The 121,896-nt window shown below is 40.2% G+C and overlaps 1 protein-coding gene across 1 annotated transcript; it reads left to right on the top strand.

Moving 5' to 3' along the window:
- The first annotated feature begins 18,039 nt into the window (after positions 1 to 18,039).
- On the top strand, positions 18,040 to 87,566 carry CEP120 (centrosomal protein 120). The gene is made up of 21 exons (XM_065406477.1): positions 18,040 to 18,103; positions 22,105 to 22,261; positions 26,911 to 27,025; positions 29,620 to 29,761; positions 33,600 to 33,748; positions 38,460 to 38,657; positions 40,455 to 40,682; positions 40,946 to 41,162; positions 43,348 to 43,461; positions 44,979 to 45,156; positions 46,661 to 46,810; positions 48,003 to 48,185; positions 51,689 to 51,785; positions 51,879 to 52,028; positions 54,144 to 54,233; positions 54,679 to 54,771; positions 60,644 to 60,805; positions 66,963 to 67,085; positions 73,719 to 73,817; positions 86,526 to 86,671; positions 87,329 to 87,566. Exons 1-21 carry the CDS (start codon positions 18,055 to 18,057, stop codon positions 87,564 to 87,566), a joined length of 3,078 nt encoding a protein of 1,025 aa, XP_065262549.1. The 5' UTR covers positions 18,040 to 18,054.
- The last annotated feature ends 34,330 nt before the right edge of the window (positions 87,567 to 121,896 follow it).

Raw genomic sequence — 121,896 nt, 5'->3', positions numbered from 1 at the left:
TAAAAACACTTTTTTATATATTTAACACCATTATAAATGCTGGGGGCAAAGCGGGGTTTAGGGTGGAGGCTGACAGCTCGTGACCCCCCATGTAATAACCTCACAACCCCCTGAGGGGTCTCGACCCCCAGTTTGAGAACCCCTGGGTTAAGGACTATTTAGAAAAGCTGGACATGCACAAGTCCATGGGTCCAGATCTAATGCATCCAAGGGTGCTGAGGGAGATGGCTGATGTGATTGCAGAGCCATTGGCCATTATCTTTGAAAATTCGTGGCGATCGGGGGAGGTCCCGGACGATTGTAAAAAGGCAAATATAGTGCCCATATTTTAAAAAGGGAAAAAAGAGAACCCGGGGAATACAGACCAGTCAGCCTCACTTCAGTCCCCAGCAAAATCATGGAGCAGGTCCTCAAGGAATCCATTTTGAAGCACTTGGAGGAGAGGAAGGTGATCAGGAACAGTCAACATGGATTCACCAAGGGCAAGTCATGCCTGACCAACCTGATTGCCATCTATGATGAGATATGATGGCTCTGTGGATTTGGGGAAAGCAGTGGATGTGATATATCTTGACTTCAGCAAAGCTTTTGATACGGTCTCCCACAGTATTCTTGCCAGCAAGTTAAAGAAGAATGTATTGGATGAATGGACTATAAGGTGGATAGAAAGCTGGCTAGATTGTCGGGCTCAACGGGTAGTGATCAATGGCTCGATGTCTAGTTGGCAGCCGGTATTAAGCGGAGTGCCCCAGGGATCAGTCCTGGGGCCGGTTTTGTTCAACATCTTTATTAATGATCGGGATGATGGGATTAATTTCACCCTCAGCAAGTTCGTGGATGACACTAATCTGGGGGGAGAGGTAGATAAGCTGGAGGATAGGGATAGGGTCCAGAGTGGCCTAGACAAATTGGAGGATTGGGCCAAAAGAAATCTGATGAGGTTGAACAAGAACAAGTGCAGAGTCCTGCACTTAGGATGGAAGAACCCCATGCACCGCTACAGGCTGGGGACCGACTGGCTAAGCAGCAGTTCTGCAGAAATGGACCTGGGGATTACAGTGGATGACAGAACAAGAAGCAATGGTCCCAAGTTGCAGTGGGGGAGGTCTAGGTTGGATATTAGGAAAAACATTTTCACTAGGAGGGTTGTGAAGCACTGGAATGGGTTACCTAGAGAGGTGGTGGAATCTCCATCCTTAGAAGTTTTTAAGGCCTGGCTTGACAAAACCTTGGCTGGGATGATTTAGTTGGTGTTGGTCCTGCTTTCAGCAGGGGATTGGACTAGATGACAGGTCTCTTCCAACCCTAATATTCTATGATTCTATGAATACAAGGGAAAGACTCCTATTGATTTCAGTGGGAGCTGGATTCAGGTTCTTAGTCCTTTGTCCTTGCTATAGGGCCAATTCTACAGGATGCTGAGAACCCATTGGGAGGTGCTGGGTGACTTCAACTCCCAATTCCAGCCCAAGCTTGATGACCAATCTCTTTCACCTGGGAAGAGATCCATCCAGTAAGATGGTGGTCACAGCATGACGGAGGATGGCATAAGATATGTAAATCATCATGAGAGCTCCAAAAGGGGCATGGGGACTATCCCATGAGGCAAAAAAGTACAATTCCAAACCGATACAATAAAAATAATACTCATAACATCTTCAAATTGCTTTATAAACACTAACATCCCCAGGTGGCAGGTAAATAAATATTTTTATTATATCAATTTTAAAGCTGGTCGGAGGCAGACAGGTTAAAGCACACATTTTCACAAGCAGGATCTAATTTTTGGGTGCCTCTATTTTTGGGTGCCAAACTTGAGATGCCTTGGCCTTATAGGCTGAGCACCTACAACTCCCGATGAACTCAGTGAGAGCTGTGGGTGCACAACACCTCTGAAAAATGAAAGACAAAGTGTCTGAAATTGGGGGCCCCAAAAATGAGGCCCCCAAAATAAGAAGCCAATTTTGAAAATGTGTTGGTATGTGATGCAACCCATGACTACAGAAGGAATCTGCATCAAAGAGGAGAATAGAGTGCAGACACTTCTGTTTCAGACCACTTGACTATACCACTCATTTTCATATTAATGATACATTCCTGTGGTTTATTGTACAGATTATGAATTACTGAGAGGCACCTATGGCATAGTATATTTATACACTGATTTCCTAGGGTTTTTCTTATGATAAATTATTGTAAAAAGCAACTGAGTGGAAAATTCAGCTGAAAATTTCCAGCTGATTTTTCTTACTTCCAGCTGGCAACTGGTGTTTAGAACAGAGCAACAGGTCTATTGGGTTGCCTGGTCCTCCTCCTGAATCCCAGAGAGATCACACGAAGGATTCTAACAGTCTTTTTGAATATACTACTAGGGAAGTTAAAAATTGCTTGACATTTAAAAAGATTTAAAAATCTGAATAGCCACCTGAGATTCTGTATATACAAGAGAAATAGATGCAAGAGTGCTCCACCTTTACATTTACTGTAATTATTATTGTTGTGCCCTATTATGAATGCAGAAATCCTTCTTGCATGACTTATTTTTACCTCCCACGTGATAAAAATATCTTTATTCTTCTGGAACAAGAGTCCTATTGCTTTCTAACATAAACTATGCAGAGAACTAAATGTATTTGATATGTTTCAATTTTGAAGAGATAAAATCTACCAATGCCATTTTCACTGGATGTAAGACAAAGCTGGCACAGAGCCAGGATGTGCCCAGTTACCACAACTATCCTACCCCTGTGAATAATGATTTTTGAAGAGGCTGCATCCAGCTTTTATTCCTACAGCTAACAGACTAGTTATCATAAATAAGAGATGACAGCAATGGAGTTAAGAGTGTTCTATTCCCTCCAAATCTAATATCCATGTCAAATGTGTCTGGAGTACAGAGCTACAATAAAATCAGCTTGGAGTCATCATAATTTTTCCTTATAGTTTAACTGCATATGACAGGTGATTTCTACAAGTATTTAAAAAATACTTCATCTGCCTCTCTGTTCATTTAAGGGTGCTAAAAATAAACTTTTTAAAATTCCTAGACCAGATTAAGATATTGTTTATAATTTATTAATAAAAAAGCCATGAAGACAGTCTTATCACACACACAAAATTATAAATCTCTAATTAAAGGAGATAATGCACCTGCAGTGATGCTTTTTTTTAATATTTACATTTATTGCTGCTACAGCTCTGTCATGCAGGTCTGTGCATCCTAGTAGATTCAAAATGGTTCCCTATTATTATATAAGCAAGAAATCAGTGAAGAGGGAAGGTACAACATTAAAGGTTGCAAAGGGGAATGTAATAAAAAATGACAAATATCAGTGTACTAGTGATGAAGGCATGCTCTTTGCTTCCTGGACCAGGGAGCAACTATGAAAATGTAATATGTAAATAAGTATATACTCATTGGAATTCTACCACCAATTTCAAAGATGAGTAGGACAGACATTTTTCAGAATCAGATCAATAACTACCAAACTGTTAGATGGAAAACTTGTTAGGATGCCGGTTACTGGAATCTTCATGTAAACACAACATTACTATTCAAGTAGGTGATTAGTCCAAGCCAGTATATACAATTCCTATCAACTTTAATTCTTAGATAGCAAGAATTGAAATTGCTGAAGCTTGGATATTGAGCATTAAAGAGCAACACATTAGATATCATGGGCAGCCAGTTCCATTTAAACAAAGGGAGGAGGGGCTTTAGCCCAAAATAAGTAGCAGCGCTGCATGAACCAGAGCTCCCCTTTTGTGAAAATTGTATGAAGTGAAAAATTGACATACTGGCTGGGGTGTCATGGGGAAGCATGTTGATGGGGGATAAAGGAGGTTAGTGGTGAAGTGGGAAGAAAAAGGTCTGCTTCTTTTTTTCTCCTCAGAATGAAAAAAAAAAACTGGGACACGTCTCACTAAAGGGCAGTGTGGGAGGAAACAGTATTTATTGCTCTGTGACCCCTTTACTGTTCTCTTCTAGTCTCTGCCTTGTCAATCTAGCTTTCACCCTATCATCTCTCTATCTCCCTACCATGTATGCTACCAGTTCACCAATACATCAGTCACCAACTGACTCAGTTTCCCCCTTTATTCAATCCTGCCAGTCCAACCCTTTCTTAGCTCAGAACCTTTTCAAGTCCCCTCAGTTCCTGATTCAACCCAATCTTCCCTCTCCAGAAATACCCTTCCATCTAAACCTTTTGCTGAAGTAACAGTATTTATATCCCTGACAAAATGTCTTAAACGTGTGTTGTGTTGATAATTGGGCCTAAAAATGTATTCTAATTGTGAGCTCAAATGTAAAAAGTATGTGAAAGTCATAAGATGTTTGTAAGCAGGTTCCCCCTTCAGCCCTGGGAGGTAAGCCATCATGGTGATTTAACAGCACCCACTAGGGTGACCAGATGTCCCGATTTTATCGGCAGTCCCGATATTGGGGCTTTGTCTTAGGTAAGTGCCTATTCTCCCCCCCCCCCCCCAATTTTTCAAACTTGCTGTCTGGTCACCCTAGCACACACTCTAGCAGGGTACATTAACCAAGAATCTTTATTATTATTTCTTGCCTTATGCTCCTGGTACAACAGAAGGGAGCAGCAGATAGAGGGGACCTCCTTCCTGCTCCTTGGACCAGCCTTTTACACAGCTTGCTTTTTCCTCTGAGCTATCCAGCTAGTGAGCTAATTAGCTCATTGGACTCCCTACAAATGCAAGCAGTTCCCACTCAGCTTCTTAACCCAATGAGACTACCACATTCCCTCCTATTCTAACTATGCCCAGTACTCTTTGTGGTCTCAGCAACCAGGGAACTGGGTCCCAAAACTGTGTCCCTGTAAACAGCACTCTGTCACAATGTTGCAATAACCTATAATAACCAATGTTGGTGAAAAATAAGCCAAGTTATTCTCAATAATTAAAAAGGTGCAAGAAAATGAGCAAAGAGACTGAATTAATTTAAACAAAAAAGGATCTACTGATATAATTCCAGGACTATGCTTGGTAACAACAGAAAATGTGAAACCAGAAATTAATGAACCTAAATTGGTGTGTCAGCTATTAGGCCTAATTGGTGGACAACATAATGAGGGGATGGGTGATTCCACCCATCATTTCCATTTTCCTTAAAGAAAGAGACGCAGAGGCAGAGGAGACAGAAGAACAGATGTAGGCTACTGAAGCAAGCTGCACCATCCTGGATACCACCCTCACCATCTCTTGGGACCCTAGGCCTTTGTCAGCCTAATGCTGAAGGATGTCCTGACCAAATTGGGCCAGAGAGAGGGTGAGGAACCCCAGTGGGCCAGTCTGTATTCCACCCTGGTCCCACCAATCACAGAATCCATTTAGTTGCTATCAATGTGTCTGTAAATTTCTTTTCTAAATTCTGATCTAATTTTTGAGGTTGCAAAGCCAGCTAATTAACTAGACTAGTAGGGACTAATTCATTAGATAATAGATTAGATGATAAATTATATATGACCTGTTTCACAGCAATTTGTACATGGGTCTCAGGCTATATATACAGCACTTAGTTTCAGAGGAAAACATTATGTGCAGTCCAGGTATGTAGCAAAATTGGTAAAAATATGAAATCAATAACAGTATTGCTTTAGTTAAATATCTAAGAATGCTATATTTGATAAGCTGCACTTTGCTTACATCTTACAATATCCCTGTTTATCAAGGGATCATCTGGTAAATAAATTAGGTTAGGAATACAGCATCTCACGTTTGTCATCTCATTTCTTTTCCAATGAGGATATAACCCACTTTTGGAGTCCAATTTTTTTTCCAGACAGCTGTGAAGTCAGGAGATGTAAATATACAGATGTGCACAAAATTCAAATTAAGTCATAAATAAATGCTTTTGTTCATTGGAAGTGTTATAATATGTTTATAATCACAGGGCATTAAGAAACCCCCTTATTGATTTATGGTTAGGGATTTTGGAATGGAAAGTCATTTTAAAGATAAACCTCATTCTAAGGGAGAGCTTTGGGTTTTTCTCAACCAGCTAGGTGTTAAAATATAACTTGACCTTTCTGTACTAAAATGTCTTTGTTAAAACATTTTAAATATCCACCTTATATCCTAGCCTAAGCAAGCCCTGCACATGGTATCCTAAGCCATTTTGCTACCTACCTTAGGTGGATTTAATCCTCTGACAGACAGGTATTGACACAAAGAAAATTCTTCAATATTTTAGAATATACTGTCTATATAATTTATGATAATTAATTCATATTTGATAAGCACAGCACTTTAGACATTCCAACTGCTATAAGAAGGGTATTTGTTACTGTCTTCGCAGGAATCAGTTGTTATGAGGACTTCATGTTTCAAGTGGCTGTTTATACAAACTAGTAATTAGATCTGATTAAATCTAGGATTACATTAATTTTTCAGTGCCTGCATTGACCTGCCATTAAATTTACAGTATAGAGATTATGGACTGACTCCAAATATTCCCCTGGTGCAAACTGCACACAGCTATCAAAATAACCCATTTTGTATGGATAACAAATCCATGTGTGTGTTAGCTAAAACAAAGAAAGGCACACATTTAACCCATGTAACCCTGCTGAAATTTGACTTTGAGTTCTTGCTAAATAAATTGACAGAAAACCTTTCATGAGAAAACGGAAGAAAGGAAATATGTTTGTGAACTGTTGGTAGCAGTGCCAAATACCTAGATGGACTTTGGATAGTTTAATAATCATCTGCACGAAATCATGACATGAAAGAAAACTGTACAGTGTGCAAATCAGTGCTACTAAACTAGTTGAGCTACTTGGCTGCCTAACATACCTTTTATAATTTCATGTGAATAGGAGTAAGAATTTCAACTTTTGTCCATGTTAAGCAAAGAATTTAACAACTGTATGATTATTTTGAAGTCTCCTTTAAAATAATCCAGGTTTAATATCTTATTGCTCAACCATTTCTCATGAACTCATATGGAACTCATGACCCCAAATTCACCTCAACTATGAAGGAATCAATAGGGCTGTAGTACTGATTTACAGTTTGCTCAATCACTTGCAGCATAACATTAATTATCTTGATCCCACTCTTACATACTTTAGTCTGAAAACCCCTGTCATATAAAGTAGACTAATCTGGTTTGTTTAAAATAAAGAAGATTCTGAGCCAGATTCTCAACTGGTGTAAATCAACATAGCTCAGTTGAAGTCAATGGAGCCACATGGATTTATATCAGCTAAGGATTTGACCAATGATCTACAGTGTTGTTTCTTGGCTCAAGAAACCAAACCAGACTCAAAATTTCATTGACGTCATTGTAAATCTCTTTAATGACCAAAGAAGTCAATTAAAACATTTGTATTGACAGCTTTCTTTTGGAAAGGTCATATACTTTTACTAATGTAACCTTGATACCTCATCTTAAGCTATCAATGCTGAAACATTTCTAAAACATATCACCTTCTGAATGATTCATAGACCAGAACTGAAAATCTAGACAACACAATGACAGAGTTCTTCCTTTTCAGATAATAATGTTCAGAAAAAAGGAGAGTGTTGCATTATGAACCTGATCTAATGACCATTCCAGTCAATAGAAAGAAACCCATTAACTTCAGTGAGCATCAAGTTGGGTCCTAAATGGGTAGACAAAAATAGCATTACACTAGTAATACAATAGGAGTGACCGTTTGCAATTCTATACACAAATATCTTGTGAACACCCTTAGATGTTAACTACATAACTTTTTTTAAATTTTTTTTTTAGAAAAGACCATTGTAATTGTCAGGAGTGAGCTCTTTCGCCTGAGCCTGAGGACTAGGGCAGCCTAGCCTCCAGGCACATTAATGAGCTCAGCTGGGCTGTGGTAGGACCATCTGATTGACTGGCCTTCCTGACTGGCTGAAGGGAGACAGCAGGCCTGCTTTTAAGCTCAGCAGCAGCTCACTAGTTACTCCCTGTTTGTGGTGATAGTATCTGCCTTGTTCCTCATCTGTGCTAACTCTTCTTGCACTTGAGTACTGTCATTGACCCTTGACTCTGGTTCTTGGCTCCTGTTCCAACCACTAGGAACACACCTCAGTTGTGACAGTAATTACAAGTTTGTGCCTTTTTTTGGCAACTTTACATAGAAGGTCAAAAAGTAGTTACCATGTACTTTACACTGTGATATAGAAGATGGGGAAACCTTTTGGACCTTGCAAGTAATATATATCTTGTAATTTAAAAACTTTTAAATAATCCACCTCCTGTTGAGGATTCTTTTATTAAAGCATGACAACTGTTAACCCCTTATACCTAGAATTGTGTAGCCTAGTAGATAGAGCACTGTGCTGGGACTCAGAACACCAATATTCCTGGCTCTGTCATTGGCCTGCTGGGTGATCTTGGGAAAGTCATTTTATGTCTGTTTCTTTATCTGTAACAGGGAGATGATGACTATGTAACAGGGGGGCTTGCCCCTAGGCTGGAATGCCTGGACTTAAGTCAGCCCTGATTACAAGAGGAGCCCCACCTGACAGGAATCAAGTGATTCCAATATAAAAGGCAGCAAGGCCAGGGGGCAGGCTGGGCAAGTTTGAGAGACTGTGGAGCTGGGATTGATGGGGGGAAGCAGATACAAGGAGCAAGTGAGTGAAAATAAAGAGCAGCTAAAGGAAGCAGAGCTAGAAGGGAATTGCAGATAAAGCTGTAGCAAGAGAAAGTCTCCTGCAGGGTCCCTGTGGAAGGGACAGTACCTCAGGGAGGAGGGGCTGTGTCCAGTTTAAGGCTGTATGGAAGATGCATTTTGTGGGTGTCTTTTGGGAACTGTATTAATCTAATAAAATACCCAGACCCTGAGAAGGGCTGCAATTGAGCAAAGCTGTGGAGTTTTATTTAAGGAAGAGGAGGAAAAACAGGAGCAGGGCACTGTTGAGGCACCCTTGGCCACAAAGGGGTGGTTTAGGTGGCTGCAACTGTATTATAGATACTGCCCTTCTTTGTAATGTGCTCTGAGATCTGCTAATAAAAAGCACTGTATAAAAGTATATTAATTTATACCCTTTCTGCTTCCTCCCCCCCCATATTCTATATCTGTAGTTATAGAAGGGTATGTTGTAATAATCGGGCCTACAAATGTACCCTAATTGTGAGCTCAGCTGTAAAAAGCGAGTGTATAAGTTCAAAAGATGTCATAGTAAACTGTAACAACAAATGTTGATTGGGAAAAGGTGCAAAAGGAAGACAAACTAAATTAGTCCAAGCAAAAAGGTCTACTTGTATATTGATTTTCACTTCTCATTTCCTGAGAAAAGTGGAAATCAATAAATCAAAATTGGTATCAGGAATTAGGTCTAATCAGTGGACAAAATAATAAGGGGATGGGCTGGGCTAAACTAACCATTTCCTTTTGCGGTCCTTAAAAATAGATTTTGGGAGACAAATTGGCTCTTGAAATGAACTTCACCTTCGTGGCTGCCACCCTTGCTGTTTCCTGGGACACCAGACCTCCTTCATCTCCATCCTGACCAGACTGGGCCAGAGAGGGAGCCAGATGAAATTGCCACCTCCAACAGCTCTAGCTGAATCCCAAACACCACCTGGGATGTGAGACTTCATCTCCCCGCAATCCTTCTGTTCCTTCCCTACCTTACTACTGCTTTCTTACTTTTTCTGTCTATTAAAACTCTGGCTTAGCCAGTCAATAGTGCATATTTTGTAATGCTGCTGGGAGCTTGTGACTAGAGAGGTAAGTAAAAGCAATGTCATAAAGAGCCCAGTGCTAGTACAAGTTTGCCAGGCTTGGAGTGGCTGATAAGACCATGTGCTAGACCTGTGTTTTTCCTGCAGTGAGGTTGCACTAGAGACAGAAGTTGCACTTTTTTTTTATTGCTGCTATTCTTTTCTCTCCCCTTTTGTGTTAACTGGGCACTTTATAGATATTTTAAAAAATTTAATAGTATGGTTATAAGGAATTGGGGCCGGGGCAGAAAGGAGGTGAACTCAGGCCCAAGTTTCTCTTTACCAATGAGGTGGATATCCCTACCACAATTTTTAGGACATCTAAAAGTGAGGGCCCAATTCTCCTTTTCCTGAAAAGGTCTTAAAGCAGACAGAAACAGCCTCTGAGGAAGAGCCCCAGCACAAGGGGATTTATGAGCCGTCCAAGAGTATATTACAAGTCCCCAGGCTACTTTAATTTACATTGTGGGGTGAACAGACCCCTAGAAAGGCTCAGAAAAATGGAAGCACAAAGACACCATTCTTGCACTCAATGCAAGAACACAGTAAATGAAAATTGGGACTTGAATCTCCAGTATATTGGAGAACTATACATGAAAAGCAACTGCATTTTATTCTCTTTCCACTTTTTCTAACAAGTTTCTTAAAGATCACTGACAGTTCAGTTCACTAATAAAACTCTTGTAAATTATGTATTAACACAGAGATTCTAGTGTCACAGCTAGGGCCCTATGAAATTCACGACCATGAAAAATGTGTCACGGATCATGAAATCTGGTCTTTTGTGTGCTTTTACCCTATACTATACAGATTTCATGGGGGAGACCAGCGTTTCTCAAATTGGGGGTCCTGACCCAAAAGGAAGTTGTAGGGGGGTCACAAGGTTATTTTAGGGGGTAGCAGTATTGCCACCCTTACTTCTGCACAGACTTCAGAGCTCAGCAGCCAGAGAGTGGCGGCTGTTGACTGGGCACCCAGCTCTGAAGGCAGCACCCCGCCAGCAGCAGCACAGAAGTAAGGGTGGCAATACCATACCATGCCATCCTTACGTCTGCGCTGCTCTTGGCCAGCAGCTGCCACTCTCCAGCTGCTCAGCTCTGAAGGCAGCGTTGCCACCAGCAGCAGTGCAGAAGTAAGGGTAGCAGTACTGCAACCCTCTCTACAATAACCTTGTGACCACCCCACAACTCCTTTTTGGGTCAGGACCCCTACAATTATGACAGTTCAGATTTAAATTGCTGAAATCATGAAATTTATTATTTTTAAAATCCTATGACCATGAAATTGACCAAAATGGACAGTGAATTGGTAGGGCCCTAGTCATAGAGTAAGGAGACATCTGCATACCATGGAGATAGCTTCTGTCTCAGGCACAACCCTGATTAAATACAACCAGGATAGTGAGAAAGGAATCTTATCCTTAGGTATTTTGAATTTATTCAAATACTATATTCATATAAAAATAAACAACCAATTTTCAACTGGTCCCCCGTCCCCTCCCAGCCTTGTTCATGCTGTGAAATTTGCCATAAGTGACCTACAGTGTCTTAGTAGCAAGTCAAAGGGGTGGAATCCTACCAGGTATCACTGTCTAGTTTAGTAAACTTCCCTTGTTGCTGCTTCCAACCTGAATACCAGCTCCCTTAAGTATAAACTTTTCAACAGGCCCATTGCTCAGTACAGCTGGAGCATTTGAAGGAGCGTATCCTACAGCTCGGGTCTCTTTTTTTGAGGAAAATGTTTATTTCTCTGCTGGTCCGAACTCTGCAAAAAAATATTCTCAACCATCTTTCTCCTGTTTCAGTTTTTCCCTTCCCTAAATGATCAGTTTGCTCTTCCTGAGCATTAGCAGGTCATGCAGTGAGGACAGACCCTTATTTTTAGTTCTTTGTTTCAAGTAACAGTGCAGATTTTACAGCACTTTGAAGAGTCAAGCTACAAACAGAAAGGGCTCCTCAACCTTAACTATAGCAGAGATGAATGAACTTGGGGATGATATAAGGACCATTGCCTCTATTATTAAAATAAAATAAAATCCCAAACTCCCCACTCCACTGAACACACTTCTCTTCCTGAGGAGAGAATGAGAGAACAAATATGTGTCATATGTTAGTCACATTGCTTAATGCACTACGGGAAGGTGCTTAGATACTACGGTGATAGGCATGGTACAAGAACCTAGGTAGAAAAGAACAGAGGAATAGAATAAACTAAAATGTAATTATAGAAGGAACTGCAGTGTTCCTTTAGGGATTGAGTTAGGTTACAGGAGTGCATAAGGTAAAAACATGATGCAACAACACCTCCAATGGAGAAGCAATTGAAAATGTTTATTGAAGTGAAGGAAGAAGAGATTGTGAATTAAGTAATGAACCTTGTAAAATGAGGGATAAAGTAGGGCACATGTGCAAAATTAGAATGTGAGAGATCAGTGAAAACTGAAATTGCAGGGGAATGTTAATGATTAGAGAGAGCTACTGAGCTGAACAGTTTCTGGGACTGGAAGGAAAAACGAGTGAATTTAGACTATGGTCTTTAACAATACCAGTCAGCCATAATTTACATATTTATGCCATAATTAGTCTAGCAATAGAATGTATGAAGTACATTAAGTAGTTGAAAATTAAATAGAATTAATGCTTACTATTTATAATATATATTTTTTCCCCTTAGACTCCTTGATGAGTTAAGGTAGAAGTGAGACATGGGGTAGTGGATGGGCTATTTACTACATGCAAATTTCATTTTAAAATGATAGATGGATATTAAAACTCGTGTAATTCTAATCCCATTACTAAATGGGGGATTTTGTGTTTAATTTGTAGAGCATGTGCATTAACAAGAATTAAATCAATGAAGTGGAAAGGTTTCAATGCCTAGGTTATGTGGTGACTTCAGTAGACACACACAGAAACCAATAATTGTAATGGGGCAGAGGTTGACTACTTATTGAAGAAAACATTGTGGCTGTTCTTAGTGATTGTAATAACATACATTTGGTTCAGTCTGAATTATATCTCAGTTTATTTAGAATTTGAAGTTTTGTTTTCATTTTCAGACACCTTTATTTATTTCACTTAGTCAACTAAAACAAATATGCTGCACTGAAACATTTAAAATATTACTCATGCTGTCATTTGCTTTACATTGTGTTAATTTAGGTCCCCTTCCTGCTCCTGTGTTCCTGTTAAAGTCTTAAGGCCATTAGATTGTTCCATCCTGGTAACCTTTCAGCCACAAAGATGAAAAATGTGCAGAAATTTAGCCATATGAATTTTCATTCCTAGAGTAAATGATTTTTATTACCAAAACACTTGCTTGGTATCTTGTTGTCTGGCCTCTGGTTTAAACCCATAAGGGGGCACTGCAATCCACAAAAACAGGACTCCCCTATACTAAATTAAGCTAAACAATCTGTCTTCATTTAAAGGGGGAGGAGGGCCCTGGCTCCCACTTCCCAAGTCCTTCTTAGCATAGTCTCAGATTCACCACCATGAGGCCAGCCAAGACTATTCCACTGTCGGTAAATCAGTAGGCATGGGAATCAGTGAGTGGCCTTGTGGAGGGCAGCTTCCCTGAAGCTTTCTCTGGGAGCTGTAGAGCTACAGTCTGTCTCCACCCCCCCACCCCCCCCCCCGAGCTGTCCAGCTGTCTGGAACTTCCTACTTTTAAACCCTTACTCCATCCTTGACGTGATGGGGGGGGGGGGGGGAGAAGGTGGGAGGGAATCAGCCTTGTCCACAGTAGCTCTTTAACCCCTTCGTCACAGGTGGGGGTTTATACACTCTGTCACGATGGAAGAAAGTAAAAAGGGGTCAATGTAAGAATGAGAGAAAGCGAGAGGTAGCAAAGTTGTGAATATTAGAGAAGACAATGGAAGAATATGAGTGGAGGGAACAAGGTTAGAAGTTGAGGGGGAAAACATGATGAAATACAGAAGTTGAACAGTGTTGAGGAAGAGGGAAACCTAAATGTGTGTAAAAACAATGAGGAGTCCTTGTGGTACCTTAGAGACTAACAAATTTAGTGTTAGTCTCTAAGGTGCCACAAGGACGACTTGTTGTTTTTGATGATACAGACTAAGATGGCTACCCTTATGAAACCTAAATGTGTGTGATGCTTCCCAGGGTTGTGAAGCATCTTCCTACCACCTCCCCGATTTGTCTGCATATGTCAGAGATCAGATTCCTAACTCCACCAACCACAGGCAACACAAGTATTCTCCTCTCCGCATATGAAGGCTCTGCCATCCCTTTGCAGGTTAGCAATAGATACAGTCCACCCCTGAGTGCTCCAGGCCTCCCCCTGGAGTGCCCAGCCACTGATCCACTGGACATTCACAGAATTCCCATACCTTATGCTCCCAAAAGAACAGTACACCCCAGCTTTTACTGTTACACCCTCGATCACTGCTCCACTTAAAGCAGAGCACTTAGATTTGTTTATAGCAAAAACAAGAATACGTTTATTGAACAAAGCTTAGACATTCTAGTGATAGCAAGTAGAAATATTGGAAACCAACAGAAATACTGAAAACCAAAATAGAAATATTTGCTTACCCAAAGTCCTTCTTACAGCATTTTCCCACCAACATTGCTGAGACCCTCCTTTCATGTGCCCAAGCCCACTGGCTGCTTGTCTCCCCAGATGAAAGAAGCCAGGGTGTGTCTCTGCACCCATACATGTATTACACCAGTCCTTTATTCTTCACTTTCCTCTCCCCCATTGTTCATCCCTTCCTGTTAATTTCTTCTCCTGAAATCTCGGCAATATGTTAATTAGCAATTGACTAAGTATGCAAATAGACTTCCATTGTAAGAGACACAATACACAGTGGCCAGCCAGTGCCTCCTGTCTGGTGGAACCTGCATGTAAATATCAGATACAGGGAGTCCCTGTGTCCTCTGCCAGTTGACACGAGAAGTCTTTGAGTCACAATGGGACTAAATCTAATTACATTTTTGGGCCAAACAACCTACTCACTTTGATTTCTAGAATAAATGCTATTGCAATCCTTATTTTTGATTCTGTATAGCCTCACAGATGGCTGGACCCAACTGATTTGGGGTAATTGCCCTTGAGATGGCATTCTTCCCCAGCAATTGCTCTAAGGGGATCAATTTTTAACTATAGCTAAGGTCCAGAGGAGGATGCTGTGGAGATGTGCTTATTCAGCATATCTCCACCTCTCCTAGGCACTGTGGCCATGTTCCCTCTGTAGCCATCAACTTTTCAGTTGGCTGCCTCCAGGCTCTATCGAAGACTGGGGCAAAGCAAGTGCCCATAGCCTGGTTTCTAGTGGCTTCCAATGACAGAAAACTGAGAATGACTAAAGTGCTGGATGTGAAGGTGACTTAGTGTGATGGAATGTGGCTTATTCAGGGGAGAAAGGCATAACAAGAAGCAATGGCTGGAAGATAAAGCCAGACAAATTGAAATTAGAAATATGGCACCATTTTTTTAACAGTGAGGGTGATTGGAACAAGCTACCAAGGGAAATAGTGTGTTCTCCATGTTTTGATTTCTTCAGATTAAGACTGGATGTCTTTCTGAAAGAGACGCTTTAGTCAAACACAAGTTATTAGGTTCAGTGCTATAATGAAGGTCAGACTAGATGATCTAAGGGTCCATAACTGGTCTTAAGTATCAGGGGGTTAGTCTGTATCCACAAAAACAAGGAGTCCAGTGGCACTTTAAAGACTAACAGATTTATTTGGGCATAAACTTTTGTGGTTTTTTTTTTTTTTTTTAAACTGACTCCTCGTTGTTCTTCTGGTCTTAAAATCTATTAAATCTAGCATACTATGGATGCTGTAAAAATAATCATTCTTTAGGATTATCACTTAAGTCTTGCTCTCCGTTATTTATTCTACATTTATGTTAGAGGTCCGTCATGCTTTTTTTCCCCCTTATCAACCAGAGCCATGCTGCATGCATGATACAACTATATATGTATGCAGTGTTTGTTGTAGCCTTGTTGGTCCCAGAATATTAGAGAGACAAGGTGGGTGAGGTAAAGTATTTTATTGGACCAACTATATGTGTGCAGATAGCTGCTCCTCATTATCATAGTGAAAAAATTCACTGAACCCACAACAACTTTGTTTGAGCTCTGACTTCAGTGGGGCACAATATAATACGTACTGCAGTTGCTTTTACATAGTCAATGTTTGTCAGCTGTTACCACAGATATCTTCTATTCTACGTTTAAAGGGAAAACTCTGATATTTCAGATACCACTGTGTGGCAACTGTTGCCTGGACAACACTGTTTTTTAATGGTGACTTGTCTACATGTACACTTTTAAAAAAAGCTTTTGGCTATTTTTTCTTGACCTTACGTGTTCAGATGGTATGGAGTGTATGTCAGAGATCTGCATGCACAACTATTTTACAGTCAATTTTAATTTTTGAGATGATTCTGCATTTTTGATCCAACTGTATAGTTACTTAAAATCAGCATTAAAAATGAACAAATTAACAAAAATTTCAAGCACATAAAACTTGCAGCAAATTAAAGGCTGGATCCAATAACTTAAATAGGAAGTGGAAGAACTTCTATGGTCTTTGGACTTATTTCTGCATTTTGGTATACAGATTGGGTCCCAGGAGTATCATCTATGCTATATGGAGCAAAAGGGTGAAAAATATTGAAAAATAGTGAACTGAGGCTATTTAATTTTGAGACTCAAGATATTTCAGTTTTGTTCCTGGCAAAAACAATTTTACACTATATCGTGTCTCTCAGCTTCTGTAGCACTGGCATTATTTGCATGTTTTTAAAATAGTTCCTCATAGCACTTCAGTGCCAAGTTAGTAAATACTAGGAATAAGTTAGTAGATATAAGATAAAACAAATAAATTGTTTTTCACCTCTTCTGTTTATATTTTGCACAGTTATTACATCCATATTTTATTAACAAATATAAATAAAGAAAAGGATATACATGGAATTTTACATATAGAAATTTAATTACTTTGAAATTTAAGTTACTTTTCTTAAGGAAGTCTTCAACAGTCTGGAGACTCTAAAACCACGTTTTGTTCCTTTACAGTAAGAGCTTGTCTACATGTGGACATTTACCAGCATAACTATATACGGGTATAAAGGTACTGCTCTCGTTATACTGGTATAGCACCCTACATGGACACTCTGAAGTTATGTCTACACTACTGGGATTATACCTATGTTGCCATAACTATGCCAGCATAAGCCAGAAACAGACTTCAAAGAGAAACAGCAGAACTAAAATTCATTTGCAAATTTAACACCATTAATTTGGGCTTGAATAGGGACTGGGAGTGACTGGCTCATTACAAAAGCAGCTTTGCCTCTCCTGGACTCCTTGTTATTTTTTTAGCATAAGCCAAGTGTACCCTGTAGAGATGGAAGGGTTTTTTCCATTGCTATAGGAACTCCTCCTCCCTAAGCAGCAGCGGCTAGGCGGCTTGAAGCATTTTTCTGTTGACCTTCCTGCTACAGTGGGAGTTAGGTCAATTTAGCTATAGTACTCAGCACTCCTGAGTGCTGTAGTTATGTCAACTTTAATTGTAGATCGGGCCTTCTAACGTAGCAATCCTTTTTCCTGCTTCAGCTTACACCACTTTCAGTGCAACGTAACAGTCCCAGGCTTGTGGTAGCCGGGTTAGATTTGTATGCAAATAAGGCTGCCGCGAACACTCCTGCACTCCCCCCCCCGGACGTTTTCCTCGCACACCAGCCCTGTGGCACAGCTAGGAGGACGGATAACATAATTGCACGAGCCCTTTTTTCTGCTGCTTTTGCACGCCCCCAGCTAGAGCGCTGGGGGTGTCGTTCTCCCGCCTCAGCCACAGGTGGCGCTGCTCCACACACGCAGCTTCCTCCCACCCTAAACGACGCTGTGAACGCTGGGCCGTAGGTTGGCCGAGAGTGATCCCAGACCGGAAGCGGCGCTCTCTCCTCTTCCACTCTAGTCTCTGTGTTTCTTTGTCCGCCAGGCTGCCCGGTGCCGTTTGGTTGCTAGGCGGAAGTAGAGTGGCGGAGGCAGCGGTTTGGTTTAAAGAGCGTCCGAGGCGGCAAAGGGCTGCGGGTGGCGGCACCGCGAGCGGAGCTGGGCGCGGCGGCTCCCGCTCTCCGGCGGCGGCTTTCTGCTCTGTTCCCGTAGAGGTTGAGACGCTGCATGTGGGGACCCCCCGCCAGGGCCCGAGACTCCCCTCCCCGTAACCCCGGGCTCAGCCCGGACTGAAACACCGCTCGCCCCGCCTCAGAGTCCGCCCCCCCCCCCCCGCAGGGCCAGGGACCCCCCCAGGTTGCCAGCCTTAGCCCGCATTCCCGATTTCGCATACAGCCCCAAAGCAGAAATGGTCTCCAAATCCGACCAGCTTCTGATCGTTGTCTCCATCCTGGAAGGTAAAGTATTGAGTCCGACGCTGTCCTCTGAGCCCAGAGCTGGCTCTTGCTCCGTGCACGTTTGTCTCCTGGCATTAGCATCTTTGCACTCTTTCATTTCCCCTTTCTGTTTGTTTTTGGACTGTGTAAATTTTGCTAAAATACCACGATGATGGATTTAGTAATCCTTGTAATAACATGCCAGGATGTGGGACTGAATTACCGTTAAGTAACATATATGGTCTTGCCTTACAACGGATGTATTTTTTTTGTCTGATTTTTCTCTTTATTGCCAACAGCAGAGTACTTCATAAAGAATATACAAGAATAGTTTGAGAACTGAAGTTACATTACTCCTTAAAGGCACAGTCTCCATCTAAGGCCTGGTCTACACTAGGAGGGGATAGATCTAAGTTACGCAACTTCAGCTATGTGAATAACGTAGCTGAAGTTGACGTACTTAGACCTACTCACCGCGGTGTCTTCACTGTGGTGAATCGACTGCTGCCGCTCCCCCATTGACTCCACCTGCGCCTCTCGTGGCGGTGGAGTACAGAAGTTGACGGGAGAGCGCTTTGGGATCGATTTATTGTGTCTAGACTAGATGCGATAAATCGACTCCCACTGGATCGATCGCTGCCCGCCGATCCGGCGGGTAGTGTAGACATACCGTTAATAAAATCAGAATTACTTAAAATCTAAATGAATGAGCAAACTTTAATTAGTTTTGTTGAAAGCTCTGTGGACCAAATTCAGCTCTGATTTAAATGGGCATGTTTCTCAGTGCAACTGACTAACATTAATGGCAAAGGTGAAGTAGGGCCTATATATCTTAAGGGTCTCCTAGCCGCTACCTTCCACTGGGAAGGTGAAGCAGGTGTTGGGGTAACAACTGTGCAGTCTTTAAGAACTTCCCCCCTTTTTCTGCTTGCTTGTCCTGGATGTTGTATCTAATTCAGGGTACATGCAAATAACAGGGTACTCCTTCTAAGGTATCGGAGAGTAGAAATATTAAACTTTTGCTTGTCTCATTTGTTTTATGGTGGTGCTTTCTTTTTCTCCAATTTTAAATGGCAGAAAATATTGAAAGAAAACATTCATTCATGTAACACCATGAAATTAGATGGTGTAAAAATCAATTCCAGGGTGTTAGATTAATCCCTGATTCTGGTTTACTTGAGGGAAAGTGAGTTTTCGGCTATGTATAAGTTAGAATTGAAACAATAAAAGGGAAACAACATTTTCACTGTTGTAGCTGCTGTTTGTATGATTACTTTAACAGAAATTGGGTGAGGAGGAATTAATTTTCAGTGTTGTTAAACTGATCATACACAAACTGCCATCAAATGTTCTAACGGTTTTGTTTGCACAGTGCTTTCACATATAAATAAACAGGGAACGGAGAAGGGGACTTTAAAAAAAAAAAAAAAAAAAAGAAGGGGTGGGGGAAGAGAAAGTTTTGTGTATTTTACAGATGTAACTCAAAGACAGGTATAATTCCTGAAACTCTTGATATACTCATGGCACTCAACTCTACTCAGCTTTTTTTAAACTTTGTATGTCCCTTTATTTGCCATATCCTAATGATCTGTATCTTAATTTTTTTAACAAAATCATAATCAAATAAGGTTTGATACCTGGACTGACCAAATCCTATAGAAATACAATTTATTTAAAATATAAAGACAAAAGCTAAAATATAAACGAACAAACGGAGCTGCCAGGTTTAGGTGTTGTAATAAATTCCGTGCAGGCCCCATTACAGGTTTGGTCTCGTGTTCCTTGCAGGTGTATCCATTCCTCATTTCTCTACACAAAATGTCTTTACTCAGGAGAGAGCTTTCTTCTGAAAATCGTGTCAGTTTGGACATACACTTTGTAAATGTAATTTATAGCCTTCTGTTAACTTTCAGAAACTTTGGTAGGTGGGGAAACGATGGTTAAATAAATATCTTGGGCCTTTTTTATGCTTCAGTTGCAGATTGTCCTAAATTAATGTTACTCTGCTATATCTGAAAATATCTGATTATTTCTGTATTATCAGGCACTTCAGTGTGTCTTTCTGTGTTTTCAGCATTAGATTCTCAGTGAGTGACTTTGGGAAGATCTTTTTCCAGGAATTGTTCTAAATGTTATTTGTAAAGTGCCCAGCACTACAGTATATAATTTAAAAGAACTTTTCCCATAGTCTAACACATTTTTGAGACATAACTATAGTAAAATCAAAATACATGTTGATTTATATTCACAGTCATAAGGAGAAAAATTCTGTCTTGTTTCTTTAAAATGAGAAATCCATTAGGCCAGAAGAGTAGTGATTCAGACTGCTTTCTTATCTCTCTTGTCTCAGGAGTCACGCTATGTAGTAACTAACTAAGAGAGGCATGCTGGTTTAAATTTTCAAAAAAAGATGATTGGTGGTACCCAATTTAGTTTACCTTAAGGAAGCGTACTTTTCATAAAGTACTGAGCACCCACCTCTTTAAAAGTCCCAAGTAATACTTTCAAAATAACTTGTCACATTTGAACATGTAGGCTACTTTTTATGAAGTGTTGAGAATTTTAGGATGTATATAAATATTTGCGGTCTTAATAATGTTCCTTCTCCAGGTATATATTAAAATTTGGTAAGACTGATTACTCTTTATGGACCAGTAGCTTTCAAAATTCAGCTTATACTTACTTTAGGAGGTGGTTCTACATTTTTACATTCCAATAATACAACTCAAACATTTTTAGAGGTAATGCTCCTGGGCTGAAAACTTGTATACTAAATTCAGATAGATGCTAGTCAAATCCCTAAATGAAGTATTGTGAAAATTTTGGGGGGCAAATTGCACAATGCTTATCTGGCTGAGTGTTTTTAATACCCTGCTGTTATGAGCACCCAAGTCACAAAATTAACAAACTAACACAAGAGGTATGACTCCATCTTCATTTCCTCTACCCCTTATTGTTTTAAAAAAATAACAACCTCATATCAGGTTAGTGTAAAGCAGGGGTCGGCAACGTTCGGCACGCGGCTCGCCAGGGTAAGCACCCTAGCGGGCTGGGCCAGTTTATTTACCTGCTGACGTGGCAGGTTCGGCCGATCGCGGCCCCCACTCGCCGCCGTTCGCCGTCCCGGGCCAATGGGGGCGGCGGGAAGCGGCGCGGGCGAGGGATGTGCTGGCCGCGGCTTCCCGCGGCCCCCATTGGCCCCGGACGGCGAACCGCGGCGAGTGGGGGCCGCGATCGGCCGAACCTGCCGCGTCAGCAGGTAAATAAACTGGCCCGGCTCGCTAGGGTGCTTACCCTGGCGAGCCGCGTGCCGAACGTTGCCGACCCCTGGTGTAAAGCTTAATGGCAGCTTGTAATGAACCACTTACAAATAAATTAAAATCTGCACCAGCAATATTCCTACTATGTATCTGACTGTATTGTCTGTCCAACTTTGATTGCAAGCTCTTTATAGCAGGCAGTGAATTATTCTTGCTTATGACAGTACTAGGACACTGTTAGTGTACAACAAATAATATAAAAATTCAGCCCTGGCTCTTGATATAAAGTTAGAAAACATTGCACATTATACCCATTTAAACAACCCAATGAACTTTCAGAACGAAAGGAAAAAAATCAAAATATCATAGTAAGTGCCTGATCCCATACACATGGGAGAGTAAAATTACTCATGTGAGTAGTTCCATTATATTCAATAAAAATACTCCCTAGTAAAGTTACTGACATACATGTTTGCAAGATTGGGACCAAATGCATTAAAAGCCAGTTTCTTAATAGAAAATTATTTATCACGTATATCTACTCAGGACACTTTTTTCTAGCTTTTATGTGTTGAAGTCCACCTTCCACTTCTTTTTAAAATTAAGACGTGGAAAGTATATTAATACATATTAAAACTTCTTCAAGAAGAATGATACAGGAAACCAATTTGTACAGTTTGTGTTTTTGTCAAAAAACAGAAACAAGTTCTTCTGTGTTTTTAGCAGAGATGACTGAAAGTTGTGCCTTTGTATTTTTTCCAGGACGCCATTTTCCCAGACGTGCAAAGCATATGCTTGTGGTAGAAGCAAAGTTTGATGGTGAACAGCTAGCTACGGATCCTGTGGATCATGCAGACCAGCCAGAGTTTGCCACCGAATTGGCTTGGGAGCTTGATAGGAAAGCACTTCACCAGCACAGGTTACATTATAAAATTGTCAATTTTGTCATTATTTTTATCTTTACAGCCAATGAAAGCTTTGTGTTTGGCTTCTAAAAATTTTAATGACAGTAGTACCAGGGTGGATTTGATTTAAATCATGATTTAAATCACTAGTCAGGAAGACTCGATTTAATCATGGATTTCTACATTAAAGTGCATTCTCCTTGGTTGTTATAACCTTAATGCATATTCTTCAGAACTCAGAGATAGATGTAGGTTTCATTTTTAGAAGGTACACACTACACATTTTTAAAGTGATTTATTTTGAAAACTTTTAGGATTAGTTTTACAGCTATATCAGAAAATGAATGATTGTTTGGTTATTTCATTTAAATGAAGCAGATATTTATGAAGTCATTGGGAGGTGAACTATCTCCAATTCAACAGGTTAATCATTAATATTTGGAGGATTTTCTTGCCACGCTGTATTAGGAGGAGAACATCACCAGACAGACATTTAAATAGATTTATTTAATTAAAACAACAACGTTATGTGTTCTGGATTTTTTTTTCTTCAACAGCAAACATATATTTTAACAAAACAAGCATATGAATTTTTGATTTTAGTTAAACATTCAAGTTTTTTAAAATCAGGTTTGTTTTTGTTAAAATTATTTTAAACTAAAATAGTTAAATGAAATATTAAAACCCCCCCACAAATTAATGACTGTCAGTCAGGTCAACATGAGAAACTTAAAATATTGGCTTCTGCAGCTAACTCAGTCGTCTTCACCTTCATTTTCCTGTTTGTTCGTAATCTGGAAAAGAAAAACAAGCTTTCCTGCTTTTTCAGGTCCCAAACGATTTCTCAATTTGGAATGAACTAGTCCAAAGGAAGAAAATATTCTTTCTACACTGGCAGCAGAAGCTACTGCTGTTAAAGTGAGATTATCACTTCAACAGTCTTTGAATCCAAGTGCTTAAGTGATTTCCACCAGTTCACTGCTGTGACTTTCTTTAAAACATCATCAGCAAACATATATTTCTTGAATGGTTCACCCTTAGCTCTGAAGTTGGCATTATGGAGGGATGATTGCTGGATGTCCATGTCTTAGCCAACTTCTCTTCTTCAGCAGTTAAGAATATTTGCAAGAAAATGAGCTGGAGATAGTGCTTGTTCCATTTGTTTTTTTTAATGCTTGTAATTTAACACTGTCATTGCATATTTCTCTTTTTAAGATCTCTCTCAGTTCCTTCCAAATTTCAACATTGTCAGCAATAAAACAGTTATTTCCCTGCATTTTGTTGAAGGCTACAGAAATAGGCTTCAGGGTACTCAGCATGTGGTCAACATTTCTCTTAAGCCAGGGGTTCTCAGACTTTTGTACTGGTGACCCCTTTCACACAGCAAGTCTCTGAGTGCGACCCCCCACTTTTTTCAGAGCAGCTGTTGCAAAGTGGTTGTTACGGAAGTATTTTTCAATTTTAACGCATTAGCCTTTATTTCCAGAACACTGAAGTCTTTGGCTAGGAGGTGCATCAAATGAGCACTGCAACCGTATGTTATTAGCTTGGAACTCTCTTCTAAATAATTTCTTCTCATCTTGGATACGTTTGCAGCATTGTCTGTGACCAAGCTGCGTACTAGACATTTGAATTTTTTTTCACAGTTTGTTAAAGCTTTTACTGCTGCTACTTGTAAGTATTCTGCTGTGTGTGCATTTCCTGATGTATCAATTGTTTCTGTAAGGAAGACATTCCCTTCTTCTGTTGTCACACAAATACATACAACAGGATCATTGTGGACATTGCTTCACCCATCAAGACTCAGGTTAACAATTTCACCCTCTAGACCTTTTGCACACTGCTCAATTTCTCTTTCATACACTTTATCCAGCAATTTGCCTGCGACATCTGCTCTGTTGGTGGACTGTATTCTGGTCTTAATGACTGAACCATGTTAATGAAGTGTGGGTTCTCAATCATGCGGAAAGGATAGTTCGTTGCATAAACAAACCGGGCAATTTTTTCATAAATTACCTTTTTTTGTAATATGCTGGTTCTTATCACAAACTTATCTATAGTTGTTTCTGGATGATGGAGATTTTTTTTTTTCTTTTTGCTACAGGTGATATACTGTGGCTATGTGACATACGTGATGTGACTGAAACACTATCATTGGCAGCTAATTCTGAAACTATAGAAAATGATAGTGATCTTGAAAGTGGATAGTCTTCAGAATCCTGTATGTTGAGGATGGAGTCTCCTAAACAAAATAAGTCAATGCAGTTATTTAATTATTGTTGCCATACTGCTCATTTAGTATTACTCATTGCATTAACTGACACTCAGTACTAATTTAAAGGTGAAATTGTAAAAGGAAGATCTGCCTATTTCAGCTATTTAATTTTTTTATCACAAATGCATCTAAAATGATAGTACCATAGAGTAACAACTATATTTTTTGCTCAAACATGAGAATTCAAGAATAGTCCAGATGGAAGACGGGCAGTCCTTAAGAAAGAACTATGAAATAAAAAAGTTTACCAACCTGAAGATCCTGCATGTTCCTTTCATCATCTTCAATGCAGCTTCCTCCTGAGAAGGAAGACTTATGATGTTGTTTCATTCGGGCAACCAGGTCTTGCATTTCTTTGTTGCACTGTTTGCATTTTGCATGCATGCCCATCTTACCCACAGGTAGAGGAACTTCATTAAAATATCCCCAAACTGGGTCTCTTTTACAGCCTGCTGCCATTATAGGTTTTCCCTTCTAGTGAGAGAAAGGTATGGTAGATCTCAAATCAATGAAGGCTACACTCAGAAAGATCTCAAGACTTCTGGAATATGCTGCTCAAACAGTTTCACTTTTGTTTCTATTGCCTGTCCCTCCCTTCTCACATTTATCTCCAGACTTCTTCTCCTTGTCCAGACCTATTCCGCCCCCAACAATCTTCTATTCATTGAATTTTTTGAAACGTTGCACTTTTAGAGAGAGATAAGGGATTGACTCTGTGTACACAAATTTGCAGAGGGACAATAGGGTTGAGGTCTGTTATTTCTCACCTCTATATATTATTTATTTATTTAAAAATATTTTTGCTATCTCTGGAGACACAAATCCAGTTTGAGAACTGTAAAACTAAGCATCTTTGATAGTGCTCAGTCTAGAAGATAATGAGTCCCATGGGGTAAATAGAAAGATCAGCTTAAATAATCTTTACAGAAGCCCCTGGAACCCCGTAAGATTGGGTCCCTAATCCATGAACTATTGGAACTCATTTACAAAACTTTTCTTAAACATTAATTACATTACATATTGTCTCATACTATAAAATTAGAATTTGTAATCCCTGTTCCATGCTGAGATACATTGTAGCTCAAAGATAGTTTTAATTAAGATAGGTTTTTTTCCTCAAAAAGCATTTTATATATAAAAAAAAACAATTTAAATAAAATCCTAGTTTTTATTTTTAAAAAATCAATGATTTTTATCCACCCTGAGTAGTACAATCTGCTATGTATAATTACAGTATATATTGAAAGTTTTCCACCATGGCATTGCTGCTACAGCACAAATGATAAATGATAGTATGAGTGACATTGAAGGAGTCTAAAACTCATACATAAGATTTTTTTAAAAATTAAAACTCATAGCAGAAGAGCATTAAGCTACAATACATACAGTGGACTCAAATTATCCTGAATACACTTGAATATATTACTAGAAAAGGTAATCCTATACCATATTAAATGCAAAAAAACCCTATTACAGTTCTGAGTTATGGTTTCTGCAGCGATGTCACTTAGCCTACTTGAGCATATATAATATTGTATGTGGCGTCAATTTTATGCCTTAATATTAATGCTCAATGTAACAGACTCACCACACTTAACTACTTTGCATTTTCAGAAGTGGTACCACCAGCATCAGAGAAATTTTTTCACACTTGCCACTGACAAGTGCATGAGCATCTCTGCCCAAATATATTGATAATGCACAAACCACTAGGGGGCATTATCTGTGCAGCCGTAGCCATCTTTATTTTGATGGTTGTATGTGGGGGGAATAATTTCAAATGTTTTGAGGCCACTGTTTTTAATGGTGTAGTTAAACTTGCATTCTGAAGACACACAGTACTTGACAATAACCAAAGGATGTAATCAAGTATTTAACTCAACAGTCTGTTTTACGTATTTATACCTTTTTAACCACTGAATTAACACTGAGGTGAAATTCCAATTGTAATGAGTGGTGCTGCTTATTTTGTGTGTCCGTTTAATACTATACGTCCAACTGTTAGCATAAGATTTAAAAATAAGTGGTGATGAATGTTACATGTCTGAGAGTAGAATCTGAACCTGCCTCTCTTTCTGGTGAGGAACAGGTTCATATAATACCACTATATCTTTTCCATGATTGCTTGGGCTTTAGGAGGGTCTAGTGAACTAATTTTTTTAAAGTGGGTTTATCTACCTCGTTATCATTTATAACCGTGTTAGATTGTAGAAGTTTAACAGTACATTCAGTTTGTACCGTAATTCGATGTTAAACCAGTTAAAAAATTGCTATATTTTGACATTTATTTTATACTGTCATCTTTCCGTGCTGTGACATTTTTCATCAGTTAAGTCTGATTACAGGGATTGTTGGCACAAATTGGATTTCATTGTGGTATTCTTCCAGGCTACAGCGTACACCTATCAAACTCCAGTGTTTTGCTTTGGATCCTATATCTTCAACTAAGGAGACTATAGGCTATATTGTACTCGATTTAAGAGCTGCTCAAGAAAAGAAACAGGTATGTTATTTGTTATGAAGAGATGTTAATAACTGACAGTTTGACAGTACTTATTACATTTTCCATTTTTGTAGGTACTGAAGTAGTTCTTGAAAGGAATTTGCAGAGCTCTCAAATCCTATTTGAAGGAATGTTGGCTCATCAGAGCATGTAGTTCAAAACCTTTTCAAAAGAGATTTTAATAGCATGTGTGAAGAACAAATACAAATATTTTGTATACATTTTATTAACATGATGAAATGTAAAATGCATCTGACTCTTAAATTGGTCATTGGAGATTACTGTGATATGGCCAAGTTAAACATGTGTGAAGGTTCTTTTGCCTTCCCAAATTTTAAAGATTTTGAGAATTGCAATATTAACATTGATGTATTTGTATTTCATATGAAATAATTCTCTGTAAACTGTGTCTAATAATCAGACTAGTATTGGATTTTTATTTTTTGTCTGTGATTGAGTAGTTGGTTCTTATTTGCTGAAACAACCATTTCCATTCTTATTCTGAAGGCTTTTTTTTTTTTTTTTATGACAATGAAATAATAATATACAGAAAAACACTCAAAGAATGATAAAAATGAGTGAGAGACTGAGAGCTGAATCTGTTTAGTTTATCAGAATCATGATTGAGAGGTGACTTGATTACGTTTAAGTACCTTCTCAGGGAGAAAATAGTGGGTACTAAAGGACAAATGTGCAACAAGAACCAATGGCTGGAAGCTGAAGCCAGTAAGTTTTAACTAGAAATAAGGTAGACAAGGTGGGTAATATCTTTTATTGGCCCAACTTCTGTTGCTGAGAGAGACAGCTTCAGGGTTGCCTTGAAGAGCTCTGTAGAAGCATGTCTCTCTCAGCAACAGAAGTTGATCCAACAAAAGATATTACGTCACTCACCTGGTCTCTACTATCCTGGGACCAATACAATAACACTGACAGAAATAAGTACATTTTTAACAGTGTGGAACTGGTACAAACTACCAAGGGAAGTAGCTGATTCTCCATCTCTTGATATCTTCAAATCAGTCCTGGATGTATTTTTGGAAACTATGCTTTAGCCAAATGTAAAATATAGTGCTCAATACAATGAAATTTTAATGCGATATACAGGAGGTCAGGCTAGATGATCTAATGGTCCTTACTGGTCTTAAACTCTGTGTATAAACTACACCATGGCTGGTCATATGATAGGTTGGATTCCCTAGAGCCATAGGTTCCCATTTTTAGCGAGGTTGAGAAAGCTTGTGTTTCATACAATTTTACCATGTGAGGGTCTGTCAGATGAGATCTTAGAAAAACAAGATTTTTCTCTATTCTGATTAAAGATTCTATGGTGGTTTTAGCCTGTTATCTTGTTGAATATGCCCAGGCCTTGGAAGGAATATATGCAGTTTTTCCCTCTAGGAGTCTAGCCTAAAATATGGACAGCTAATATGGCTTCAAATATGTCAGTCTGTGTCTTGATTCAGTTTTTCAGTTATGTTAAGCTAATTGGATTGAAAAAACACACCCTCTTTGTGTATCAAGACAGGGCTTATGAGTCTCACAAAACACCTGTGAGTTAGGGTGCAATCTATTATACAGATAGGTAAACTGTTCTACAAAGAGAGGTAATGATTTGCACAAGGTTCTGCAGGGAACTAGGGCAAAACTGGGAATAGACTTCAGATACCTTGACTTCTGCTCCCTCTGCTGCAGTCATTAAGCCACAGTTGCCTACCTCAGAGGAGAAAAAGAGGGACAGAGATAGAAAAATGTTAAAAAGGAAAAAATAAAGCAAAAGGCTGGTGTATGGCAGTTTTTAAAGAGCTATTTTTTTAGGTGAATGGCAGGCACTTTTGAGTAAACCTTGCTCAGGGATGCCTGGGATGGGGCATGTGCAAAAGGGGCAGTTTACCCCCGGCCCCCGCTTGAGAGGGTTCCCAAACCAGTGGAATTTGATCACATAGCATTGTGACCTGGCCCACTGGGTCACAAAGTGCCACTTTGATTTGGCCCGGCCACTCCTCTGTCATGATGGAAAGGTCGTTGGGCCAAATTTGAGTGAGCAGTGATCCCATGTGCCAGGTCACAATGCCTGGAGCAGAGAACCATGCCCAGCCTTGTGGGATAGGAGGCGCCTCTGCAGCGTGAGTGTGCGGCAAGCTCACTCTCTGCCTCCTCTTCTCCCTGCCACCCTCCCCCAGGTCTCAGGTGGGGAGGGAGGGGTTCAGTTTCAGATTTTGCCATGGGGTCCCGTAAACCTCTGTGATCTTGCTTTAATTTGTTTTTTGCTCCATCTTAGGCTGCTTCCCATGCACTTCCAAAGGCTATCAAGGCATTGTTGTTAGACGTCTTCACTGTTAGGCAGAAAGGTTTGGTCCACATCAATCTACCTAAGAAATTTGGTATAACAAAACCAAAGCTATTACGGTAGAATGTGACAGAGAATCAGTCTGATAATTTGAAAATAAACACTGAAGCACATCTTAACTCTGCTACAGCCTAACTGCCAAAAGATGTATTTCATCCTGTAGCCACATTATATGCCTTTGCCATTCTCTTCTTTCTTATTTTTGGAACATACTTTATCCACTTTTTTTTTTTTTTTAATTCTGCAGGCACCAAAATGGTATCCTTTGCTCAGCAACAAATATACTAAATTTAAATCTGAGATACAGATAAGTATAGTGTTGGAAACTGATACAAAAGCACCAGTGGATGGCTTTAAAGCAAAAGAAGCACCTCCGAGAGAAGGAAAAGGTTAGTAGCATAATCCAAATTTAATTACATTTTATTCAGAAAAGTTTTGTTTCGTGTGCCTGAAGAACATATAGTTTATTGCAAATGCTTATTTTGGGACACAAGTGCATTTTACTTTAATAGCATTTTTATATAAAATATTTACAACCTATTACAGTGTATATAGTACATATAAATGTAAGCACTGAGTGCAATGGTTATTTTATAATGGCTCTCCAATCATATCAGGCTCCAATAAAGTGTGTGTGCTTGTTTGCTTATTTTAATAGGATGGGTGTGAGGTTTGTGTCATTTAAAAACAAACAAGCTGCTTATTTCCTCGACAGAATGTAGTTTTGATAGTTTGTACTTAAGATCATAAAGTATTGAAATCAAGTAGTCCCAGAAAAGAGGCAGTAGAAAACATGGGTAAGAGTTGATCAGGGCACGCAGGAAAATAAAATACAGATACAGGGATGGATTTTAAAGTAGAAGGTGCAAACTTTATTAATGTTTAGTTTAAGATGGGAGAGAGCTGGTGCTCTCCTGCTCCCAAACCAGCGTGACACACAGACCCCTTGGCAAAGGATCCTCTTTCTTTGTAAATATTTCTTGCACCAGATCTGACAAACTCACTATTTATCTATAGAGAGTAACATGTAAAGAGTCATAACCATTGTGAAATATATTTATGGGTAATGTTTAAGGAATAATATACTGAAAGTATGCTTGATGGATTTGGAGTAGAAATTTGTCACAAGGAAACAGTGTCTTGGTGATGGCCCATATGGGCAAGGGGGAGTTGTCACTCTGCCTTGATTGGCCAGTGATGCAATAGAAGGGCTAGGTTGTTTAGCCCTGCATAATACGAAGGCTATATCTACAATACACCGCTTTTAGTGATATGGCTGTGTCACCACAGCCGTGCCACTAAAAGTAGCGCAGCGTAGCCCCGTTTGTCGGCTCTCCTGCTGACAAAAAACTTCTGCCCCCTCTTCTGACAGGAGAACACTCCTGTCGACAACACGCTGTTCACACTGGCACTTGTTGCGGCAAAATGTTTGCCTTTCAGGATTTTTTTGTTCTTTTTAACACCTCTAAAAGACAAAAGTTTGGTCTTTCAATTGCCAGTGTAGACATAGCCTAAGACTTTTGAATGGGAAACCAGCAGAGGCAACAAGAAACCATCAAAACCACTTAGAGGTTAAAAAAAGAAACTTTACAGCTAAGCAGAGTTTCGCCCTATCTGTGAATAGAAACCAAAAACTCTTTTCAGTATAATATAGTATGGGGAAGGACACTCTGCATCCATTCACTGAGGAAACCCCTTATGAATGTTTGGATCCTGGTTCTAGAGAAACCAGCCAGTTCTGCAACAGACTGAATTTTGGCAGGGCGCAGGAAAATCGACTTTCTTAGATAAGAAAGGTAACTGTTGATAAGTGTAGACCCAGGTTCATGCTTTCTTTTTTTTTAATTGTAACAGTTTGTTTTCACCACTTTTTTTTTTTTTTATTTCTAGTTCAATCTTTATTGTTTTTTGAAAACTACTCTTGTTTTATTATGTGGGAGAAAAACGAGTCCTCACTCTGAGTTTGAAGCAACAAGCCAGAGGCAGCTTTATTTTCGAGCAATTGCAAATGCATGGGAGAGTACTCACAGGCAGGGGTTCCCCTCCCGAGGCAGGTCTCCGTTAGGTAAACAGTTAGGCAAGCTTTTATACCTTTCATTACATACAATAATGAGCAACAAATGTATTTTGTTATACATTTTCTTCCTGATATCTCACTTTTCTCATTAATTTCTGCCAGAGTCTACATTCCATTCTTATCTAACACAAGGTCAAAACAGTATCTCTTACAGTCTGTTCTCATTCGCTTTCTACTCACCTAGGCCTTCAAGTCTCGCGTTATTAGAGTCAGTGTTAGCCTGACTTTGTTAGCTTGACTCTTGCTCTATTCCTAGAGACTAAGATCTCTATGTTCAAATTCCCTTTATCCCTTTCTCCACTTCCACAATTTAAGTGCTCACAAGCTCCTTGTGATTTACAGGAGCAGTGATTTAAGATAAAACTGGGGTGCATCTTTGGGTGCAGAGGATCTGGGATTTCTGTAAGTACCCAGGGGCTGGATATCACAAGGGAATGATTCAGAGGGACTCAGGAATTCGGGTACACCTATTGTTAAACCTGCCAGGTGAAGCTAGGGCTGGCATAGTCCAGACCAGAGTGCTTGAGTGGCTGAAAGGATGGTGGTGTTAGGGAGCTGACCCCCAGCTACCACATGAAAGTCTCCCTCTTCTGGAGGCAGGGGTAACAAGGTGACTGTCAATCCTGGGTGCCCTGAGAACTGTCACAACAAGACCGTTCAATGCCGTGTTAAATGGCATCATGTTAAATAACCTATATTCAGGGTTGGCTCCATTCAGCCTAACTCACTCCTTTAAATTTTCACCCTTCCCTGGAAGGAGGAATGAGGGCAAATGTGAAAGGTTTCCGAAGTTTGTGAAGACTCAAGGTCTTCCCTGTTTCCCGCAGGCTAATAGGCACCACCAGGTATCTCCTACGTCTCGAGTCTACTCAAGTTTGTCTCTGGGATATTGAGCTCTCACCCACAAATTGTGACAAATTATGGGCTTTACTTAAGATGAAAACTTCATCTTTTAATTCTTCACTCCTTAGTAACTTAAAATCAGGCCTCTATGATGATGTGAGGAAGATGGAAAAACTATTGGACATCCTGCTCTTATTGCCCCAAAGGAAAATTTTCTTCCTGACCCCAAAAACCAGTGATCTGATCAGATTCCAAATCTGAGAAACACCAGACAAACTGGGAGGGTGGGGTAGTAACCTCAGCAGAATGGCTGCTGCTTGTCCTTGAGATCTTCAAATATAGCAATGCACAATGAAAGAATCATTTCTCTTTTCCCTCAAAGCCAGCTGGGCAGCAAGGAGAGATGGAGAAACCCATTTTATTCCTCTTCCCCACACCTCCTTGTCCAGGCATGACCTCCACTTGTGTTCTGGGTGGAGGCACTGGGAAAGATTGTGTAATAGAAGGGCCCTGTCCTTCTCTCTCCTCTCAAGACTACAGTGGGATGAAAGGCTACAGATCTAAAGAGGAACTGTGGTGCAGAAGGAGAACCTGGAGTGGCTGGGCAAAGAGACTCCGACAAAGAGGAAGGAGGGAAGTGGGCAATGGATGTCAATTAAGATGGCGAATATAGTGGGGGGAGGGGGAGGGACAACTGGAGGCTGTGTATGTAGGGGTGTGAGACTAAGGTTTGCTTGGAGAAGAAGACTAGAATTCCAATGAGGAACCTGGAGTGGAGACAGACTAACTAGGTGAGGGAATGGGAGTGGTCAGGAGGAGCCAGGAACAGGGAGGAGATGGGGCAGAGACCGGGATAATTTGGAGGAGACAGGGCAGAAGGAGTCGTGCTTAGGGTGGGAATGGGCATGTGAGTCGGTGTCTGCTAAAGCACACTTCCCTCCAGAGCCTGGGATTCCCAAGTCACCCGAGTCTCTCAATTCCTCTGCTGTCAGCAGATGCCTGTGAAACCCACTGGTAAAATGTTCTGGTCCACATAGAAGATGCCAGTCTGATACTGCTATTAGTTATGTTGTTAGCTCAAGCAATCATTGTCTGTGTGATGGATCTAAAGGTTCCAACTCTGCTGGTGGCCCAGGTGGATATTGGTCTGATGCTCCATGATGTAATTTTGGGGCGGGAGGGTTTCAATTGTGTGTTTTTTTGTTTCTTTTGATTATTATTTTTTTTTATTTAAGAACAGATAAAATACACAAATCTGGAGATCTAGAAGGACATAACCATATAAATTCAATTCTCTTCTTTTAAAGTGCCTGCTCTGCTTTCTGGGCTAGATCCTAAAAATATTGTAGCAGTCCTGAATGAGGAAGAAGGCTATCATCAAATTGGACCAGCAGAATATTGCAGAGAATACTTTGTTTTGTCTGTGACTATAGCATTTGCCACACAGTTGGAACAGGTAATGATGATTATTCACCTTTAAGCCCATTATGCCAATAAAATGTTTATAGCAGGGTTCGGCAACCTTTCAGAAGTGGTGTGCTGAGTCTTCATTTATTCACTCTAATTTAAGGTTTCGCGTGCCGGTAATACATTTTAATGTTTTTAGAAGGTCTCTTTCTATAAGTCTATAATATATAACTAAACTATTGTTGTATGTAAAGTAAATAAGGTTTTTAGAATGTTTAAGAAGCTTCATTTAAAATTAAATTAAAATGCAGATCCCCCCCCTCCCCCCGACCAGTGGCCAGGACCCGGGCAGTGTGAGTGCCACTGAAAATCAGCTCGCGTGCTTTCTTCGGCACGCATGCCATAGGTTGCCTACCCCTGGTTTATAGTATGTGAAAAAGTAATGGTTTGGCTATTGTTTTCCCATTTCCTGTATTCCAATGCAAGACTTATCTTTTAAATCTTTATCATCTTCTGGTGAAAGAATAGTATTCATTTTGGGCTAGATTTAAAGTTGTATTTTGAAAAATTATACATTACTTTATACTTGGTAAGAATAATTTTATTATGTGGACAGTGTAAGATTTATGATGTCAAACCATTCATTTATTGTCTTCAGCATTTGGGTTTGTTATTGGTGAGATAGGTACATTAAAAGTACATTGGCATCACTCAGCAACCATAACTGATTTCTAAAATAGTGGTGTTTGTTTTTGTTTTTTTATTTGGAACTTGCCAAGTTGTTGGGGTTTTTTAAAAAAAAATTTCTTCGTGTAATTAAATTTAGAATTACAATCAATCAAATCAACCTAATCATGGAAATGTAGTTGCAAGTTTAAATATGGAGAACTTCTTCTCACTAATACAATGTTACACATTTACTTAGCTGAAGCTTGAAAACTTTTGATCCTCCATCTTCAAAAATACAGATCTCTGCCACTTGAGGTTAAGGAAGCTCTGTTTCCTATAGAAATACCCTAAGTCATCCTAAGTTCTTTCTAAGATGCAACCAGCCCAGAAAAGACAACATGCTCTCTCTCACACAGTAATTGGGCTCAAAACTATCCAAACAATAACTTTAATTAAATATAACCTATTTCTTCAAATATAGACATAAATAAATTTAGAGAGATTTAACAAATGGAAAATGTGGAGCGTTCACAACAAGCTGCTTTTTGAATTACAAGGACACAAATAATTGTTAAAGATAAGTAATACTTTCAAGTCAGTGTAGTTTTTAAATGATCTGTAACTCAAGTTATTTGAACTTTCTTCAAACCTTACAGAAATATTTTTCTTTTCCTTGAGTAAATTTGGGAATTTTCCATGCCAAAATCATAGGGAAACAAAATTAGAGCTTTATAATGAAACTGGTTGGAATCATAGGACCAGATTTTGCTACTTTTACATTGAGTACCTTATTTGAAAGTGGTATTGTTATGCTTATAAGAAGCACATGGGATCTTTTTCAGGGGAAAAGGCAACACGCCACATTTATTGAAGATACAACATTTAGCATATGCATTCAGTCTCACCGCCAGTCGATGTTATAGTTACCAGTCCAGAGCAACCTAGTGGCCAGCTAGGTTGAGCGCGGGCAGGGAGGAGCCGGGTTCTGTCAGTCGCGACATGATGCTCCAGGGAACTCTTGGCAGGACGAACCCAAAATTTAATGGCAAAGCATCCTGTTTTATATAGTGATCTTCCTTCATTGGGACCAATGAGTTTTGCACCGTCATGCTGTAATCAATTGCCGTTTGATAAGTGCTTGTTTTCTTAAATTGTTCTTCTTTATTTTATTTCTTCATTAGTCTCTTGGGGAATTTCCCCAAGCTGGTTTTGATCACACCTGTCTTGTCCCGGTAGATAGGTGCTTGCCTCATCTTTAAAGTTGTCAATCTGCCCTCCTTTGACATATCAATAAGGGCATGTTGCAATCTTCTGGCGCCTTTGTCTGTCCTCCTTAGAACATCGGTCCAGTGATGGCCTTCACACTTATCTTCTAACACACACGTTCCTCATTCACACACCAAACAGGATTGATTTACAGAGAACATTTGAACAGGAACATCAAATTGCAATGCAGGAGAAAACAATCATTGCATGCTTTTTACTTATTTCAAAATACTAATTTTAAACCTACAACAAAGCGGTGACACTAAAGGTCTATTACTGCCTTGAAATCCGCTTCAGACTCAAGATTCTGGTAGATGCATCTTTACCAATGGCACACGAGGCCATTTCTTTCTGCTTTCAGGAAGGGTGGCTGGCAGAATATGGTCAAATCATATCACACATCAATACATTTTAATACATGCTACATTATTATTCTTTATCCTTCATTCTAAATTATACAAAATACAACTATAAAATCCTAGTACTACAGTATGATCTAGTTGCTGGGGCACTGAAATGGGAATCAGGAAACCTGGGTTCTATTTCCATCTCGCCCAAAGTCACCGAAGTCAATGGTAAAGTCATTACACATCTGTCTCTCTGACCTCCCTTGTTTGTTTGATTGTTTCCAAAGTGCTGAGAATCTAGACACTCTTACTAGGTGTTTGTACAGTTCCTATTTTGTTGGGGCCTTGATTTCAGTTGGATCCTCTAGGCACTAATGTGTAATACAAATTAGGGCTGTCAAGCAATTAATTGTTCTGTTAAACAATAATAGAATGCCATTTATTTAAATATTTTTGGATGTTTTCTACATTTTCAAATATAATTGAAATCAGTATAACACAGAATACAAAGTGTACAGTGTTCACTTTATATTTAATTTTGATTACAAATAGTTGCACTGTAAAAAAAAAAAATTGCATTTTTCAATTCACCTAATACAAGTACTGTAGTGCAATCTCTTTATCATAAAAGTTGAACTTACAAATGTAGAATTATGTAAAAAAAACAACAACAAAAACCTGCATTCAAAACTAAAACAATGTAGAACTTTAGAGCCTACAAATCCACTCAGTCCAAGTTTGTTTACATTTACAGGAGATAATGCTGCCGCTTTATTATTTACAATGTCACCAGACAGTGAGAACAGGTGTTCGCACGGCACTATTGTAGCCAGCATTGCAAGATATTTACGTGTCATATGTGCTAAAGATTCATATGTCCCTTCACGCTTCAACTACCATTACAGAAGACACACATCCATACTCATGACCGGTTCTTCTCGATAACAATCCAAAGCAGTGCAGACCAACGCATTTTCATTTTCATCATCTGAGTCAGATGCCACCAGCAGAAGGCTGATTTTTCTTTTTTTGGTGGTTTGGGTTCTGTAGTTTCCGCATCAGAGTGTTGCTCTTTTAAGACTTCTGAAAGCATGCTGCACACCTCATCCCTCTCAAATATTGGAAGGCACTTCAGATTCTTAAACCTTGTGTCGAGTGCTGTAGTTATCTTTCACATTAGTACTATCTTTACATTTTGTCAAATCTGCTGTGAAAGTGTTCTTAAAATGAACGTGTGCTGAATCATCATCCAAGACTACTACAGGTCTGTCGCATCTTACGCGCATTTAACATGCGCAAATTCAGCTTTACGCGGTCGGCAAAAACAAAAAGAAGAGAAAAATAATAATTTAAATACTGTACCTGTAGTACGGGCGATTCCACCTGCCATTACACTCAATGTAATTTTGACTATACGCGGTTTTCACTTTACGCACTGACTGCGGAACGTAACCCCAGCATAAGATGAGACAGACCTGTATAACATGAAATATATGGCAGAATGTGGGTAAAATAGAGCTGGAGATACACAGTTCAGTCACAAATTAAATTAAGGCATTTTTTTTAACGAGCGTCATCAGCATGGAAACATGACCTCTGGAATGCTGGCCGAAGCATGAAGGAGCATATGAATCTTTAGCGCATCTGGCACGTAAATGCCTTGCAATGTCGGCTACAAAAGTCCCATGCGAACTCCTGTTCTCACTTTCTGGTGACACTGTAAATAAGAAGAAGGCAGCATTATCTCCTGTAAATGTAAACAAACTTGTTTGTCTTAGTGATTGGCTGAACGAGAAGTAGGATTGAGTGTACTTGTAGTTTTGCATTGTTTTATTTTTGAGTGCAGTTATGTAACACAAAAAATTTACATTTGTAAGTTACACTTTCACGATAAAGAGACTGCATTACAGTACTTGTATGAGGTGAATTGAAAAATACTGTTTCTTTTGTTAATTGTCTTTACAATGCAAATATTTGTAATAATAATATAAAGTGAGCACTGTACACTTTGTATTCTGTATTGAAATCAATGTATTTGAAAATGTAGAAAAATATCCAAAAATATTTAATAAATTTCAATTGGTATTCTATTGTTTAACAGTGGGATTACAAATATGTTTAATCATGATTAATTTTTTTGAGCTAATCGCGTGAGTTAACTGTGATTAATCAACAGCCCTAATACAAATTAAAGCTACCCCACAAGTAGTCCCATTGAAATCTTTTGGATTGCATCTGAAGTAAAGTATCACTCAGCATGAGGAAAAGTGGCAGAGTCTGGCCATTAATATGGAAAGACTGACTCTCCATGTATACAGATATTTTAAAACATTCTTGCAATCTGGGATTTAGGTTACTCTGGACTTCTGGAGTTTGAGACAGTTTTTGCTACAGTATTTATAACTCTAAGCAGATGCTCAAAGGCAGCTGTAATTATTGGTTTGTAAAAATAAATTGATTTTTCTTCCCCACACTTAGTTAATTCCTAGTACAATGAAACTTCCAGAACGACAGCCTGAGTTTTTCTTTTACTATTCGTTACTGGGAAATGATGTAACAAATGAACCCTTCACTGATCTAATCAATCCAAACTTTGAGCCAGAGAGAGCATCAGTTCGAATACGCAGTACCGTTGAAGTCCTTCAAGTTTATTTTTCTGCACAGCCAAAAATACAGGTAAATAGTTTCTTCTCACCTATGGTAACCTACATTAAGTAAAATTCTATTTGGATCTAAACTTGCCAGTCTAGAACTTTAATGAAGTAGACTTCAAAATCAATAATATTATATAGATGGCTAATCTTTTGTCTTGTCATCTTTGAGCTTATTGTGTAATATTTATAAAGCCCTCTTAGAGCTTGATTCTGCTCCCGTTAAAGTCAATAGAAAAATTCCCAAATGGGAGTAGGAGTGGGCCCTAAGTGAGACAGTTGATGAGCAAGTCATATGGCAAACATAACACATTTTGTCCTTTTTTATTAGTCTGTTCTTTAAATGTGAAGCGTAGAGCTGATTTTATAGGGTTTTTTTTCCTGTTGTACCTTTTCTCTACTGAACTATACAGTTTTGTTTTAAAAATTTATATTTTAAACCATTGTAATTGATTTAAATAATATTACTATGTACCTAAAATTATTTTTTTGGATTGTTGCATTTCACAATTGAATAGCATTTGTTTACAAAGATTCTTTAAATTTTTATTTCTGTAGATAGGACTGTGCTGAGCTGGCATATTAGAATTTAACCCTGATGACGTCCTGCCTTGATACAAAATACTTGTATGTCTGGCATTTTTTTTTTTTTTTTGCTTTATCACTATAAAAGAACTAATTCTTATTGTAACAAACTTTTTTGAAATAAGCATCGTGGGCTGGATCCTCATCTGGTCTATATTGGTGTCACTCCATTGATATGAATGGAACTATTCATCTACTTAAAGTTAAGCACATACTTACATGCTTTGCTGAATTGATGTCAAAGTGCTTTACACCATTCAAAGCCTTCATCATTTGCTACAAAGGCATATTTATTGTTAAGGAGGATCAGATTTATTGATAGGGTTTAACAAAGACAAGAAAGAATAGCTGTTCTTTTCTCCAGATAAACTTTTTTTGGGGGGGCGGGGGGGTATATACATTAAAAAGGAACCCATGTTGCGAGAATAGATATGCTTATATGCACTCCTTAGGACCAAACTTTACTCCAGGTGTGCAAAGCAGCAAATTCTTCTTGAAATCAACAAGAGTTGGGTGCATGTATTTGAGCACAGAATAATAACCCTAAGCCAGGAATTAAAGCGCTCTAGACTTCCCCTAGTAGTTCATAAAGTCTTTATTGTTAGGATGATACTTGAAGTATGTGGATGCATACAGATACATAACTTACCTTTTTCCCTTCGCATATGTCTATGTCTACACTACGCAGCTTTTAGCGACACAGCTGTGCTGCTACAGCCGTACCTCTAAAAGGCGCGCACTGTAGCCGCTGTTTGTTTGGCTCTCCTGCCGACAAAAAACTTCCACCTTCAACGAGCACTGTTAGTGTTGTCAGCAGGAGCACACTCCTGCTGACAAAGCGCTGTTCACACTGGCACTTGTCATGGGCAAACCTTTTGTCTTTCGGGGGGGGGAGAGGTGGTGTTTGTTTTTTAACACCTCTGAATGACAAAAGTTTTCTTTCACTTGCTAGTGTAGACATAGCCTACCTCACTGTGGTGTAGATAATTGTGTATCTTGGCTATCTACTACAGTGCCTGCTCTGAGAGAATCCTTACCCAGATTGATAGAGATTTTAGGGTCTATTTACACCACTCCAGCCCCTTTATTCAGTGTAAAGAGACTGGAGAGGGGCTGGATCTCACTCTTAATCTTGCTTTCATTTCTTTTTAGAAAGAGGTTCAGTTTCAGACATTGACAGTGGGAGATGTAAATACATATCTCAAAGTTATTTTCTGAGCACTTCTTTTTACAATAGATCCATCTTTGCTGTGGGGACCAGTCTCTTGGAAGCACTGAAATACCACTAACTGGATTGCTGAAGAAAGGAAATGTGGAGATTTATCAGCACCCTGTGGCAGTTGAAGGGGCATTCAACCTTGTTCCACCAAATAGAGCCAAGCAAAAATTGCCACCATTGGCCTTAGATATGGGTCCTACTGTTGGGGTATCAGTAACCCTACAAAAGGAAGGCATAAATACCCAGGTACAATCCACTCATTTAGATTGTGGTTCAGCTGCTGTTCTAAAAGATAAAAAATAAGTTTGATTTTGTTGAATCAGATTTTACACTTTAAATCATGAAAAGAAAAGCCTGAAAGAACAAGCTACAGTATATTTGTTACTCTATTTTTACAGCTCCATCTCTGTTTATCCATGCCATAAGAGTAATCTCAAATTCTGTAAATATAGTAAAGAGTTTTTCAGTGCAAACTATGATTAATAAGAAAATTGTATTATTTTGTTCAGTCATTGATCCACTTAGACCTTCAGACTGAGCCAGAACACTCGCAGAAAAGAGTTTTGTCTCCCACACGGGATAAAACAAAGAGCCCACAGCAAAGATCTCAGAGTGCTCCTTCTGCCCCACTTCAGAATGGCCATTCTCCTCCCACAAAAGATGAAGCAACAGAGAGCGAAGTAGAAAGTCTTCAATATGACAAGGGCACAAAACTAAACAAAAAAGGTTGGTGATTTATGCCTATCAACATCCATAATTATAAACCAACTATTCTTAAATGTTTTCATAGCACAACCCACAGATTACCTCCTGGACTCATCCTCTCCCATTTGTGATCATATCCTTGTGGCAAATAAGAATCGCTTATGTGGAAAAAATATTAGAGTAATTAATGTATTCTAGCTGCCTTTTTAATGTGTGTTGGCAGCTGAAAATAAGTAGAAGAGCCAGCCCCATGTAACCATTGCACTGTAGACCACCACTGAGCTATGGACAGCAGTTTGACCAGCAGTGCCACAAATATCTAAAGACCTCTCTCTGAATTTGGGAATTGGTGGGTTAGAGATTTTTGATAAAAATCTTTACCTACTTTCTTTAATTTGTAGGTGAAAATGTCTGACGTGAAAAAATACATTAAATGGGGAAGGAGAGGAAGAGCATAGGATATTTAACCCTGAAGTTAAACTTCTTTAAGGAACTGGGAAACAGCTCCTCAACAATGGTCTATGCGAATCTATTTTTTGTAAGAATAGCTGCCAATTTTAATGATTGTAGGGCATCAACTTCATGAAACCTAGGATTGATTCATTCTTAAGAGAAATGGAAAACTATTTACAGATTAACATTAAATATTTAAATGTACAATAGAACTTCACTAATTTTCTATTTGCTAATCCATAAATATGTTTTTCTCAAAACCCAAATCTTTCCCATTTCTCATCAGAGATTTAATAGAAGAGGGATTAGATTTAATTAATTTTGCTAAATATTGACCATTATGGAAGCCCCAGTCTTGGTTCCTTGGCTAAGGTTGAGTTGAATTTTCCCATTTTCTACTCTGTGTGGAAGGAGTGGGAAGAAGGAAAAAAACTATTGTATTTTAAAAATCAGTTTTCTTGTAATCAGTAACTACAATCAGTATTGTACACTAATCATAACTGTGGTTCTTGCATCCAGTCACTGCAGGGTTGAGTGAAGGTGGATTGGGTGCTTTAATTATGCATTTATATACTTGAATATGTCTAGATTTCTTTTCAGTTAATCTTAACTCTGAATTACCTGGGTTTGCAATGCTTGTTTTTGAGGTAATTCAACATCTCTGCAATTTGTTTTACTCTTAAGTTACTGATGTGTAATCATCCTTAACTCCTGGTTTTACATAGTTTTTATCAGGGAATCAACCAGAATGCAATGAGTTATTTTACTAAATAAAATAACCTAAACTACTTCTGACAAAATAAATGAAAAAAAAAGTACATTTTTAATAGGTACTGTTCTTGATTTTTGTTTTCTCACTCATTAACTCACGTCACTTTCCCCCAGTGCCTGGTGCAAAATAATAAGACCTTATTGTAAAAAACAATATGAACAGTTTGCTTTTATACATATACTAAAGCTGGCTGGAATTTTTTGGAATTTGAAACTTGGACAAAAATGGAAACAAAATGTTCATGACCTTTTTTTGACCAGCTCAGTGAGTAAATACTTTCCAAATTGTAAGCCACTCGGTGTCTGAGAACACATCTATGACTATATAAATGCACATTAATTTATCTGTAGATTACCTGGACAATACCAAGTACCACAACCATAAAGCATTTTTGATATTGCCCAAACATTCAGTGATAGCATAAAAACATAGACAAAGGAGACCCAACAAAGGTGTGGGTGGGTTTTTTGGGTGAGGTGGTCGAAGGGGGATATTTGTATTTAATAAAATAAAAATCAAAGAACAAGGCCCAGAAGAAACAGTGACACTGTCTGTTGAACATTATTCAAGAGTTCTCAAAGAGGCATATTAGTCAAGCAATATGATTGGCTAAACATCCCAAAACAGTGGAATCAACAAGAACTCAGTTTATTTGCTAAATGGACTTCTTGTTACTCGGCTTTCTGGGAATGGTCCTATACCATACTACACGGGGTAAACTCTGGGTCTCAGTCCTGCTTCCTTTATTCAGGCAATAGCCCTTTAATCATTAATAGAGTTTCTCTAAGAAAAGTCAGCTAGATTGGGCCCTTAATCTGAAACATGACAGGGATAAAAATCACGAGCACAGGAGTTAATCTATAGATTATGAGGGAAATGCAGAGTTGTATTTGCTGTTGGTGTTTATTATTTAAAAAAAAAAAGAATTTTTTGCAAGTGTGGAAGTAGTTATTCCTAAGTCATTTCACAATTATCTTTCAGAGCTGGTGGTTGAATCTTGCAAAGAAGTTAACAACCAAGAGTCTGAAGAGCTAGCAGTTTTCAAATCTCAGAGCAGAGCAAAGTCGCCTTTACAGTCAGAGCTGCAAAATTCATGTAATGCTCACTAATGTTCAGTCATAGAAAACTCTAATCAATGCAACTCTGTTTAAAAACAGAAAATAGAAGTATTTGTTTCCATATACCCCTGAAAATTTGTCAACCGTATTGCTTAGATTCATTTTTTAAAATTGTAAGTTGCTACAGATTTGTAATGCTTGTGATGAAATCTGATTCCTGTCCAGTCATTTTGGCTACATAATGCAATTAATGAAACTTTTCAATGAAGGGTAAAATACTACATTTTTAACTGCCCTCAAACAGTTTTCCGTGGATCCCTCTATATATTGAATAGCATACTTTGAAAGCCATCATATTTAGCTTTCTCCTGTACCTTTCTTATATTGCTACTGTTAATGCTACAAAACACCAGCCAGCAGAAGATAGATGAGTTTTTATTTATTTTACCTCTTTTTATTAGTATGAGACCATCTTCAAAAATATGACAGAAAATTGCACCAGGTTTGAAAGACCAAAAGCAGAAGAACCAGTGTTTAAGGATATGCTATAGTAACTAATTAAAATTAGTTTCAATTATAAAAAATAATCCTGTCCCTATCTTAGATCATAAAATAGGTTTATTCACTCCTCAACCTATCTTTTGAGATTTGAAGAAGCTACGCCTTGGTAGCCTCATTCATCAAACCCACAACTTGACCTGCTGTCAGCTCCCTGGAGGAGCATTTGGGAAGGTAGGGTGTAGATGGTAGGGCACTGGACTGGAACTTAGGAGGCCTAGCTGGCCAGCTGATTCATCTTGGGCAAGACACACAGTCTTTCTGTGCCTCAATATCCCCACCTGTAAAATGGAGATAAAACTTCTTTGAAGTGCTTTGAGATCTGAGGATGAAAAGTTCTAAATAAGAGAGAGGCATTATTACTTAATCTAAGCACTTTCATTCCACACTCCCAAGCCTGGGAGTTTGCTTCTTTCCAAGCAAAGGATCTATCCAGACTATTTATCTGATATTTCATCCCTTCAAGGAAAGCTTTTAGAATCTGTGTCCAACCATTTTCCTTGGTAATTTGCATGTGACTAACGTGTTATTTTATTGCACATACTAACTAAACTCTTAATGGATGTTTTTTACAAGTTTTGATGCTCCCTAAAATCTCAGCGTCAGGTTCTAAAATTAGTGCCGAAAGACCCTCTGTTTACCTATTTTGTCAAATTGAATATACTTACCAGTGCTATGTAAGTAATGAGTGCCCATTTTAAAGTGGATGGTAAAGTAGCCTCCCCTTCGATATTCCTTCTCATACATACTGTAAAGCTATGATCATATGGGATTTTATCTTTCCAAATGGTTTCCTCTACTTGAAAAGTGGTAACTTAAAAATTGAAATGCCATTTCTCACGTCTAATGTAACACAGATTGTACTGTGTTTCAGAGTGGCAACCTGTCTATTTCCATTTAAAGTGCCAGGCATGTCGTGTCATATATAAATAATATTATTTTGGACAAAATGGAGGATAAAACTATATGCAAAACACCTTGTATTTATATTTTCAGCCTTGAATGCTCTAGCACCTGTTTCCCAGTCCCACCCTGGAGCTGCGTCCAGTACTTCTGAGTCTACTTCGGGGCAAAAAATTGCAGTTCCAGCAGCATCACATCATTTTTGCTTTTCAATAGATTTACGGAGTATTCACAATCTCGAGGTTGGGTTTCCAGTCAATTGCATTTTAAGGTATGATATATTTCAGCTGATGACCTTACTGTAAAAAAGGGTATTGGGTTTTGTTTTGGTTTTTTGTCCCCCTCCCGCCCCCATTTAATAAAAAAAAAAAGAAAGAAAGGAAAACTACACACGGTTGGGAATATTGGTAGCGCAGGCAACCTGATGCCTTCTCAAGTAGCTGCCTTTCAGTGGTGGGCAAAACACTTTGAAATGTTAGGTTTGCTCATCACAAATGAAAGTTGAGAGTTCTAGTAGTGTATAAAACATAGTACAGACGCCCCCCAGGTTATGCAAATCCGCACTTACGGAAAAAGTTCCGTAAGCTAGAAATAGGAGTGTGTGGGTTTTTTGTTTTTGGTTTTTTGTTTTTTTTTTTTTTTTTTTTTTTTTGGCTTAATGGTCGGGTATACGTTTCCGATTTACGCAAAATTCGAGTTACACAAGGTGTTCCGGAACGGAACGCTTGCGTAAGTTGGGGAGCATCTGTACTTATTTATATTGGATTTTCCTATTGTGCCTATCACTTGAAAATTTCAGACCGTGTGATACAGACTGTCATTCAGCCCTAAGAGAAGACAGGAAGATTGTTTGTTTGTTAGGCACAATTCATTTTTAAGCTTGAGTGGGATCTTCTGGATTGTAAAGGAACACACCTTCCCACCTCGTTGCTAAATGGAAGAAGAAGTAGAGAAAATGCACTCCAGTACAACAGAGCTCAGAGTCAAATTGTCGTCATGCATCACGTGTGAGCATTTTGTTTTAGTACACAGAATATTTTTTTTCCTATTTAGTATATTCCAAAATAATTGTGCTGATGCCAGAGATGATTTTTCTTCAAAGACCTAAAAAGCAGACAAATATTCTAACTAACAAGTTGATATGCATCTTCTGTTACGTTTTCAGTGAAGGTCTAAACTAACTTTTTAAACAGCAATATTTACATACACAACCAGAGAAAGTTGGACTTTTAGCAGCAGCAGGCGCTTAAGCAGCTTTTTCAAATACAGATCTGGAATGGAGAAGAAATCTAAATTTCTTGTTGGTTTGTGGGGTTTTTTGTTTAAGTGCTTATTGTTTTCAGGATTTAAATGTAATTGTTTGTAGGTAATATCCAATTTAAATACTTGTTGATCTCTGCAATCTAAATCTGATATGAAGATTCCTTTCCCCCACACCCTTACAGAAACTAGATGTGTGCTATAGAAGGCTAAAATGTTAAATATAACTTGCATAGTCCTAAAGATTAGCAATAGCTATCAAGGGCGTTTGTGTTCAGATGATAATGAACTTTGGCTCTGATTCTGCACTGTTAACGTAAATGGGAGCTGTTGAACATCAAGGGCCAAATTCTGATGTTGGATATGCTTGTACAACTGACATTGCACATGCATATTCCAAAAGTAGAATTTGGTCCTAAGCTACTAGTGTCATCAACTGATGATGATTTTCCTTGACTTTCTTGCCTACAAGAATATGACTTGAGTTAAATTTGCATTTTCTTTTTTCTCATTAGGTACTCATATCCATTTTTTGGTAGTGCGGCACCTATTATGACAAACCCTCCTGTAGAAGTGAGAAAAAACATGGAAGTTTTTCTACCCCAGTCCTATTGTGCATTTGATTTTGCAACTATGCCTCATCAGCTTCAAGACACCTTCTTCAGGTAGCACTTGTATTTTTATCTTATTACATGAAGCATTATTTAACTGTTTTTAATATAGAAAATATTTGTAAATCCCAAGCTTTGTAATTTAGTGTCTTAGAATAATTTAAGTTGTGTAAAAGAGAAATCCAGCAGTTAGTAACCAAGAATACTTAAGATATTTTTCCTGCCCTTTGAGACTGTATAGTTTAGCATGTTAAAGGTCAGATTGTTCAAACCTTACTCATATTTGTGACCGTTTACTTAAACAGGAAATGTGGTGATAAAAATTGGAGGATCTGTTTGGGTAAATTCTTATCAAAGTAAGGGCTAGTTGATGTAGCTTGAAAAAAACAGTTCTGCTTACGCAGAATCATAGTCAGTTTTCTAGGGGTATGTCTACGGCGGGCAGCGATCGATCCAGCAGGGGTCAGTTTATTGCGCCTAGTCTAGACGCGATAAATCAACTCCCCGAGTGCTCTCCCGTTGATTCCTGTACTCCTCCACCGCGAGAGTCATAGGCGGAGTCGACTCAACGTGGTGAAGACACCACGGTAAGTCGATCGAAGTACGTCGACTTCAGCTACGTTATTCACGTAGCTGAAGTTGCGTAACTTAGATCGATTCCCCCCGCCCAGTGTAGACCAGGCCTAGGTGTGTAACCTACTCTAGCTGACTTGGAGTCTGGCAATCAAACCAGCCATAACCTGTGAAACATAGTTGCTGTAAGGATTAGAAAAATGAAATTGTAGTGGAATGTTTCCCCACTACATTGCTCCCTTTTTGTAGGCATGTGAGTAGGGTGGAGAATATCTTTCACACGTACTCCCACCCGAAAGCCTAAACCAAAGTGGTATTTTGGAAAGAAGGGTAGAGGAGAGAGGTTTTGTAGATTGGTATTTTCAGAAATGGAAAAGGCCTATAAGATCATCCAGCCCATCACTATGTCAGTGCAGGATTATTCTCTGTATACAGACTGGAACAGGGTAGTGATCTAGCCAAAGTGACGGAATGAAGGAGAAGATGCAAAGTTGTGAGTCAGTCTTTTTCCTGTGGGAATGAAAGGTATCAAGGGTATGTTTATGCTGTGATAAGAATGAGCTAGATTGGTTTGGGAAGTTATTTCTGTAAGTTAATTCTTGCTTTTCCATGTAGGTGAATATGTCGTCTTTTGTCTGGCCTACTGATACTAAAATACTCTTCTGTATTTCAGGTTACCACTGCTGGCTGAATTGTGGCACAAAGATAAAATGACTAAAGACATACTTCTGGGAGTTGCCAGGCTGCAGCTTTCAAATGTTTTGGGCTTGGAAAAAACCCGATTCTTGGGTACTAATGGTGAACAGTGTTGGCGTCAGACCTGTAGTGAAACAGTTGGTGTTATGGCAGCACAAGGGTAAAACCTCTTTATTTTTTTTTTATTTTTTTTTTTTATTTTTTTTTTTAAATATAGTTTGCATGATAGCATGTCTTACCTTTTCAATTTTATTTGTTTAATGTTTTCTCCTGATAAAAGAATCCCTTCCTCCCTCTATTTACCCCTTATCCTATTTTGAAAACCGTTTACTCTTAACTTTCATTTGAAGCATTAGGTCAGATGCTTGAAAGGGACAGAACTTTACATTCATAGAATTTTATGAATAGCTGTAATACATACTGTCGTGGTATTTGGGGGTGATTTTTTTTTTTCATGTTTTAACAACTTTACAGAATTTCTATATAGAAAAATGTACCTATCATAACTTGATATTTATGTTCAAAGTGCTGTAGAAACTTAAATTATTGCTGAAATTTCTGGTAAAATTTGAAAATAGGTAAGAAATGTTATTTGACAGTCCAACGAAATATTCAGTTTAGCCGCTCTTTGAAGGGATGCTATCATACTTGTAGGTCAGATTTGGCCCCAAACGTATATTTTTGTAAAAGCAAGATTTCACAAAACTGATTGAAAAGCCAATATAAATATTTCTTGTAATTTGTATGTAAATAAACATTCCCTTCTGGAGCTGTACAAATGATTAGTACTGGAGTATGAGAAACTGAAACTTATATTGACTGACTTTCATTTTCCAAGTTTAAGAAATGCAAAGGTAATCAGAACAAATAGTGAAAAGTAAATTTAGATTTTTAAAAAAATCTTATTTTAATAATCTGAAATATTTTAGGACAGTGTCCCTATTAATATCTGTAGACTATAAATATATTGAGACTGACGGACAATTTCTCAGTATTGCATTAAGTCAAATTTTTCTCTTGTCTGGGAAGTAGGCAGTTGGACAACAGTAACTTCAGGAACCATTAAGAGAGTGACAGAGCTGAAAATTCCCACTAATTATTTGTTTAGACAAGTTATGTTGTTGTGGCTTTTACCTCCTGGAAATAACGTAGCCTAGTTTTTTCAGATCCAGCTGTAAACACAGCTGCACCCTCATTCCTCCTTCCATGCAAGTTATTAGGTCTGGGTCTGTTCTTAGCTGACACAACATACGCTGTAATTGTTGGCTTTTTTCTCCTTCCATACTTTTTGTTTGTTTGTTTTTTTAAATTAGGATAAATACATCTTGGATCTTCATTTTGGAACATATTATTCTTTTAAAACTTTCCAGCTTGAGGCTGCCCAAAATGAATATCACTTCCTCAGTATGAAACTTCAGAGTTAGTATTATCAAAGCTTACAAACCTTTATATGTTTGGGTGACTACAGAGAAGGAGTAGTAAAGTAAAACCCATTCATTAAGGCCTTCATTCAGGAAAGCACTTAAGCCTATGCTTAAATTTAAACATGTGCACTGAAGTCAATGGGATTTAAACAAGTTAGCTATATGCTTGAGTGCTTTCCTGAATCAGAGTCCAAGAGGTTTCATTTAGGTGTCCTGAATCAGTATTGTGATCTATAAGAAACTCAGCAGGAGTTTGTTGGACAATGTCCTTCAGAGGACTTTCTAATAGTACAATAACTTGTTAATAGATTTAGGGGCCTCAACCTTTACACATTATGAAAAGTCCCAGTGAAATCAATGGGACTACACATGAAATTAAATCCTGCCCCATTGAAACCAGTGGGAGTTTTGCCATTAACTTCAGTAAGGCAAGGATTTCACCCCTAGTTTGTAAATGTAACCATATGTGTAGCTCTTTTCAGCATCATGGTCTAAATTATGATTTCCTTTATAGAATCAAATGGACTTTTCCCCAAGAGTGAAAATCTCTGTTCAAAATGAAACACATGGCAGTATTGCACAAAACTTAATTACCAATAGATGTCACTTTCAAAAATGTAATTAGCATGTGTTTTTACTGTGGCAGTGAATTTTAGTTTCATTCTCGTTTGACATAAAGTATTCACTATAGTACAAATGTCTCTTTGAACATGATCAAATTAACAATTTACCTTAACATCTCATCTCTTTATGTAAACTACATACATTTAATATAACATAGAAAAATATAAATATTTTGGGTTTTGTTTTTAGAAAATCAGAAGTTTAGAGTTCTGAGAAATTAATATAATATGCTTGCATACTCCACTCTCAAATTTAGTTAACTTCTTCCCTTGGAAAATAGAATATAACATAGGCGTAGTTTGACTTTTATATTTGGGGGGGGGGGGAGCTCCAGTCAGGTCAATGGGGCCACGCGTGGGGGATGAGGGGGAATGCTGCGCCTGCCCAAGGCTTGCAGTTTGCAGGGGGGAGGGAAGGGGAAGGGGCAACATGCCCCCTGCCCTCCCCAAACTATGCCTATGGAATATAGCTTTTTAAAACCTTTTAAAAATACTTCAGTAGATCTTTTTAAACAATGCTGAATAAAGAAGTACTTGGACCAGAACTCTCTGTACCAAAACAGACCTCGATGTTGGAATGATTGTTGCCTTCATCTCTATGGTGTTTATATGCATACTTTTCTTATTTAAACATCCTCTTCTCATGCAATATAAACACACTGGTTCCACTGCCTTCCACACCCAGAGAGATGGGGCAGGCAAAATTTTCTCTTGGCTAGTGGGCATCATTTACTCTCTGTGTACTCACAAGTTGTAAAAGATATCTTTCTTTTTTATATCTAGAATAGTAAATCTCTTATTGAAGACACTTTGCATATCCGTTTCAGTACAATAACATTGTCATGAAACTCCCTAGGTGGGGTTCAGATTTTCTTTAAGGATGTGGGGAGAAATAATTCCCCATTCTAAAGTGAGCATTAGGAAGCCACAGACTTTTCACTTGTGAACACATTTTGAATCAAACGTATTTGAGACTGGGGCTTTGGAAGGAATAGTTCAGACTATCTCTGGGGCGGTAGCTGCTCTGTGATGAAACGAGGAGAGTTAGTGAGAAAATGGTTAAGTTAAGATGTCAAGAGTTTAAAGTGGAAAAGGTTAACAAATTCAGTGGGCAGGTGTATTGATTAAAAGAATAGTATTCAGGCATGTTGCTAAGTAGTACATCAGTTATGTTAATTTTTTATAATTTTTAAAAAGTTAAGCATACAATTGAATATAGGGTTCATGGAGTAAATTCAGTTGCAAAATACTTTGATCAAGTATATTTTTCAGATTGGAGATTTAAGATTGTAGCCCCAACTGAAGCATTGATTCGTTTTGTAGTGTTATGTGTAATAAAAGGGTTTTATTTTTTTTCTTAAGGAGCAAGTCTTAGCTGTTCTTGAAATAGGAATAGATTGTGTACTTATTACTGTAAGTTCTGTAAATTAATAGTGTTTTAGAACTCTCACATGCAGCATGCTATCCTCTGGAAGAGATTCGAACAGACTACACTGTAAACTCGTTCAACCTTTTAGCTTTGCTGTTCTACACTACCTTGCTGTAAATGAACTACAGTCAGTTTTATGGCAACTTCCAACAAAAATAAAGAATAATCATTCTTATGTAATTTTTAGGGCAAACAATAGGATAGCAGAACTTTCTTACACTGTGACTCTGGAAGATTATGGGCTTGTGAAAATGCATGAAGTTCTGGTATCAGATTCTTCTCAGGTAAATTATACAGTCCATTAACCTAATCCTTTTTCTTTAAAGTTTCAATTAAAGTTGATGAAAAAAATAAAATTGCATTGTTTTCATAATCAGTGTTTAGGTGCTGGGCAGCAGCAGGTCCCTCCACCTCAGCCTCCTCATGTCCCAGAAACTGAGCCAGAGCCACGAGAAACTCTTGAATACAAAGCAGCACTTGAGTTAGAAATGTGGAAGGAAATGCAAGAGGACATCTTTGAGAACCAGGTTCCTTTATCTATATTTTTATAACAAAATTCAGACTGCATCTCTGCTTGAGTGACATTTAACAAATGGGGAAAAATCATTCAATTCAGTTGGCTGATACAGGATCATATGACAGAGCTTTTCTTACTGGTCAGTAGGAGGTTACTTCTTGATCACCTAGCAATAGACTGAATCAGGTTTATATGACCTTATGAGCTAAAGCAGCATTTCACAAACTATGGGTCACGACCCCCCAAAGAGTACCAGGAGATTTGTGGGATGTTGGGGGAGGGAGAAGGAAGGTATTGGGGAGAGGGGACTGATGTATGTTTCCACCCTCCAATGTTTTCTTCTGCTACAATATCTATGAAGGCGAGAGTGGGCCCTGGCTATGTTTCCTCCCCCATGCACATTTGCATAGGACTGGAAGGGACCTCAAGAGGTCATCTAGTCCAGTCCCCTGCATTCATGGCAGACTAAGTATTGTCTAACCTGCTCTTAAAAATCTCCAATGATGGAGATTCCACAACCTCCCTAGGCAATTTATTCCAGTTTGCTTTTTTTGTTTTGCCACAATGTTACACTTTTGACCCATTTTAGTTTGTGGTCCACTATGACCCCCAGATCCCTTTCCGCAGTATTTCTTCCTAGGCAGTCATTCCCCATTTTGCATGTGTGCAACTGATTATTCGTTCCTAAGTGGAGTACTTTGCATTTGTCCCTACTGAATTTCATCATATTTACTTCAGACCATTTCTCGACATGGGTGGGAGGAGTGGCTGATATGGTGCATAAGATTGGGCTGTCCACCTGGGTTGGGTAGGTAGCACCTGGTGGAGACACCTAGCCCAGGGAAGGGCAGGATTCAGAGCATGTGGCCAGCCACTGGGGGCAGGAAGGACAGGGCACAGGCAGCTGGGCAGGGGGCACAGGTGCCAGCCATTGAGGAAGTAGGTGCACTGGGTGCTAGCTGCGGAGGGGGGAAGGATAAGGGCACCCGTCTCCCACTGCTGAGTTTCAGTAGCTCCACTTGCTCCCCTTCCTATCACTTTGGTGGTCTAAACATGATTTTTTGTGCTTCTAATTTTCAAACTGCCTACCTCGTAGATTCTTGGGGGCCATGTTAATGGAGGTGATCCCAAAGGAGGTCGTGGGAGGAAAAAGTTTGGGAACCACTGGGCTCAAATATATCCCTGAGAATATTTTTAAAGGATATAATAAAATGTATAGATTCTTGAGTTTTTAAACTTTATGAAACTCAAGTTGAAAAGATGACCACTGTTAGGTATTATCTTCTTTCTCCCGCTATTCAACCTGCATATTTTTTATTCTCTATTAAAATCTACTGCTTAGGATTTTTTGTCCATTGCTGTCCTTCAGTTCATGAAGTCATTCATTTATATCCTAGGCATTGTTTCAAAAATAGTGGTAAACGTTCTTATAAAAAAAAAAAAAAAAAAAAATTCAAGGGATCCTGGGTTTAAGTAGGAAATTTTTTGATCATAGTAAATATAAACAAAGATTATTGCATGTCATACTGTGTGTTTGCTGTACTGCTAAATGCTATTAAAGTACAAAGATGTTTCAATATCACTGTATGTGTTACACTATTAAATCAGATGCAGAGTGGCTCAATGTATTTAAATAGTTTTAACAAGTATTGTTCATGGCATCCTTCTACTAAAAGCCATGGATGTTCAGTATCCTGCTCCTCTACAGGTCAGATCTCCCTAGGAGTTCTACTTGTGTAAAGCCAGAATATTTTAACTAAAATCTGCTATGTGGATCTGAGAACAGAATTTTGTTCTCATTCTTCAGGAAGACTCTCCTAAATACACCTCTACCTCGATATAACATGACCCGATATAACATGAATTCGGATATAACGCGGTAAAGCAGCGCTCCGGGGGGGGAAGGGCTGCGCACTCCAGCGGATCAAAGCAAGTTTGATATAACGCGGTTTCACCTATAACGCAGTAAGATTTTTATTTTTTTTTTGGCTCCCGAGGACAGCGTTATATCGGGATAGAGGTGTAATTACTTTACAGTTGGCTAGCTGTGCATTTTAATTTTTTCTGTAGCTTTTATTTTATTGATTTCCAAAGATGAAGTGTGTTTTTGTTTTGTTTTTGTTAGCTAAAAAAGAAGGAGTTGGCTCACATGCAGGCACTTGCAGAGGAGTGGAAAAAAAGGGATAAAGAAAGAGAAGCATTAGTAAAGAAAAAGGTAAGGAGAGTGACCCATACAAATTCTTTTGCAATATGATAACTTCAAACAAGAGCATAGTTGGGGATGTGCGGCTGTTAGTGGGGACCCACACTTCACATCATTAAAAGGGCAGACAAAATCCTTCTTTCAAACTAAATCTAGAACAAAGGTCACTTGTGCTACCAATCATGGTACTGAGGTAGTGTATTAGAAAGAGAAAAAGGATCTCTGCCATGCCATGTAATTTCTATATTAGCTAGCCTTAATATTTGGAGATTTGACTTGCCTTGTATAGTATAGAAGTTCATCTCTAATTTCTGATCCTAATACATGCTTGTTTTAAGTTTCATTTCTGTTTATATAAATATTGGAGTGTATATATATATCTGGAGCTCTGGGCTTATCTAAAATTGGGATTTTATTACAAGAAAAAAAAAATCAAGAAATCGGTGCTTGTTTTTAGGTAGCGGAATATACAAATTTGGAAGAACAACTTCAGAAAACCTTGACAGATTTAGAGAAGCGTGAACGACAGCTTGTCAGTGCAGAATCAGAGGTAAAAAATACTTATCAATATGTCAAAGGGAATGTATGTTTAAATCCTGCATGCATATATACATGTTCTTGAGCTTTCCTATTTCCCCCTTTCTGGACATTCTCTTAGCAGTTGGGTGGATATCGGGATTTATCACCTCCAATATGAATATCATTCTATTTCATCAGCTTCTTTTGAAGTTTGTGGACAGAGATAAGAGTGCAATTTTATTTCTGGTATCTGTGTGGCAATACTCTACTTTCACCTAATTCACCTGTTGGTTTGCGGTAATGGGAAAATCTGAATTGTGCAACAGTAGTATGTGTGCAGCGAAGACATCTGCCCAGGTTGTAGGTGACATTGGAAATGTTTTTGGGGAAAGATTGATGTCATAGTTCAGGCCTGCACAACACGCGGCCCGCGGGCAAGCGGTGGGGGGCGGTTTCCGGGTTCACCCCCTGCCCGGGGGGCCCGACCTCACAGCCCCGCGCGCCGCGCTCTGACTGCCCTGACGGTCAGAAGCGCGGCTGCCGGGTTCGCCCCCTGCCAGGGGGGGGGGGGGGGGGGCGACCTCAGCCCCGCGCGCCGCGCTCTGACTGCCCTGACAGTCAGAAGCGCGGGGCAGGGGGCGAACCCGGCAGCCGCGCTTCTGACTGTCAGGGCAGTCAGAGCGCGGCGCGCGGGGCTGAGGTCGCCCCCCCCCCCCGCCGGCAGGGGGCGAACCCGGCAGCCGCGCTTCTGACTGTCAGGGCAGTCAGAGCGCGGCGCGCCGGGGGGGGGGGGGCGACCTCAGCCCCGCGCGCCGCGCTCTGACTGCCCTGACAGTCAGAAGCGCGGCTGCCGGGTTCGCCCCCTGCCCCGCGCTTCTGACTGTCACGGCAGTCAGAGCGCGGCGCGCGGGGCTGAGGTCGCCCCCCCCCCCCCGCCGGCAGGCGGGGTTCGCCCCCTGCCCCGCGCTTCTGACTGTCAGGGCAGTCAGAGCGCGGCGTGCGGGGCTGAGGTCGCCCCCCCCCCCCTTCTCCCCCCCCCCCCCCGCCAGCAGGGGGCGAACCCGGCAGCCGCGCTTCTGACTGTCAGGGCAGTCAGAGCGCGGCGCGCCGGGGGGGGGGGCGACCTCAGCCCCGCGCGGCGCGCTCTGACTGCCGTGACAGTCAGAAGCGCGGCTGCCGGGTTCGCCCCCTGCCCCGCGCTTCTGACTGTCAGGGCAGTCAGAGCGCGGCACGCGGGGCTGTGAGCTCGGGCCCCCTGGGCAGGGGGTGAACTCGGAAACTGCCCCCCACCGCGGGCTGTGAGGTCGGCCCCCCCCCGCACACGCGTCGCCATCTCCCGCGCCTCCTGCCTGGCGTCCAGCGTCACTACCAGGGCTGCTGAGGCGGGAAGCGCTGGCTGGGGACGAGGCAGACCTGGTAAGTCCGAGCGAGGGGGGAGGCATCCGGCCTGGGCTCTAGCCGCAGCTCACGGGGGCTGGGGTCAGGGGGATGTCCGGGTCAGGGGGATGTCCAGCTCAGAGGGGCTGGGCTCAGAGCTAGGGGTCAGGGCTGCGGGGGGATGGGGTCGGGGGGGGGTGTCTGGCTCAGAGGGGCTGTGCTCGGAGCTGGGGGTCAGGGCTGCTGGGGGATGGGGTCGGGGGGTGCTTAGCTCAGAGGGGCTGGGCTCGGAGCTAGGGGTCAGGGCTGGGGGGGGGCTGGGGTCAGGGGGTGTCCGGCTCAGAGGGGCTGTGCTCGGAGCTGGGGGTCAGGGCTGCTGGGGGATGGGGTCGGGGGCTGCTCAGCTCACAGGGGCTGTGCTCGGAGCTGGGGGTCAGGGCTGGGGGGGGATGCCCAGCTCAGAGAGCCTTACCATGCTGCTAACCCCCGCCTCCCCCGTCTCCCAGAGCCTCAGCGCGCCGCGTCCAGGAGCGGCCCTGGACAGCGCTGCAGCGGCCTGGCTCCAGCGGGACGTGAGCTCCCGCTGCTCGGCTGCAGCTTGCAGCCCCGCCCTCTTACCACACGGCTCTGAGCGGGAGGAGCTCAGGCCTCTCTGGAGCAGCGCTGCTGCAGCTCTGTCCAGGGCTGCTCCTGGACGCGGCGCTAGGATGACCAGATGTCCCGATTTTATCGGGACTGTCCTGATATTTGCTTGTTTGTCCCGCGTCCTGAACAATGTTCGGTCGGGACACTGGACAAACAAACAATTTTGCCCTCTGCTCCGGCGCACAGGCGGAGCCCGGAGGGGCTCTCACCCCCCCCGCCCCACTCCGCCTCCTCCTTCCCCCATTGGATCTCTCCCCAAATCCCTGCCCCCCGCCCCGCCCCGCCCCCTCACTGCCCCATTGGATCCCGAGCCGGGCCTGGGAAGGAGATGCCCCTGTGCAGCAGCCTGGGCACACGGGCCATGGCCGGCCGGGGCCGGGAGCGCTGCAGTGCAGCGCGGCGGCTGCTCCAGCCCTGCAGCCCACGGGGCAGCACGGTGCGTCCGGGGGCAGCGCGGAGCGGGCAGGGCCCGGGTGGGCGGCGCGGCCCGGGGGTGTGGGCCACCCATCAGAGACACGCGGCGGAGAGGGGCTGCCGGGGCGAGACTTGTCCCAGGCGGGGCGGCCGGCGTACAGGGGCGAGGAGCCGGTCAGGGTCCCCCAAACCGATAAACTTCCCCGCCGCTGCCGGGGAGCCCCGCACCTCTCCCGCTCGGCTGCGCTCCAGCGGGCCAGGGGGCCAGAGGCTCCGCGGGGAAGGCAGCTAATGCCCCCGGACCCTCCAACGGCTGGATGAGCTAATTCCCGAGAAGACCAGCAGGAGGCGCCGCCGTGGTGAGTCCTGCTTGCTTACACGGGGGCTGGGCGGCGCTGGGGGGGGGAGATGGGGTTCGGCGGGGCTGGGGGGGGGGGGGGGGTTTCAGTACGGCCGGGGGGTTTCGGCCCTCGGCTATTTTCTTTGGAGTAATATGGCCCTCGCCGCTTTACGAGTTGTGCAGGCCTGTCATAGTTAATGTTTTTTGCATTACATTGCAAGTCAGATGAATTTGGTGAGTGTATTATATACCTGTATCTGTTAGAAATGATCATCACTTTTCTGTGGGGGCCACATTGTCTCATAGACAGTGTGTAATTTGATACATGGGTGAAAAGGTACAGGGAAAAATTTCTCTATTAATTTGCAATTTTCTCAATTTCCCCCCCCCCCCCCCCTTCGGTTTTGTGAGTGGGTGGGTTATGCCCTGATGTGCCTAAACTGACTTTAACAAAGTGTCAAGGCCGCTTCCCCACTTTGAACTTTAGGGTACAAATGTGGGGGCCTGCATGAAGACTTCTAAGTTTAACTATCAGCTTAGATCTGGTCCGCTGCCACCATCCCAAAGCTGATTCCCTTCCCTGGGTAGCCTTGAGAGACATTCACCAATTCCCTGGTGAATACAGTTCCAACCCCCCTGGGATCTTAAAACAAGGAGAAATTAACCATCCCCCCTCCTTCCTTTCACCAACTCCTGGTGAATACAGATCCAACCCCCTTGGATCTAAAAACAAGGAAAAATCAATCAGGTTCTTAAAAAGAAGGCTTTTAATTAAAGAAAAAGGTAAAAATCATCTCTGTAAAATCAGTATGGAAAATAACTTTACAGGGTAATCAAACTTAAAGAGCTCAGAGGACCCCCCTCTAGTCTTAGGTTCAAAGTACAGCAAACAAAGATAAACACTCTAGTAAAAGGTACATTTACAAGTTGAGAAAACAAAGGAAAACTAACACGCCTTGTCTGGCTGTTGACTTACAAGTTTGAAATAGGAGAGACTTGTTTAGAAAGATGTGGAGAACCTGGATTGATGTCTGGTCCCTCTCAGTCCCAAGAGCGAACAACACCCAAAACAAAGAGCACAAACAAAAGCCTTCTCCCCCCCCCCTCCCCCCAAGATTTGAAAGTATCTTGTCCCCTTATTGGTACTTTGGGTCAGGTGTCAGCCAGGTTACCCGAGCTTCTTAACCCTTTACAGGTAAAAGGATTTTGGAGTCTCTGGCCAGAAGGGATTTTATAGTACTGTACACAGGAGAGCTGTTACCCTTCCCTTTATAGTTATGACACAGTCTCTGTTTGCTGTTTTCCTGGGTGGCCTTTTTTTGTTTGTTTGTGAAGGACCCACCAGTTGGGAAGGAGGGGGTGTGTGTGGAATATGGAGGTGGGGTAGACTTGACAAAAGGCAGAAGCAGGCAGGTATTAAGTGCCTATTGTGCGGTAGCTGTAGTAGTGGTCTAAAGTGGGGAGGAGTTCTCCAAGACCTCACATCCACAAATAGCTCCCCTTGTCAGCCTCCCCTTTTAAGGAATGCGTTTTTGGATGCATCAGCATCACCCTGTAGTGGCACCACCCCAAAGTGTCACCATCCCATCCTAGTATAAGTGGTTCTGAGTTGGGGATGAGAGCATCAGTCTGCCTGCAAGGGCATTCTGCCTTCCCCCAGCACTAATTCTGCCCCTTTTACAGAGACTCCTGCTTCCACCTCAGAGCTCCTTTGTTGTCTGAGCAGCCTCATCAGGGCCACCAGATGCGTTTGTCTGCTGGCCAGTGAGCAGAAGATTGGTGGGTGGAGAAGTTGCTTAGAGAGGAACCCTACTCTCCTATTCTAATAGCTTCAGAAAGAGATTCCCCCACCTCCTCCCTGTTCCCATTTTAACATACAAGAGTGCTAAGCAGGGGCTGGATGGGCTGAATTGTTCAAATTCTGGCAACCAGATAAAATGTGTGTGCTATATATCTCCTAGCGTGACAGCCCCAAGAACAAGGAAGAAAGAGGAGCAGCAGCATCTAACAATGCTGCTGGGTCCCAGTGGATCTTCCACATCAGGGGAGGAGAAAGCTAATTGTGGATATGGGGTGGGGAGGGCTTCCCTATTGCCCCCTTTCTGGACATTTTCTTAGCAGTGTGGGTGGATATGGGGATTTATCACCCCCAATATGAATATCATTCCATTTCATCAACTTCTTTTGAGGTTTGTGGACAGAGATAAGAGTGCTCCCAGAATGAGCTGTCCTGGTTCTGTCCACGCCTTGCCCTACATTTAGATTCCCTGCATACCCGAGATGTAACTTGCTGTGTAAATAGTCATATATCTGACAAATTTCCTTTTTAGCTTTCATTCAAATACCCAGTGGCTAGAGTTTGGCCATTGTCATTTCAGTCTTGAGGGAAGGTATTTTTATTAATTTTGAATTACAAATATTTTTAGCTCAAAATTTGCTTTGGATTTAATGGGACACTGACCTGAAGATTTAGAGATACTATGAAGCTGTTGTGTTCAACAGTATCTATGCAACATGGTTTTTAAAAAAAAGTCTTTAGCATGTACATAATTTCAGAAGGAGGTTTTTTGAGAGGGTTTTATTCAGCCTGTAGCAACCCTACTGTTCTTCATACCTTTTTGGAAAATTCAAGCATCCAAGAAAGATCATATTCCATGTTCAGTTCTGGATGTGAAGGTTGAGACCTGTTGAACTGAACATCTTGATTCAACCTTAAATCTGATCTCACTGTTATTGCTCCACTATAATAGGCTAGATGGGATAAACTCAGTTCTTCAGCTTATGATGGATTGAGGAAGTGCAATGTCTGTGGACTATGCATGGACAGTAAGATGTTGGTATCTCTGGCCCATAAGAGGCAGGTGAATTAGAGGAGAGTTAGATCTGTGGCCAGTATGTAGTAATGTGAAGGTCACTATTTCGAGTCTGGGAGGGAATAGCGGATGACTATAGTCCATATTGGAAATATAGGAATCAAGGAAGTGAAAGTAATACTTATGAGCCATAAAAAGTGGATCCAAGTGTAATGAGAATTTATTAAAACGAGTACTAACGGTTGTAATGAAGACTTCCAACTAAAGATCATAAACCTGTCTATTACTGCATTCAAAAATCTTTTAATTTTAAGCTCCAAAGAGTAAAGAGAGAGTTGCAAGCACAGCATGAACGAAACTTTCAAGAACTGCAGGATTCTGTGCGGCGAGTCAAAGAAGAATGTGCACATCAAGTTGAACTGGAGAGGTCAAAGATCAAACAGCTGGAAGAGGACAAGGTCCGCCTGCAACAGCAAGTAAGTAAAGAAATTAAATTACCTTCCTTCCCGCTGGGTTGAGTGGAAATAAATATACAAATAACATTAAAAAGTTGTATATTTAGACACAAGCATAGTCTGGCAACTTGGAAATCAACACTTTGGTCCCAATCATTCAATGAGCTTGACGCAAGCATAGAGGTCCACCTATAAGAAGCTTATTGCAGGAGCAGGGCCTTTATTTTACCATTTAGGTATTATATCATTATTTGCTTTTTGAGGCTGAAAACCAAATTGAAATTACAAAGGTGTATTGTATCTGGGACAAAGAGTCCTGTGGCACCTTATAGACAGACAGACGCATTGGAGCATAAGCATATTCACCCACAAAAGCTTATGCTCCAATACATCTGTTAGTCTATAAGGTGCCACAGGACTCTTAGGGTACGTCTTCACTACCCGCCGGATCGGCAGGTAGTAATCAATTTATCGGGGATCGATATATCGCGTCTCGTTAAGACGCGATATATCGATCCCCGAACGCACTCCCCGTCGACTCCGGAACTCCACCGGAGCGAGCAACGGTAGCGCAATCGACAGGGGAGCCACGGCCGTCGATCCCGCACCGTGTGGACCCCCAGGTAATTCGATCTTAGATACTTTGACTTCAGCTACGCTATTTGCGTAGCTGAAGTTGCGTATCTTAGATCGATTTTCCCCCTCCCCCCCCCTCCCCCCCCCGCCGCCCCCCAGTGTAGACCAGCCCAGAGTCTGGATCTGTAAAAAGCAACAAACATGGCTACCCCTCTGATACTTGTATCTGGGAGTGATGCTACTGAAGTGTAGTGTATATTTCCAAAACTTTGCTGAAGCAATTAGAATTTATTAATGACATTTCTAACTATCTTGACTGTTCACTTCATTTTACAGCCCAATCGTAAAGCAATGCTAGTATAGTAAAATATTTGAAAATGGAAAAAATAATTTTGAGAATACATTTATTCTTTTCACTTGGCATAATTATCTTTCTATCATGTGAATAGGGTAGCAAACCTTTTTGTTGAATGTTACAAAGGATGTTGGTAACAGAAAAATAAAGCATGTTTTCTTTTTAATTCTAATAGCATTATTTCTAACCGTTCATGTTGAGCCATTTTACAGCTGTCTCTCTTAATTATTGTTACTGGAAATACACTATGGAATATTGCTTAAATATTTTTCAGTGTGTTTAGCTCATTTGAATGGTATTTTTTTTCTTTAGTGTTTTTCATGTGTCTTTCATTTCTTACCAATCCATAAACTCTAATGTTAATCCCACAGTAGCACTGACTAATGAAGAGATCCATCTGTATTGTGCTAGAGGAATCCTTTGTATTAGAAACAGCTGGGGTTTTTTTCAATTTTGTCCTTTTCAGTATGTCTTTTAATTTTCATTTAGCATTATCTTGGTTTTAAGATTTTTTTCATGTGAAAAGTAGTATCCAGTGTATCAAGATTTAATGTAAATTTTCCATTGTGGTGTTGAAGAGATGTTGACAACCTAGAAATAGCCCAGCTGTTGAGTCAAAAATCATTGACTTTTGATTACAAGCATATCATCTGTTGTATTTATATTTGATCATTTAAAAATTGAGTCCACCTTCCAAACTCATTCTGCTGCGTTCAGCCAGCATTTTAAATTGTGGATATATCACACAAGCGTACATTTCAATTTTCACATAAATCATATTAACTATTTTTATTTAGACTATTTAAACTATTTTGCAATATTCAGAGCATGAAATACTTTATACAGTTGTGACCTGGTCATGCCACACCTCTGTTCATATCCTAAGTCAGAGGTGGGCAAACTACAGCCCGCGGGCCACATCCGGCCCGCGGGACCCTCCTGCCCAGCTCCTGGCCCAGGAGGCTAGCCCCCGGCCCCTCCCCTCAGCACAACTGCAGAGCTGGGGCCTGACCCAGTGCTCTGTGCTGCACAGTGGCGTGGCTGGCTCCAGCCGGGCAGCGCAGCTGCCTGTCCTGGCGCTCTGGGTGGCGTGGCTATAGCGCCGCCAGGCAGCACAGTAAGGGGGCAGGGAGCGGGAGGGGGGTTGGATAGCGGGCAGTGGAGTTCGGAGTGGTGGTCAGGGGGCGCGGGTGTGGATAGGGGTCGGGGCAGTCAGAGGGCAAGGAACAGGGGGGTTGAATGGGGGCAGGGGTTCCCAGGGGGCAGTCAGGAATGAGAGAGGGGTTGGATAGGGTGGTGGGGGGGCAGTCAGGGGTAGAGGTTCCCGGGGGCAGTCAGGGGACAGGGAGAAGGGGTGGTTGGACGGGGCAGGGGGACTGTCAGGAGGCAAGAAGCAGGAGGGGTCGGATAGGTGGCAGGGCAGGGCCATGCCTGGCTGTTTGGGGAGGCACAGCTGCCGCTAACCAGCCCTCCATACAATTTTGGAAACCCGATGTGGCCCTCAGGCCAAAAAGTTTGCCCACCCCTGTCCTAAGTTAATATATTAGTTCATTACCAGAGGCCCAATCAAACCAGAGATTGGGACACTGAAGGCCATATTCAGACATGATATGAGCAGGTTCAACTCCCCTGATACCACATCTGAATCTGGCCTTTAGTGTACAAAGCTAAGCTCTGATGATCATTAAATATAGCCTTAAAATTCATTAATATTAGTAAATGTGATGAACCAGAAGACACACTAATTAATTAGTAAAATATTAGTTGCCACTGAATGGCCCATATACAGTAACTCCTCACTTGAAGTCGTCCCGGTTAACGTTGTTTAGTTGCTAATCAATTAGGGAGCATACTCATTTAAAGTTGTGCAATGCTCCACTCTTACCTTGTTTGGCTGCCTGCTTTCTCCACAGCTGGCAGCCTCCCTACGGCCCCTTCCCCCCCCCCCCCCTCCAGCGCCTCCTGCCCGCCGGCAGACTCTGTGGATCAGCGCTTTTCCCCCTCCTCCCCCCCCCCCGTGGCAATCAGCTGGCTTGCGGCGTTTTGGAGGGAGGGGGAAGGAGCAAGCACTCGGCGTGCAGGCTCCCCCTCCCTCCCCTGCCTCCCGAATGCGGCAAGCCAGCTGATTGCCGCTGGCAGGAGGGAGTGGGAGCCTGCGTGCTGAGTCCTCGCTCCTCCCCCCTCCCTCCTGCTTCCAAAACGCCACAAGCCAGCTGATTGCCCCGGCAGAAGGGAGGGGGGAGGAGCGAGGACTTGACGCGCAGGCTCCCCCTCCCTCCCCTGCCTCCCGAACGCGGCAAGCCAGCTGATTGCCCTGGGCAGAAGGGAGAGGGGAGGAGTGAGGAATCGGCGTGCCTCCCCCCTCCCTCCCCTATGCAGCAATCAGCTGGCTTGCGGCGTTTAGAAGGGAGAGGAGGGAGGAGCCAGGATGGAGAGAGCGAAGTAAAGGGGGAGGAGATGGGGGTGGGGGGGAGAAGAGGTGGGTCAAGGGTGGGGGATTGGGGGAAGGAGTGGAGTGGGCAGGCTGAAGGTTGAACCCCCCACCTCTGGTGCTTGCAGAGTAGCGGAAGCTGCCCTGGAACCTAACCCCCCCTATTTACATTAATTCTTATGGGGAAATTGGATTTGCTTAACATCGTTTCACTTAAAGTTGCATTTTTCAGAAACATAACTACAACGTTAAGTGAGGAGTTACTGTATTTTTTTCCTCAGCAGAGTAGCATAGTGCTGACCACCTTCCATTGTCCTTATACCACATACATCATACCTATCAGTCCCCCTGAAATTCACAGTGGACAAGCTTATTGCATCCTGCTGGCATTCACGCAGGTTTACACCAATTGGATTCCTCTTCCATCCCACTTGCTGGATCTTGACATTTTGGTTTTGTTACAGCAGTGTCCCCCCAAATTTGCCCAACCTAGTGCATTGCTTTCAAATTGTGCTGGTGCAAATTTGCCTGGATACATTGATTGCTTAAAGACCAAGTGCTGTCTTGCCCCAATGACACTGCCAGTGACCTGATGTTGATATAAAGGAATAATTCATGCTACTCAGTTTCCTTCAGATACGTATCAGTGATTTTAATAATTAAAGAATGACATACCAAAAAATGCTTCACTACATTCCATGCTTCCAGAAATTTTTATGGCTCTTGAAATAAATGTAACCTAAAGCATGAAAAACTAAGAAAACTTTTGCCTTTTCTTTGCCTAAAGTTGCAGCAAATGGGAGATGAAAAGTCTGGCCCATAGTATCTTTATTGTTTAGTGCCAGCTAACTGAATCTGGACAGCTGTAACCCCATGAATGATCTTCATATCCACTAGCGTGGGCTTCTTCATTTTTCTGACCTATTAAAAGGCTTATCTTTGTGTCTTCATACATTTGCCTATTTAAGATAGTCGTAGTTCAAATTCTTGATTTTCATGCTTGAAGAATTCTTTCAAAATACCATTTTAAATGACTGTCCTGCAGTGTATGGTGGGTGAAGGTGAGTCCATTCATTTTCAAGAACGGCTATTTGGGTTGTCTTCTTTGAACTGTTCTATTTGAGACCTACTGAATAATGGAATCCTGTTTTGTTTTTGACAGCTATGTTTATTGTTTTTGTAACACTTCCCAATGGCAGAGTCTCGTTGACTGTTTGCACAGCATAGGCATCTATTCTGAGTTTCGTTACAAGAGATGTCCACACTTCTCCTGGAAGTGATTCTCAGGTCTTGGAAAACAAGCAAGGGATTAGACATTTGGTGCAAATGTTTTTAGCATTACAGGCATTTCCTCACAACTGAGCCAGTTAGTTACCTTGTTGATGGTCAACATATATATGCCATATTTACAAAGGAATTAGCAGGAATAAAAAGAGAGATGGTATGTTAGCTGCCTTACTTTTACAGTACAAGTATGATGAATTCTTTTCAAATGGCGTAAATGAGAATGACTGGAACCTAAATGTTTCCGCCTTGTGGGTTTTTTGTTTGTTTGGTTGGTTTTTTTGGAAGTACTACTGTCTTTTGATAATATTTCTGTACAAAATAATAGACAGTTTTAAATGTTGGATACCAAAATGTGTTGAGCAAGTGGGACCAAATAAATAGATGTATTAATGCAACAATTTCATGCCTTTAATCAAAATGAATAATTTCCCCAATATTTGGTCCTAAACTCCTAAGCTAAAAAGAGAACCCATGGAGAGAGTTATATTTACATGTTAAAAGTGAATCAAAATCCAACAGTTAGAAATGCTTCATTTCCACTAATGAAGTGAACTGTGTTATCGAAGTGAACCAAGTTAATTATCTAATTGAATAATTTTCTAACAAACTAACTTGTATCATTACTTTACGTACTCCTTTTTCCCAGTAGATAATTGAAACTGTTCTGCCAGGCATTTTCTTTACATTTCCAATCTGGAGTATTGAAAGTGCTAGTTACTTAAAGATATGACTTGCATAGTTCTTTTGATGGAGTGATATGGTCATACGTTGGTTAAGACAGCATCTTTGAAATTATCCATTTTTATCTAGAAAGCAAAAATCCTGTCTTCCTGCAACTCTGCAAGTATACTGTGAGGGCAAAGGTTCCTAACATTTAAGTCATTTGTCACTGAAGTCTTGCTGCTTCAGCCTTTTAAATCATTATTTGGCTAACCAAAATATTATTTATTTCCTCTTCCAGACATTCCTGGACAAGCTATACTGGTGAATTTGAGTCAAAAGTAAAAACTTAATATAGAAGATACGAATATAGCTGACTTTATATATATATATATATATATATATATATATATATATATATATATATATATATATATATATATATATATATATATATATATATATATATAAAAAAAAAAAAAGTAGCCATGTGTACAAACTTGATGATAAATGTGCATTTTTGGTTGTAATTCTATAGAATTACAAAGTCTCACTTGAAAAATTTGAACAGCTATATTTATACATTTGAGTCTTTATGTCAGAGGGAAATAGAACTTTCTTTCCTGTGTAGCCAAAACTTTCCTTAAACATTATTTCTGTTATGCTCTCTGTATATCCCATAATCAAGAATTCATTACTTATGAATGTGAAGCTTTCAGTGTCTGTTTTATGTCAGTTACTTGACTGAAATAAAATGTTAGGTCCAGGGGCTAATTTAAGTTCTGTGACTCATTCATCCCCCGTGAATGTATTTTATTGTTAAATTAATGTATTCTAATGGATTTCATATCTGGGTGTTTCTAATGTAGTTTTATGAAGCAGAAAACAAGTATAAGATTTTGGAAAAGGAGTTCCAGCAGTACAAGGAACAGCAATGCAGCAAACCAGAAATCCGGTTACAATCAGAAATAAATCTTCTCACTTTAGAAAAGGTACTTTTGGACTTTACTAATCTTCCATAATGATGTTCTCATTATTAATGAAGATGAAAGAATAATCTGTTTCCAAGATGAAGTGGGTTAATCTCCATTTTTTGTCTCTTCCAACAGTTTCTTCAGCCACTAAATATTTAGAACCTATTTGTAGGTGAAACTGATCTTGTGGAATAGTCTTATATAACCTTTTTGACAGTTTTTGACTATTAGAAGTCAACATTTGACAACAATTACCACATTTATATCCAGTTCTAAGTACAGGGGGAAACTGTAGAAACTTACATACCACTTGGAAAATGCTTATGTTTTAATGGCTACCATTGTAGTTAGAATTGGGGGGGGGAGACTCTGAAGAGCAAAACCTGGAGAGAAAAATAATTGAGGGTTTTGAATTTCCTAGCTTTTGTTACGGTAAGTTCAAGATGGATATTTCACTATTACTTTTTAAAGAGTGCTCCAGAAAGAAGTCCCCTGTTTGTTTACAGAAAAGAAACCACATTTGTTTTAGCAATGATAACTACCCCCATTCAACTCCTTCAATGAGTTTCAACCCTAGATAGAATGGCACCACAACTAGGAGTGAGAGGGTAGTTTTAGTCTGTGTTCATTTGGTTCTTTGCATTCTTACTTGACTACCAGTGAGAGTGTGCATTTCCCATCTGGACATTGTTACAGAGATTTTAACTGAAGCCATCAACTTATTTTAAATGGGTCACTGAACAGCGGTCATGTAGTGACTACTTTATTTTACTACTGACTTGAGCTGGTTTCTAAGAAGCAGTGACCATATCATTGCTAATCCACTGAACCATCCAGCCCCAGATATTCTGTAATCAACTCAAGCCACTGATCCCTATTTTTCCTGCCATGGTGGTATGAGTTGGGTCAAACTATGAATTTTTCTCTGTGGTTCACGTTTTTAAAAAGTGAGAACAGAGATTTATGCGCACACATAATTCAGTGTATGTTTTTTGCCTTCAGACCATAAGCCCCCTTTTTGAAATTTTTGGCCTTAAATGTTTACATTTGTTTTTCATAGCCAGTTTCCTTTGAGATCTCCGAAGACTGAATGGTAAATAGTTGTGTTATTAAAAACTATAAATCTCACTCAAAGTTGTGTTTTAATATTTAGGACTACTTGGGTGGAACACTTACCCGTTCCCAGAATACAACATAACAGGCACTCAAAATTAACAGGCATCAAATTAAGACCCATAAGATTTTTTTTTTTTTAATACGTCATACAATTAACCTATGAAACTTGCTGCCATAAGATTTTGGGGGTAAATAGCTTAGTAAATATTAAAAGAATTAGCCTATCATTTCAGAATTAAAAATATGACTTACTACTGACTGAAGTCTGGAAGAACTTAATAGGGTAATGGCAACACACTTAAGTGTATTATGGAAGACATTTACAACGTCTTCTCAAGTATCTGAGAGAGACAATATAGATGAGATAGTAGTATCTTTTATTGCCCTGACTTTTTTGTTGGTGGAAGAGACAAGCTTTCGAGCTTCACAGAGCTCTTCTTCAGGTCAGAAAAAGGTAACAAAATACAAGGTGGGCAGATTAAGAATAAGGCTGTCTACATTACAGTTTTTGTCGGCATAATTTGTCACTCAGGGATGTGAATAAATCCACTCTCCTGAACGACATAAGTTACACGGACATAAGCACTGGTGTGGACAGCGCTATGTTGGTGGGAGAAACTCTCCTGCCAATATAGTTTCTGCCACTTGCAGGGGCTGGAAAAGTTAAGCCAACAGACGAGCTCTCTTCTGTCCGTTTAGGATGGCTACATTAGAGAGTTTACAGCGGTACAACTGCATCGGTGCAGCTGCACTGCTATAAACTCTCTAATGTAGCCATGCCCTTAAGGTTTAACATGGGGCAAGAAACCACTTAAAATGAAGCAGGCAATTAACACCTCTGCAGTCATAGCACAAAAGAGGGTTAGCAGGTTACAGATTTTTGTAATGAGTCATAAAACCAGTGTCTCTGAGACCATGTTTTTTTTTTTTTTTAGTGTCTAGAAGACTTTTGAATTTAAGTTCCCAGGTTAGTCTTTTGAAGGTGTCATGCAGGTTTCCTTTGAGAGCAAGGACTGAGAGGTCATAAATGCAGTGATGGCTTTGTGAAAAGGTGTATTTGTCTTTTTATCATTTTTCTGTTCACTTGAGAGTGTAGTGACATGGGTGAAATCAGACTAGCTGTCGTTGGGGCATTTGATGCACTGGATGAGGTACACCACATGTGTCGGACTCATGTATCTTTAAAGCCATGTTGTGGGAGTTATTGATCATCATAGCAGTGAGGTATGTCTGCAGGTTTTACTTCTGTTATGGAAGTGTCTGGTGCCCCTTTGAGTTGATGTATCCTGGTCTGTGGGGAGCTTACTTCTGATGACAACGTTGGTGAGGTTGGGGGTGTTGTTCGAAGGCCAGAATTGGGGATTGGGAAACATTTCTTTCAGGATGTGGTTCCCTTCAAATATGATTGTAATTGAAGATACTTGCTATGGATTCTAGTGAGGGGTTGTAGGTGACCACTAGAAGTATGCAGTGGTGGGGTGTTTTTGTTTTGTTCTCCCCCTGTATTGAAGCAGGTTCTCTCAGGGTATTTGGGTGATCCATTCTTTGATGTGATCTACTTCTTTTATGGAATGTCCTTGTTTGGTAAAGGTGGTTTAAATTGCATTAAGGCTATATCTCGGACTTTCTCCTTGGAGCATGTTCTGTGGTTCCCTGGCCGTACATAACGGTGTGTTCAGGTAGTTATTAGATCTGTGAAGGTAAATGTGGAGATCCATGGGTTTCTTCTGCATAGTCATCTCTAGGGTCTCCATTGTTGAAGCTGATTTTGGTATCCAGGAAGTTAATGGTCATGTGGAAGTATTCTAGAGAGAGTTTGGAGGATGGGTGGTGGTGGTGGTGAAGGTGAAGTTGTAGAAATCTGAGGGAGTTTAGGTAATCTGTCCAGAGGATGAAAATATCATTGCTGTACCTTAAGTATATCATTGGTTTCATGGTGCATTTGTCCAGAAATTCTTCCTCAACGTGACCTATGAAGGTTGGCATATTGGGGAGCTATCCTAATATCCATGGCTGTTTCCATGGTTTGGACAAAGTGTTTGTTGTTAAATGTATGGTAGTTTATGGTTGAGTATGAAATGGATGTGTTTGGGGTGGATATCTAAGGGTTGTCCATTGTCTACTAAATACATGAGGCAGGGAGGGATGTTGGTGTATAGGAGGTGAGACCATGGTGGTAAAGACGGTGGTGTTAATGTTGCAGAGTTTCTGGAGGAAACAGGCTCTTTGTGTGGGGAGTGGTTTGAGGATGGTTTCTGAGAGTCCTAATATTTCTTCAGTAAGAGTGCCATGGCCAGATATGATAGGTCTGTCTGGGTTCCCTTGTTTTTGTATTTTGAGAAGCATGTAGACGGTCCCTGGGGTGGGGGTTGATGATGTAGAGATTCTCTTGGAGTTTTTTGGGGAAGGATTTGTTTATATCTTTAAATTCCTGTGGGCATTGTGGTATGAAGTCTTTAAGTTCTTTATAGTTGGTGTATTCGGAGAGATGTTGGTTGGCCTCATTGATACGTTCATTGTGGCTGTCTGCTGATTTGATCACGATTTGGTGGTTGACCTTCAGGGACTATATAGCAATCCTCTTGATGGTTGAGAGGATGTAATGTTTAAGGAGTTCAGTTTTTTTTGTTTTCCCTGAAGCAATCAATGTAACAAGCAAGTGTGTGGTTTTGTCCACTGGGGGATGTCCAGTCAGATGATGATTATTTTTTTCCCTTGTAACTGTCCATGGGGATGTGTTGGTGTGGGTGGTGTCATCTTTAAGGAAGAATTCTTTGAGACTGAGGACTTGTCTTCACTACGGGGGTAAATTGACCTAAGTTACGCTACTCCAGCTATGTGAATAATGTAACTGGAGTCGACATAGGTTAGGTCGACTTACCCCAGTGTCTTCATTGCACTGCGTCGATGGGAGATGCTGTCCGGTCGACTTCCCTTACTCTTCTCAGAGCTGGAGTTGACCAGAGAGCGCTCTACCATCGGTTTAGCGAGTCTTCACTAGACCCGCTAAATCGATCCCTGCTGCATCGATTGCAGCAGCATCAGTCTCCCCATAGTGAAGACCAGCCTTGAGTGAGCGAAAGGGTTCTTCTAGTTCTTCCACATGCTTGTGACAGAGCAGAAGCTCAATCCTTTGGAGAGTCTACATAATTCAACTCTGTTTAGTGATAGTCTTGATAGATTGATGATGTTGGGGTGTCAGGTAGTGTCCTGTGGTGAATCCTGCTGCTGTGGTTTCTCCTGGAGGTTGTGTTCTGTGGATTGTGGAGTTGTAGTCGGTTCCACTTTTTGGTTTTGTGTTCGATGGCTGTCATAAAGTTTTTTGATAGTTGCTTTGGATTTCCTGCATGATAGGTTTCCTGATTTTTTTTTTCCCCCCCCCTACCCGCCTTCGGTTCTGTGGGAGCATCCGATGATTTCTTCTTTGAGGTGGAATTATGTGAGAGGTAGATGTCTCTTTATTTTTTTCTGAAGTCCTTATGCAGAGCTGTTCAGCATATTTAAAATTGTATGTAGTGGCCAGAGGTTTATGGGTGGTGAGTCTTCTGGGGATGATGATTTGTTTCTTGCATTTGCTCAGGAAGTAGCTCTGGCTGTTAAGTTTGGCTTCCTTCTCTTTCATGTTGTGGAGTTGCCATTCCATTTCTGAAGTATTTAACATTTGCTAGTTTGAGGTAGGATAGCCATGCTCTGATATAGCATATCCTAGCTGTGGATCCCTGGGATGTTTCAAGCTCCTGGAGCCTGAACACAATACAGCACTGCCCCAATCTTGAGGTCGTTATGCACATTCTCAAGGTGCAGACCTTCTGTCTGACACCTCCCTCTACATGTTGGAATCTGCTGTCCAGCCGCCAAGCCCCTCTGCGTTCAGCACTGGCCCCAGACTCCCTAGTACTTAAACACACCCCTCTCCCAGGACTCTACCCCAACAGATGTGAAGCTTCTGGTTTACAGTTTAACTCTGTCAGGGCACGCAGTAGTTGTGAAGCTGTCAACACACACATTGCCTCGTCTTACGTCTTTATGCTCTTTTTACTTAGTAGATAAAGCACAGGAGAATACAGGTCATACAAAACAATAAAACATCTTAAACACAGTGTCCCTCACTAGCTGCTCATTCTCTTGGGAGTCTTTGGGGGATCCATCTGTGTTCTGTCAGGCAAGCAGATTGGCAAGGACCTCCCCCCCTTGCATACGCTGTCCCAGCAGCAGCCTTCCTCCTTTTAATCTGGTGCAAAAAGGCTTTCTCTCTAGTTCCCCCATGTGAGTCCCTTTATGGGTTGCTGCTGGTGTTTACCTGCTTCTTTTAGTTTTCCTGGCAACTTTCCATTTCTCTCAAACATCCCCCTTTTCAGACAAAAGGAGGACATCTCTCTCAGCTAGAGCTAACCCATTGTTCCAAGATGTTTTACGTTGAATAGATGATTGAGTGTGCATCACTCACCATTGGTTCTGGCTTGGCAGAGATATGACAAAACGCTGCTAACCCATGGTGGAGCCATATATGTAGGCTTTCCATGACCCAATAATTTTGTGATACAATTTTACAAAATCATTCACAATTCAGAAATGATAAAATTAGACATTCTGTTTGTATTACAACTTGTCAGATCAGATGAGAGAGAATTTATACTGAAACCTGGACAGATTTTCTGTTGCCGCTTAATTAATAAAACTCCAAACTCTGTATTGGCCACAATAATTAACTTGGTTCTTAGTTTGAGACATTGAGGCAGTGCATTCCTGAAAATTAGCCAAGTTGGCTTTAATGCAGGTATAACAGATTGCTTAGTGCATATAAAAATAAATATTTTTGTTATGACCACTGGAGCATAGTTACCTTCATATATTTTAAATATAGCCTGAACAAGTATTTGCCTAAAATTGTAATTATCTCTTACCATGTTTTACCATTCTAATGTAATCTTCAAATATTTGTTTAGTTTTATGTCTTTATCAATGGTAAGTTAAACAACAATATTTTTGCAACGTTCTAGAGCAAATTTGCCTGTGTATAGAGGATAACCATGAAACCTAGGCCAGCTTTCCTGATTTCCTCCTCCTCCTTCCCCCCCCCCCCCCCGCCCCAATCAAAGGTCCACATTCTGCCCTCTGAGACCTATATTTGCTTTAGTAAGCTGCCTACACCTCTAAAGGCAAGACTTGGCCCTAAGAGTTTAGAGTGCCCCTTAAACTGGAATGCTAACAATTAGAGCTTATTATAGAAAAATGAATGTGTTTTTCACCGCTTTGAGGCTCTTTAAAAAAAGTTTACATTAGCTGTCTTGGGGCTAAGACTAATCTAGTTCTTTTTTGTACAGACTGCTAGACAATAAAAATAAGGTTATATTTTAAACAAGAAAATGTTCATGTGTCATAATATTTACATTAAATTACATAACAGCTTTAGATGATGTTGTATGTTATACTGCATAAGCACTTTTCTTAAACGGACTCTTTGTGTCTATAATCTTTCCATGATTGTTACCACTAGTATAGTGTTTCAGCTGATATGATTTTAATCACCATAAGGTTGAACTTGAAAGAAAGTTGGAATCAGCTACCAAATCAAAGCTGCACTACAAGCAACAGTGGGCAAGGGCTTTGAAAGAACTTGCAAGACTAAAACAGGTATGTAAATAGGGTAGAGCACATGCACAATAAGGATGTAGTAGTCTTTTTCTTTGTGTTCCTATGATTAAAACTATTTATTAATATTATGTGCTAGCCATGCCTGCTATTGTTGCATATTGATTTCCATTATAACTGCCAGTGTATGTTTAAAATGGTCAAAACTTTCCTAAACAGTCAGCTTTGGGTTGGAATTTTTTTGCAACTGGGCTTTGTCTGACAGTGATTTTTAGCAAAATCTCTTCATCTATTTTTGAGTGTAGGAAAAATATCTATTTCCCAAAGTTTAAAAAAAAATTCTGACTACACTTTTATTTTTAAAATAACAAGGATACAGAACAACTGGCTAAAGTTTGGAACTTAAACTTGGACATAATTCTCATTGTAGACCAGGGCCTTTGCTTGGGTTGGAACTGGGGTGATTTAAAAAAAGAAAAGTCACTTCTGGGGATGCTCAGTAAGCATCTGCTGGAAAAAGTCAAAAAATAAAAAAGTTACCATGGTTTATCTTGGCCATGATGCACATCCTGTTGTTTTATATTTTATGCCAGAAACTGCAATATTTAACATTTAACCATATTCAACACTGAACCAGAAAAACAAGAATGCAAAATGCTATGCATGAATAATGCAGTTGAGTAAATGTCGCTGTTAGAATCTAAATTGGCATTTCTTCTCTTTTACACTCTAACTTTAAATGTGCAACTTTAACATTGCATTCAGGACTGCTTTAAGAAAATCTAGAATGTCCCATGCAAAGTCATTCAATAGTAGGGAGAAACAGAGCGTTGATTCTGAACCTGCGCCATCACCGCTAGCTGCAAAATCAAAAGAATTACTCAGAAAACTTCTTTGCTGCCCAACCTCTTATGGAATTTGCCCCAAATTCTTTTACAATGTCAAATGGAAGGGTAGAGGTATAAGTCATGTGTCCAGAAGTACTGTGCAGTTGGGAAGTAGACTTTGTAATAGTGGATGGAGATTTCCTGCTAAACAGGAAGTGGCTACCTACAATGTTCCTTATCTAGAGTTTTGTTTTAGTTAAATATCTTATTTTCCAGGTGTCTCAGGTTATGATGGCATAGCACTGTCAGTATAAAGTTTGTACGCCGTATTCTGTAGTACTGGAACATGAGCAATAAACACTCTTGCATTTTAATCTGTTCCTGGTGGGGATGAGGCGCCCGTGTATCTGAGGATCCATTGTAGATTCATGTTTGGCAGTATTAACTGAATTAAACCTTGTTGCATTAGTCTCTGGTTTTTTTGTTTTAATTTTCTGTATTTTCCAAGAGAAAAGTGACTGAGGGTAAAAATTGCTTCTGTGTTTAAATACTTTTTAAAAAATTTTTAATGCTTACAAAGTCTACATCCTAACTGTGGTGTGTTGAATGAAGGGTAGGGGTAAAGTACCCATCTTTGCTGCTGCTGCTGTTGGTTAGGAGGCAAGTTTGTTTTTGTGTTTGTGTTGTTTTTTGCAAAACTGACTTAACAGGCATCAGTACATCAGTTTACACTGTGACAGCTATATGGTCATAAAGAATACTTAGGCCAGATTTTTAAAGGTATCTAGGAGTCTAAATTTCATTTGCAAAAGGGATTTAGGCACTTCGGAGCCAAAAATCCCACTGTCAATAGGATTTTGGCTCCTAAATGCCTAAATCACTTTTGAAAAATTAAATTTATGCTCCTAAATCAGTTAGGTATTTCAGTGTGGTGTACTGCAACACCTACATACCTTTAAAAATCTGGGCCTTAGCTTTTAAAAAAATGATAGAATTTGTAGAATTTTGCAGAATACAGCAAACTTAGAGAGATCCGGAAATCACAGGTTACACAATTTTTTCCTGTCTCTGAATTTTCCCATCACTGATGCCAATAGAGGGGTTTTTTTTGGTTGGTTTGTTTTTGTGGATTTTTCTGTGTTTGTCAGTGAGGCATTTAAAATCTCTCTCAAGCAAAGATGTAGCAGCAGTTCCTTCATCCTCAGTAATGCATATACATGCCAGTATATTATTTTTCCTTTACCTACTGCCTCCTATAAATATGGCTTGTGCTTGCAATAATTTAAGATTCTGACCGTATCTAACGGAAGTGCTTACAAACACACTAGAAAAAGCAAGAATTTTACCAATCCCTAGATCGAAACAAAGCCTAATACATTTAAAGATTGAGGGTTCAGACAAGGGTCTTCATGTTTTCATACTCCATCTTCACCCCTGTTTCCCATCCCTTTTTTACTTTATGGAAGGACTACTTTTCGAGGAGAGGCACTTCTAATTCACTCCAGCATTAGGGACACTCTTCACAGAATAAGTGAGCACCTCAGCTCCCTGAATCCAAATCTGATTCAGCAGGACCCAATAAATTTTTTGGATTATGTTCCCCTGCTTTTCCATTTCAAGGTTTTGAAGTGTATGATCCAGGTTGCAGTATAAAAACTGCCTTTCCTGTTTTTCGATAAGATTTGCAGTGGCATGAAAGGAGCTCTAATCTAGGAATATAGACACCCAGTTATGAGGAAAAGCAAGAAGAGAGGGCTAACTCACTCTTTCCTGCAATACTAGAGATCTTTCTTAGCAGGATCTAGCAGAGACATCACTAAAGAATAGGCCAACCAGTTGCTCTTAGAAAATTACATCTGTGGATTGGAAAGGAAAGTCTACTGGATTGGGAAGGAGGAGCTAGCTAGCTATCTGGATATGTGCTCAAAAGGAGACCCTGTTTCTGGATACGGGAAGGGATAAGCAGGATGCTGCTACTTCTCTACCTCTCCTTTCCTTCCCCCGTGAAGAGAAAACACAATCTAATGGATAACTGAAGCTTCAGGAAGGTCCTTCAGTGAGAGTCCGATGGTCTTGTTGGGAGGAGAGGAGAAATTTGGGTACTAATCAAGGAGGGATATGGAGCCTAAGGCATTGTCATCATCAAAATCTTTGGATAAGCCAATCAATTTGAGTGCCCAAATCTGAACTCAATGAATTTGAGATCCCAAATTCTCAATGCTCTTTATTTATAACTTACAGATAAATCAAAGAAATTAGCGCAATGTATATTTGATAATAGCTAGAAAATCAAAGGTTCAGTTTTACGTACTGTCCTCAGATTGTTTCTTTTTGTCTAATTATTGTAGGGGTCAGAAATTGGCCCATAATATTTCTGAAATACACCTCTACCCCGATATAACTCTGTCCTTGGGAGCCAAAAAATCTTACCGCATTATATCGAACTTGCTTTGATCCACGGGAGAGCGCAGCCCCGCACCCCCCGGAGCACTGCTTTACCGCATTATATCCGAATTCGTGTTATATCTGGGTAGAGGTGTACCTATGCACAACAGGGTGATCATTTGCCTCTCTAATCTTTTCACACCAGAAGCTGGATTTTCCCAAAGGAAGCACCAAAATGTCCTGCCTGGTTTTTTTGTTTATTTGTTTTCCCTTAAAGGTTTTTTAGATTCCTGTTAGATGCATTTCACCTTTAGTTCACTGGTTCAAGTCATGCCAGATGGGTAGTGACAAAAACCATCACTAGATGATAAGTTTGGTAACTTTAATGGTTCCAGTCCAGGACCAGCTGAAACCCTTGTTAGACATCTGAACCATTTAAATGAATGGACATTAAGACCAAATTATACTCCCCTAAAACTTTATCCCTGAAAGTAGTCCACTTAAAATTAGATGAAGGCTTTTTTGTGGGAAATATAATATTAATGCTTATGCGACTATTGTTAATGCTGTACTTATTCTATTGATAAATAGGATTTAGTCAATCTGGCACTTTAAATTCAGTTAAAAAATTAAAAAAGCAAAACTGATCAGGAACCCATGGACTGTGTCTGAATATAAATTTGGAAATTTAGTTGCCTTCAGGAATTCCACATCAGCTTTAGTTCAGATGATTTGTGCAATTGCAATAGTTCATCCAATTCCTTGTTTAAATTGGATTAGTACCATATTAATTTTGTGTTGCCTTGGGTGAATAGCCACAGGGTTGTAATCTGTGCCAGTAATTTGTCACACCAAAGCCCTCTGGAGGACTATACAAAACATTTGTGTAGTGAGGATTAGACGTTGAAAGCCATATCTTAGATTGTTAATAAATGTTAATGACAAAACCCAGCTGGTAAGTCTTGGAAATGGGATCTAATGCTTTGTGCCCATTGCCAAAGAACTGTTTAAACAGAGATTTCCATTACTCAAAGGTGACCTAGTACAGTCAATTTATGAAATAAAGAAGCATAATCAACTGGCTGAGTATTTAGCAAAATGTTCTTTTCTTCTGATTTTTCAACTTTAAAAGTCCATGTTTCCTTAATTATAGCATTTTCTTTTTCTTTGGGAACTAGTCATGTTAGAACACTGCTGTGATGGCTTTATATTCTGTAGAAAATGAAGTTTTGCGCATTGTAACTTTGAAAATAAATTTTGTGTGGACATTAAAAGGAAGAAATTCTTAATTTCTCTGTATCTGGAATTTTTGGATAATAAAACATAATTCCAGTTATAACTAGAGAAAGACCTGAAGCACACCCTGATGTTTGTGACATAGGCTCATCTTTAAGTATGAAAACTACAAAATTACACATTTTAATGGATTTGATCATGGTGTATAAAGTTTATAAAATATTCTGAAAATCCACAGACTCTATTACAAGGCCCCCGAGATCTTTCTCCCTCATGCCCATTCCCTTTTTTCCTTGAAGGTATTTACTGTAACTTTTTATTTGTACTGTTTAACAAAATGTTTTACTCAAAAATTAAGACCAAAAGTTCAAAAATGTGCACATTTGGTGCATGCACATGCACTTTTTTTCTTTACGATTCAAGGTTTTAAAATCTTGGCCTTTAAAATTTACCAACTAAGACCCAGATCCTGCGAAGATTTAGGCACGTGTAATTTTACTCATGGAAGTAGAGCCATTAAAGTTAGTGGAACTACTTTATGTGCTGAGTTACACACATGCTTAAGACTTTTCAGGCTCGAGATGTAAAATTTAACAAATACTTGAGTGATGCAAGAAATCACTTTTTAAAAATAATGCAGCATATTACCATTGCAGCTGTAACTAGCAACGGTGTTATGTCTGTTTTGAAGGCTGATAATCTCCCTTTTCTGATCTTGAAAATTAACAAAAACAATGTTTATGCTTAAATTAGAATTATGTACATTTTGGGATAAGAGGTTTTATTGTAGGATTTAAGTCTCTTACCATATTTGTACTCTATGGATTTGTTCAAAGCAGAACTGATGGATTTGTTTAAAACAACACAGACCTTATTGGCTGACATCAGCTCTATCTTGTCCAGCCTCCTGCTTATCCACTCAGAGTAATTAATTTGATTAATTTATAAGTAATTTAGCCAAGGATGGGATGTAAATCTTTGTTTAAAAAAAAACAAAACAGTTGGAGATCCAAGTCTTGGTTAAAAACTGTGTCTTGAAACCATCCAGGCCCTCCTACTGACTTGTCAGCTCTGGGTTATTTTCAGAAAACTTTACTTGAGTTCCTTAGCTTCAATCGTAACTTTTTTTCCCACAGACTTGCATGGTATGTGTGAGTGGGAGAGTGAATAGTGGCTGCTATTTAGCCATTGTTTAGTCTAGTGTATGTATGTTTACATCTCCCCTTTGGATTTATAGGCAGCTATGGCAAAATAAAGATTGTACTGTTTTGATTGAAGAGCCTCTTAACTAGAGCACCTGGCGGCATGATGGGATTCTTTTACAATCTGATTATTTTTCTTTATTACTGATTATTTAATTAATGTTTAAATTACTGTAGTACCAAAGGCCCAAAATCATTATTTAGAGCCCCATTGTGAAAGGTACTGTGCAAACATTAAGAAGATACCATTCCTGCCCCAAAGAGCTTGCAATCTCAAAACACACAAAGGAAATGAAGGATTGGGGAAAAGAATATATCAGGCATAAATAATCAGACGATTGGCACATCTCTTGTTAACTATACATGTTTGGGTTTTGGTTTTTTTCTTGGTGATGATATGGGGTCATTGGTGGAGTAAGGAGGAATAGCAAGAGTGCAGAGTTTAACCTGAGGATAAGAACACGGAAAAAGAAATAAATGATTATAGAGGGAGGAAAAGTGAAGGGAAGAACAGGGCAGCATGGAACTCAGGGAGAGTGAGACTGTCAATGTGAAGAGAGTGATAGAATGGTGCCGGATCAGATAACCAATGAACATTTTAAAAAAAAGAATCACTTCAGCAAATACAAAATGTAGTTTGCTGACATCATGGGCATCTGGGTCTTCTGAGGTTACCTTATCCCACTGCTGCACTGGGAACTGTTGATATTTGGTGGCCTGGTATACCTGACCAGGGGTACCTTCAGTTCAGAGGCACTATCAGCCTTCGTCTCCTACCACACTGCTGGTCCTCTGGCTTTTCTGCAGTTCCTGCAGCAGCTGTAGTTCTCTGCTCTGCGAGCAGATATTCATCTGAGGAAATATATTTCAGGAATGTTTCATACTTTTTCCAACCATTTAGTGAAACCAGTTAGACTGCTCCAGGGCTCAGTAACCATCTTCAGATTTTAAACTTCAAAATTTGATTATGTAATATAAAAATTACCCATCCAGGCAAAGTATCTGTCTAAGGCATACATCTTGCCACATGAGGAGAGCAACAGCTCAGTAAGCAATGAGTGCAGTTTCAGACCTGAACATACTCTTCAGTTTGTCCTCAGGTTAGGAGTATTACAAATGGAATGCTCAGATGATCAAATAAATTTTTAAAATGTATTAACCATGCTTTTTCGTTTAAGATAAATTGGTAGAGAACATAGGTGCTGGAACTCCGGGTGCTGGGGGTGCTTCCGTACCCCCTGGCTTGAGATTTCCATTATATACAGAGTTTACAGTTTGGTTCAATGGCTTTCAGCACCCCCCACTATACAAATTGTTCAGCAAGCCTGGTAGAGGATATTTAATATTTGGATTAATCTTTACATTAGTGTGTTACCTCAAAGTATCACAGTATAAAGTGGCAGTATAAATTTTTGCAGTGGCAGTCCAAGTGTCATGATTTCAGCAACGTAAAATTGAGACTTTTTTCCTATTTCATATTAATATGTAGAAGATTTATACTGAAAATAGTTAACATTATAGCAACTGCAAAAATTTAATTTTGTTCTTGTTTTGTCAGTTAAGTGTGAATAGTATGTAATATAGATACTGTAAATGAAAGTGAGAATGCTACATCATTTTGTATATCTTTTCCTGGTTTCAGAAGATGTTTTTCACTAATTTCCATTAAAATTGAAATAGTCCTACACAATAAACTACTTTTAGCACCAATGATTACAGAGCTTGTTGCATAATGTGTGATTGGGGGAAAAAGTGGTTTTTGGTTATCTGAAAGAGCCTTTGATAAAGGGCAGCAATTTTCATTACCAAATATGGATAAAGAATCTTTCCTTCACCCTCCCTTCCCAAAATCTGAGTTTTACAAAGGATCCATTCTTTTTGTGACCTCTGATCTGATCTAATACTAAATCTTAGCTTTGAATTGTATCATACGTAGTATGATTTTCACATACTGTATGCTAACTCTCCTATCCATATCAAACAAATAATGTATGTTCTTTGACATCTTTTTCCTTTACTGAAGGATTATATGGGGAGCTAGTTTCTGTTTGTTCAAAATGTTACATAAATCACGTTTTGTTTATGAATGTTCAGAATACAGATTATGACAGACTGTAAAGTATTCAAAATAGCTATGTTGGGTAAATAATATTATGTAGTTTAGAATGTGGGTTTGCATTTTAAACTACATAATTACATTATGCACCATAAATTGTCATTGTAGTCTATGGGATCACTTCCCCTGTCTTTTATATCCCATATCCACTTTTATGGATTTTTCAGGGGAAGATTGGTCTTAGATATTTGTGATTAAAGTAGTATTGAAAAAGGAGAAAAGGACAATGCTAAAAATATAAGTACATCTTCCAGTGCCACATCTAGTCAGGTAATTCACATTATTGTTTTGTTTGACCCTCTTAAGGTATAAAGGTGCTTATTTTTTATTGTTTTTATAATAATCTAATATAAACCCACAAAAGTAATGAAATACAGAATGACTTTGCAGTAAATATACCAGACTTGGTCTTCTACTGTGTGGAAGGATTGTATTGCAATAAGTTTAGTTAAGATTTGCTTATCTGCTTAGATCAGAAATGTGTTGCCCAGAAATTATACTGTACCCAATTTACTAATCTTGACACTGCTGGGAAGTACTGTCCACAGCTGTCATTGGAGAAAAGATTCTTGGAGACCAATTCCCAGTTTGTATGGACAGGACGCACTTCAGCACGCTCAAATTAAACTATCTCCAGAGCCACACTGCAGCAGCTCACTCTCTCAGTTCTCTGCCCATTTAGAAAAAATTGCTTTGTATAATCACCAATCAGCTCTGCTTCCACTTCCAGTGAAGCTTTGCTTCAGCCTGCTTGCAAGGCTGGAAGGCCTGATGCAACCCATCCTGCCAGGATGAAATGACCAATGCAGGACAAAGATAGTGTCATGTAGGCCTTGTTTCTCCACAAGGTCTCCCTCACATTGACCTCCACAGACCCCATTTGTGACTGCTGTTCTGCTTGTCCCTCATTTGTGGCCCTTATAAACGGTCAGTAATTATTTTCTATATCAAGAAACTTCTGGACCTGGGGGCTGTTAGCCCATTCCAACATAAAAGAGGACTTCCAGACTGTCTTTTGACTAAGAGAGAATCTAGAGGTTTCTAGCCTGTCCCTAGTTTGTATCCACCCAGCCAAAGATGACTCTGGTCCATCAACCTCAAAAATGTGTACTTTCACTTTCTAGCACACTTGAGTTTTCTTTGTTTGCTGTCAAAATGATACTACAAGCATGTTGTCTTGCCTTTTGTCGTGTCTTTGTTCCCAAGACACTGAAATTCCTGGTCATTGTACTCGCCAGCCTTAAATGGGAAGGTATCTGTGTATTGCATTACTTAGATAATCTCTGTATAATGTTTCTTCTTTTCTGAGTGCTTCCTAGGGCCCCAACATGGTTCTTTCAGTTCTCCAAAACCACAGTTTTATGCCGAACTTTAGCAAGAGCTTAGGCTTGCCTTTTGAGGAGCTTGGACCACCTAAGCGCCAGATCTTGTTCTCACCTCAAGCAGGTGATTCTCCTCAGTGACACAATCCACAAACTGAAGGACACAATCAAAATACTTCTGTTCACTCCATTCACAGCCCTCTGATGCTTTCTTCACCTTCCATGCCTCATGATATTCTGTGGTAATACAGATAATATTGTGCGCAGACAGGCTTCACTCTTAACCTCTTCAGACCTTTTTGCTCTTGTGAGGGGACTACCAAAAAGAGAACTTAAATTATACCATGTTTCCAGCTTGTTTGTTTGCTGAGATGGTGGACTTTTCCCAATAATCAACTTCAAGTGAAGTCTCCCCCTGAATCTTGAGAGAAACAAGTTTGAGGACCTGGGATACCCATCTGAGTTTCTTTTACGTGACAGGAGCAGCAGTAGAGAAGGATGTTAGTTGAAGTATAGCTGGACCTACGGACCATAGGATATTCCTTATAGAAATTCACTCCTTCCCCAGAATCCATAACAATCCTTTGGAACATAGCAACTGAGCAGCTTGTGTTGCGATACAGGTTGAAAGAGGCGCCCTTGGAGCTCTTCTCTTCAAAGACATTCAGAATTCTGATCTGGGCTGAAATAACATCATAATGTCATCCTCCTATATACAAGAAACTTTCAACATCTGGGCTAGTTCTCAAGCCAAAGGAGTAGGGTTTAAACCAACAGGTTCTCTCCAGGGTCTTGGCCTTCTAGGAAACCCCACAGGTAGAAACAGCTGTACCCTACAGTCACAAAAATGGTCCAGTTGTTCCCAGACACTGGGTAAAGATGGCTTGGCAGGTCAAATCTTCTCACTGCCGTGTTCAAGTGAGGTTCTTCTATACCTCTTTTATCATTGTTTAGGTAGTGTCAACAGGAAAATCAGGTGGGACTAGATTAAGTAATAATGGTGGTTGGGCATTCCACCTTTTAGTGGCAGCTGTTTCAAGGAGTTGTCTATCAAATCTCTTCAGACTTCCTGTTGTTGAGGGTCTTCTGAAAGACTACATGGTCAGCTATTTGAACTCATGTTCCTAGACTCTTTCTGTCTAGAAACTGAGAGGCTGAAACTTCCGGATTTATTCTATTCAGATGGTGGATAATCTCCTGAAATCCAATCAAAACTGTACAACCAAGGTTTAACACTGTCTCTGTATGCAGCCTTATTTCCTCCTTTTTAGTATTAATCATAACACTGCCTTAATTATAGACTGACTTTATTTTCTCTTTATCTCTTCTTTTCACAAAGGCTAAGCTGCTTGCAGGTTCAAGTGGGAGCACCAGGAGCTTTGAGGATATATGGAGAAGCACTGGATCCTCCTCTCCATATTTCTAAACTTCTGTGCAGTCAAGATGATCAGACCAGCCTTTTGGCTTCTTACATAGATGTAAATTTAATCTGGTCTTGCTGACTTTGTACCAGTCTCCATTTGAGCCCAGGATGATATGCTCATTGTTTGTTCTTACCATTGAAGTAACTTTTTCTTAGCCATTTACCTCTTCCTGCAGATTAAATGAGTTTGGAGCTTTAACCATTAAGGAGAACCTTTCCTACAGTTCTTCTGGACAAAAGTAGGATTGTGAACAACTCTGGAAGTTTTGTCCCAAGTGAACTGAGCCTTTGACATTAATTAGGACGTTACTCTTCCTCCTTTTTGCCTATTCTGTCCTACTGAAAGTTGCCTTTATTATGTGGATGCTGAGACCTATAATTACTGTACCCTTCTACAGATTGTGTGCTCTGTTTCATATTGTGATATTTAAAAAAGCCATAGGCTGATGTCTTTGCCCCCATTGAATTTAATAACAAATACCCCATTTCAGTTGGATTTTTCACTGTGTCCAAAGCCCATATAGCAAAATAGACTGACTGTCCTTTGCTCCAGTCTGCAAGTCAGTAGGGAAACGACTTCTGCTTTAGTAAGCAGACATTCATCTAGCCTGTAAGTCAGCGGCTGGCTCATGGGAAGAGAGACATAGCCCTTTCATGAGGAAATTTGCAGGGCTGCAACCTGGTAGTTGCTTCATTCATTTACTAATCATTACAAAATCCGTTCTTTCCTTGTTGGACACTCTCTTCAGTTGCTGGCACCTACAGGTTGCTGTCCTTTCCTAATTCTTCTCTTCTTTTCTGCTTGCTAGTGGTGCCAGGAGTGGTGAATTACATATACTGCGCAAATAGATTTTATTAATGAAGTCAGACAGTGGAGAGTAAAACGCATGCAATAAATGTTAAACGTTGCAAAGTCAAGCAAGCACAAGTTAAGATATGCCAGTGTTAAGGGGGACCATGCAGTATGACGTACTATTTAAGGACATGATCATATGATGATTTTTCCTCCAGGACCCCTGCCTCTTGCAGTGCACAGGATGGACTGTGTGCAGTAAATGAAGCAGGGTTATGTAGAGCATTAGTCAGAAGACAAGAGGAAAAGAAAGGATAGTCCTTGTTGTTAAGGCAATTGAATATCACCAAGAAGAACTAGGTTTTGTCTCTGGTTCTGATATAAAATGTAATCTTTGCTGCTGGGCAAGGCACTATGTTTTAGATTCTGGGACTTTGAAAAATCCATTTAGGAATTGAACCAAGTTTTTAAAAAATGTGTATTGAGTTAATTTTTGTTCTGTTTTTCCCCCTCTGGGCTTTTATTCAGAGTTTGAAAATTGAATAAATGTAAGAAGAAATCTAAGTCAATTTTTAGATTTTTCACCCCTGACTTTCTAAGAGCTTGTCTACATGAACATTTAGTTTGCGGCAAGCTGGCATGTGAATCTACCCCGCCGTATCCTCCAGCACCTTAACTGTCCAGTTCATTAGTGTAGCTTGATCTACACACTTCGAAATGAGAGTAGATTAAAGCACGCCATCTGTTAGTGCATATCAACAGGGTCCACAATGACAGTGTATGACAGGCTATTGTGGGGTAGATTCACATCCCAGCTTGCAGCGAACTAAATGTTCATGTAGACATGCCCTAAGACTGGACACCAGTTTAGAAAGTAGTTCTTTTCACAGTATAAAATTATCTCTGCCGAACAAAACTTTGTGGTGCTATGCATAGCAGGGCTAGTAGGGAGAGAGAGTCGCATATAGCTACTTAGGGTTTTCAAATTTTACTTCTCACTGTATTGAATTTTTGTGCTTATAATTATCTATCTAGGTATTTATATAACCCCCGTCACTGTAGTTACTTGAGTGGTATTCAAGACTGTAGTCTGTGTTTCAGTTTAAGCAAAATCTTCAGACCCATACACATCACCTCTAAAATATACTCCTTGGATAGTCTACTACTAGTTGAGCTAGTACTTTTGGCCTCAGATTCGGTTGCAATCTGTTGTGGACAAATGTTTAGTGTGATCTTGACTGAAGTAATCTTTTGCCTCAATCTTATTTCATTTTTGACCGACATCAGAATTAATCTCATATCTACATTAAATATTTTGTATTGACTCGTGCTACTTAGTTACTGTTTCCATATTACTACTTGTGGATTCTGAAACACTGTAAGATTTGTTAGAATTAGCACTTTTTATCGGTAATATTTAATGTCAAATGATTTTTTTCCCCTTAGCGTGAGCAAGAAAATGCTATGGCCCGCCTTAAAAAGCAGCAGCAAGAGTTGGAACACATGAGACTGCGCTATTTGGCAGCAGAGGAGAAAGAAGTGGGGAAAACAGAGCGAAAAGAGCTGGAGGATATCAGAAATGAACTGAACAGGTATTATAGCATTTGTAGGATTTTTTTCCCTCTGCCTCAAAATAGGGGAAGGTTCAGTTAAATCAAATTTTAATTGGCTGTCAATCCAGTAAAAGAACACAGTTTAGTGTCCCTTAGGTAAAAAATCGCTCATTTATAAAATGTAACAGTCTTGTATTATAGAAAATCTATGCCAAAGGCCACTCTAACCAGTTTTTGTGATGATTGTGCTTATACTGCAGCAAGCCTTTTTTACCCTCAACTCTAAGCAGAACTGCTTCATAAAAAGCTACACTAATGGTGATTCTTTCAACTCTCCTCTTGGCCCATATCTTTATATTTTAAGTATATCTAATGATGTCCTCCATTTATTATTATGCTTCAAGTAATTTTGAAACTTGAGCTTGGTCACTTATGTGGGTTTTTAAACTGCATTATCAATGCAGAAAGCTTGATGAAATCATGGTAATACCTTCGATCACTTGTGTACATATTAGATTCAAAAGGCTTCCTTTAAATTTAATCGAGCAAGGGTTAGTTTGTGTTACTTTAAAAAAAAATTCCTTGATTTCCACTACTTCAGTAAGAAATTTCAGTAAAAATCCATCTAGAATGTATTTAACAGGACAGAATTTCCATGTGTCCTTTACCTGTGTGATGTACTTCTTTTATTGTCAGGCTAAAGCAACAAGAAGACAAAAAACAATCACAAGATTCCAGAGATATTTCAGTTGAGCGAGTGGGTAGTCTTAATACTAGACAATTAAATGAAAGCTTGGATGATTATCTCACTCGCCTGATAGAAGAGAGAGATACATTGTTGAGAACAGGTGTGTATAACCATGAAGACCATATAGTAAGTGAATTGGATCGCCAGATCAGAGAGGCGCTTGCAAAAAGAAGCAGCAATAAATAGTATATTTGGAAAATATTTTTGTAAGTTGATTAATTTTACAAACGAAGGCCCTGATCCTGAAGAGGCTTAGGCACATGATATATTTTACACACTTATAGACCTTTTGAAGTCAATGTAAATGTTCACAGGACGTGAAGTTAAGCAGGTGTGTAAGTTTATGCAGGATCAGAGCATAAAGTGTGGGTTTTTTTAACACTTTTATGTTAAAATGTATTTATATGTAAATATACTTACATACTTTTTGTATTTTCTGTTTAAATATTTTCTACCTCTCCCCATCACCCTGGCTGGATTTATTTATAATAGCATTTTGAAAAATATCTATTCTAAACTTCTCTTCAGTATTTATTATAACTTGTTTTATGAATTTCTTTCAAAATAGGTTTTTCAATAAAATTGTATTAGTAAAAAGCGACTGCAGTAATTCCCAGTGATATGAGTTTTGTTAATTCTTAGCCAGAACAAGTGCTGCACTTCTACAAATGTCATATCCTGTTACATTTGCAAATATGTTTAGTTTATTTTAATTTGTAAACTATTTCTGTGACCACAGTTAAAATAATTTAATCATAAATTCTGTAGCTGACCATTCTTTTAGCAGAACACCTTTTTAAACTTGTAACAGTTGCAGATGACAAAGTTTTGAAGATAAAACCAGAGGTATAATTTACCAAACTGAAACTGCACAAATTATTAGGTAACTCCAAGTCTGATCTTGTAACCATTCTTAGCATGGAAATCTCTTTGCTATCAATGAGAGTTTTGCATGCAAAGGGGTAAAAGATATTAGTTGCTCATGAGGCGGTTAAGGTCCTAATTCAGAAAAACACTTAGGCATTTGCTTTAAGTCCATCCTTATTCAGGAAAACACTAGTTCTTTGTAATGTAAGCACACGCTTAAATGTAAATACGTGCTTAATGCCAATACAATTATAATTAGTGCTTTTGTCAACAAAGATGCTTTCCTGAATGAAGGTCTAAATGGCAGTGGCTACAAAGTTTTTTTTTTTTTTTTTTTTTCCCAATCATCTATGGTTTTCAGTTTTAAATTTTTGTGTGAAATTGAGATATAAAGAAGCTAAAAAACCGAAATGTTATACAGTATTTGTTAATTGCCATAAGAGAAGAGCACAAATAATAAGGTGGTGTTTTTTTGTTTTTGTGACTGCCAAAGTTGAATAAGGGCCATTCTGCATTATAAGCCCTTTACTCTTTTTTGGCACAGTTAAAATTCGTAGTGTGGGCAGGGCTGAAAGCTTAAACTTAATTTCTTCTCCCATCAATGAATGTTGGGGTTTTGATATATCGCCTACTAGCACAAATGTTAGTGACTGGTGCAAATCTCATAGTACTGAAAACAAACCCTAACAATTCAGTTTCACTTCAAACATGAATGAAGACAATTAATGCAGAGAACTTTATTTTTTTATTTAAAATAATCACTGGACTTTTATGGTGCCCAGGGCTGGCGCTTCCACTAGGCGACCTTAGGCGGTTGCCTAGGGCAGCAGGATTTGGGGGGCGGCATTTTGCCATCCTCGGTGGCAATTCGGCGGCGGGGGTCCTTCCGCTCCGCGTCTTCGAGGCGCTTCGGCGGCGGGTCCCAGAGGGAGTGAAGGACCCACTGCTGAAGCGCCCCGAAGACGCGGAGCGGAAGGACCCCCTCCGCCGAACGCTCTGAGGAGGAGCGCTGCGCCTAGGGCGGCAAAAACCCTGGCGCCGCTCCTGATGGTGCCCCAGTCATATAAGTGCCATACTCTTCTTTTGGAGCTTTGCTTTCATGGAATACAGTTTTTGTATTGGTTCTGGGTTTACTTCTGATATATTGTTGATAAAGAGGATAGTATTTCTTTCTTCTACCACGGGTCAGTAATTTATTTAATGGAGGGTTTGTTTAGGTCTGTTTTCTTCCAAAAAAAGTAACTTTTTTAAAACATTTATTTTGTGGGGGGGAAGTGAACATAACTTTTTCATGAGGAATGGTCATTTATCAATAAACACAAATTTCATAACTTAAAAAAAGCAATACCTAGTAAACTTGTCAGTGTTTAAAAAATGTTTCTTGTAATATGTTAATGGGTTTAAAGATGCTAGTTTAAAAAAAAAAAAAAACAGCAAAAAAACCTCCACTGGCTATGGGAATAATGAACGCTCAGGTAACCATTATAAATCCATGGAGAATTGTAGATATTTAACTGTGGCTACATATTCTGTATCACTGATGTATGATTATATGCAAATATAGTCAAATAAATGTGGGATGTTTTATTATCTTGAATGGAAGACCCGTTCCGAGTTCTTTGAGTCATCTTTCTCAAAGTTTATTCCTTTGCTGGGATTATAATTTTTTCCAACACTAGAGGGGGCCTTAGACTAAAAAAAGGCAACTCTCTTAAAATACTAAAGTGCGGTTTACTTTGGCTGAGGTGAATGTAAAGATTCTCATCTTTAAAATTATAATAATTTAAATTTTGTGATTTTCATGTTTGTTATTTAACACATAATCTGAATTTAAACAACTTCACGTTTTACAGAGGACTGAGTGTGATTTTTATTCTCAAATTGTATATTTGGGGAAAACATTTTACTTCAATTTATAGTTACAAAAAATCTATTCTTAGTGTTTTAGGTGCTTGCACCTAATTGTATATTCAATCAGTGAAAATGTTGCCAAGTTCAATTTGAAAACTCATTTGTTTCTAATTCATTGGCTACTTTTACGTGTCTTTTATAACAAAAATAAAGGTGGCAGTGGTGCAAGATTTTTTTTTTTAAGAACTCATCACCGTGAACATTTTTCATTTTAATCAACTAAAACATTTTTAGTAATACACAAGATAAGGACACTTTATTTGTTTTAAAGCTGTTTCTAGGCATGCTACCTAGATGTCCATGTCCATTTACATTTAAAAACAGCATTGCAAGAATGGGAAACATATATTCTGTGACCCTCTAGATAAAAGCTTTTCTGTATATTTTTCTTAGTACCTATTGACAATAGATTGTATTTGTATTTTGACCAGGATTGAAAAGGATGTGGATGGAATTTTAGGCATGTTAGTATATGCAGAGTAGGTTTAGTTTATTTCAAACATAACTTGCCCAAAGGCTTTTCTATCTAAAGTAGCTGTCTATTATATCTGGTACAAATACATTTTTCTAGAGGTTTATTATGTATTTGTGCGCGCGTTGTGTTCCAGAGCTGCTTTTAAATGCATTGAATTAACTGAAGATCTGGTCTTGTTCCAGCACACTAACAATCCAGTGAGACCAAATCTCACTTTAATTCAGCCGTAAAATGTTTCAATGAGGCAGGAAAAAGACCAATCTCTCTTTCCCCCCCCCCCCCACCCCCCCCGCACACAAACACAAGATACTTGGGTTTATTTGAGTTTATCTGATAACTGAAACAGTCAGGTTCCTATGAAATTCATATGCACCAGCTCCAGCAAACACTTACTTATGCACATGGTTAAAATCCTGGCCCCATCGGCGTCCATGGCAAAAATCGTGTTAATTTCAGTAGGTCAGGATTTCACCAATGAAGTAAATGGGATTCATATCTCTAAGTGTTTACAGTGTTAGGTCCTTAGATTGAAATAGCTTTAAGTGGTTCCCAAACTTTTTCATGTCGCGACCCCCTTTGGGCTCACCTCTGTTAACGTGACCCTTGGGGGTCTGAGAGATTCAGGGTTTGAAAATTAAAAGCATGAAAAAACATTTCTAGACCATCCAAAAAATCCTCCAAAAAATTGCAATAGTGTGATCCTAATTTTATAATAATTTATAAACAGGGCTGGCACCTCTGAGATGCAGAAAAACTGGGCATGGAGCATGCCCCTCTCTCACCCTCATAACCACCTCTCAGGCATTCACCCCTCCCATTATCCCCTCTCCTCCCTCAAAGGAGGGGGAGCCCCTCTGACATCACCTAGACACAAGAGCCCCTGCCTCCCCCACATGAGCCCCTACATCCATGTCTGACTCCCTTGAGGGAGTCCCCACTTTTGTTCCCTAGCAAGCCTCTGGTTCTCAGCACCAAGAGAAGTAGGAGCTTCAGCTGCCACGTCGGCAGATTGAGGGTCCAGGTGCCACTCTGACGTTGTTCCCAGTGCCTGTGTGACATGCTGATTGCTGCGCTGCACCCATACGTGCATGGGTGCCAGTTTACAGTTGGTTGTAATGTGCCACAGTTGGAGTTTCTTTTTTCTCACTTACGAATGCAAAAAAGCTTCCCCCCCTCCTTTTCCCCCCCAACATGTCACAACTCCCTAGGTACCCTTTCACAACCGTCTCCCCCCACCCTCCCACCCCAGGGTCATGACCCATAGTTTGGGGGAAAGCTGCAAAGAGTCATAGATCTCCAGAGGGTTGTTTGTGTTCTTGTTTTTTAGTTTGTTGGAGATTAATTCAGTTTGTCTTAATCTACCAGATAACCATGGCCCTGACCCTGCAATTGACTCTGCATGGGCAGACTCCTGCATGGAATCAATTGCAGGACCTGGGCCCATTTTTGTCCAAATCCAGTTCTTTAATTGGTGGTGGGTCATTGGTACCTCCAAAAATGAGGGCATCTGCAAACTCATTACTTATATGTGATAGCCATTTTCTCATCTCCCTTAGGCACATTAATTATTGAATATTTATATATCAGCAATGCTGACTTGCTTGGCACTACACAACTTCACTACTAGAAGTGTTACCTGAAATAACTATGTAGCACTCTTGGTTAAAGATAGAAGGGTAGATGTGTAATGTTTTTATACCCTCACAACTGACAGTGGAGCTTTGATAAAGGTTTTGAGATTTGTACAAACAAATTGAACGAATGTTTCTTTAATTACTAGAATGTTTATCTGAAATATCTTGGCTTTAAAAAAGTTCATAACTGCAGTGCAATGGAATTCAGTAGATAAAGAAATTTGCCAGATGAAATATATAAAAACAAACAAACAGCAGTGTTGTGCTTTGGAGCTAGATTTTTAAAATAGAGTTGCATGATTTATTTTCCTATATATTGCTTTTTGTGTGGAGTTATGGCAATTGCACTTCATTGCTATAATTGTTTAAGTTATTTGACAATTTGTAATCCACTTTCAAGATCTGCACCTTTCCTACAATGGTAATGTTAATGTCTGACGCTGAGGTTTCATGTATTCCACCCCTACCCTTTTTCACTGGAATTAAGATGCTTCTCCTTTCCATCCACTGAGGTTCCCCAAACGCATGACGCAATGATCAAGAATGGAAGTTCTCTATCACATCTGTTAAGTGCTACTGAATTATGTCTATACTAGTTAATACATATTTACTCAATTATTTATTTTGCTACTACTGTGCTTAAATGATCATGACCTGTGTCAAGTCTTGAAGAGGAAGCACCAGCTCTGCTATTGTTAAAGACAGAACTGCAGAAAGGCGGCTATATACTTAGATCTCATTTCATTTGCTTCTCCGGGGGGTTGTATTAGTAGTGTTTTCATTAGAAATGTTTTTACAGATGTTGGCTCTCCAGATATGAAGTCTCTGTGGTGGAGAAGCAGTCAGGAGTTTGGCATCCAGGATAGAAAGAAAGGGGTTGGGGGGAGTCAGCTCTGAAAGACTAATTTTATGGAAAAATAATTTACTGACTTTGAGTATAAATGTACAGTAACCCCATGGAGGCTTTAAGATAGAGGAATTGAATTCTTACAAGTACAGAAATTGTTTTCTATTCTTAATTTAAAATCCCCACACAAATCTGTCATTCTTCATCATAGCAAACTAAAATAGTGCCCATTAATAATGCTCTTGGAAAAGTTTCACCCACTAATTTGTAGGCCAGTTTTATCTCGAGTAAAATGCTTCCAGCTTGACAGAATTTTGAGAATTTTGTCTGTTTATGGAGAAAAGTTTTGCCTCACAAGTATACACACAATACACCAGTGTAGTAGTACAGAGGTATGCTGAATGTTTGATCAGATGGTTTTAGTGCATGTGTGGATGTATTGACGAAGGCACATTTGCACTGACAAAATAATTCATGATGAACATTCAGAACATATATGGAGACTTTAAGGTAGGTTCATGTTTTAGGATTCCAGAAGAACAAGATTTGATAAGTCAAATGATCACACTGGGGTGCTCCATCCTGTTTCTAACCAGTATGGAGTTTGGTTTTACTGTAAGAGGAAACTTAAAATTATTTTCACGGAAGTGTCATCACTATGTCATGTTTCTTAAGACTGTTTTATTGCATAAAATGCTAAATAAAGTACATCAAGTCATAATGGCACTGCAGCTGAACAAAGCATTTAGTTGGTAAATAGTTTAACATGGGTTCCATATGCTGTATTATCATGTACTTTATACCAAGCTGCTGATTTGATGCAAGGTGGTACAGATGGCTGATGCACTAGTCTTTTACTTCAGGACATGATTCAAGTTCTGGTGTAGGTCACCAATAGGAAAATGAGCTTGTTGGTCTCACCTTAAATTCTAGTGGAAGTTTACTCAACACACAAAACCTTTTAATATGTGCAATGCATTTGGCTGTGTTTGTGAAAGAGATGCCCAGGACTTGAGCAGACCAGGTGTTACAGATCAGGACTGAGGTGTATTGGCAGGGCTGTGACTGGAAACAGTCATCATATTTATTTATAGTAGTACCTAAAGGCCCCCTATCAAAGAGCAGTGTCCCATTGTGTTAGGCACTGTATACAGATAAGAAAACAGTTCTCACCCCAAACAGCTTACAGTTTATAGAGTTTATTAGCTTTATTTTTATGTACAGTAATTTAAATTAATACTATTAATCCCTTATTTTTATGAGCAGTCACACACCTGTGAGTGTAGAGAGCTGGGTTGGGCTACTTCTCTGAGAACCTTTTAAACTTTGTTTTTAAACTCTCTTCTCCACACAAAGTTCATGTTTATGTCAAGGTATGTTATCAGGTTTGTATAACTTCTATAATGTATTCACTTAGCTAACAAATACTTTTTTCTTATTTATGGTTTTCCGAAGCGTGGCTGATTATGATTTTGCTTGAAACATCTATTTTATTATTTCATCTCTCTCTGGAGATGTTTATGGGCTAACCATAACCCAAACATTTCTGCGGAAGAAATGGTGAGTTAGCAACCCAGAATAACCTGAAGCAAATTCACAGAATGTCAGCAAGAGCACAGGATGGCTTACCACACACATACCATAATCTGTACCATGGCTGTGCCTCCCTACCTGGGAGAGAAAGCTACCACTTTGGGAAAGCTTGCATGTATGTCACACTATACATCCAGTCTCTAAGGGGGGGGAGTTTTTACCCACTCTGCTTTCCTGAATGACTGCTTTCTGTTTCCTACCAGTTCCATCACCATTTTTCCATCTGCTTTCGACCCACTTGTAGATTTTATTGTACCACCTTATCATGAACAATCAGTTTGCACCATGCGAGTCCTGAGACTATCCAAACCTCTATACTTGTCCTCCTGGGGGCTTCTTGCCTTGCTTTGTGACTGCCATTGAATAATATTGTGACCCTTGGTGGGACAGTCCCTTGAGGACAAGTGAAATTGTATGGCTCCAGGATTGTATCTTCCTACTGCATACAAAACAAATCATTGGTCCCCCATCATATAGCTAAAGTAGTCTAAAGTTAGTCGAATTTGGGGAGTGTCTAGAGTCTCCCTCAACCACAATATTATGCCCACATTATAGGGCTAAAAGTGTGTGTGCGTGTATATGCAATGTAGAGTGGATAAAAGGAGGAATCTGATTATCTGACTAAAGTAGCAAACCATGTGCTGAGGTGGGTAGGTTGGTACAGATGGGGATGAAAGCTGCACACTTCTCTCCTTAGAAGCCTGCAGAAGCTCCTTTTTAGGTTTAAGGGGTAGGAGATGAGTGATTGGGACAGGGCTGGTGAGCAGCTGCTCTTGGTGTTGTGCTCCTTTCTAAATCCAAAGGATCATGGTAATGGGGATTAGCTCACAGTCACAGCTTTTGCCCCTCAGAGAGGAAGTGATATCAGAATAGCTCAGAAATGAAACAATCCTTCTTACTCAGCAGATCAGAATTATACTTGTATTGAGAGTCACATCTGTTGATTTTAGCAATAAGTAGTTTACCACCATTTATTCCTGCTTAGCTCTTCAGAACCAACATAACTAGTAAAGTGAGCTGGGTTATATTCTGGACTAGGCATCATCAGCAAAAATGAAACCCCTTAAGTGCAGGGCCAGCATTTTGTTCTCATTTGAAGTCAGAGAGGTTGCACATGTGTAACTGAGGGGAGAATTTGGACTGCAGAATCTTTTTATTTATTTTTCAGTTGGTGATACATGTGCCAGAATGAATACATCTTGATTTTTAGATGCCAGATTGAGGTTGTATGGAATGGTAGCTTTAAAAACCACCCCTTTATTAGTTAACTGAGCAAATCTGATCTGGAGTCATTTGAAACAGTGTGTATGGAACCCCACAATGCTATTTTAGAGTCCCTTTTAGATTAGAACCAGCCTTCAAATTATTGAAGTCAATGCTAAAATATTCCATTAGTAGTGGAGTCTCTGGTTTACCACTCCAAGGATTTAGTGAGTCTAAAGAATTACATCTTCAACTGCTACCTCTACTGCCAAGGAGCTTTAGTGGTTGTTCATGCTGTCTGAAAGTCTAGTCAAGACAGTGATTTCAGGCATGTAAACTTAAAGTTTCAGGTTCAGATACTGTTCTACACAAAAATAAAAGGGTTCTAAAACTTTAAAACTAGTAAAGATTGATTTTTTTTTTTAATTTAATTTTCCCAGGTTACCGGAGGTGTGGGTGAAGCATAACAGAATACAGACAGATAGGGATGGTAGGAGAAATCAACAAAAGGGACATCCCTACAACAATTACACAATGTGGAATGACCATTTTAATTGCTTCAGTTAACAGAGCTGACCTCACCTAATGCTCCTAATATTACAGTGGTACGTGCAACGTAGTGGATAGCGCACAGGACTGGACCTGCTGAGTGACCTCGAGCAAGTCATTTCATCTTCTTCTGCCTGAGTTTCCCCATATGTAAAATGGAATTAATGATTCTGACCAGGGCTGGCTCTGTTTTTTGCCACCCCAAGCATGGCAGTCAGGCGGCTTTCGGCAGCGCGCCTGCGGGAGGTCCGCTGGTAACGCAGATTCGGCGGCATGCCTGTGGGAGGTCTGCCAGTCCCGCGCCTTCAGCCTCCCCGCCGCCAAATTGCCGCTGAAACCGCGGGACCGGCGGACCTCCCGCAGGCATATCACCGAAGGCAGCCTGACTGCCGCCCTCACGGCGACCGGCAGGCCGCCCCCCCGCGGCTTGGTGCGCTGGTGCCTGGAGCTGCCCCTGATTCTGACCTCCTCCTGTAAAGCACTTGGAGGCCTGCAGATGAAAAGCAATACATCAGAGTGGGTTTTTATTATCTCATTATTAATACACAAAAATGAATGAAGGAGGGAGGGATTAGCCACTACTGGAACTGTCTTTCTCAAGCAAGTCAATAGAAGTTGCCTATGTTACAGTTTCTTTTGATGCAGCAAAATCTAACTACTATTACTTCCTAGCTTGGTTAGCAATTTAAGCATAAAGAGCCTCTTAAAAATGAAAAAATCCTCTCTTTAATTTCTAAAATTGAATGTGGTTTTTCCAGTCCCATAACTTCTCAGGAGAACCTTGGGCAGGCTGCTCTTTTCCTAGAGAAAAAGAAATGGATGTGTAGCCCAGCGCCTGGTGTGCTATAGTGTTCTGAGTCTAGTAGCTCTGCCACTGATTTACTGTGTGGCCTCTAGGCAGCTCCTCTCTGCCTTTGTTTCCCAATCTATAAAATGCGGATGATGCGTCCCAATAGGGGTGTTGAGGATCAGCTAGTTAATGTTTGTATGGTGCTTTGAAAACATTTAAGGCAAGGCATTGTTTATTATTATCATATCCTTTATGTTGAGTGAATAAGTAATTGAGAGGGTTTTAGCAAATTCTTTTATAGGAAAATCATTTCCTGACTTATTAGTATTGGAGTACTAATAAAAGTGAATCCTTATTATCCTAAGAAACATGACAGATAATGTTCAAGTGAAACTTAAAGGGGCTGGAGGGAAGCATTAGTACAATAACCCTCAGCCCGTGTGAAGCCAAATGTCTCCCTCACAAAGACACACACATACCTCATCAGTTAATTTAATTCCAATGATAAAGCTATAAATTCTCTAAACTGGCCTGGAGTTTAGCATAAACACTCTGAGGGGATGCTGGACCACAGAGAGAGAGAGGCAGAGAAAGCAGTTGCTTAGCTCTGGCTGATTGTCTATTGCAGAGAATGCTCACTATCAGCTGCTGAATCACAAAACCTAAAAATCTCCCTATATATCAACTAGTTACCAGCATTCTTGTGATGGTGGAAAATACCTGATCTCTGAGGGGGAGCGTAGGGGGATGGGGGAGAGACCGATACACTTTGTGTAGGCCAGGACTAACGGCTGCTGCAGAGTCCATTTGGCAGTCAGCTCTTTGTTTTGCCACTTACTCCTTGGCTAGTGCTGTAGAGCTTAGATTAGAGTGAAGAGTCTATCCATTCTAAACTGGTGATAAAAACTGATAAATCGCACTCCACAAGGGAGCTTTTTTCCCCCTTTTCTTTTTGGAGTGTACACACTAGGAGAGAGGCAGGTTCCTCTTACAAACAGAAATTAATATTAGTGAAATTGTTACTGATGAAAGGTGTGAATGAACACATGGTGGGTAAATGCAAATAGAAGATGTATGTTTAAGCGTTTACCTCAAAATTAGACTAGATCAGATTTTTTTTTTTTTTTGGCAACAGATACTCGGAAGTGGTTTCCCAAAAAATTCTTCTCAAGTGTTAATTTTTTAACTTGCATGTATAGATGCACAAAGAGTGGTTGGGAAATAATTTTATTTCCTAGCAGTCCTCAAATAAATTATTCACAAAAATTCATTTTCATTGTCCTTCCAATTCTAATGGAAATATTCTGCTAAAAATGGAAATAATGTACCTTAGCCATAACAAACACTTCTAGAATTAAAAAATAAATGGATGTCCATATCTTCATTTTGCTGCTGCTTATTTTACCACTCAAGTTTCAGATAAAAACACATTTCATGCTGTAAGGAATGCAATCCATTACAGAGAATGAACAACATAGTAACTTGTGTACCACAAAATAACAAACTTATGTGAGTACAGGCAGGTCTGCTGTTTATATTGCTGGATTCAAACTTTTAGTTAGATAACTTTTGGCAGTGAAAGTACCAGACTGTTACTTATATACTAGTTAATACTGACTTACTTTTTTTTTATTAAAAAAAAAACCTCCATTAATGGTCCCTGAAGTCTTAGCTTAACTGATTTCTTTTCTATTATAATAAGAGATGTCTATTTTAATTAGAGGTTTAACTAGAGATTTATTCCATTTTCATTAGCAATAGAAGTTGCTGAAGCCCTTTGCAAATGTTTGCTTTTGAGAGAAGAGGAACAGGATCCATTTATGAAGGGATGGAAGTATGGCATAAGCATAGAACAACACTATACAAGATTTCTTTTAAAATGTGCTGCTGAACGGTAGAAAATGGAGTTGATAGGCATTATAGTTAGACATCTTCAAGATAGAAAATACTGCTATTTATTTTTTTCCTCCTTTTTATGGGGAAGCATCACAAAGGTGGGGGCACCAACATCAAATATTGTAGTAATTTTCTTATAAAAATGGATATTACACTCATTGGGGATTAAAAGTATCGTTGGGGAGCGGGTTAAAGGCAACATCAAGCATGAGGCTTTCATGAGCTGGAATTCCTGGTTCATGCTAATACCAACTTTTGTTCTTGTTTCCTTCACCTCTTTAACACAAGCTTTTGGAGGTTTCTTAATGGAAGATTTAAAATCCTACATTTATTCATGCATCCTCATAATACATGTTTTTAAAATATCACACTCTAAACTGCTTTTTCTAGTTCCATTTTTGTTATCATAGTATCTGTTTTAATGGCTATTAAGCTACAACGTCCGTACCTTATCTTTGTCAGTTAATGTATCTAATTCCACCATTCCCGGAGGGAATAAACCTGAAACTAAAGCCTGCAATATATTAAAGAATCAAGAATGCTTATGCAGAACAAACAGAGGATTTAGCTTGGATAAACAGCAGAGAGCTCAGTGTCTTTTATGTCCAGAGCTCAGAACTGGAAGAAGAAAATGACTATAAATCATCCCAGTGCAACAACATAACATAAATGTTGTATGTTTATTTAAAACTTTATACAATCATTTATCTGGGCTGTAGCTCAGTCTCAAAAAGTGCTCTGCTGTAATGAGGCACTGAGACTAGCAGTGAACAAGAGTAAAAAGATATATGGTCTTCAACCAGAATTTGCTTATGGGAAAAATGAAAAGCACTTAAGCAGGCCCAGAGTATCTATAGCTGGTAGATCAAGCAAGAGGGTAGTGCAATAATAACAAAAACTTTGATAAATTTTTTCCTGTTTCTCTTCAAAATATCCCATTTCTTGTAATGGGACATTGTTTTGAGAGCTAAGGGGAATCAAGTTATGCCTTAATTTTCACACTTGAATAAAGGCTGATTTGTTGTCATTGTCTGAAGTATGACATTTCTCCATAAAAATTAAGATTTAAAAAAAAAAAACAGGGCAGGACTTCACGTTAATATGCATTCCAGGGGAGGAACTTGTTCAATTGTACTGCTGTTTACTCTCATCTGTAACAATGCTTACAAATCATAGAGATTATCCTGAAAATGTCACCAATTGTTAACTTTTTTTAAAATGTGTTATTCATGGGAGATTAGAAAGCCAGTAATTATATATTTATACTTGAGACTAAAAATCTGACTTACTACAATAAATGTAATGTAGCTTTTATCGCAGACCAGCAAATGAAGCATTCATCTGTTCACGGGGCCAGATTCTGTGACCGCTATTCACACTGAGTAGCATTTTACTGCTTGGGTAGTCCCGAGCAGAACTCAGTGGGCCTGCTTGAGGAACGAGGTACCATTCAATGTGACATGGCAGAAACTGTCCCACGATGGTCCAGATCCCACAAGTGTCTGAGAGAGACCTTCACGCCTATGTTGTCCAGGAAGGGTTCTTACTACATTGCAGCACTAGGCCTTGTATCCTGTTTAGAAGCTCAGTGTTTGGGTGGTGGGGTAGTGATGATGGTATTAAATAAGGGCTGCAATGTTGAGTTTGATCTATTGGTTTCAAACTTTCAGCTCTATGTTGCCAGAGTAGTGCAAGGGTTCTTTTTCCATGTGTGTGGGTGTACACTCAGTCGCATGTAATGCTTTCCCCCATTTTATTTTATCTTGGCAGTAAAATGAAATTGATGTGAGTCCTGTTGTATAGAAATGTAGGATTTTTCTATGTCCTTGAAATTAAGTGCTTGGCAGTGGCAGATGAACCCCATCCTACTATCACACCGAAGCCATTGTGCAATGCTGTATATATGTGGACCCACTGAAGCCACAATGGGTTTAGGCCCTCTGGTAGTTAATTCTTTTATGACCTGCACAGCTGGTCAACTGAAGACTTAAAGCATAAGGTACTTTATATGAGCAGAATCATCATTGTTGCTTGCAGATCTGCAGATGTTATCAATGATCATAAAATTAGCCTATTCTTTTAAAATCCAACCACAGTAATCGTCTCTTGATTTCAGTTTTGCTTTACTGTCACAAAACAGGTGGGGTTAGGGAAAGTATTGTAAACCCGTGTTCAAAAACATAATAGGTAAATCATTTCCCCCCCCTGTATTACCATTTTGACAATGTCCCTTTAAAACAGAAGTATTAGTGCTATAAACTACGTGAATGCATTAATAGTTCTGTCTATGCAAATACATATATTTTCAAGCAAATATATTTACTATGTCAATAATTAAAATATTCATTATTCAGTATTTCCAGAGCTGTTATGAACTAGCATTTGAATACATATTTACTGTAGATAATTTAAAATGTAGATTAATTCCTTGGCAGACTTTCTAGCAACTCTTTATTCATTTTAATTTTATTATTTACCTCCTGTAACACATGAACATTTAAAAAAAAAAAAAATCCTGCGCCTCCATCCACAGAACTCCCATATGTATATAACGAAATCTCTTGCACAACAATGGGTGTCAGTACAATCTTTAAAATGTTTGTCCAAGCTGTTAAAACAGGGCATACAGTAAACTAGATGACAGAACTCATTTTATTTTTGTAATTGAAACTATTCTGATGTTGGGGGTTTTTTTGTTTGTATTTACATCTTTAAAATGGAGAAATACTCCCACATTGTTGGTATTGGTATATACCTTGTTAGACTGCAGAATACAGTAACTGTAATGTACTGGGATATGGCATGGTCTGTGGAAACACTAATACGGTCCCTTAACTAACACAGTGACAGTCGTGTGACCAGCACTGCTTTAATCATTTCCCACTAGGAAGTAGTGGGAAGAACCACAGTTTAAAATAGGAATGGGAAACATATAAAGTCTTAAAGGTAGCATCTGCTGGTGGCGACAAGGTTAGTGTAGGCACACAGTTGTCAGAGCACTTACAATAGTGTCTGGGAGGCTTCAATGAATGCTAAAACATGGCCAGTAACAGTAGGATTCAAAGCTGTGTGAGATTTATTCCAGCCAGTTTTAAACGGGACAAAATTTAAGGTGTTTTTTTTTTGTTTGTTTTGTTTTGTTTTTTTAATTTCCAGTTATGTTATTACACTGGAGCAACTGTCAGGTTTTTTTGCATAAACTATTTTTATTTTTGTTATATCATGGGCAATTTCTGTCTGTCCTGTCCTGTTCCATAGTATGACTCTTCTAAAGGAAAAGAGATTCAGATTCTTGAAAATTGTTCAACTTGTCTGTTCCATGTCCTTGTTCAAAGTAGGCAAATTGTGGCTGAAACCTTTCTCATAGTAAAATACCACAAATGCTGGGCCAGATACTAGAACAGGATCCACATGACTGAACTCCTGCGCCCCCAAGTTGCCACAAGACTATTAACTTTAATTTGGAATTTTATTCAAGCAAAAAATGCTATTTTCTTTCAAAACAAAACAAAAAAACCAAGCACTTCATTTTAGTAATGTTTGCACCAAAGAATAACATCAGCTCTTTGTATCCTTCTCTGTACCACAAATTCTTTCCTCAGGGTCCCCATAGCATCACAACAGAACTACGGGGTTACAGTAATCTTTACAAGTCAGTGCAAAATTTTGTGTGTGTGTGTGTGTGTGTGTACACATGATTTTTCAAAAAATACAATTAACTAGATTCATTTTAAATTTCATACATGCCCCCCACCCCCTCAAAAAAGAGAGAGAGAGAGGCTGGTCTTGTTGAAAACAGACTATGCAGAGAAAAGGTAGTTCCACCTACTGGTGACTGTAGAGAGAAATGCTCACCTCAACTGAATGTGGTGGGTCTTTGTCTGGCATAAAAAAGTAGATGGGGCTTGTTTAAAGGTCCCTACTGCATTTGGGGTATGAGGGAGGGGAAAGGGGGGTGGACTTATCTGAGCAGAGTAAAGGAGGGGAACAAGAAGTGGCTGGATCAGATGGGAGCATTGACTCACCATGTGCACTGCAGGTGGGGGAGGGGAGATAATGAGGTATTTATACCCCGCTGCAGTCCAGAAGGCGCTCTCTCTGTCATATTTTTGGCTGATGTTAGGGAAAGAACTGTCAAGTATGTGAAAACTGGCTGTGGAGGAGGCATTCGACGTAATTGCTGATGCCTCCTTGTCAAGGCGTCCAGTGCAGGTACTTGTTTATCAGGGAGCCTGTAGCAGGAGTTGAAAGTGGATTTGCAGGAGGCATCCTCTGGAAAATGGAAAAAAGGACTTGGGACTTCTACCATTTGCTACAGCAGGGAGACACCCCCCCCCCCCCATTAACACTCATACAACATAAGGAGGATAGCAGGGTCCCAACCATGAGCTGGCTGGGACCCAGTTGGGAAGGGGGGGGGTTGATGGCAGCCTTCCGAAATGGGTGGAAATGATGAAGGAAAGAACGATGACCTGCACTGTACAATTCATTGCCAGGTATTCCTAGATATGTTAAGTGAATAAAGTTGCAGCTTAATTAAACCTAGGGTGACCAGATGTCCCGATTTTATAGGGACAGTACCGATTTTTGGGTCTTTTTCTTATATAGGCTCCTATTACCCCCCACCCCGTCCCAATTTTTCACACTTGCTGTCTGGTCACCCTAATTAAACCACACCCATTGCACCTTGCCTGTCTTCCTGTGTAGCCGGGGCAAAAGAACTGAAGTGGCTGGGACTGCTTTTTCCTCGTATAACTTCAGTAACTGAACATTCAGTACCACTAGGCAGTGTTGAAGTGGTCTCCAATAGACACAACTTTGCTAGAAGGTTCTGGAACTCAACGGCTGCAGGGCTCCTTTTCCCAACAGCATGAATATGCAGTGGCAACAGCAGCAGAGAATAGTAAGTAACCTCTCCTTTTGTATCTCAGCTTGAAGTTACTGTGCTAAAAGTTATCCCCTATACACACGTAATCACCACTGCCATGCTGCCTATAATTACATACTAGTGAGGCTTCCCACATTGCATTCAGTGCAGTACAAACGGAAAGCACACTCTAACTCATTTTAATCGCTTCAGAAGTTACTTATAATATACAACTAAATGTTTAGTTATGCAGAGGACAGCTTGTCACAGACAGCTTTGTTGCTAATGTATACAAATGTTGGTATGGCGCTGGCCTCCTCCCTACACACACACACACACACACACACACACACACACACACACACACACACACACACACACACACACACACACACCACAGCCTAAATAAGCTGATTTATTTGTTCCAGTTATTTGATAAGTGCATCATACCTCAAACCCTAAGAAACCACTTTAGGAGGATTATAAGTTTTATGATGTGAAAAGATTACCCTGAGTGTGCTGGGCAAAGTTTATATTCAAGGACTCTGCGGGAGTGGAGTTATTTCCAAAGGTTTGGGGGGGAAGGGGGGAGACATACAAAAGAGGGATTTTCTTTTGTTGTTGGGTTTTCATGAAGTGACTGGCCCCATCCTCATCAAGCCTCTAAAATTACTTAATTCAAGAAAGATATTTTCTCTCCCTCACAGATGTGAATGGCAGAATTTCCCTCTTTTCTTTATAAAAACCAGTAAGTGCAGCAGTAAAATAGCTCAAGAAAAACAGCCATAGCTTTTTGCATGTCTTACAAGAAATAATCTGTGCATGCATACTGTGTTGTGTGACAGCATGGGCTACGTACACATATGCTGTGGTGAAGGGTGTAACACATGCAAACATGCTGCAGGTGGGGGTACATATATGATATGTCTGCAGCAATGTGGGAATCCAGTTTTTTGTTTGTTTTTTAATATGTCGTGAACATAATTCCCCTTTTAGAGTGAAGGCTTAATAACTTTGGTCTGGACCAGGAATACAGTGGGCTGGCAATATACAGGCATCCCACACATTTGTGCCAAAGCACCTCAAACTTGCAGTCCTGCCCTAGGATCTTGAGCAAATATTAGCTGTGGTGCTGAATCATGTGGTATTTGTTTAAACATGCAGTGTCCATCTACACTAGGAGATGGGTGCCTCCATTTTTGTGTGCCAAACTTTAGATACTTTACAGAGGGCTGATTTCTAGAGTGGGGGTACTCAGCATTTCCTGAATATCAGGCCCCTCTTATGTGCCTAAACTGAGGCACTCAAAATCACCAGATACTTCTGAAAATTTAAGCCACATTTTATACCCATTTTCAAGCAGTAGTGCAGTTGCACTGGTGCTATCAATAGAGTAAGTTCTAGTGTAGACCAAACACAGGCATTTTTATCATGTCATCTAACCTTGCTCAAAAACATCAGTTATGTTTATGCCAATGAAAAGCTGTAAAAAAATTGAGCTTAAGATCTGATTTTCCTGGCTACCTAAATTCCACCAGTAGTTTAAGTTCCTGTCCTAAACTACTGTGCATTGTTGCTGAATGCTCCATTTGCCGCCTTTCACTCCTGAGGAGTGGTGGATGAAAAAATCCTTGAATTGTTTGTATTTTGGGCTTTTACTTTTAAAATGCTTTGTGGTTGAAAGTGTTACACAAATGTAAGATATTTGATTGTTATTTTGGGTACCGTTCTCGGGTTTATTAAGAAGTGTAGAGGTATTTGTTGAATCAAAATCCCTCTGTTTACATTTACCTCCCCAAATGGTGTGAAACAGAACTCTACTCCAGTGAACATTTTTATTTATTTTGAAACAGGCAAAGATCTAACACAGCCAGGGCTACAGGAATATAGCCAGGGTAGTGGCTTTATATTAATATATCCGTATGTAAATAATGAAAGACCCGAAGAACACAAAAGACAGAGCATTCTTGTAGTATTCCATAGGCCAGTTGTTTAGCCCATTGAAGTCAATGGAAGTCTTTCCACTGACTGGAAGGGTTTTGGATCAGGTCCTAAGCTAGTGTTTCAGACTGAGCATGCAGAGGATTTATTTTCCTCTGAAGTGCACCAGGACCTGTCTGACTTCACCCCAATCATAACAGCTGCACTTTTGGAAAGCTCACTGTGTTGGAGACTACTCCATTCCTCTACCTCCCTCTAGTGACCCCCCTTCCCCAAACACACACATACACTTCTAACCCTGTTTAAGTCCATTAATGAATGCACTAATGTCTGGCTATATGTACTCTGTAATACCACTGTTACTAGAATGGCATTTATATTATACTCTGTCTCCTGTATCTTTCATAAGGGAGTTTTTATGTGTCAGGAGAAAATACTGGATAACACTCTTTATTAGCCTCATGATACTATAACCCATCAATACTTGTCTAGGCCTGATGAGGTCATGATATGATTGTTAATCAGAGTGAAAGAAGGGGGTGGGGGAGAGAGAAATACCTTTAGAAAAAATCAATTAAAAACTGGTTGCTGCAGGTAAATGCACACAATGTTTTCAGAGTAAAACAGAGGACAGCAGATTGGCCTGTTGGTTAAGCTCAAGCATAGTATCAGTTTAATATCAGATCTCCTTTGCTCAAGGAGAAAAAAGATGATGTACTTGCAGAGTATAGTCCAGTGGTTCTTTTTCCACTTCTCTCTACCTCCATCATCTTTAAGATTTCCCCCCTCCCCCTTCAGGAAAGCAGGTATGTGCATACTTAGCTTTAAGCATATGTAGTGTTAGTGGGAGATGTCCCATTAATTCTTCAGCAGGTTAAAAGGTTTAGGCTTTAGTAGGCTGTCTGGCACTTGGTATGTTTATTATTCACTTGAAATTTTGCTCTGATCTTTCAGGGTCCCCCTTTGGCAAAAAAGAGCAAACTGTTGTGACTGCCTTGTATACTCCTTTTAATAAAACTCACACATCTCAAAGCCAGAGAGAGAGAGGATCACTCTTATTACTAGGTTCATGTATAGTATACTGACAAGAAGACCAGTGGTCTGCTTTAGCAGTACCAAAATTTCCCTGGAGTGAGCCTCCATTGAATGACATTGAATGATCACTGTTATTCTGGGGCCATTTAATGTTACTAGTATGCTTAATTTTGGGTTTCAAGAGTATGCTACTATTGTTTAGACTTGTATAGTACTTTTAATTTTCGTTATGTTTTCACCACACCCCTCTGAGGTAGTAAGTATTTTATCATGAAGAAGCAGAAGTAAATAAGCTAAATGACTTGTTAAAGGCTACAAAAGGAGTCAGTCAGTACTAAGACTGGAACATTGGCATTATAGAATCGTAGAATGTGAGGACTGGAAGGTACCTTGAAAGGCCATCTAGTCCAGCCCCCTGCATTGAGGCATGACCAAGCTCCCAATCCTGGCTCCCAGTCTTCTGCTAGGACTGCTAGACCATGCTTTCTGTAGTATTTCAGAGAAGTGGTGAGAAGAGGTAAAAGATACTTTTTGTATCTATTTCTGAATGAAACCCACATCAGATAGGACTACATTGCTCAGAAAATTGGACATGAAATATAATATTCAGTGTCTTTCACACCAGTCCAGGTCTTTAACTCAGTCCAGATTGGTAGTGGTGAGTCCTATGCCTGGTGTTCAGTGGCTTATACGTAATGAGTTGATTCTTTAAATCTAGTTCCAAGTAGACATATATCCGTATCACAAAGCCTCCTCTCTGTTTGGCTGTTAGTCTGACAATCGCAACACAGTGACCTGGGACTGAATGTACATGGAAGCTAACTTCTCACCCTATAGAGATTGTTCCTTTAAAGCCTGTTAAGTCAACTGTGGTGTGCATGTATTGCCTCTTACTATACTCACCCTATTCTAAAAATTAATGGATGATTTCAGTTTTCAGGGCTAACCATCTGGCACCTTTCACAGCACTAAATTAAATTTTAAAACAGGAAAAATTGGAAATCCTATGACATTATAGTTAGCTCTGCAAGGTCCCCTGGTTTTAACCCTGGTGAGAAATTGTTGCCTAGGACCTTAAATTATAGGAAATGCATATGTGTTTTAAAAAGTGATGAGTAGGAATAGCAGAATGAAAAATAGAGAAGAAAGGCAAGTCATATATGTAATAACTCTCGCTGTTAGTTCCTTCCTGCCAATCTGTAGTAGGTGTGTTCAAGAGTAATTTAGAATTCAAAATTCCAGAGGCAAGATCTTCAGCTGATGTCAATAGGCATAGCTCCACTGACTTCAGCTAAGGAAGCTCTGACAATTTACACCAGCTGAGTATCTGCCTCTGTTTTCATAATTTTTCTGAATCACTGCATAAATAGGGAGGATATCCTGCAGTTATGCAGAATCTTTTGTGTTCTTGTCGGATTTTGAATATATGTTTCAATAAGCAGACCCAAACTTTTCCTAGACTATTAGGTTTCCTACTCTTCAACTCCTATCACTAGAAGGCAAATCCCATCCCAGTGGTGTTCCTAGAACTGCAGCTACTGGGGAGCCTGGGTTGTGGTGAGGCCCTAGTAGCATGTGATATTTATTGCTCATATCCTGTGCTACATAGCTTGGAGTATGAGCAGCTTCATGCTAGCAGAGAGCTTCTGGTTGAAGCATGTCAGAGGACACACCACCTTCGATCTAACACATGCCATTCATTTAACTCCCTCCATAAACACACATTGTCCCCTACCTCTGAAACAGGCCATGCCAAAGAAGTTTGGGGTAGGACATCCATTTAGGGGTTGCCAACCCTCCCGATTTCACTGGGAGTCTCTCAAAATCAGGTTCTGTCTCAGAGGCTACTGAAGTCAAACTGGGAGATTTTAGGCTGCTAAAAGTCGGGCGGCACAGTAGGGCTAAGACAGGCTCCCTGCCTGCCCTGGCCCCGTGCTTCTCCCGGAAGTGGCCGGCACATCCCTGCGGCCCCAGGGAGGGAGGGGGTCTCCGCACACTGCCCCCACCCCAAGCGCCAACTCCTCAGCTCCCATTGGCCAGGAACTGCGGCCAATGGGAGCTGTGGGGGCGGTGCCTACAGGCAGGGACTGTGCGCGGAGGGGCCGCAGGGATGTGCCAGCCACTTCCGGGAGTGGCGTGGGACCATGGCAGGCAGGGACCCTTCCTTAGCCCCGCTGTGCTGCCGCCCGAGGTAAACGCCACCCAGCAGGAGCCTGCACCCTTCACCCTCTCCTGAGCCCCAATCCCCTGTTTCAGCCCTGAGCTCCCTCCTGCACACAAGCTCCCTCCCATAGCCCACACCCCTCACCCCCTGCCCCAGGCTCAGCCCGGAGCCCCCTCCCACACTCCGAACCCCTCTCCCACATCCCAACTCCATGCCCCAGCCTGGTGAAAGTGAGTGAGGGTGGGGGAGAGTGAGCAATGGAGGGAGGGGGGATGGAGTGAGTGGGACAGGGCCTTGGGGAAGCAGCAGGGCAAAGGTGTTTTGGGTTTGTGAGATTAGACAGTTGGCAACCCTACATTCATTTTATCTTGAGTATTCCAACTGAAGGGCCTTAACTGAATGACTTTACAGGAGACCCAACAATTATTTGAACCATCCCTGTTAGAAAGCTTATTTTCTCTGCAGCTCTGCAGCAAGATCCTGGATTTGACCTGTGATTCTCTGTCACAAGCATTTGGGACTCCTACTATATCCATGCCTCAGAAGGGTGCTTTGCTACTTATAAGATCTGTTGTCCCTCCCGGTATTCCACATATGCTCTTAGCAGCACTAGTTATAGCACAAAACTCAGGGTTCATGTTGAAGGGGAGGATTAGGTAACACAGAGCATACATCCCCTGTTTAAAATAGCACATGAGTTTAATGACTAGAGGTAGATAACAAAAACAGAAAATGAAAGAGGGAAATGATTCCAGCTCTGACTAGATGAGACAAAATACCTGCAATGATTGCAGAACAGACACTATTATGAGTCACACAAGGCTAGTGTAGAGGAAACCAGTGTTTAGCCAAGAACGTTGTGAGATCAGCTGGCTTATCTTTTGTGCTTCTTTTTTTTATTCTGCTCTGAAGCAAACAGGGACCATACATTCAGCAGTAGCAGCCCATTTTCAGAACTTTCCTAAAATAGAGGTACTACCATAACCAGTGTCTCCCCTCTTTGAGTCCTGGTGTAAACAACTGCTCTGGGCAAGGGCACAACAAGGCTGTTTAAGAGCATAAATTTACTGCCCATTGATTTGCACAGCTCCTGTGTGCCCTGTGAAATCCGTTTAAATGAATATCAGTTGCAGGAATAAAGCTGAGAAATTGAATAAAAACCTGCTCAGAGTGAAATTCACTGCTCATTCTCCTGTAGGAACAACTTTACTTCTGTCCACATTTCACTGTAGGAACTGTGCTGCCCCAACTTATGTTAAGGCTGATGCTGAGACAAAAAGAAAAAAAAACATTTTAAAGCAATACATTCAGAAATTCATAGAGTTTAAAACCAGAAGGGACCATTAGATCATCTAGTCTGACTGCCTGTATATCTCAAGCCATTAAATTTTACCAAGTTACCCCGTATTGAGCCCAATAACTTGTTTGACTAAAGCATATCTTCCAGAAAGGCAGCCAGTGTTTTTGTTTGAGCGTGCGTGTTCGTTCAGATTCACCACTGTTTCCGCAGAATCAGTGGAGTGGAAGAGCTCTGCTTGGCTCCTTAGACAAATTCATATTCTGAGCAAGCCAACAAAAAGGATAAAATTATTTTAACACATTTTGCAACCATGGGTATTGTATAATTCAGCTCTATGGACCTTCTATTGCAGTGGTGGGCAACCTGCGGCCCATCAGGATAATCTGATTGCGGGCTGCGGGACATTTTGCTGACGTTGACCGTCCACAGGCAAGGCCCCCTGCAGCTCCCAGTGGCCGCGGTTCACTGTTCCCAGCCACTGGGAGCTGCGGGAAGCAGCGGGCCGCAGGGATATGCTGGCCACTGCTTCCTGCAGCTCCCATTGGCCAGGAACAGAGACCCGCGGCCAGTGATGAGCTCCCAAAATCCTAATAACCGGTTCCCTACCGGGTCCTTGGCAGCACTTCGGCAGCGGGGGGGAGGGGCCTTGACTTGCTCCGGGTTTTCGGCGGCATTTCGGTGGTGGGTCCTTCACCCAGAGCGAGTGAAGACTCCCTCCCCACCCATCCGACCCCAACCCACATCCTGCCCTCGACTGCCCCCCTCAGAACCCATAACCCATCAACCCCCCCTGTCCCCTGACCACCCCCTCCCAAGACCCTCCACCCTAACTGCCCCCCAGGACCCCACCCCCTACCCAACTTGCCCCACTGTCTGTCCCCTGTCTGCCCTGACCCCATCCACCACCACCCCGACAGACCCCTGGAACTCTCACGCCTACCCAACCCCCCCCACATTCCCCGTCCCCTGACTGCCCCCCCAGAACCTCCGCCCCCTCCAACTGCTCCCTGCCCTTTATCCAACCCCTTCTCCCAGCCCCGGCCCCCTTACCATGCTGCTCAAAGCGGCAGGAGCTGCAGAACTGCCCAGAGCGCTGGCACTGGCAGCGTGGCACGCTAGGGCTCTCCGAGGGGGGGGGAAGCGGGGGGGGGGAAGCGGGGGAGGGCCCAGCAGAGCCCCCCCAGCTGGGAGCTCAGGCGGGCCGGACAGGACGGAGTTTACCCACCCGCTGGCCCGTTTAACAACTGGTTCTACACCGGCTTCTAAATTTAACAACCAATTCTTGCGAACCGGCTCCAGCTCACCACTGACCGCGGCCACTGGGAGCTGCAGGGGGCCGTGCCTGAGGATGCTCAACATCAGCAAAATGTCTCGCGGCCCACAATCAGATTACCCTGATGGGCCACAAGTTGCCCACCACTGTTCTATTGACTTCATTGGCACTTCATCTGTTTACCCCAGCGGAGGATCTGGCCTTGTTTCGATCCCTTTTCCAGATTCATAGCAAAGAAATGAAAATATTTGTTTTAAAAGTTAAATTGCTGAGTTGGCTAAGCATGGTAAGCCAATCCCAGCTACCAGAACTACAACCAGGACTAATGTCCTAATGTTTGTCTGTCTGACCTCAGTCTTAAATTCTACTGCCTGATTTGCAGAAGTAATCAGTTTTCCTGGGCATCCTCTGAAAATCTGCAAGATTGAAGCCAACAGAGAGATAATGGAGGCACCTCTTATAACCATAAGATGATGATAATAGTGATTTACAAGAAAAAAAAATACTATGTCAAAGGTTCTATGTGATTCTTATAATCTTTTAAACTAAAAACAAGAAGAAAAGTAGTTAGTTTTAAACTGTTCCTTTTTCCCCATGTTCATGAGTTCCTCTGGACATATGTAATTCTGACTCCTCTAGAAATGAATTGAAAGATCTGGAAAATGAAGCTCCTTTTCTATACAACTTTCTTTACTGGTCTCACATCACAAATAGTTCGTGCTCAAGATGGGACAGTAGAAAATTCATGTGAGTGAAGCTAAGATGACATCAAACTAATATATTCACAATATGCAATACTTGTACAGCAATAGGAATATATAAAATAAATTAGGTGAATATGCTACCTTTGTACTGAGTCGTTACAACTGAGCATTTAGAGAGAATCCATGTCAATGACTTCTTTAACATTTAAAGGGAGTTATCCCTCATTTAGCGGATATAACTATGACACATCAGCTGTTTGATAATTGCTTTCATAGATTTAAAAATTTCAATTTACTTGTCAAATACACACATAGGAGAGATGCAGAGGTTGGGCTGCTTGGGCAAGTTCAACAGCTTTTTAAAACCATCTGCAAGCATTTTGTTTGAAATTAACATGACTGTTGGATTCAGCATTAAATTTAATTTGATTTTCTTTGGGAATTTTATATCCAAGTCCTTTTCATAATTTAGTTTCATCATTGCAGGACATGACATGATTTCTTCCCACAAGCAAGTCTCCCGAGGTTCCTGGCACTGAGGTTTCAGTTGCTACCATGAGTTGAGATGAAAGCAATGACTGATTAACCTTTTCTTTTGGCCTCATCTCAGACCAAAAATGTTGCCCTACTGAAGCCCTTAGCTTGCTCCATCAAAACAAAATGCCCCCGTACCCTGAGGTTGCTTAATGTACTGACCCCACATTCAGTAAATAGAACTTCAAGTGTGCTTGAAAACCAGGGGGGTACAGTATCATAATGATCAGAGAACCAGCCACTGCCATGATCTGAGACTTGTCTAAGTCAGATAAAAATGAAAATGGGCAAAAAATTATATTTTACAAAAAAAATCCACGTGTGTGTGTGTGTGTGTGTGTGTGTGTGTGTATATATATATAAATAATTTTTTTTAAACTGTTCTGCTTGTTGCTGTTCTGGACATTCCCTATCTCCCATTCCCCCAATTTAACAATGTAACAACACATTAGTTTACAACTAATTTAGGAAACTATGTGACACCAGGAACTCATAATTTTTGTACAGCTGGGAATTTGCTGGGGCATTATATGCTTCCAAGTTGGTTCCCACCAACAGTTAGATGCGGGTGTATTGCTAGAAAACACATCAAGGCAGCTTCATGATGTCTGCCACTCTTCACACAGTTTTTTCCCAATTTTTCTAACTCTTCAAGATCTCTTGGGGAAGCTACAGTACCTTAGAAACACTGTTGGGATGAGAGGGGGAGATGAGATTATTCGATCTGGTAAGTAGAAACATGACATTTCAACCACTATCCTCATCCCAAGTACCTAGGGAGGTCACTGCACAGGCTTCCTAAGTCAATCATCCTTATCAATCAGACAGGCACAACTTTGTTTTGCAGTCACTTGCACTGGAACGTGTTTGCATGTCTCATTAATTTGTCAGCTTCCATTTGGGAAGCATTCTTGTGTATTCAACGAAAGTCAGCAGGTAAACCTAAATATTTTCACAGGCTATACCTAATGTGATCCTGTAGTCAGCTGTTGACAGTATGTGTCACTGAGGACAAGAATGCATCATAATAACAAATGGATAGTAGAGAAAATTTGTGTGTGTATATAGACATCCTCTCTCTTTGTAGATAGATGTGTACACACGCACAAATTAAGCAATGCCTAAGAAAAACTAAAAAAAAGATTTTATTTCATAAAGGCTAAGCCTAAATTCCACATATGATTAAAAATAAGTATACTATTTAAATACAATAAAAACTATAAAGCGCTGTATTGCTAAGTTGTCAAAAGTCACATTGTAACTTGTCAGCTGCAAAGATATCTAAGAAGCCTGTTTTTTGAGTAATGGTATTTGAAGAAATGCACTTATCTGAAGAAAGAGAGTGTTATAGATTTCTGTAAATCAAATATTAGCCAAAAAACAGTTCCCCTATATCCATTCCGACTTCACCACTTTGAATATATATAACACACATACTGAGCTAAATCCTGTTGTTTAAATCAATACTACTATGACTGACACTGTATAAATAACTCAGGCAGACAGATGAATAGACACCCACCTGAGTAAGGACAGCAGAATTTTCCCACCTGTATACACTAAAATTCACAGTATCATACCCACAATAACACTGGTGCACACACAAATAGTATATTAGTGGATAACAAGCACTCAAAGCTAATTTTATCAATTTCTTCCAAGCATTGGTATAACTGGCTCATGAGAACAGAATTCTCCTTGGGGAAAGTCCCCTAAATTTTCCATTATTATTATGATGTGGTGATATAAAGCTCATTCACTGACGCATAAGAGGCTACATTCACCATCTCCTATTTTTTCCTGTCCCCAGGGAAAAGAATATCTTGTTAATGAGAGTAGTACCCAGCAGCAGCTACAATTAAAAGTCTGTTGATGTTCCTGTTATAATTCCCATTTGTGAAGGGTTGTGGGTTGTTGTGGTTTTTTTTAATTCACTCATTTCTTATTCACTTTGGGCTGAAATGAAGCACTGTCATTCTTCTCTGTCCTGGAAATTCACTTTTTGTAACAATTAAGCTGCTTCTAGTTCAAGATAGTGAGTGCTCTTAAAAATGTGCATTTGTGGAAATTCCCTAAGTGGCAATTTAAGGGTCCCCACTAAAGTCACTAGAATGAAATCCAAATCAAAACCCTGGATCTGAACTTTGTAGAAGTTTGGAGCCGAATCCCTATAATGGACTATATCCTTACCCCAGATTCAAATGTATGAAACTTTGAGAAGGTTCATCTCCAGATCTGGATATTGATGCTTAGTCTGATTTCTAATGAGTGTCTGCTTGGTCTTTACATACTGGTTGTGGTTTAGTGAATTTATATCTAGATCCATAAAGTCTCTCAGAACTGTTTCTTGGTTCTTTTCAAATGCTATTACCCACAGGAAACTGTATTATAAAAGCTGAACACTATGCTCATTTTCTAGGATATATTCACATGTCAAGGTTTTTTTGGGAGGGAAAAATCATTTTAATGTGATCGTTTGTTGGGCCTTAGGGTAAAATTACATTTCACAGCTCCCTTGTTCCCATGCTATGGTAAAAAAGAGATTGATGTCTGAAATTTCAACTGTATTTGTATTACAAATTTGTTTGACTCCCTTGAGAATAATTGTCTCATATCATTTGAAGGCTGGTAATTCCTATGGAATGACCTCTGTGTTATAATTACAGCAAGAATACTAGCATGTAACTAGGCAAAGTGAAAGTTAATGTTCTTGGTTTCTGTCTTTGTTGTTTTTATTAAATTGCTCCCCTTTAAATGAAATACCTAGAGATATGGAGTTTTACTCTAGAGGTCTTTTTCTAGATAATACAATGTCTTTCTCTGCAAAACATTTATGAGTATTAAGGATTATCTGCAGTTTGCAAGGTGTTTTTAAAGTTGTCTTGTATTTCTGGAACATATTAGCTAAAATGAACCCTTACAAGAGTTTCATTTTAGAGTTATCTGTTTTCTACGACTGAATTGCTCTTCAGAATATGCTGCTTCAAATAGTTTGTAGTTTTTCTGAGAACAGGTTCAACAGTGGTTTACATGCATACCTTTCATTATCAGGATGTAAAACTGAATTACTAATAATCTGCTCAATAGGAGGGAAAATCCATGGGAAGCTGGTAAGAGATCTGGGGGTGACAGTGGACAGAACATTAGACATGCAAAATTAGATGCGAGTTTGCAGCATGATGTGGCAGGAAAAAAAAGTAATGCAATTTTGGATAGTATATGGTTGGGATCTGTGCCCTTTATGCTGTTCTTCCTAGACCACTAGCTAGATAGATAGCTCTAGACAGTGCTCTGTAGACCTTAGTCTGAGAACCTGTGTATGGATGAGTATGGATTCATCTCTATGGACATTTTTTGTATGTGTCTGTATGTATTTTCCCCCCTACCCTTATTGCTATGCAAGAAATTGAAATGGATAATTACCATTAATAACTGTTAGGATTTTCACATTCAAATTCTTTCTGCCTCATTGAGGTGATGATAAATTCCTCAAAATATTATCACTCAGAGTGTATGTAGTTCTGTATGTTCTAGGATCTTATTCTCTTCTTGCTTTACAAGGCAAATTACTGGTGGTAACCTGTGTTAATGCTAGTGGGAGTTTTTAAATCCTGAGTGCATCAAGAAATTATGTTGGAGTTATTCTGATATGATTCTTCTGTTTAAATAAATCCAGTAACTGTACCAAAGGGGCTTACTTCTCTTAAGAGTAGTTTTTCTATAAATTCTTGAGCTACTATTTAAAACTGAAATGTAGCTTCGGGTGTCTCTATTTGCTTCATGTAAAAAGTATCAGAGATGCCATTTTCCTAGGCAGAAACTGTTGTAACTTAGATACCTTGCTATAGAATTGCTAGTAAACACTGAGGGCCTGATTCTCTCCTACATTAAGCCTTTAATTGCAACCACCTTGTGATATAAATATATATAATAAACTACGTTTCAGCTAATTTCCCCTTGTACTTCCTTGAACAATGTTCATTGGAACTGACATCTCTAAAATTGTTGTTTAATTGTGCACGCTATGAACGTCCCATTTTCACGGGCAGCAATAGCAACTAGATCTTTCCAAGTTTTAGTAGCAGATCTCTTGCCTCTGTTTTTCTTCTGACTGTTTTTAGGTGATTGTGGGGGGAGAAAAACCATTTCCACTTCCCCAATTTGTTAGTTAGTTATAGTGATAGACAATTTTAGATTACTCATGTAAATGAAACTGTGCATATTTTTCATTCTGTTATGACCTAAAGAGTTCAAATGTGTCATAAATGACTACCAAAAAAGTTTCCTAAAGTCATTTCAGTTAAATGACTTGATAGCTTTGTAAATTGAGCATGCACAGAGGCTGTCTAGTGATGGAATTAGAGGAAAATGAGAAACTTTGTTGAAGAGTAATGAGAATGTTTTGGCCATTGCCTTTGATGGATATGGTGGAAAAATAGTTAAAGTGCTTGCTGTGTTAATATCAGCTGACATAACAATTGTTTCCAGAGAACCAGACTTCTGAATTCTCACATAAAACACTAGGGAGCTTGAACAAGGCAAAAGAATTTAAGGTTTGGAGGGGAAAAAAAGAAAGAAAAACATTATATGTGTTTGGCTACTTCAAACTCATTTTTTTCCAATTGAAATGGAGATGATATTGGGAGGCTGGGGAGTGACCCAAGCCAAGTTTGAAAGAACATTAGTATTGCTACTTAACCTGAGGCTCTTACCTTATCAACTCACACGCTGAAGAATCTTTAATCAGCACCTTTCTTCCAGCATCAAAATGAAAACTGGTTTATAGAGTGAGAAATAATAAAAAGCCCTCGTGAAAACTTTGCAATTCTTGACTAGTATAGCCTGTTCCTTGCATTGCTCTCCCAATGGGCCAAATCGTAACTGGCCTTTATGCAGGAGCACAATGAGGGAAGGGCTACAACAAAGAGCTTTCCCCTTCTCTATGTGCTGTGCATGTAGAGGGCCAGGCAGAAATGTAGCCTGTGCGTGGAGGGGAGTGCAGGGACTGCTCCTTGAATATTCTTCCAAGGCTACAGGTTACCCCAAACAAGGCAAATATCAGGCAGGGCCATGACTCTGACCCTCCTCTGCACAGGTTCACAGAGCAAGACAGTGCAAGCTGCATCCTATAAGAGGGTGTAGCAGTGACAGTGATCCCTCCACATGACAAGGAGCTCTGGGATGAGGCATACTGTCTCCCTGAAACAGAATGGCTGCTTGTGCCCCCACTGGGGTTGATGGCTCTGTGGTACTCCTAACACAAGGCTTAAAAGACTCCAGTGAAGTCCTTTGTTGCTCAAAACGAAGACTTGCTAGATGTAACAGGAATCTCTATTACACTTTTTGTAAACTTACGTCAATAAAGATGTTTTTTTTTTTAATGCATTGTATGGTTCAAGAGCAGCTTTATTTGATCTGGACCAGTCTTTGTTTTGGCTGGCGAGCTCTGTCCAAGGTCCTCTGCCATAGTTCTCATGTAGCACATGCTCATTAAAACACGTCTGTTTAAAGAGGCAAGTCTCATATAACAAGCTTGATGAAGTACAAAGCTTACCAGTGCTGTTTCCCTCAGCTTAATGTAGCCTACATTATACTGACTGCCCACAGCCCTATTGGGGTAGCTGTGGATCACTGAGGTGTAGAATTATCTTACACATAACCTTTAATAGCCTGACCCAAAGTCTGTTAAAGTCAATGAGAAGGGGGCCTTGGATCAGGAGCTAAGCCAAGTTTAAGGCCATTCTGCACCCTAAACACAAATGGAACCCTTCAGAATTTGCCATCTCCTACATGGTACCCTTCTTCTTTACCCCACTGATTTTAGTGCTTGAAGTTGTTAAGTACCTTAAAGCATCATAGCCTTAACAGCCAAACTTGGGAGCTCTGAATTGAGTAAGAGTGGGGACAGATACGTCCTAATTGTGTCTAGTTTAGTTAAACTGCTATCCATTTCTAACATGGCTGTTTCAATGGCTATCACACCTTTAAAGGGCTGTGGTGTTCTTTTTCTAAGTTGTCAATCCCCCCTGCCCCCTTCACCCCACCTCCCGACCTGAAATATTTTGCTAGGACACAAAGTACAAACCACCAAGAAGTATTAATTATATCAGATCCAGAACCATTTTCCTTTTGCTTCTTGTTATTCAGTAACAATTCTTTTTAAACATCCTGATCCCATGTATTCTTCTTTGGGTGATTGCATGTGTCCATTCCACTTCAGGTGTGTGCATGCCCAGTGCACCACAGTTCTTGATATTTTCCCTTAGTGGTACACCAGGGCAGCACATGTGCCATCAGCCACTTCATGTTGGTTCACAATAGTATAAAGGGTGGAGCTGCCCCTGACCTCCCTAGCTTCCTTCTCACTACCTGTGATTCGTAGTCAAACTGCATGGAGTTGCTACTCCAAGTTTCTCCCTTTGCAGGGAAATTATCTTCCTTTCTGTAAATAGTGAAGATAGTGATATTCATTAGTATTAGATTAGTGTAGGTCGTCTTTGTTATTTTTCTTGGTGTGGGTTCCCTCTTATTCATGTCCACTACCAGGGTATGCATCACTCTCTGTATTTTAAGCCTTGTGACAGCTGCAAAAAATCTATGGCAGTGAGTGATCATCATTCCACCTGCCTGAAGTGTCTTGTGAAGGTCACATTCAAGATCACTGCCAGATTTACAGGGACTTCAAACCCCAGACAAAAGGAACAGAGATGCAACTGTGCCACATCCTCATGGAGGCTGCCCTGCATCTGCCTTCTGAACCTTCTTTGGCATTGGTAAGGAGTGAACTTTGGCACCAATCCTCTTCTCCAATGCTGACAAAGAAGCACAAAAAATCAGACCCGTGACTGAAGGATCCAAGATTTGGCCTGCGAGGGAATCAAGATCTCAGTTTCCTTCCACCAATAAACAATCAAGAGGACGGGATAGACAATCTTCTGGAAAGAGATGTTCCCTGGTACTAACCTCTTCTTGTCTGGTGTTATCAATTCCAGCACCAGTGCCCAGGCTGTTAACACAAACCCCCACTAAGGTGCCGACTCCTTTGGTGGAATAACAGCACCAGGAAAGTCTCTCAGTACAAATGAAATTGGAGGCCTATGCAACAGCATGAGACCTACTCTCCCTCTTGGTACCAGACTCTCTGATGGTCCAGGAAACAAGCCAGGCAGTACCAGTGGATCATCAGGCCCTGGCTGTGGACTCACCTCAGAGTTGTGATTAAGCTCTCAGGACCATGGGGGTCTAGACCTTCGGAATGTCCAGTGTTCTCTTGACTGGGTGCAGTCCTGGGGTACACCCAGCATGCTGTCCCTGGTGCTGATATTTCTGGAAAGACACCCCTGGACTTCGGTATCACCTGGCACAACAGTCTGTGGTCAGGTGACTCAGGGCCCTCCTCTGAAGTAGTGTTGTAATAACTGGACCTACAAATTTACTCTAATTGTAAGCTCAACTATAAAAAGCATGTAAAAGTATGGAATCCCAACTGTTTCCTGGGAACCTGGGCCTTTTTCATCTAGATCCGGAGAGGCGTCTAGATCAGACTGTGCCAGAAGGAGGGGTCCAGATGACATTGCCACCCCTACCAGCTACAGTTGAATCCCAAAACCACCTGAGATGAAAATAGGATTGGTCTTTAATAGCAGCAGCAGCTCCAGCCCATCTCAACTAACTTCTTCTCTTTTCCCCAAAGGACAACTTATTAACATCTTTGATACCATCTAGGCGACTCTCCAACAAGGGTTTTTTTTTTCTTTCTAAAACTCCAGCTGAAGGGAAAGGGAAAAAATGTTTTTGTTAAAATGAAAAGCTTTCTTTAACACTTTAAATTTCAAAAGCTTTAACTGTTTTCCCTTTTTTGCTATATCTTTAATAAAAGATTAAAAGGATTTTTAGTGGTGTGTTTGCCATGGCTGAGATCTCTGTATACCAAACCCCGAGCCTTGTTTAACACTATTTAGTGTTGGACAGTGCCTGTGCTATGTTAACATCTTTGGGCCCCTATATTCCCTCTATATTAATACAACATTTTTGGCATTAGGATTAATACATACTCAAAAGCTGATGCCTTAGAAAAAACAATGGTTTTCAAAGTTAGTTTAAAACAATAGTTTTTTTTAATTCTTATGTTTTAAGCTTGTTTAAAATAAGCACACGAAGCAATCCATTGATGTTTTTGCTTTTTTTAAAAAGAGTTAACCATTTTAAAGTTATTATTTTTGTAAAATATGTTAACAAATGTTTTGTTTCAATTTTTTAATTTTTTATTTTAAGGTTTGTATTTTCTTTGATTAGTAATTTTCAAGGTTTAACTAAGATATATATTTTTTAAAAAGCGTAACTGTCATAACTATAAAGGGAAGGGTAACAGCCCTCCTGTGTACAATACTATAAAATCCCTCCTGGCCAGAGACTCCAAAATCCTTTTACCTGTAAAGGGTTAAGAAGCTCAGGTAACTTGGCTGACACCTGACCCAAAGGACCAATAAGGGGACAAGATACTTTCAAATCTTGGTGGGGGGAAGGCTTTTGTTTGTGCTCTTTGTTTTGGGGAGAGTTTGCTCTTGGGACTAAGAGGGACCAGACATCAATCCATGCTCTCCAAATCTTTCTGAACAAGTCTCTCATATTTCAAACTTGTAAGTACAGTCAGGCAAGGCGTGTTAGTTTTATCTTTGTTTTCTCAACTTGTAAATGTACCTTTTTCTAGAGTGTTTATCTCTGTTTGCTGTAGCTTTGAACTTAAGGCTAGAGGGGGATCCTCTGGGCTCTTTGAATCTGATTACCCTGTAAAGTTATTTTCCATCCTGATTTTACAGAGATGATGTTGACCTTTTTCTTTAATTAAAAGCCTTTTTTAATAACCCGATTGATTTTTCCTTGTTTTTAGATCCAAGGGGATTGGGTCTGGATCCACCAGGAGTTGGTGGGAG

Source organism: Emys orbicularis, chromosome 6 (assembly GCF_028017835.1).
Source record: "Emys orbicularis isolate rEmyOrb1 chromosome 6, rEmyOrb1.hap1, whole genome shotgun sequence".
Taxonomy (NCBI): Eukaryota; Metazoa; Chordata; order Testudines; family Emydidae; genus Emys; species Emys orbicularis.
Note: the sequence above shows the minus strand (reverse complement) of the source record. Positions and strands in the feature narration are given on the sequence as shown.

Bases quoted from the DNA above. Each gene is read 5' to 3' on its own strand.
- CEP120 (XM_065406477.1), top strand. From the start codon at position 18,055: ATGGTCTCCAAATCCGACCAGCTTCTGATCGTTGTCTCCATCCTGGAA. The intron at 40,683-40,945 runs GTACAATCCACT...TATTTTGTTCAG, and splicing joins AGGAAGGCATAAATACCCAG to TCATTGATCCACTTAGACCT. The intron at 46,811-48,002 runs GTAGCACTTGTA...TCTGTATTTCAG, and splicing joins CTTCAAGACACCTTCTTCAG to GTTACCACTGCTGGCTGAAT.